Below are 143,349 nucleotides of genomic sequence, written 5' to 3'. Positions count from 1 at the left end.
ACAAGGATAATGTGGGAAGGCCTTTTCATCTGTTATTTTCTTTGTTTCGTCCAGGCTGTTTTTTCTCAAGACCTTGAAGCCTTGTGTCCCATGCCAGATCTCCCTCTGAGGCAGACAAAGAAGCTTTGAGCCATTCCTAAGAATCACAAGTCTGCTGAAAATACTTGTGCATTGAGAAGTTCAGCTCATGTTATCCCTGGAGGTTCCCTGAGGCGTATGGTTCTAGGCACCTCTTCAGAGTCACTCAGTTGTCCCATGGCTGTTTTAGAAGCAGAAGGACTTTGTTCCAGGCTTGGAGCCTATATTAATGCAACAAGTTTGGTTCATTGGATTTGGGAAAACTTTTTGTCCCTTGGTCAATCCCAGGCTTCTGGGATTGACCTCTGAGTCCTCTGTTCTCTCCACAGCATAGGTCCCAGCATATCTCTGTTATGAACAGCATTATCAAAGACCAGCAAGGAGGATTTATGCTATATTTTACTACATGATACAACCCCAGCTGGAATGTTTTTAAAAAATTCCTTGCATCACAAACTTTTTAAGGAAACCTAGTCCTTACCTGAGGCTGCTGGGAACTGATCTCTTGGAGCTTCACATGGTTCTGGTTGTGTGTCTGTTCCACAGTGTCTATTTCTTCATCTCTCTTAGATAGTGGTGAAGGGAAGACTGATGTGCCTGCCCTGTCAGCCTGATACAATCCTTCAGCAGCTTCAGATGTGCTAACATGTTCTGCTTGCCATTTCAGGGTGATTGGAACATCTGACAGACAGCAACCTCTGTTAAACATTAATAGCTTTCCAGCTTTTAGTCTGAATTGTCTTTTGCTAATATCTGAGCTGCCTCTCTGGACATGTCAGTCCACGATAGCACAATTACTTCCCAAGCTCAACACTTCTGAGGAGGCCTGATGGCTTCAACATGGAAAGGAAATGGATTGCCTGAGAGCAATTAAAGGAAATACTGGGCTATGAAGAAACTGCATCAAGGTTCTGTTGCATGCTACAGGCAGAGGACAGCTGTGGACATGCACAGTCTCCTCTGAGGAAGATGAATGGTGTGATTTCAGAGATGTTATCGCCCAAGACCCAATTGCACAATCAGGTAAAATGCTCTGCCATGGTCCAATTCTGCAATCTTTCATCTCTGTTTATTTCACATAACTTTCAAAGTATCCTGCTTCCTCACCTGATATTGTATTCCTGGAGCCTCATGACTCCCTGGGCTGCTCCTCTATGGTGATGGCTGTTTTTAAGGGAAATTGCTCAAGAATGTAAACACAGTAATGCTGTATAAAGACTCAGAAGCTTTGTCTTTTTTTCCTCTCCTTTGTATCTGATTCACAGTTTGGTCTTTTGGGAAAACTCCTGCCAATGAAATATGTCTTCTTTGGGAAATGTAGCCAAGCTGAGGATTTTCCTGCTGAAAATTTCTGGAACTGCAAATGTTAAAGGTTTTGGTACAAATCTGTCTTGATGGCTTTCACTATGTGCAACTGATTCAACATTTCCTTCCTAGCCACATGATCTCTCACATAGCTTAGATTTCAAAATAAATTGTTTTTTTCTCTGCCAAAATGGAGGAATCCATTTATGAAAACAACATAAGTTCCAAATCAGAAATGATTCATTGGTAAACACCAAAACATGCCATCTTTCATAAATGTAGGCATTAAAAGATCAGCTAGCAAAAAATGGTATAGTTGGATATCTGTATTTTTTGCCTTTTTACAGGGAAAGACATGGACACATGAAATAAAATCAGCAGGACTCAAAAGTTAATTGCTACAGAAACAACTATTTCCTAAACGGTGTGTGTCTTTTTGCATCTCTCCAGCTCTCTTGCTCTCTTCCTTCTTGCTTATGATCTGCAAAATTGTTTCTGCTCTTGCTCTGTACAGAGAAGGATGTCAGCTCATGGCCTGGCCCAGACCATAATCTTCAGGAGTGCTGCATTTTGAATAAAGAGAGGAATCCTAGGCAGACTCCTTCAGATCTTTTTGCTAGTCACAATACTGCTTGTCAGTCTCGTGAGACTTTGCAAAGCCTCAGTTGGCTGATGGAGAGACAGATGTCTTGCACAGCAGCTGCTTCTGCTCTCTTTGAACTAGCAAGGCAAAGAGGATAGAGAAGGTTAAATGATAGACTCCCATGATTCACATGCCTGTGAGGATAACTAGGTTGGGAGAGTATCAGAGGGGTAAGGCAGGATCTTGCCCATCCCTGGTGAGCTGGTAGCAAAATCCCATATATTGATTTTACAGATCATTTGCACCAGTTTGTGTGTGACAGGAGGTGCCTCAGGGTCCCTGGCAGAAGCTTTGAAGCAATAAATAATTTAGCCAAATGGGCAGTCTCTGCACCAACCCCATAACTGAGGAGACAGGGTGGGTTATGACAGACATTCCTTTGCACTGGAGGGCACAAGCAAAGAGGTGCATGCAGTAAGGCGGCAGCTAAGAAGGTGTAACAGCACTGGCTCAGCGCGGGATAGTTATGGCCCAGGAGCTTCTCTGGACTTGGCAGCTTTTGTAGCAGAAGTTGAAAGTGGCATGAGTAAGGAATGAGAAGGCAGCTGTGGCTCCTGCTGTTCTCATGCACCATAGTCTGCAGGCAGAAGGAGCAGCTTGTTATATGGTGATGTCTACAGGCTATTCAGCATATCAGCTGCTTGCTCCTGATGCCAGGAGCTCAGGTCCGAGGAGCTCAGTAGAGCCTTTCCTGGAAATACCTCCTTGTCCCTGTTTCTTTGTTGAAGGAGAACACTGCCTCTTCCCAATCTCCCCATGTTCCCACTCAAGAGACCTATCACCTGCCTTCACCTGGAACCTTTGTCCATATGGACATGTCCATGTCCTCATGCATTATGGCTCTAACTAGACTCTGGCTGATTATATTGCCTAATGCTTCCATTCTTCCTGAAATTCTCATACTAGTAATGTCACGGGTATTTTTCTTTTGCCATGCTGCCATTTACCACCACAGCTACCTCACCTACTTGCCTCTCCCTGGTGAAACTAACTGCGAGAAGATGAGAATAGAGTGGAAAAAGAATAGGGTTACATATTTACTAGGTTGTTAATATTTGTGGGCTATGAACCAGATTAATTTCCATGCACCATTTCATCTGAGATGCTTTCCTGGCATATTTGTGAGGTGGAAATAAATAAAAAGCAAGCCAGGCACTTTCAGTTTCTTTTAGATGGTGTTAGCCGTCTGTCACTTAAATTGGGATTCTTCTCTTTGTGCAGAACAAATCTTTTTCTGCCTCCTCCTGGTGAGTGGGAATCATTTCCAAGGCAGAAGTCCAGGGCTGGCTCTCCTCTCTGCATCCTGCAGCAGCCTCCTATATGAAAATCAGAGGTAAGGAGAATTTCCTTATGGCGACACCATCAAAGGGTCAAGAGTATTATTATGGGGCAAAAAGCCCTAGCTGTGAGCTTTTTGTGTGGGTGGTGCTATACAGACCCACGGGAAGAGAGAGCTGCAGGTCAGAAATGGCCAGGGAAGGGCAGTTCCCAAAGGCACAGAGGAAGAAAATACCAAGGCTGTTGATTGATGAGCTGTACTGACAGACTGTTCAGTGCACTACATTTCTTCAACCTAATGCTCGGTGGTTCTTAATTTGTTATTCAGAAATCTCCTCTGTTTGGATTCTCCCAATCCTCAAGGGAAAGTTTTTCTCATTGTGTATAGGGGAAACAGTCAGGTCTATTTCTAAAATTAGTTATCAGTATAAATTATCATTTAAAGTCTTTTCTAGTTTACATTTCCACTTATAAAAGCACCTGTTAGAATTACTTGACAATGCAAATTCTCATCTACTGTCTTAATAAACCCTTCAGTTAGGGTGGGTTTCCATTTTAATTGCTTTTTTCTTCTTTTAGTAATAGGATCTGCTATACATATGACAGATTTGTCAGTGGAATTTTAACAAACAATATTAAATGAACTTTAAATGCCATTTGTATCATCAGTTTTTAATTTCAAAAGTGTCACCTTATTGCGTTCTGGGAATATGTAAAAGGAACAGTTCACCTACTAAAATTGATGGCAGCTCAACATGTCAAGAATACTTTCTACTGATTTTTCTGTTTATTTAATCCTTGCAATATACAGGAAAGATTAGCTGTTCATATTTTGTATATTTGTTTTATAATGACTAGGTTTTTTAATTAATGAAATGATTTAGAATTATGCAGACTACAGTACAAACTGCCTAGAAAGTTGATGATGAAATGCTCACTTTGGGGCGGGGGGGAAAGCTAGGCTAAAGAAATAGAAATACATTATTGTGTAAGACCATATGATAAGAGTCTTTAAAACCCTGCATTTATCTGGCTTTGCAATGAGATATCAAAAAAAGGGACTCTGAACATTTATGTTAGTTCTGAAATATAAGAAGGCAAGATGGCTAATTTGGATGTCTAGACTCTATTCCACTGTGGGATTTTTCAATCTGATAAACCACTCTTCCTCTTTGAAAAGGTACAGTACTCAAGCAGTTAATACTTTCCTTATTTTGTGTATTATTTAAGGACCAAAAAAAAGTGCTGCAGAGATTAAAATCTCATTTTGGGGAAGCTTCTTTAGCTTGTCAATAATTGAAGGGGGAGGGGAAGCACGGTCTTGGCAAGTGATGCAGAGAATGTGAGACTTGAATAAAACCTTGAAAGGCGAGATGGAGAGAGAAGGGAAGACTACATGGGATCTAAAGATGTAGGCGAAGTCTGATAGGGCTAAGGCAATGTAGAATGTGTGCAAGCTCCTGATCTGCTCTTTCCCCCACGTTTGGGCTCTAGACTTCATGTGTGTGGGATTGAGTCCCTAGGGGTCTGTGCACAGAGTAAGAACGGCATTAGTTCCCATTTCATTCTGTTTCTGCTGGTAGTGTGTGTGTGTCTGGGCCACTTAGCTTGCAGACTTTAGAGCAGCTTGCAAGATGGGAGATCCACAGCCCCAGGGAGGCATTTATTACTACTTGATAAGAATGCGAATCTGTGCCTGCCAATGCAAGACCCATGCGCACCAATAGCATCCCTATAAAACAGGCAGAGGTTCCTTTTGGCTGAAATCAGTCTTTATAACATGCAGATGGCATTATGCTTCTCTGCATCCATATGGGACTGAGAAAGATTGGCCTGAATGCATTAGAGCTACCCAGCTGTGTCTGGATGATGCTGGCAGAAAGGTTTCCAGAGGTGATGCCCTTCTCATACATATGTACGGCTCTTCCAGATGGGCAGCTGTGTTTGGATGCTGGGAACTGGCCATACTGGGGAGTGCAGCAAGCTTGAATGCTGTTTGGTGCTGGCAGGCAAGAAATGAATTGATTTTTGGAGTCCCTTCTCCATGGAACAATGTGGCAGGTCTCAGTGATTATGGTAGGGAACAGTGCTGAAAACTCATGTCCTGGCATTGCTTAGGAAATAGCACTGTGATAGGAGGTTTGCCAAAGCAGGGAGACCCTATTCAAAGCTTGAATCCTGTAAGGAGTCTGTCCCTGCAGTCTGGATATGCTTGAAACATGACTGTTCTCACCCTGGAGATGGAAAAGGGACTGGGGAACCTATTGCCCCTTGTATAGGGTGGGGGGAAGGAGCTGAAACCCCTTTTCATCTATGGCAAGCTCCCTGACACATGTCTCTAATGAAAGAACCCTCATGATAAAGTGCTCATCACTTCATCAGATAAAATTAATTTAACCAGGGACAGATGCATCTTTCACAAAGCCATCCAAGTGAGAGCGCCTCTCTTATGGACCCTCATTTCTCTTCCCGTGCAGCAGGATCCCTGGCAAGTTGCCAGCAAGTTTTCAGGTGCCTCTACATTAATTACCATAAGCTGGTTAACCACAGAGTAATGATAAATACCTCTCATTTGTTACTGGCCAGTGATTACAGCAGCAGCAGAAATGGTGGAGGTGAAGAGGGGTGGAGAGATATTGATTGCCATCACAGAAACATGGCAGATTATCAAATGCAGCCTGTCTGCCTGGTGCTTGTGTGCGCCTGGACATGCCAGTCTCCTGAGGCCTGTCTTTGCCCAGATAATGACCAGAGCAAATGTTGATTTGTTCAGGTATAGGCTTGAGAGGATCCTACAGGCTGCTCTGACTTGGGAAATCAATGCTCACACTTGCAGAGGGATGGGAAAGGAGAATGCTGCCACAGAAGACATTGTGTATGGATGGCTGTGGTTCAGTAATATAGGGCAGGATGTTTGGAGCAGCCAGGAAGAGGCTTGATTTTCCCTTAGAGGACAGTTAAGAGGGCACAGAAGTGCTGGTGAAGAGCAGGGTGTATCCCAAGGTGGTGAGACCAGCATACTCCTGTGTATGGGAAAACACTCTCTCACCAAATCCCAGGCAGCTGGGACGTGAGCACAAGGGACATTGTCTCCCCTCTTTGCCACACGAGTGGAGGCATGCAGTGACTGACACAAAGTAGCTACCTAACACTGAAGTTCTTATTTCAGCAGGAGCACAGCCCCTTTACGGCTGGATGAATAACTCCCTTTGGATCATTTTGCTACACCAACTTCACGATCCTTGCCAACCTGCTCAAACACAAGAAAAGATCATCATGTTAATTGCAATCCTCTTGTTATGCAAAGACATCAGCGGACTAATGTCCCATGTTTATTACCACCAACTGCAGACACCTCAGCTCAAACAACAGGCAGGATGTGTGAAAAGACAGATCTGAGACTTTCCACGGCTGGTTGGGAGGCTGCTTGGCAGGCTATTCTTGTGGGGGCAGATGACTCTGGTTGCATCACTGGAGTTAGGAAGACTGGCTGCAAGACAGCTCTTATTGTTAAAAGGGAGAAGAAAATGCTGTCGTGTACAAATCTTCCCACCTTGCTCCATCCTCTTGTTCTCTGAGCCTCTGTTTCCTCCTCTTCCACTCATCTCTACCACAATTATAGATTGTTCTGAGATACTTCTATGCTTTCTAAATGAGGGACAAGGATCAATTGCCATCATTGTCTAGAGAGGCTGTGCCACTTCCATCCTTGGAGGTTTTTGTCCAGAAGGATGTGTAACCTCCATTCTCAGAGGTTTTTGAGACCAGACTGGATCAAGTTCTGAGTGGTTACTTGTTCTGACTTCATAGGTGACCCTGCCTTGAGCAGGAGGTTAGGCTAGAAGCCTCTGATGCCCCTCCCCCTCGAATTGTCATCTGATGATGGGTATTAAACTGTTGGTTAAATATTGCTCATGGGTGCCACACTGTGGTTGCTGATGATATTTTCCATGCTGATTAATGAAGAGTTGCAAAAATGCACCTTTTGGGGTCATTGGTTGTTTATTTCAAAAAGGCTGGGGCATTTGAGTAGAAACATGTTGGTAGGATAAATTACACTTTTTTGTAGTGTTTTTCCACCCCAGCACTGGTTTCTAATGGGGATGGTATTCCCTGGAGGATTATTTGACTCCTGTAAGCAGCTTTGATGTAGTACTGTAGCACACAGTCCTGGGAGAAGGGAGCTGGAGCCAAAACAGCATGAAGGAAGCATGCTGTGCTGCAGTGCACTGCTCATCTCATCCCAAGTGAATTTAAGGTTTTGAAATTACACTGATATCAAGTAAGCGATATGTTCTGCTTATAACAGGCTGTGTGCACTCCTGGATGAGAGAGATGCTACTTCTCTCCCACCCCCAATATGAAACATCCAGAGCAGAAGAGGAATTCACTCTGCATTCTGTTTAGGGTTAAATCTTCCTTGGTTTGTGAGCCCCTAAGTTTTGCCAGTAAGCACCTAGTCCACTTGAAATTTCACTTGTGTAGGCTTCTGCATAGATGGCATTATTTTTTTTTCTTCACATTTAAGGCAACCCTTAGAAGTGAAGGTGGTAGCTTCATCCTGGGGGATCAGCTGACTACCAGTTGCTGGATGATGCTTTCATACTTTCGTCTGTGACACCTGTCTGCAATTCCCAAGTGCTCCAAGTTGTTGATGCCAAAATGCAGACCTGAAATATCTTCTTCTCCCCAGCTTTCCTTGAAGGCAAGATACATGGAAAAAAAGGTTTAGGCTCCCCATTTATCAATCATCCTTTAATTAAACAGCTCTCTCTGATCTCACCCATCTGAGTTGACTCCAGCTTGGGCATTTGTGCTCTTCAGAGAAGCTACATGGTGTTTCAATCTCTTTTCAGCTGCATCAGAGAAGACCCTTTCTTCTTTATTTTCACTCTTCCTGTGCAGTTGGGTTTCTTAGGAACTGTTGTTGTACATTTCTGATGTTTCAGAAACCAACAGACCGGAGGAAATTGGGGGACCCTTGTCCCTAAGCAACTGCATTGGGTGGCTGAGCCCTCTCTGGTGTCTGCTGTCATCTATCATGAAAAACTGCCCCTGGAAGAATACTCTGGGATGCACTAATTCAGATTATTTATATAGAGAAATTCTCCCACTCTTGCCAAAAAAAGTCCTTTGAATTTCAACCAGAAGCTCTGGATAAAATATTGCTCGTGGTGTTGGTGTCAAGTGTTTCATGACAGAATTTCTAGCAAAGCGTAGGGGGCCAGCTCTGCAAGGTCTATATTTCTCTCCATGCTCCCTCAGTGTGGAAAGTCTCTTTAGTTTGCAGCCCTCCAAAATTGGTGGCCTCTCAGTCAGTGGGAGAGATGATTACCTTTCTTTTTTGCTATTCCCCTGCTACCTGGCCCCCTGCTCACATATCCTGACACTCTGACATTTATCTCCTCTCTCTCTCTCTTTTCCCCTGTACCTCTCGTCTTTTTCTTTAAGCTGCAGTGGCAGTAGTTGGGTTGTGGGAGCCTTCAATTTCCTATTCAGTGCATCATGGCACAGTAATTTTCTGCACTTCCATAATTAGGGGAATTTTAAGCAAACTACCCTGTGGATGATTACAGCCGGATTCAATTTCTGTTGCTTTGATCAGCAAAGGACGAAGATGCTGCTTGAATATTTGGTGATGTTCTCTGCTTAAGGAAGAGCTTCACACCGGCTGTTCCCTCCTCTCTTCTCTTTCCACCTTGCTCCTTTCCAGGCCCTATATTACCCTTTCCTACCAGCTCAGAGACTGTCTTTCTGCTGCTGCTTTAGCCTAAGTGGTAGGAAATGCCCCTTCCCAGATGAAGCTCTATTAAAATCAAGATTTTTTTTCCAGCTGGGAGGCAGCATGATCTAACTGTTAAAGCAGGAGTTAAGACAAATTAGTCAGAGTTGTGTGCCTCAGTTTCCTCATCCATAACATAATGGAGCCTAGGAAAACAGCATGAATTTTCTGCTCTCCTTTGTAGACGCCTATATGCAATGTTCTTCTAAGGGCAAAATGCAAGCCTCTCTTCTTGGGTTTGTTTAGAAAACCCTGGGACATCAAGGTGTCTTTGAAGTGATAATCAGTTCTTCCTGTTTTTACCAGGTTTAACACCCAGCACTAAACAGGAAACCTTTTGCCATGTCCTTCTTGTTTTAGCCATGCTTTACCTATCTTTCTGTGTATCTGCTTAATGCTGCAGGGCTCGGACTTCATCTGCAAGAGAAGGGTCTATTGCAGCATTTAATTATTTCTAGCTCCGAAGAGAGGAAGATGAAAGGAAATGGCTGAATGGGCCAGGGACACCTCATTTGTTTCCTGAGCACCCATGAATATCTTGTGGGGGATTCAGTGAGTGGCAAGGATGGAGGACAGGGCACAGAGATGCAGGTAGCAGGTGACAGTGGTTTTGATGCACTCAGGCTGCCTTGCTCTTCGGGCACAGAGAGCAGGCCAGGCAAAGAGACCGAAAGCGGGACAGAAAACGATGAAGGAACAAGACATAGCCAAGAAAAGGGCCGGGGAGGACCAGCAGAAATTAGTGAGCAACTTTGCTCCAGCTGACCTGCACAGCCTGCAGCGGGAGCAGCCTGAAGAGTATGCTGTACTTGCCCAGTCCTTCCCCAGGCAGACAAGGGAAGATCAGATCCTGCTTTACACAGGTAGTTATGCTCAATAGGAAATCATATTTAAGGAGGTTCTGCTTTTCTGTTCCCAAACGCAAGCATGATGGGCTGTCAGCTCAGGTATATTAATAGGCTATTAATGCTTCCAAGTTTCCTGAGCGGCATGTATGGGTTTTCCATAGGTTAATTAGGCCATATTTCAGGATAATTACAGCTGTATATTTCTACACTAATTAAGTGGCTTTAAAATATCCCCACTATGTGGCTCACTGAATCATAATTACACTTCCTCTGCCTCCTGCTATACACTATGGAACTACTACCCATAAAAGACCCAAATGCTGCTCCTTGCCAGCAGCAAGTTAGACCTCACAAAAATAATCTTAGGGAATGTATCTTTTTTATAGAATCATGTACAAATTAATTCAAAATGAATATTACATGAGTCATCAAAATGCTTCAGCTTCCTTCTCTTTATTTATATTTATCCTCCCATGTGAACTGTCAACTGGCAGGGCCAGCAGGCAGGCAGGGTGAGGGAGGGAATGACTCATCCACGTGTTTGCTGACAGCGGCAGGCTTTGCTCTTCTTGGGGAGGAGCAAAACCAGGGAAGGTTTAATGTCCACAGGGGAACTCACGGTGTTTTCTGTGCCTGTTTCTTCCACTTCTGTTCAAGTCTGCATGTTGTATGAAATCATGGGCTGTGTTTAGATGTTGGCAGCTGGATACTGGGCTGAAGGGGCTCTCTGGGATTCCGCATCTGGTTCATTGCCAGTGTCAGCGTCACCTTCTGCACTTGACTTTAATGGAGGGGTAACCGGTTTGATCCTCTAAGCAGAAGGTCTCCATGTGCTGGGACTTTCTGCAGCTTGGTCTCTACCTTTTGAGCAGCTTCGCTTAACGAAGGTCTGATTGTTGGGATGGCAAAGAATCTCCTTGCCTCTGGTCTAACCGAAGCCACAAATGTGGTTTTTTTTTTTGTTTGCCCTGCTTTGTCATCACTCTTTAGCTTAAGGACAAAAGTTCTCACTTGTTCCCTCCCCTGCTGTTTTAGATACAGACACCAGATGCCCTTTCAGCATCCACTTTTTTAGACAAAGAAGCCCTTTCTCAATAAGGTTTTTTTCCCTAAATCATCAGCCCAGTAAGCCCTTCTCTGTACTGGTTTCTTTTATGTTTCTTAAGATGTGATTTATCCTTTGGTTTGTACCTTGTCTCAAGGTATTATCACTTCTTCCTGCCTACTGGAAATCTGCTTTTTCATCCATACTGCTCTTTTCACTGCCTGCACGTAGGCACAGAATCCTGGTTCATGCCCGAGCTCCCAGACCTTCCTGCAATACAAATAATAATACTCTTCTCTTTTATACTGGAGTCCCTTAGTGGGACTCCTCACCCTTGAACAAATTTAAACTTTGAATTTATTTTCATGCCTCCTTCTGGGTCTGCAGATTCTGTTCAGCCATTTAATAGGGCCTGGAAACCTGGGATTAAATAAAGGAGGTGTCTTTGCCAGCAGATTTCAGCCAATGTCTGTTTGCATTTTTCAACTGATTTACTTTGGCTGTGTCTACGTGCTTAGATGTGAGCCTGCAGCAAATATTCTATCGGATGAATTAATAATTAGATGGTGCAGTGATGAGTGCTCTAGAAATAAAATTACATAGATAAACAGATAGATAGACAGACCAGTCTGACAAAGAAGTGAATTTTAAACAGTGTTATAGCCCATTAGTGGAAATCAAATGTGATATTCTTATTCACCCTGGAATCTCATTGTAGGGGTTGAGTTCAGCTACTCAGAAGGCAGACATGATGCCTTGTGAGCAGCATAGCCAATCCCAAATAGCTTTTATTTTGAGTCCTGAATATTTACAACTATTTTTTTGCTGCAAAACAAACTTAAAACTTCCATGGAGGCCAGGGTCTCACCCCAGAGTCCCTCTGCCATTTTTGAGTAACCTCACTTAACGAATAGGTTCTTGGAAAGAGATATCCATGCAGAGAGCTCATAGTCAGGAATGGAAGTCAAATATGTAGGATTATTGATGAATTATTCAGCCAGCTCTCCCTGTAACACTGACATATGAGTCAGGAGCTTACAGCCCTAAGGCACAACATTCATCGTGGGAGTATGAATCCTGGAATGCTGGTCTATAATCAACATGTTGTGTAAATGCCCCTTGCTCATGTAAATCAATTTTCTCAGGCCTTAATCTCAAGTGCCTCCTCTTTGTGAATAAGAAAATTAGGTTTTGGGCGGGGCATGGATTCCCAATGGGTTATGTCAAAAATCCATTTTGAACAAGGGGCAGGAAAACTGCTTGATGCATTATTTTTAAGGAAAGAGAAGTATTTTTGCAACAAGCCAATTCAGATGAGACATAAGGAAAAGCTTCCTAATTATAAGAGGAGTGGCGCATGAGAACAAGTTATCCATGAGAGTCATTGAATCTTCTCCCTCAGAGGCTTATAAAGGTGAGTTTAGCCAGCATCTGGAAGGGAAGTTTAGATATATTTGATTCTGCCTCAGTGAGAGAGGGAGGAATAAAATGTTCTCATAAGGTCTTCCCAGCTGTATGTGTCTAAGAAAGAAAGAAAATTAAATTACAGGTCAGCTGAGACAGGCCTCTGTCTTGAAAAAGATATTTCAGAAACATCTCTGAGTTTAGGTCAGAACTTTGTTTGAGTTTCACTCTGCCACTGAGTGTGGGAGACATTAGCTTTGGCAGTATGCAGATTCCTTGGAATGAATGAAATCTGCTTGTCCTGCAATAATCATCAGTACTGAAGGCTGCTTTCTTTTCAACTGGTTCAAAAGCAGCAAGAGAGAAGTGGCGGGAGGTCAGCAGATCTTGGAAGCCTTCCCCTCACTCTGCCTTTCTCTGTTTGTCTCTCTTCCTGGATGAAGCCAGAGGCTAGATGGCAGGGAAACTTTTTTATACTTCTTAATTTGGATGTGATTGATAAACACTTCCACTGCTGAGAGCAGGAATGAGAATCTAATGTCTCATTGCTCTCAGGAATTTTAAAATGTTAAACCAGGCATCAGGGGAGAAGCTCACTGCATTGATCCTCCCCCTCTACTCAGTTCTGGTGAGACTACACCTGTGGTATTGTGTGCAGCTCTGGCCTCCCAGTACATGAGGAACACGGAACTTCTAGAGAGGGTTTTATGTTTTGTGGCTAATTGCTGTGAAAAGCAGCATGAAAAGATTCCTAAATTCTGTTGCAAAAAACCTTAAGGAACCAGCCTGGCATCAAGTGAAATACCTGGCACTATAGACCTCTTTACAGATTCAAAGCAAAAAGCTTTTGGCATGATATGGGGAACAGGATATTGGTTGGGAGATGGCAGAGGAGAGCTAGAGTCTGGCTCACAGGGTGGAGCAAGCCCTGCCTTCTTCCCTGTCACCTTCAGCTCTAGCTGCAGGTCTAGCAATAGTATATGGGGCTACTTCTCCCCTTAGCCACATGTAAATCTGCTGCAGGTATTGCCCCAAGACTTCCAGGAATTATAATAATGCCTACAAAATGATGGAAACTGGGTCATTGTTAAGCATGCTAGTGAAGATTTTTAAATCTGCTTGAAAGATTTCAGTGTCCCTATTCTGGTTCAGAAAGACAGGACTCAATCTCCCTTTCCATCTCCCCATCCAGGTTCCTGGGGAGTGCTTGCCATGTGTCACTAACCTGGCTTTCATATTGTGCTCCCCAGAGGACCATTTTTCTAGCTGAGAAGGAAACAAGGGGCTGTATCTTGACACACCCTGCTAAGCACACTGCAACACTTACACTGGAAGGTACTGTATAAAATGTCAGCCATTATCATTAATCGCTCCTCTATGTTGCTGCTGACTTTTATGTGGCAGGCACCGCAATTTATAACAAGCTACTGTCACTGTAAAAATGTTCCTGCACGTTCACAGCTGAACTAGAGGGCAGATCAGGCGAAGGGGAATAAGGATTTGCAGCTGATGAGAGGGATGAAGGGAGCTGAGATTTGGGGGTTTTGGCAGAGGCCTGGAGACAATCCAAGGCTGGGTGCAGCCTGAATAGGGCTGGGGCTGCACTGGGCAGTGCTTCCAGTTGGAGTTACAGATCCCAGAGCTTCCTGCAATAACTTCAACCCTGAGTGCGCAAACGCTGGAGACCACATTGAATACAAATGGACTTTGCTGCTATGTGGTGGGGATGAGAAAAAACAGGCTTTTTTTTTTTTTCTCTCTTCTCCCCTACAATTGACAGCAATATTATACCCATGGTGACTGTCAGCAACATTTTTGGACTGGGGAGTACAGACTGCAACTTGATGTTGGGCATCTTATTCTGAGGCAGCAGTTTGGGGAGGACTTTCATTCTAGGGGTCTCACAGGACAGGAGATGCCTGTTGGAGCAGGGCTGTGGTTTCAGCGGCATTAGATTGAAATCACAGGAGAAAGCGAGGTAAGGGGAGAGCAGTGGCCCTTGGGGTCCCATCAGGTGGTCTGAGAGTCTGGGCATACCCTTGGGAACTAGGTAACCACCTGAGAAGAGCTCTGCAGGGTGTAGGTGACCTGCACAAATGGAAATCAAGGATGTGCAAGACCATGAAGATTTGGACAGCTGTGTCTGCCTGGAGTTGAAAGGCACAGGACTGCAGTGTGCAATGCCACTGAAACCCAGCCCGGTTCAATCTCCTACTGCCTCTGCTCCTCCGTTTTGGGGCACAGTCCCCCAAACAAGCCATAACCCTCAGCCTTTGTCTTGTCAATAAATTGAACTGCTACTACATTAAATGAGGGAGCAGGGGATTTGTTCTCTCAGAAATGATATCTCCTCAAGCAGTTTTAATAAACCAATAATCAAATAAAGAACAGGCTATAATATATTACCATCTTTTACCAGGAGTCAGACAAGACTGTCCTTTTAAAGTCATCATTAGCACTGTAACCAGTGAGAAGGAGAGAGGGAGGGGAGAAGGAGTGGCTGAGGAGAAAGGAGGGAGGAAAAAAATGCAGTGTTTAACCCCGCTTGTTCGACATGCGAGTGCTGCATCTAATTTCCGAGGGACTTACAGCATGTGTGAGCACTGATAAGGGCCTCTGTGAAATTGACAGCTCGGGCCGAGACGCCTATCTGCCATAAACCATTTCTTTATTGCGCAGATAAAGGAGCTAGGCTGTCTGAGCGTGACTGTGTGATTAAACTTTTCATCTGAGGGAGGCTAGGTGAAGAAAGATGCGTTCCTATTAAGGACACTATTAGTTAATGAGTTGAGTGAGCGCGTGTGCAGTGATACACACGTGGGCACACCTGTGTGAGAGCAGAGCTGCACGAGGTAGGAAGGTGGGACAGCGGCGGGAGCAGCGAGCAGCATGTGGCATGTGTTGCAGCACGCTGTGTTGCTTGGAGTAGGATGCAAGAAAGGGGGTGCGCAAAGCAGGCAAGCGGTGGTCTGTCCACTTACGAATCATGCTTTGGCACAGCCAGCTGTGTTCGCAGCAGTGCAGGCTGCAGAGCAGACCCCGCAGTGGGTAGATAGCAGCTTGGCAAAGAGGCATGTCTGTTTTGGGTGCCAAGGGCTTATTGGCTTTACTGTGTGGGGTTACAGGGGCTGGTGTGCTCCCTCCAGAGTGTCATCCGGACGACTCTGGCATTGCTTTATGTGCATCCCTCACTCCTGGGTGCGCACCCCAACTAAGATCTCTGCCGAGGGAGAGATGTACAACCCTCAGACTCTTTCAGCTACGGTTTCCTCCTCTTCCTCTCCCCAGCAAGGGAAGATCCCATCTCAGTATCTGGGCAGTTGCATGGCACTGCACTACCCAGCAGGCAGCAGTCCGCTGCTGTCCCCTGTCCTCTCTGCTAAGGGAAACCAATGAAGCAGAGAGGAGTGAACAAGTGGCCTGGTGGACTTTGATACATGCGGATTGGAGCAGCCCTGCTAAATCGGAGCAGATGGCCACATTAGCCCTGTAACAGAGCGACCACTCTCCCTGTTCATCAGCAGCCCCTATTCAGATTCAGCTTTCCAATTTTCGCTGCAAGCCTCTGACAGCTGCTCCTAGGGAAATTGCACTTGTATGGTGAGCTGGGGTTAGAGGTACGTAGCCCTCACCTCCTTTTCATTACCAATAAACAGACACTTCTTTTGTCTTCTAAAGCAATTTCATAGCCAGTGCACAAACACGGAGCCATCAAAGAAGCTTTTCACTGGGCTGGCACAAGAGACAATGGGAAGCAGCTACACCTTAATCAGCAAAGAGGTGCATTTCTATTTCGATAACAAATGTCTCTGGCTCCCCATTGAACAGCCTGCATCTTGTTCTGCCTCTGTTTCGTCTCTCCTTGCCTGAGCCAGCAAGAGAGTCCGCCAAGCAGCATGGTACGTACAACAGCATGTTCCCCTTCCAGGCTCTTGCCAATTGTCGTGCTGACAGATCTGATAGGCCCATGCGCCACAGGTTGCCTTTCATTCTAAGCAGGCGAGAGAGAAAGAGAGAAATAAACAGGCCTTATTTTCCTCCCTTCAGTGTTATCTCCCTCTTTGGTGTTCTCATTACAATGCCACCATGGTGATAGAAAAGGAGAGACTCAGGAGCTGACAAAAGAGCCTCTGGGCCTTTTCTTGCATGGATGTTCTCCCTTGGGTGTTTGCACACAGGAGGAAAGGTGCCTTCTGCAGTACTGGCCCGTTCCCTGGCTTACAGCATGGCCAAGCCTTTCATTTTAAGGAGGAGAGAGGTGTACAAGTGTTACAGTGAGGAGGCAGGAACAGATAAAGTTGGATTATCTTCTTGCAATAGGGCTGCCCAGGCACAGGGCTCCCAAGCCATGGACCCTTGGCATTTCTCATATGGATATGCACAGGGCAACTGCCCTTTTAGGTCTGCAGATGTGGTCCTAACCATACAAAGGCAAGCACACAGCTATCACTGCTTGGTACACGACTCATTTCTAAACTATTTACCTACTTTACCTCCTCCATAAGCTAATTGTCTTGAGCAATTTCACAGCTGATCTCAGGTCATTGCAAAAGGTGAACAAAACTGATTTATCTTCCTTTTGCCAGAATGAAAAAGCATTGACTTTCTATCTTCTCTTCCATCGTCCCTTCTTGGTCTGATGCTGCTCTGTGGTTTCCATGCTGTCTGCACAATGCTGAGAAAAACCAGCATCTCGTGACTGGTCTGCATGGGAGACAAGGGGGTTAAACATTGTGTTACAGAGAGAAATTTGCATGGCAGCCCTCCTGGTCTGACTGCTGCCTCCCAGGCTTTGCAATATTCATGTCCCCAGGGCCAGAGAAAACAATGTGAGCATGTAACATTGTGTGCAGCTCCCAGCTGGGGTCTCCTGACAGGGAAATACATCAGAGTGTGAGTCAAAGTCAATGGGGACAGGAGAAGGCAAACTGGGAGAAACTGTGCTCTCAGTGAGCATTCAGACTCCTAAACCATGCTGCCTTGACGTCGTCATGGTTGTCGAATATCATCATTGATCTCAGCCACTGGGGATCTTGGGAAAGGACAGCAGAGAAAATGGAGAGCCTCAGCCCCTTCCCTCAGGGGTTACTTAGTGACATAGCACAAGCTGAGCACAGCAAGGCTGAGCTTATTCCCTCTGGCGTCTGCTGGGAGAGGAGAGGATACTGCAATATGGTTAGAAGGATGTAATGAGCTGAGGAGGTTCCTCCCCTCTTTGCTGGCAAAAGGCTTGAGAGAGCCCTGGTGTCAGGAGCTGGCCAGAATGTTGGTTGGTCCACCTCCTTCTTCTCATTCTCTGATAACAGAGTGCAAAAAGGCAATTGCGGCTCCCTCGTGCGATGGCGAAAACCATGTGTATGCACAGGCTGCCGGTCCTCAGGTGATGGATGCACTGCACTTCTCAGTGCTTGCTTTTATGGCCATTATCTCAGGTACCAACACATCTTGCTCTGCCAAAATTTCCAGCCTCAGCAGAAAAGCATTTTCTTTATCAGCCTCATCCTGAGAGGATCAACACATGTCTTTTTTCATTGCAGCACCTCTCAGAGATGTGATACAGTGCTGAGTTTGAGAGAAAAGCAGCACAGGGAGGGGAGGCTGACCTAGGAGAAAGAGAAAGAAAGAGAAAGACAGAAAGTAAAAAAAAAAGGAAAAAAAAAAAGGAGGGAGAGTAGAGTAGGAAGAGGGTAAAGAAGCCCACAGCGAACCTTTTTAAAAGTAGGTAGGAAGGAATGAAAGAGCAGGAGAGTGATAAAGACAGAAAGGGAAAGAGGTGCTACATATGATGGATTGTACACCAGGAATCCAGGATCAAAATGCCAACTAAATTAGGGTATTATAGGTCAGTGAACAGAAATTGCACAATGGGCGAGTCTCTAACAAAGGTTAAAGCACGGAACAAAGACAAATAATGACACAATACAGAGTCAGTGACCATAAACTCCAAACAAAAAGAAGGGTGATGAGGAAGCAGAAGAAATCGTTGCTTGCAATCAGTGTTCAGTGGGCCAGAGTGAAAATGAAATGTCCTTTTCAGAGCTAGCATCCCAGATGCAAGCACACAGATACAGGTTGTACAATGTTTTCCAATAAAATTAACACACTTAAAACAGTTGGTGGAAAGAGGAAGCCAGCATCAAACTTATGGACAGACAAAAACATGCTTAAAATGTACAATATTTCATATGAACATATGACGTAATCAAGCTCTCTTCTCTTGTTTCTGGTTTTGTGCTTTTTTAGCTCCAGAAAAGTGCATAGTCTGCAACTTTGATTTTTCTGGGGGAGAGAGGGATCATCTTTTTAGTTCCAGTCAGGGAGTGGGGAACCTGAGGCACAGAGAGGCTCAATTGCTCTAATTGTTGTGACAGTGCTAGGAGCTCTGGGATTTCATGCTGTCCAGCCTGGCCTCAGAGTCCATAAACCTTGACTCCCCTCTCATCCATAAAACACATCTCCTGTGCCAGAAGGATGTCCTTTAGATGACTTTTGGGGTTGCTACGGCAGCAAAATTGATAACTCCTATCTAAAAAGGCAATTCTGTGTTGCATATCAAGATCAACAACATTCATCATGGCTGTGCCCCACAGGTGCTAGGGTGTGTGACCACCATATCTGCTTCGGTTGGGTTTTTCAGGAGTCCTTGAGGTTTTACGGCCCGATTCTCTTGTAGCTGCATGCTGTAAAACAGGTCATACTCTAAAGAAGAAGCCATAGTCCAGCAGGTGGAAAGTGAATCAACTACATGCGATATTCTTACTTTGCTACAGCTATTTTACCTCACCTTAGATGAGACTCCACAGAGGGTGGCTGTTGCCTGACAGATGCTCAGCAATGAATTGCTCTTTTAGGTGATGCTTTGGGTTTTATTTGCAGTGATAGCTTTGTATCTTGTTTTGCTGTGGGTCTCAGATAGGGAAGACGTTGCTGGATTTCTTTAGGGCACTCTCTAATATCTCACACCTGCCGAGCAGCCAATGAGGTTGTGTTGATACAGGGAACCTGGGGATGTAAAGGATGGAAAAGCAAGCCATGTATAGTCTGTGACATGAAACCTGTTATCTCTCTCTCCAGACTGAGGGCAAAGCAAGAAGTAATTCATCCTGAAACCATCTTCCAGCAACTAGCTTCAAATCTGAACCTGACGGCTCTCCCTGCAGATGTGGTCAGGAAGTTCGCCTTTAGGACTGTTCATTTTCCTTGGTTCCCCTCGTTGCCACAAGATTTGGCCAGGTGCATTCAGGAGGTGAATATCTGAACTCTCTGGTCCCTAGATAAGGCAAAGGGTGCGACAGATACTGAAGAGATACTGAGCACTGGCTCTATGGAGGGCAAGTGCAGCTCACGGTACCTCAATAGTGTCCATAGCAGCTATACTGAATGGCAAGGAAAGGAAGGGAGTAAGGACAGATAAGGCAGAGCTGACAGCACATTCTGAATATAAAACTGCCGGACTGCAAGACATTCAGGTGACAATAGTATGTGAATGATCCCTAAACTGCTAGAGATCCTGCCAGGATCATCAAGACTCACCAGCTTTTTGAAATAATCAGGTCTCTGCGAAATAACATTAAAAGCAAAACTGGCCCTCTCCCCTCAAAAATCCCAAAGGAAATGATGATGACAAAATCCAGCTGTTTGTACCACAAGACTTAATAAGTGCTGATGTTTTTACAGAGAAAACTATCTAAGTATTTTACTTGTGTTAATATGATCTACACAGGATTAACAGGATGCAAAAACTGTTCTCTCATCATGCAAGTTAAGGCAGATTTGCTCTTGCCTCTTACTTTAGGCTTGATTATAGCCCTACTTCCTTTTGATGCTGAGGAGATGGAATGGGGGGAGTTAGCCCCCTTCAGCTCCCCAAACATGAGGAGCCACTGTACACCTCCCAGCCCCTTTGCTGGCAGCAGGGCATGCTGCCCTGCCCTGCTGCCTGAGCAGTCACTGTGCTGCTCAGCTCTGCTCTTGCTTGTTTTCCTTTTTGACCTGCCTTATTTTTAGCTGCCTTTCACAGTTTTATGAGTGAGTTTTTCTTCAGCTTTGATAGCAGTGGAGGTAGCAATAGCAAGTGCAATTTGCAAGCCACCTTTCGTGGATGGTTTGGATTTTAAAACCCTCTACATTAGCCCAAGGAGTCTCTATACCATTTGCAAAGTGACCGCTTATTATGCACCTATACTACACAGTGCCACCCTTTCTCTAGCCAGCTTACAGGACTGACACCATTAGCTGAACTGACCCAGAGCTACAACTTGCCACCCACACAGCCATCAAGCCGACATCTTCCTCAATGACCCTCCAGAGTAACAACTACTTTGTACTTCAGCATTCCTCAGCAGTGACAGAGATGATGACTTCTACCAAAACCACTATATCATCCTCCATCCCACGCGACTACTGCACACAATGGCACTGTCTGCCAGGTCCTGAACTTCCCCAAAGTCAGGACAGTTGCTGTGACATATGTCTGGCTGTTCCTTTGGAAGCCACAGCATCTTTTTGAGAGCCCAGCAGTCAGGCTGTCACAGACACCGTACCTGCAGCGGAGGACACAAGCTCCAAATCATCACTTATACCTCTGCACCTCAGCTCCCTGTCCTGCTTCTCTCCATGGTGGAGCAGGTTCTCCTTCCTGGATGCAGCCAGCTTCATCTTCATTAATCCCATGGAAGCCTCTGCAAACTGCTCCACTGTCCCAGCACTGGTAAATCTCTCACTTGCTCACAGCTGTTTGTTCCCTGGTTGGAGCAGCTGGGATTTGCAGCTCTATAAAAGTCTCTTAGCACCAGTAGGGCCCCCAGGCACCCTCATGAATAACATTACTCAGTATGGAAATGATCTGTCTGGGGAGGAGACCAGGCAGAGCCCCTGGGCTGCCATTGTTGTCTTTTGGCTGAAGTGACCTCATCTGTCTGACGATGTCCCTGCTGATGGAGCCAGCCTAAAGCCAGTTGCTTTAATGATGGCTTTGTGTGTGAAAGTATCATCCAGCACACAGGGATGAAGGAGAGTTTCTCCACAGCCTCCTGGCTTCTTGCAAGCCTTGCCCTTTCCAACCCACTGCATAGAGCCCCTAACACCAGATGCCCAGATATAGGGGGGGGTAAAGATATTCAGCAAGAATATCACTCATAGGAAATGGCAACTCCACCGACCACATTAATGCTTTAGGCTTATCTTGCTATCAATCCTTCTTTGCTGTCTGCTGCCAGCCCTGTCTTCCTATCCTGCTGTTCAGCACAAATTCAGTACAACTTGTCTCATGCTGTTCTCGGTGCCTCAGTGAGCAGATATCTGATAAATACAAAAAACTCTTGTCTCCTGATAATACCTGGAGCCTGGGGAAAAGCTCTAGGAGAGCGAGTTACAAACCCACTAGTTCAGACCCTTCCTCGCCTAGTCAACCAATATGCCGCCACAGCACTGAGCTGAGAGTTCATCACCCACATGCTCCGTAATGGGTGAGCAGGAAAGGATTTAGCCAGCTATCAAGGCTGGAGTTATAGAAACAGGGAGGTCTGCACCTCATTAAATGGAGTTAGCTAAGTGTGACGATGAGCTACAGGCTGCTGGACATCCACTTGCTGCTGAAGTAAAGTCTGAAGCCTTAAAAGCAGGGGGAGGAAGGAAAGAGATGGGTTTTGTATTGAGGAATAGGAACAAAACACAGATACATAACTACGCCAACTCTATCCACGGCCTTTAGAGGATCTCTCTGTGCCACTCTGGGCTGCAGACCTTGCCCTTTCTACCCAGAGTGGCACTGACACAAACCTGCTCACTATATGGTAAATTCATATAGCTTTAATCCCAAAGTAATAAAGCTGACCCAGAAGACTTGATAGTACTGCTGCTTTCCTGTTGCAACTTGACTTCTTCTGGTCCCAGAGTCATAACGTTTTTGCTAGCTCAGAAATCTCTGTCCATCTCAGGGACTTGCCTCGGGGTTAAGCTGATGAACCTGCAGAACGACTGGCCCCCATCTCTTGAGATGCATTGTAACATCTTTTCCACCACGTACACAGCCTTGGCGCCTGTAGCAATAGCTCCTGCCTCAGACTCATCCTTCTGTGCAGCCACAGTCCTTGCAATACCGGGGTAAGCATCTTGGCACCAAGACTGCTGGGTGTGCAAAAGGGAACCTACCAGCTGGCGAGGGGTTTGGGCCAGATGGTGGACAGGATTAGAGGCATTTGATTTTTCAGAATACATCAGAAACCTAGATGATCTAATATTGCTCCAGATGTGAGATGCCTTAATCCACAGGGAGGAACTCTTTCTGGGAGGGGGAAGGAACAGACCCTTCCTGGAAAGGATTCTTTTGCCTTGTGCGGGTTAGTGGCCTGGGAGTATATTAAAGAAATTATAGCATATAGCTGGCTCACCACTTGACTGGCAAACTTCACAGAGAGCCTTCCAGCGTAGCGGCTCCCCTATTCCTTCACCCAGACATTTGGGCTATGAGATTAAGAAAAAAAAATGCCTTTATTACAGGGATTATTACTGCAAGTAGGTTAAACCATCATTGACAATGCCAGCTACCCTGAGGAGGAGAAAAAATGGTGACTTGGAGACTTCAACCAGCTGCCTACCTCCCCTCCCAATCCTATTCTGACTAACTCAGACCTCAGTCAGATGCTTCTTGGTTATGATCTGAAATGCACAAAAAATGATTTATAAGTAACTATTTTTGTTCCAAGATTCCCGTCTCTTGCACTGGTTCCTTCTCCCTCTCTCTAAGACAGATTCAGGGGCCTTCATTCCTGCTAAGGAGCAGTGTAGGGGCACTGGCTCAAATCCTCCTCTTCCACTCTGGTCTGCTGAAGTGGAGACCCAACACTCTGCTCCCCCTGCTTCCAAAGCACACCTTCTGCAAAAAGCAAGGGGGACTTCAGCTTTTTTTAGCCTTGCCTACTTCACTCCTGCATAAGATCAGCTACCCCAGGGGGTTTATTGTGCTTTAATTTATGCATGTTGGTTTCACATCTGGACTTAATTCAGCTCTGAATATCCTTATCTGAAGAAGTGTTTTGCCTTTCAGGGAAGCATAGCCATGACTGTGTAAATAAGGCCAGAGAACATCAGCTCCCCATGACTTGGATGTAGTCAGAGCAGCACAGCCTAGATGCTCAGCTGAACTCCCAGGATCTGGAGAGTCTCTGTGCACCCCACAGACTGAACACGTGAGTGTGTACTGCAGGGACACAAAGCAATGAATACAGAAGCAGGGAATAGATGTCGAGAGATGCTGAACACAGAAATCTATACAGAGCAGGGTGACAGACAAACATGTAAGGCATCAGAGTAACATGGACTAAACCATGGCCTTAAAACCTTGCTGTGATCAATCCCGCTTGCACTATTGGCTCCTGCTTAGAAAAGCTTGCCTTCTCTAAAGGGAGACCCTTGCTCACAGCATGCTTTAAAACAGCTGGTTTAAGAGTACCTGCCTGCCAGAGGGAGCAAATTTGGTGTATTCATCTGCCCCTTAAAACCCACACCCAAACTACTTAACTAGGATTGGGAATCTTTCATTGTTTAAAACTGACCTGGTAAAAGGACAGTTTTTACCACTCTCTCAGATAAAACAGCCATTCAACCCCCACCACACACACTTCCAAAGTAATTCTATTCCTCATCAGCTTTAGCCCATTTAGACCCTATTTTCCTGTATCTCCCTTCACTGTAGAGAAGGGGAGCAAGGCGCAGAGACAGAGGCACCCACCCTGTGCAGACAGGCTGGTTTCTATATGTGCGAATCCTGGAAGGGGAACGTTTTTTTTTCTGGTTTGATTTCTCTGGCGGGGAAACTTCAATGTCAGAGTACATTTTCAAAGAACTATTTCTAGAGAAGGAAGAGGATCCTCTTGAACTGGTTTATGGTAGTTTTCACACCTACCAGCTGTTTGCACATGAAATTGTTTCATGAGATTAGGCAGGTAACAGCACCTTTAAGCCCTGTGTCAAATATTATTACGCAATAAAATAAAACCCTGAAGGAAATCGCCTTGACACACACCCCTGATTTACACCCCGCACCGTGAAGATAATTACATTTCAGTTTGATATATAAAAGGCAGCAGGGGAAGCTTAGGAGGAAGGTATAGCTTTCTGCAATACCTGCTAAGTCAGAAGCATCTTGTTAATGACTGCTTTACAGGAATCAAATGAACATTGGTTTAAAGAGGGACTAACAAGTCTGATCTCTAGGTTGGCTGTGTGGAGGGATGAAAATCGGGCTGCCTGGGAAACAGAATCTTGCTGAATTGAGGAGATCAGGGAGAGTAAGTAGCATGACTCTTTTTCTGCTTTTCCATTTCCTAAATAAGCCTGTCGTACTCATTGACCAAATGCCCCCCAAATTGACTGAGTGATGTGGTTGGAAATGTATTTGGAGAAAAGGGCTAGGAAGGATGTATTTGTGTGGTAGGGAGGTTAATGTCCAACACAAGGGCAAGTATCTCTTGGGTAGGTGTATCTAAGCAAGAATCGGAAAGGAGTAGTAGGTTATGCTGACCATCACTGACTGAAGTGAGCTGTGGAGGATATAGAACACTTCATTTCTCAGTGGTTCATAACCCTTCAGCCTTGGCAGCCTCTGCAATTCATCACTTAATGCAAGGGAATATGCATTTGAAAGGACAGGCAGATTACACTCTGGGCAGAGCTGAGCCTTCTTTATTTGGGCCTGGAATTGGTTTTAGGCTGCAGGGGACCTTGACAGTGATAAATAGTTGGCGTGGTGGGCACTGCTGCCTGCACTCACAACTCACTGAGTGGAGTGAGCATTTCATTAACATTATTTTATTAACTTTCTAGTGACGAGAGTTGTCAGCAGTCATGCTGCATTTTGACTACAGAGACCAAAAGCAAGCCAGAGACATGGCTAAAGATTCAGAAGGTGGCTCCTCTGGCCCGTCTTTTCTCCCCCAGACCTGGGACAGTGACACCAGGACTCAAAAGAGTCATTCTGGAGGACACAGTAGTGCTCAGAGAGTATGGAGGACAGAATAAAGCAGGAGAGTATTTGCTGTGAGGTGAAGCAGAGCAGAACCCGGACCTGTTGTAGAATAGTTCCACATGGTTGGCACTGCATGTACAGTACCTGCTGCAATAGCAGGTATTGGTATGTGGGGCAGACTTGAGATGAGAACAGTGGGACTGAAAACAGGTACTGATTTTGGCTGCTCAGAGCTGCAGAGAGAAGACTGAAGGCTGGGACGATGAAGGCTGGGACATTGCAACTCTGAATAGTGCTCAGCCCCATTGCCACATCTTTGCATTTTTGCTTGCATGAGCATAGATGAAATAAGCAGTGTGATTAAAAAAAAAGAGGAAAAAGAGAAAGAAATTAATTACTCATAAGAAACTTTTAGGATCATGAGTTAGACTCTGCTTTCTTAAAAGTCTCCAAATCCCTATGAGAAGCCAGGTCCATGCAATGCACTTTACATACTAACAGAGTCTAATTCCCTGTCTGATAAAAGTAGAAGGAAAGATAAAAAAGCCTGAAGGCAAATAGGATTAATTGTGTGTCAGAGGTGCCTAATTAGAAAGAATGATGGACTGGAAGGCAACTCACAAGAGGCATGAGCCAGCCCAAGCTGCTGTTAATGGCCTTTTCTGTGTTTCCAGGAGTCAGCTGTATACAACATAACTGCTCTAACTTCAGGAGTCCCTTTTTGTGGTTTGTCCCTTCACTCAGGGACCTGGGAAAGCCCTCTTCCACCAACTCCCATTTGTCAGAATGATCCTGAGAAGCTTTAATCTGCCCACATGCTTGTTTGCTCCATGTACCTTTCCCCTGGAAAAATGATGCATTGAATAACTCCCGTTTCTCCTCTCCATTCCCTTGACTGCATTTTAGTATCCGTCCTTCCTAAACTTCTCTCCTGCTGGAATTCTGAGCATCTGAAATTTCCAAGGCCACCAAGGATTTCTCCTCTCTTTCCACCTCAGGGAACTGCCAAGGTCATGGCCTCCTATGAGGATCTGAGAGTGTCCAGAAGCAGTGCCAACAGCTGGGTGGACCAGAGACACCTCTCAACAGTATCCCATGGTCCATCGGGAGACCCAAAGAGAAAGAAGGGGCAGCTAGCATGAGGAAATAAAAAGCCAGCAGCCTTGCACTGGAATTTTCCATAAAGGAGAGCCGCTGAAGGGGATCTGTTTATTATATGTGATGGGCAGATTCCAGTCTCTTCTGCTGCTTTAGGGCTCAGAAAGCATGAGTGGGACTAATTTCATTTCACCTAAAGCATTCTGTGAATCCTTTTCACCATGTAAAATCCATTGCAGTTTTCTCATTAATCCTCCAAAGTACAGACACTTACTCCAGGCCTAATCCCACTCTGCTATTGTGTTTCTCTACTGCAGCCTTCCTTCATCAGCTTAATGAATTTGCTCCATTTCAGTAGCATATCTGAAGCTGAACATGCTGGGCCTTACACTGAAACCAGCTCCCAAGGGCTGATACGCCTTCTTCCTCAGCAGTCTCATTTCATGGCCTGGGCAGGGAAAAATCCTCTAAGCAGACAGGAGAGGATGAGGTCACAAGCTGTGACATTAAAAAATTGCTTCTTGCTGAGCCTGTGTCAGGTGAGACAAAAACATATCATGCCCTGGACAAATTAGAATTGATCGCAGCTTGTTTTGGGGTTGAGATTTTTTTTTTTCTTTCTTTCTCATCTGGGGCATATTGTAACTCAGGTAGGGAAATATCTCTCGACTCCTGGCTGGTGATAAGGCCACTGAATCTAATTAAAGATTTTGTGAAGAGGGCTTTGTTTCAGAGGCTCAGTTCTGGCTGCCAACAGACCCCATCCTTCAATTTTAGGCAGGTCCTTTCTAGGTGCAGATACTGCAACCTAAAGTAAACAACATGCTGAGGACCTCTTAAGCCCTCAGCTCTTCTGCTGTCATTAGAATAGGAACAATCTCAGCAAAGAACTGCTCTTGGGAAAGTTCCTCCAAGGACTTTTTTTTCTTCCTACTTGGTGCCTGAGTTATTTCCTACATGTTCATTTTGTTACCCCTTCCTGCAAAGAGACAGAAATCCTGGTTCCTGTCTTGATTTGGCTATCGATTCAGGATCATGCTAGTTCTTTCTCTCTGTGCAGTAGTTTAGCATATTGAAAATGAAATATGCCTACCCTTCCATTTGCTTGGTGATCTTGAGGGAAGGGTTGGAAGATGGCTACATTAATACCTTCGTCTCCAGCTGCTTACACTTTGTTCACCCATGTAATTTGAACAGCTGTTTCCTTAATTTGCACTATGAAATGGTGTTGTTTCCTCCTGGTTCAGACTGTGGCTCCCCCTCTCTTAACACGGCATCTGTGAGCCATAGCAAAGAAGTGTTGCTTTAGCTCGTAGGAAATTCCTCTGTTGCTGTTGTTATCACACAAGGGATTTCCTGCCAGTAAAAGCTAAAAATCTCCCTTGTGTCCATCAGATTCTAGGCCATGAACTGCCTTCTCATAGCTACCGACCTAATGTCTAACTAAATGAATAAACACAAATACTGATTCGGTTGCAATCTTCCATTTCCTAACTATTTAGTTACTAAGAGCCTATTCAAAATTCACTGGGGACCTGAGGTCACCTGACTACTCATTCTTCCTTTTTCACCTGGCCTTGCTTTAAGGCTCTTAGACTGCATCTAGCACCTAAATATATTTTGAAGAGTCCTTAGACAACTCTTCTGGTCTTAGACAACTTGTAAATAATACAAAATAATGCCATTTTATGTGTTTTCATTTGTACAGCATGCTTCTCATGTAAATGTTCCATTTGCTTCTGAAATGACTTTGATCTCTTCTGAATTTTTTATCTATTACTGCATTGTGGGATCGTAACCCTGCTTTATGTCCTGGTATCTTTTGGATAGGCCAAATGCCTGTACGCATTTGTTTTTCAGCCTGGCATTTTCACCGTGCAATTGCTGCATGAACGCATTTCTGTGGGAAAGATTCACAGTGGAAATTAAGCACAAAATACTAACTGCTCCTATTGAGCTATGAGCTGCTGTGTTGTTTTGTTAAATTTTTAACAGTATTTGGACAAAAATAGACAATTTTTGATTTTTTTTTTTTTTACTAATCTCCTCTGAGCTACCACAGCAGCCTCCAGGAAGATGCAAAAAGGCTTGTCTTTTTGAATAAAACGGAGAAGGTGATATAAAATAAACCCAGAAACAGCTATATAATCCTCTAAAGTTAGCAGCATTACAGGCTTCCTTCTAGAACTAACCTGAGGATGATGATGGTACTATTTCTCATCACAGAAATTGGGGAGAGGTTTTTTTTTATCTCCTCGGATATATTCCAAGGATAATGATGGGTAGAAACGCATATAGTAGTTGCGTGTTGGTGTTGTAAGTGAGCAAGCTCCTGTTTTCCTTCTGCAGCAAAGCTCTATGTTCTGATTCCAAAAGCAAACTCACCTTTCCTGACGGTTTGCTGTACTGAGGGTTTGATCTAGTGATCTACAGAATCCCTCTCCACAAGGAACCAGTCTGAAACCCCCTCTTTAATTTGGTAGTGCCTCAGATTGCCATGCAGAATCTCCTGTGTTTCACTTTCTTGCATTAGTGAGCCTCTCCTAGCCTCTTAGATGCAGGAGGGACTTTAACCTGCAAAGGTGGGATTTCTTGGTGAAAGACCAACTGAGATGTCTAGTCTGCCCACTGCACGTGCATGTGATTATACTGTTTGCAATGAATGGGAGCTGAACTTCTGAATGGGAGTTGAACTTGTACTTCGAGGCTCTGGTCAGATGGCCCTGAGGCATTACTAAAATACAAAGCACAGGGCAGTTTTAGGGAATCCTAAAAGCACAGGCTCAGTGGGATCAAACCTGTCTGTATGTGTTAGAGTTCAACCCTGTCTTCCTGCGAATCTTCAAAACAAAGTACAGCCAACAAGACAATCATGTCCTGAGACCCACAAAGCAGCTGAAAGTGCTATCTGGGAACAAAGCATTTGATGCTAATTGCAGCATTTAAAGAGGAATCACTCTTCCCCAGCCCTACCTCCAGTCCACTAGTCTCGCCACTGCAGAGGAGGTTTGATGACAGCCTCCTGTTTTGCCTTAACCTCCCTCCCATCAATGCTGCAAGTGAAATGCTTCCACTGTGTATTTCTCTGACTTCCAGAGTTATAGTTGCTATTAAGTTTGGATATTTTTATAGACTCCTCTACTTACAATGTACAAGCCTACGTGCACAAACATGACCCTTTTGCTTTAATTTAGTTCTCTCCTTCCCCGCACCACATCAAATGACTTCTAATAAATGACTGAATAAATGCATTCAGATGGTACCGTAATGGAGAAAAATTCAGTGTCTAATGAAGGGATTGTTCGTACCTTGAGACTGTAAAGATGAATGATGATGACTCCAGTTTGAAAACTCCTTTTAGTTTAAAATATTGCTCTTTCATAAGGGAAAAAGAAAGTACAAAGAAAAAAAAATCCTGTGTAGTTTTTGCCAAGAAGGAGCTGCACGCACGCAGAACAGAACTGTCGTAGCCAAAATTGCTTCATATATCATAGACCAACACCAAGCAGATAATGGCAAACAACTCCTGATCGGGGAGTGATTATTGTTCGCTGCTCCAAGCACTGGTGTGCAGAGAGAACTGACTACAGCCTGATTTTCTTTAACTGGACTGACCTTTTGAGGTTGAAATTAAGAATGTGATCATACACTCTGGTAAGATGAGGTACCAGCCTGAAGAAAAATTCATAAAAGAAGTCAGCCCTTCCTCTTTTGCACTCACTTTTTCTGTTTGGATTGGCATTGTCTCTTTCCATAGTGTTGCTGATGTGCTTTTGCTTGAAGGGGGGCAGAGGGAAGGCTGCTGTCTTCCTGACTGTTACTGACAGGTAGCAAATTATCTCAAAATCATCCTGCACCTGATAGAAATCTTTGGTCAGATGAATTATCATCAGATTTCAGGCCCTGGCAGAAATGGGGAGCTGAGTGGAGGGAATTATGATGGGATCGTTTAGTTTAATATCAGATTGCTGTCTCCCGGCCAATCTGATGTGATACTCAAGCACCCATCATCTTCTGTGCAGTTGCAGTTTCTGTGCACTTGTTTCGCCAGCGCAGGAGAGTTGTTGTTCATTAAGAACAAAGGACTTGCCACTTGGAGTGATTTGGGAGTGAACAGCATTTCATGGGATACATTTGCAGGCAGTACACCAGGTCTGCTAATGATGTGTCCACAGGCTAGGAACATATAAGGAGCACTTGCTCTCTGGCCAATCCTGCTCAGCCACATAGCTCCTTCAGAGAGGATATAAACCTATGTAGCCATTGACAGACATCTGCTCAACACCATCTGCTCTGCTACACCCCTCTGGTCATTACCCCTATTTCCCTGTGCTCCACTTCATGGTCTTTGCTTTGTTTCTCCCTGACCACATTGATGGTGACTCCAAACACGCTGATGCTTTTTAGGCTTACAAAAGACACTGTGATCTAACGCTTTGGCAATAGAGATTTTGACTGAAACATGGGAGATGCAAAGGCAATTCCTGTTTGTGCCACTGTGATCACATGTGACACCAGGGAAATCAACTCATCAACACTCCCACCATTTTGTCTAGTTAGGCTTTAGGAGTTTCAGAGCAGGGGACACCTCTTACTAGGTGCAGAACCAACTGAGACCTGACTTCTAAACACCATCACAGTAAAAACAAGCAAATGTGACAACTGGAGGCCACTAAATTCTGTCCACTAAGAACAGAGCTGTTGGCTCACCTCTCCTCCTAACCTGCACCCACCTCTTGCGCTCACTGCAATGGATAAATCTACTCTATGTCCAGTTATACATCAATGTGATGCTTTAACTACAGCATCATATTGTAAGGCCTCTTTTTTTTTTTTTTCTCATTGTAACGTAAGTATGGTTTCAGAAAGAGTCTGTTAGCCTTAATGCCTTGATGAACCCAAGGCTTGATCAAATTCAGCTATTCCTATGTGCCTATTACTAACATTTCATTACTGAAAAACAAGCTCCCTGCTTAGAAAGGCATCCAGTATTAAAATGAGCACTGTGGAGGCACTGCTCGCTAGAATGAGGTGCAAGCACATTGCAAGCGTCACAAAGTCTCCAGAGCCGGGGTAGTCAGTAAAGAGGGAAGCTCAGATTTCGCCTTGTCTGGAAGTTTGTGTACTCTCCGGCAGGTCATGTGCATCAGCCTGCACCTTGTGGGGAAAAAAGTAAACCTGACTGCATAAATGTAAATCTGGAAACATTTGCTAGAAGATAATGAGTGTCAGCAAACTGAGATTTAGACCTGAACTGTTTAGTGCTAAAGGGCTGGAGATGGAGCGCTGGTCTGCAGCTTGATTGTGTCCTCCAGTGTCTGCAGGGGCTGGAGCAACTAAAAGTTGTTGGGCCAGGCTCAGATGTGGTCTCTGTCCCCCAAGGCTGCAGGCAAGGCTCAGCTCATGCTGCCAATGCAGACAGCTCTGATGGCCACAGGGCAGTCCACTGGAAAGAGCTAAAAGGGCCCTCACAGGTGGACACAGAATCCCCTCAGTTATTCTTGACACCTTGGGGTTTCTCTTGCAGAAATATAAGCAAACAGACAAAGACTAAAGTGTTTAGTCTAGTCTAGTCTAGGATGAAAATTTTATCCTGTCAATGAAGCCAGCAGCTGAAAAAGGGAAGTGATATGAAGGAAAACCTTGTAGATATCTGGGCCCCTGGAGATGAAGGACAGCATTTATGGAAATTCAATGGATGGACAGAGGAGAAACACTATGAAAGAACAGGCAGGAATACCATTTCTTCTGATATTATAAACACAATCCAGTAAATACACTCACTCTCCTCCCTCTGAGCAGCTTCAGCTATCTTATCTGCATTTAGCTGTGGGTCAGTAAGCACTGCATATTTAAATCAATATATTAAAAAGACAGAAATTTCTCAAAGCTAATATCATACGTGAATTCCTCTTTTCACAGTTCATAAAACAAGGGCAGGTTCAGAAAGAAACACTATATGCAAATTAAAAAAATCATCTTGGGAAAGAAGACAGATTTGGAATTTATTTCTGTTTTCACAGTACAGCATGTCAGCAAAGGGTACTGCCAGTGCTCCAAAGATTCTTCTAGTTTTGACAGAGCTAACCTGATTCTGCAATTTCAAAACTACATTTCCTTAGCAATCTTGCTTCTGCAGAGTATGGGCTAGATCACTCTTCCTATTGGAGGGACTACAGACTTACCCCTCGGAGGCACTTCAGTACCCAGATAACTCAGGCTGCCAGTATTCAAAGCCAGTTTTTTTTTTTGAGTGCTCAGCACCCACAGTGGGCCAGTATTTTTAAAAGCTCAGTTCCCACTTAAACATCCAAGTCCCAGATTTTGTAATGTGCTCAATCCCAGCCATGCAGACTGTGACAGACAGACCACTTCTGCTGTGAACATTTCATGGCCAGCACACTGAACTCAAGGGTAAGCAAAACACAAACAGCAGAAAATAGCATTTCTGAATGGCACACAAGCTCTTCTGAAAGAGTGGGCAGTCTCTGTGCTACATACACAGTCTTGGCCTATGTGTTACCTTTGCTCTGTTCATTTCACAGGACAGCCATCCATGCCACCAGTTTGGAAGAATACTCACTCATTTCAAGCACAGGAATGATGTACTGGAATGACATTGGGGGACTGTGATAACGAGATGATATGAGATAGTTTATTAATAGGTGGTGGCATCTGATGATGCTACTGGACTCAGTCCACAGGTAGAGTCTAGTGTCTTGTGAAAAAGAATATTAACATTAAGAAAGAGAAAAAAACACACACATTAACAACTGCATTATCTGATAGTATCTGCGGAAATGGATCTTGGGGACTCAAGCATGGACTCAAATTTTTCTATCCCGGAGCTCCATGGACAGATTGGAAGACATGGGGAAGGAAACTGTGTGAAGCTGCCCTCTTCCCTCTTCATCCTGACTGCTATAGAGCTTCAGCCATTGGTGTCAGTCAATACTCCAAATGAAGAAGTCAAGTTGGGCCCGGTTCTTCAAGGCTTCAGGGCTTGGTGGCATGTCACTGCATGGCTCTTAGCAGCAATCCAAGGCAACTCCTAAGAGGGGAATGAAATACAGAAAGCAAATAATAGAAGAAGAAATGTTATACATAGGTGAATCTGCTGACACTAAGACAACAAAAAGTCAAAATTCACCTTTCATGACTAAGGGAACAAATTAAAATTAACTGAATGAACCCTACCATTCATGAAATGTATGTTCTTCTACAATCATTCGTCTGAATCCTTGCCTCCCAAAGATGCTTTTGTGTCATTAATCTGGACTTGTGCTGCATATACCCTTTCTTGTAAAGCACAATAAGGTACACAAGACCCAGGATCTGCCACAGTTTGTTATTGACTTTGTAATATGCAATTGTGGGAATGATTACAATATCACCAACTGGATTTCATCTGTCCCTGCATATTCAGACAAGCAAGCTGAAATGAACAGTGACAGGAAAATGCTCTTGTTTGCACACAAATACTTTAATAACTAGCAATTTCAGAAGGAGAAAAGTAGGAGAAAAATAAGTTGAAGGACAAAGAAACTCACATATTAAAACCTACAGAGAAGTTAACTCTTAATGGCAAAAACATCAGGGTTTTCAGGATAGCCTTGAGAGTGAAAAAGCAACCTAAATGGTTAATTTCCCCTCTAAATCTCTTACCCAGTGACCACTACTTCGCATTCCTTTTAAGGCAGCCAGGAAATTGTATTAATTTCTCTAATGTGTGCAATGCCATAAGTTCCTTTTTTAATTATTATGATCAAAATATTGCTTAAAATTAAAGGCAGCTGCATTTGTTTCTGACGGATATCATAATTGCAATTGTAAATTGGGAAATATAATGTTTCCTGGTGCGGTTGTGAGTAATGGTTCTGAAATCATTAAAGATAGGTAGATATAAATAAACCAAGAGATCATGGAAATAGAGCAAAAGCGAGCTAAAAAGGATAATTAGCAGAGTGAACGGGAATAGAGGAAATCAAAAAAAAAAAAACCCACAATTCTGGGAGTTCTGTGCTTGTATCTGTAGTATTATGTTAAAAAAAATCCCCCTTCCCACCCCTTCATCCAGCAAAAGAGGAAAAAAACAAAACAGAACAAGAATTAATTTGAACTGCGGATTTACTGTGAAGTTTCTTTGCTGTGATTTGCCTTTTATTACATCCATTGAAATAAATTCTTCTCCATTATACTCTCAAATCTGGACACCATGGACAGCCTTGTTACTTTGGGTTTGACCGACTCTTGGGCTTGATCCAGAAAAATACACTCTCGGCTACCTGCTCTAGCTTTCACTGGAAACTGGGAGATGAAAAGTGAATGGTCTCAGGGTTTTTTCATTGCTGGTGATGGGGAAAAAAAAAAAAGTTTATCCCTTTCAAACTAGCACATTGGAGGATGAGCTGCTCCGTTTCAACTGCTGCTCCTGAAGTGAAGCTGGGATAGAGCTCCGTGCCCAGGACTATTCCTGACCCCATCAGCTGTTGCAATCTGAAAGTGGGCTGAAGTGGTCTTAAATCCCCAAAGTATTTGTTTTGCATATGACTATGGAAGATCTGAATAGATTCAGGAAAGTCTTGAAACTCCCAACAAGGTGCAGCTGAACCCTATTCATATAACTGTGTACCCTCCCAAAACATGGCAGTCTTATTCTGAATGGGTGTGAGCCCAGAGTAATGTTCTATAAATACATTCAGTCTACTCATGGGGTAAAAAGCAAAGACATACACAGCTGTAAAAGGCTTGGCGTGTTTTTGCCCTCACTAACAACCACCTGCGTAGACAGAGGAAAGAGAAAAAGGTGAAAACTAATGATAATTTTAAAATCTTAGGCTGATTATTTTTCTTAAGGGAAAGAAAAATAAACATTTTCTGGTACTGATGTTCTGATAACCAGAAAATGGCCAAAGTATTTATCAGTAGACCCTGAGATATAACTTGCAATCATGCTCCAGCTGCTTTATCATCAATACCATCAATAAGCAAGGATGGAATATTAGAAACCATTTTGCAGTTTTTAGAAACTGAACACTGCAGAAAGAGCAGTTTCAGCCTGGATTTCCTGGTCTGCTTAACTCACTTGTTCAACAGCTCCAGGTGGTGTTGCAATGCAACTATATCATGAGAGCCATACTGGAAATTTGGGACTGAACTGATGACTCGCTGAGTAGATAAACAGATGGAAACGGGAAAGCAGTCAACAGCTGTACAAGACTCTGGATCATCTCCAGATGGAAAGAAGCTATCACTGGGCCAGCTGACCACAGGGCTGGAATTGTTCCTAGTGCATGCAGAATGAGCAGGATGCAGAGATCAAATAAAGATTTGAAGTTACTTGCTAGAAGTAAAATTATAGGCACTGGAAACTGCAAAAAACTGCGGAGCTCTGATACTCTGAGATAGACTGAACTTGGCTTCTATGGCTATGCCCACAAAATCTGCAAGCACAAATAGAGCTGAAATCAGTTAACGTCTGCTGAAGAAATAAGTGTTCAGGCGGTTTTTTATACATTTATTTTTATTTTTTATTTGTTTTTGTTTACTTTGTGAAATTTGGCTCCCCTCTGCTTCACAGGACTTTTTTGCTTGCATGAATTTAACCACATTTTATTCTGATGGTTGATAAAAGAGGCATCAGCACTACCAGCATCACTATCTTTGGGCTAGTCACAATGACCTTTCCCTTCCAGAGCTTCAAAGGCACCATTTAAGATAGTCATCTGTCTCTGGGAAATGGAAGATGGACAGATTCCGTCGCAGTATCCCTTCCTGTGATGGCCGCATTTGACAAGGGCAGACCCTCGAGCCATGACAAATGACATGACCCCATGACATAAATCTCTTTCTCCTGCTCTAATCTTCATCGTCACCATCACTGAGGCCAGACACCGAAGCTGGCACTGGTTTAAATTCTGCAGGCCTGTAATAGGTCTGAGCCTCCTGTCTAGCACCACTCAGCATGACTTCTTAATTACAGTGATTAGGGAGTGCTATAGAAACCTACGCAGTGCAAAGGAGGCACTGCTCTCAGGAAATGGATTCTCTGACAGTTGGGTCCATCAGAGGGATCAGCGTGCCTGTCATTTCCATCTCCTGTGGCAGCCTATCCTCAAATCTGGAGAGCTTGGAAGGCCTATTTGAAACATGCTGGGCAGAACCTTGTGTCCTAGGCAGGGGATGTGTAACTTTTCATTTCTTTCTTCCCATTCCTCACTGTGTGTTGATACCAGGAGAGTCTCACCTCAGATGTTGGCCTTTCCTGTCCACAGCATGTTAAGGGAATGATTAGAGCCTGTCCTCAAAGTAGATGTTCTGATGTCTTTTTGGGGAAGCATCTTACTCCTGATAATATCCAGTACTGAAACATGTTGCCTTAAGTCAGGCAGTGTAAATCCTCTCTGTCCCATGCTATGAGTGGTTTCCTGAGACACACAGCAATTCTGTATCAGACTCGAGGCAAGATCTCCTGAGTGGTAGCATAAACATTTCCCTACAGCATCAAACATTTCCTTTTCAGTCCTGATCCACCTTGGTACATGGCCCACCTGCAAGTACTCCCTTGGCTACTCTAGCTCCGATAGTCACAGCCGATCTTCCCTGAACTGTAGCAAAATGCATTTCACAGCAGGCCCAAACCAAGTGTTGGCCTTTCCAGTCCTTCTGTGGTTCAGAAACACCCTCCCTGCCTGGTGTGATAGCCGTGTAAGAGCACATACTGCTTTGCTCACACTTCAAAAGATGATGTCGAGCGTGGCCAAGGCACGTGGATTAGTACCTGTCCCCAGCCAAGACAGAAAAAAATCCTGGTCCCATAGCACTGCATCAAGGAAGTAGCTAGCACTCCAGCTCTAAGTTAATGAACCATAAATTCCAGCTTAATGAGTTTTATACTGAGGAGAATAATTAATGTAATTAGTACTGATATGAAAATGATGGCATTTGAGCCTGAATTACAAGGGGGAGGGGGGTCTTGGAGGTGTGAGGAAGCCTGAAGAAAGCTCATTCCTTCTGTGGTGGTGTTCACCCAGAGAAACGGGGCTGGATACATTCCTGGCAGATTTCAAAACCTCACCTCCCATCTGCCATAAAGAGAAAGAAAATAGAGCATGACACAGTATAGTAAAAAAGAGGCCTGCCATCCCTGTTTGCTGAGACGTGGAATTTATAATGCTGCTCTTTCCTGCGCCATCCTTTAATTTGCAGCTCCCCCATTCCCCTCCATACTCATGGTATATTTTCTACTTGCCACTGCCTGCACACTGCCTGTTTTTCCTTTCTGTGCAAAAAGCGCTGTGTAAAGGTGGCTGGTTCCAAGGATGAAACAAATGCTCCTTAGCTGCATAACCATTTTCGTATAGGTTTTAGACATTTAGTGTGCTCCAAGAGGCAGTAACAGCAGTATTTTAAATTCTGTATGTATACATCCACTCTGTATACACATTTCTACATACACATTTCTATACACACACAGGTCCCTGCAAAGCCGCCCGTGGTTTTGGCAGCCCATCTCCTCCGGGGTGAACCGGTGGATAACACTGTCCTTTGGTGGCATCGTTCAACCCAGGCAATGCAACGAGGGGGACCCTTCAGGGCCCCCAGTCCCACATCCAGCCACTTGCCTGCCCTAGCCTGCGCCCCAGGTCTGTTCCTGCAGTGGAGCCGCTTTATTAAAAAATATCCCAGGGAGTTTTTTCATTCTGTGAACGAGTGGCTGGTGCTAGAAATCCCCTAATTGCGTATTGATTAAATCCGTCTGATCAGGCACTTCTGAGAAAGCGCCAGCTTGGTGCTCGGCTGCACGGGGCTCCCCCAATGTGACGGCCTGGATGAGTGCGTGCACACACGTGTGTGATTGTGAAATATATATATATGGATATTTACATGTATATATATCCTGCAGGGCTTGGGGGGCACGCAGGTGGGATGGGGGGGTGCCTGCAGGCTCAGCCCCCCACACTGCCAGGATCGCCCCCGGTTTTTGCCCCGTTTCGCATGGCGGGCCCAAGGCGGCCGCAGCCGCGGTTGCCGTTGGGATGCGCTTTGGGGCCAGACTGGGTGGTGCAAGCCCCGGCGCAGCGCCCTGCTGCAATGGGGCCCTTGCAGGCGGCCAGGGAGAGGGGAGAGGCGGCTTCCGCGCAGGGGAAGGGGGAGAGGGGGATGGCGCAGGGCAGCGCCGCGAGGCTGCAGGGCTCCGAGTCACCCGTGCACTGCTCCTCTGCTGCTATTGAAGGCGCGTGTCCCCGCCAGGGCATGTTGCAATGGAAAATACAGCATGAAACGCAGGTTAGAGTCATTGTGAGGCCAGCGGTGGCAGCCAGGCAGGACACGGGCAGTAGCTCCTGGGAGCAGTGAGGAGGCAGGAGGGTGTGCGCGGGCGCCGGGGGCATGCGCAGGACGACATGTGTCCTAAGTACGTCTGTCCTGGGAGGAGGGAGCAGATCAAGCACCTCACAGAAGCTTCACAACCACAAGAAAAGTTGTTGTAACTCTTCACTTTTATTTGAGTTCCGTGGTCAGACTTTTCCACCTGCAAGAGCTCCTGTGTTAGTGCCACCACCGCAGGAGGCAAGGGTTGCGCCACTTCACACGGCAGTGAAAGGCAAGACTGGCTTCATGTCACCCACCACTAAGATACAGAAAACAAACACCGCTGTCTCCCACGTGCTGCTAGTGGGCTGGATGCACCATCACAGTGAACCAGCTTCCTCGGCAGTCCGACCCAAACCTTCCCAGGTGACGATGTTCGCAGGAAAGGTGCATTGTCAGACCAATTAGGTGGTGGCAGGAGGGGAACTGCTCTCATCTGCAGTGCTGTGGCAGGATTTCTGTGCCTGTGAGGCCAATACAGATGCAGGAAGCTTGTCACAGAGCAAGCTGGGGCTGAGCCCTGGTAACAGGTCCAGCGAAGCTTGGAAATAGCATTAGGCAGGCATCCTGCAAACGTGCGGGAGGGAGCAGAGAGAGGAGTGCCCTGAACCAGAGCTGCTCCTAAATGTGGCTTTGTAAGACCAAAACAACTCACTTGAATCTCCCTCTGTCTCTTCAGGCAGAATTTTGTCCCTTTCCGTAAGGTGCAAAGGAATTTGGAGCTTCTCTTCTGCCTTTTTATGGGGAGACCAGGCTTTTTGATGCCATTTTTAACAGGGAGAATATAAAGGGGCAAAGAGAAGCAAGATATTCCTAAGCTTAGTATGTGTGCTAGCATAAGCCTGCTTTTCAGATGACTGCTTTTCAGAGACTGAATTTTCTTTCTTTTTTTTTTTTTTCCTTTCTGAGGAAGATTGAGATACTTTTGTGTTGCTGAAAAGCCCAGGAAAACCTTTTGTGGCCATCTTTTGGGCAGTTCAAATTCAAGGCAGCACAGGGCAACTGGAATTTCTCTCTCTGTCTCCCCCTTCCTCATCAGAGCACTTTCCTCCTGCAACCAAGGACAGCAGAGGAAACCACCTCTGTTCTGTGCCTCCTCTAGCAAACATTTTATCTAGCGTGTTTATTCATGCACCTGAAGACCTGACCATATCCTGCTTTTCATTTACATTTTCAGATCTGCCCGAAACTGCGCCGGTCAAAGGTTCCCAATCAAATTTACTTTAATTGCTGCCATCCTAGCAGCATACTGCTACTACATGCATGCAGACAGGGAAATGTGTAATGGACTTTTGCATGTTTTTGCTCCAGGGTTAGGAGTGTTGGGCTGACTCCAGCATGCCAGCAACCCCTGTGTTTTCCAGCATGTTATCACCTTTCCGAGCAGGGTGACTAAACACAGATTTAGTAGTACAGAATACAGTTTCTTTGCTGCATGGCTTTTGTTCAGAACAAACCAAATTCCCATCTCTGTGGTAAGCAGAAAGTACTCCAAGGTATATTGAAAAGAAAGCAAGAGGGAAAATACATTATTTGAATTATGACATGTTGTACTCGAGATGATTGGTGAAAGAAAACATGTGGCTGGAGGATGTAGCTGAATTCTCTGGAAATGGACAGAGAAAATGTGAATCCAGATGATTCCAGAAAGACTTCGGTCAGTCAGGATCACGAGAATGGTATTTCAAAAGTCACGTTTAGTACCCTAAGGCTATACCTGCAGAGTCCACTGACATCTCTGGGAACAAGAGTGCTCCGAGCACTAGCACATACAGAAAGCTGCTCTGCCAGCTAGAGGCACTGGCAATTTCAGGCTGGCCAGCAGACACATCAGTGTCCTTTCATCTATACCTTGCCCCAGGAAGCAGAGTCAGGTAACCCAGCTGATAAAAGAAGCTGTCAGTCTAGCTCCCCATATTGCTCAGCCATTTCCCACCACGGAAAGGAAATCACATCATTGCGGCCAGCTACCGTGCTGTGTCCACACAGCACTGAGTGGCAATGTGCACCAGGAAGCAGGGGAAGAATTCTGGGAAGCGTGAGTTGGGTGCATTGTACAGCAGGTGAGGGGCTAGGGGCGGTCTTTGAGCATGGCTTCATCCTCACACAGTAATATACTCACAGAACTATATTCACATGTTGCCTAAACAAAGTATAAATCTCTCTCTTATATACAGGTCTATTCATTAGCCTGCAGGAAATCCACGAGGTAGTGTGAACACAGATGTGCTTCTCTGTGGAGGAAGTGGAACAAGCAGGGTAAGTTTTGAACCTACTCGAGGTGATGGGAACAAAGAAAGTGCATAGAATAACTATAGCTGCTTAGAATCAGATATACAAAAATAAAACAGTGGCTCAGTCTGTTGGCATGGCAGGAGCTGGGCTGGTTGCATCTGACATGGTATTTTGTGGGGAGGCTTTCATCATGACGATAGCTTAATTTCACATTTGTATAAGTTGCACTGAAACTTGGTTTGGTGTCTGGGTACCAAATAATGTGTGGTCCCCTTCTCTCCCTCCCACATGTACTTCACTTAAACATCCTCCTGGTCTCCAGCAAGATGTTAAGTTCTGAACATCTGCAGAAGGCAAAAGACCCAACCCAAGGCAAAGGAAAGTAAATGCCCTTTTGCTGGGAAGGCACATCCCCTTGTTCACAACTGTCCCAGATTTTTCTCTTCTATGCCATGTATGGGTGAAACAGATGAAGATTATCCTTGAAACCAAGCTCTTTTACAGATTTTTCATTCTTTTTTCTCTTCTTGCTCTTCTTTGCTTTTATGCAAATATATATATAATGTGTGTGTGTATGTCTATATTTATTTTTCTTCTAATACAAGTGAACATGGATGTGATGTGAAGATAAATTCCCAAATCTAAAACACTTTGTGGTTGCAGGAATATACACACTTGGATTTACACACACACACACATTCCAAATATCAAAAAAAAATTGTAGTCCCAAAACTAAGATCCTTTAAAAAAAATTAAAAGGCCAGATTCCTCTGTTGGCTTTATCCTTCGTTAAGAGCTAGAAGATTACCTGAAATCGTGATTTATTCTTCATATTCTGCCTGAGTTCACTTTAAAATTTCAATCAACAGATTCAGGGAGGAGTTGGGGGAAGCTAGTGGGGGGTCGCATTAGATTTTGAAAAGGAAAATTAGAATGTTTTTCTTTCTATTTTTTTCTTAGGGTTTCATGTTATAAGAAAATTATTTAAAGGAAGCTTTGTTGACTATGTTGGCTTCAAAATTTGTCTCCGTGCCCTCTGAATTAAAAAGAGGCAATCCAAGAGATCGGGAGTAGAGCAGGAGATAAAAAATAGAAAGAAACAAAATCCCCAAACCACGACTTGTTTTCTATTCTTGGGTTGGTTTTGAATATCTTTCATTTTAAGCGTTTTATTATTTGGTTCAGCAGTCTTGACTGTTTTGCTTTTCACAAACAGGATTTGGCAAGGGGAAACAGTTTTCTCAAAAGGAGGGAGGAAAAAAGCACCACAGACCCAGATTTGGCCACTGGCTGGGCATTGAAACTTCACGCAAGGTGGAACAAGGGTTGTGAAGGAATCCACACCTGGCTGCAAACAGTGTAGAGATTGACACGGGAAGCCTATGAATGGTTAATCAGGTTGGGCATGTTCCATCCAATACAGGGCAGCTGTCCACCCATATATGCATGCACACAGTTAGCCAGTTTGGTGCAGGGGGGCTAGCGTGAGAAAAGAAGATGCAAGAACTGGATGAGACATGAGAAGAGGCAAAATGTTCCTGTGAGCATTAGCAAGCCAGGCAGATACTTAACCTAACCTTGTCGATTACAATTGCACCAAAATTAAAAAATCAATAGATAAAATAAGCAGTGGCAAGTAGGGGTTTTAAAAAGCCTTGGTTGTTGAGTGACAGGGTCAGGAGAAGTGAAAAAAATTGCTTCTTCATTTTGCTGTGTTGATACTTTAAACATACTGTTCCTTAGGACAGATGTAAGGAGCCCGGGAACCGGGTGGTGGGCAGCAGAACGAGATGTCAGAATGATGAGGGTAAAGATCTTGCGGGAGATCTGACAAGGGAGTATAGACACGAGGGATCTTCTCCACATATTGATCTTCATGTGAGTAACAGCGGGCTAGGTAATCACTCGCATTCGATATCTCTGAGTGACGCTTTCCAAAGTTCTGTAAGTAGAGACAAAAGTCAATGGATAAAAACACTGTAATCACTGACTCTAAAACATGCAACTCTTCAGCTCCTCGCTGAGACACATATATAACAAGTAGGATGGAAAATCAGTTCTGCTGACTGCCTCAGAAAAGTACAAACCCAGGTGCTGAATCCTTACATTTCACCTTGGATTGTTTTTGTCAATAAGAAATGCTTGTCTCACTTCCTTAAATATCCATTCTTCTAATTACTGTGTATATTATTTTGCATTATTTGCCTTAAACCTGCCAGAGCTATGCCTTTCTCTAAATATAATAAACAGCAAGGTAAGAAATAACAACTTGTTTTCAATCTTCCTAAATCTCCTACAGCTTAGTTTTGAAAAACTAGGGCTTGTACCCATTTTTAGTTTAATCCAGAATCATTCTCATGTGAGCAAAGGGCAGGGATTTGGTCTGGCCAGGTATTTTAGGGGTAAAATTAGTTATTGTGTCTAATGTGTATTTAGTAGGCACACATGCATGGGCTAGACTTTGCGTTTGTGAGCAGGTCTGCAGAATTTGTTGGGATCAGTGTTATGTGTCAAATCAACTAGGGCCAATGAAAAGCACCTGCAAGGCTGAGAACCACTTATGAACCCACAATCTTCCCTCTATTAGAGTTTATTCTAATGGATGCTTTGCAAAATCTGGTTCACTGTCTTCAGTTGCTAAATGAAATGAAAAGCCCTTGGAAGTCCGAAGTGTTTTGGTTTCTACTGAGATAATTTTGCAGAGGTGCAGCAACCAATACTGAATAAATACTGCTTGTCAAATGCAAAAACCCCAAAAACCCCTTTCCTTCTGACAAAACTCAGTGCAAACAGCAGTGACAGGAAGATCAGAGGCAATTCTTGCCTCTCTCATTTTGTGCAAGTGGGATATGTCTAAGTTGAGGGATAAGTAACTCTCCACAACCTAGGACTGTGGTTCCCCAGAGGGTGGCAGCAGATGGGAAGTATTCCTGCTTTCCTCTGTCTTGAAGCCCTTCCAGATGACCCAAGTGGGAGGAACCTTTAGGGAGAACAGTCCTATATGTTCTTGTTGTTATTAAAATCAACCCACACTCATGAGCTCTCACCAAGAGATAATCTCTTCTTTGAGAGACAGGAAATCCAGTGCCAATCGTATTTTATCCATGTGGCTTGATCTGAGACTTGTTGAAGCAAGTAGCTTTCTTGAGTTCTATCTTTTTCTCTTTCAAAATATGAGAAAAACGTCTGTTTAGTGAAGAGGACAAGGATCTGACCCTCAGGAGAAAAAACACTGAAGGAACAGGACAATCCACTCTACTTGTCTGCTGCCAGTTCCTAGATAAATATTTCACTAGGATGCTTTAAAAATCATATAGAAAACAAAATGTTGCTAATGATTTATTAATGGTTCAGACTACTATGAGAGGCAGCAAGCAAGCTGGAGGGCTGCAGTCTTGAGGCAGTTCAGCAACAACTTGGCTAGGGGCAATGAAGACTGATAGAGAGAGATGGAAGTTTGAATACCAGGAAAACCACTGCAATGGTAGGGTTTTTTGGACTTTGATTTTTCCTGCCCTTGGCAGAACTGTGCACCCCAGTGCTTAAGCTTTTAAAAGGCAATGATCTTGATCTGGGCACGTAGCAAGGGGTCCCATAAAAGACCCCACTCTATGTCCCTTCTATTTAGAACTGCTGCGCTGGTTTCTCTGAAGTTCACGTGGATCACTCCTACACCTACCTCCTGAAGTTTGTGTCTGCTGCTTTTTATTAATTGCAAAGTGAAAAGAAAAAGATGGGCCATGTGGCATTATAGCTGTTTAACTGAAATGACCCAAAGTAGGGGTTGTAAGAAAGCTGGACTAACTCTACTTTAGCCCCTCTAATGTCCTCCTAGCTGTTTCAGGCTATCCTGTCGTACAGCTCTCTCATTCTTAGGAGGGAACTGCAAAAAAGGTTTAGGCCATGACAGATTTGTGCTGTACTGGACACAGTTTTGTGAATGGAAAATTGGGCAAACTGTGGCAAAACATACATCAAGGATGGAGACAGTGATCTTCATACAGATTTTATAGCATAAATAGGATCCATACCATAAAGAAGGAAGGAAACAAAGAATAGCTGATTTGTGTTTTTCTGATTGTTCTAGCTAATAAAAATAAATAAAGAAGAATTACAAAAACGCAAGGGAAGTCTAACCCTGAACAAAACAGGGCAGGCTTTTCCCCCCATAAAGACTGCTGTTATACAGATCTCAAACACAGCAGATCTCTTTTCTATTTTTTTAAGAATAACAAAAACAATAACAACAGCAAAGCAGGAAAACTCTTCTGTTTTGTGTGTGTGTTTTTTGTTTGTGTTTGTTTTGGTTTTTTGTTGTCGTTGCTGTTGCTTTTTAAAGCTATGGTTGTTAAAGGAGAGCTGTGCTTCCTCGTTAAAGCTCATCTGAAAAGGAAGTTATCTCAGTGCTTGGAATCTAGGAAGGCATACCAGGCATAAAGATCTCTTCCAGGTTGGTGGTGTATTTTTATTTATTTATTTATTTATTTATTGTAAATTGGGCTCTCTGGGCATGTAATGGAAAAGCGTTAGTTTCCATGCTAGTATGAGAACTTAAAATGCAGATATAAATGTCTAATAGAAGAGAGAGATTCTCAGTTAACATTAGTTGATATCTTGTGTAGACTGAACTGCTTGTTCAATCACACGAATAGCTTGTTTTGTCTAGCATCTAGTAATTAAAGAAGTAGAAGGAGCCGTGAGTTGCTCTTCGTGGGCAGTCTATTTGATGATGCACTGCTGAGCTCTCCAAATTCATTTTTTTTCTGTCTCTAGCTGTCTACATGGACATGAAACAAGTGCCCATGAAGTCGAGCTAGAGAAGCTTAGGGCACTTCTGTCGGCATTCTGCTCTGGCCAGGTAAGCGATTTCTTTTGCTGGCAGGGTTTTGGGTCTGCTTTTCACAGCTGGGAGTAGGGCCAGATCAGGGCAGCTGGAGAATGCAAGCATAGGGGTCAAAGGAAGAGAGTTCCTTGTCTCCTTTCACCTTTCTTCAGCATGTGAAGCCAGAAATCAGATGGCTTTTGGTTTGTTCCTTGATCTTATTTCTTAGCAGCAAAAGGAAAGAGAACAAAATCAGCCTGATGTTTATTAACATATTTAACAGCTGATGCCCTTTGACTTCCTTCCCCAGTCCCACTGTGACTTTTCCCAAATCTAATTTATCTTTAACAAAGTTTGAAATTAAATTAGGGATAATGAACTAATTAAATTGAACCGGCACACAATTCTGCCACCTTCCCCCACCTGACTGCTCCCTCTTGCCTTTGTTTCCAGTGTGATTCCATACAGTTCTTCATTATCTAGGTTACATCTTTCCCCCCCTCAGTTTTATTTTCAAGAACCTGATTAAAGAGGATGTCAGCAATCTATCCATTTCAGACAGCCTGGCAAATTATCTCTAAATGGTCTTTATTTGATTAAATTAGAGAGCTTTCATTTCTGCTGTGACTTACGTTCAGCCCTTTTCCATCTTGCTATGTACTTTGCTCAAGTTTTTTTTTTTTTTTTTTTTTTTTTTTAATCTATGGGTACACCTGTGACATACAAGTATGCCACAAACATCTTTCCTTCTAATCTGACCATATCCTCTACTTGTGCTCATCCCTAAATAATGAGAAATGTGCTGAAATTGAAAGCTTCCTCCTCAAGCCCTAGAAAATTCATGTGTGCTCTGCCATGGAAAATCTGAAGACTATGTAGCCTGTGCTAAATAGACAAATATTGCTACAGAAGGCTCAGGTTTCTGATTTTACTCAAAAGCCCAGTTATTAACTTTTGTACAGTTTAAACATGTCTTTAGTCCTGCCACATGAGTAACAAAGGAAAAGGTTTTTTTTTTTTTTTTTTTTTCTCTACCTGGCCATATTCTGTGTAGCAAGCTCAGTGTATATATTTTCATACCTGCTTAATGTGTTAGTCTGATTCCTGATTCCAGAGAAAAGGCCCTACAGCTCAAACTTGCAGTTGTCGCTTCCCTAACCCTCTCCATCAGTAGGTTTTGAATTTTGAAATTAGCACAGGCTAATGGACAGAAAGAAGCAGCTTTGCTGAGTAACAGCAGCAGAGGACTGTTATCCAGCGGACCAGTCAGCAGCGACAATATATGTGTTGGAAGATAGGAAAAATAATGGAAACCAAAAATAAGCATTTCATCATGACATTGGAGTCTCATATCTGCTTTCTCCCCTGCCTGTTTATAAATTTCCTATTCTGCCTTTTTCTACTGCCTTTAATCTTCAAAGATGGCAGCAGCTCTGGATATTTCTCAGCATGCTCCTGCTCTGTTTGACACCTTATCTATGCAGGAGCTCCTGGAATCACTGTGCTAGGTAAAGAACAGGCATTAACACACTGGAGATGAGTGTGGAGCGGAGGCTCTGAGGAACAATGGATTTTTGTGAGGACAAGACTGAGGGCAGACTGGACAGAAGGGTAGGCTTAGCTTCAGGTTGAGAAGAACAGGTTGAGCATGAGGAAAGAAGAAATTGCCAAAACACAGGGCGAGGAGCTATGATGAGAGATGCACACTCAGACACATGCAAATATTTGATGTGCAGGAAACTCGCCAAGTCACTTTATTATATCATACTTCTACCTCTATTTTTATCTCTTGCTAGCTGTATTTTCTTACCTGTTTTCTCTTCCTACAGTATAAACTGCTTCCTTCAATTTTCTTAAACACTTACCTTCATGCTGTTTCTCCTTTCTGCCTTCTTCTCTGCCATTTCAGATTTAGGGCAGGATTGTTATCCTTATCTTACAGACTGGAAACTGTCTTGATTCTTTGCTTTATTTCCCTTGCATATTGGAAAGACTAGGCTGTTTAACTGGAGGATTTCTGAGCAACTTTGTTGAGGCTGGGGAGGAAATGTGGGAATCGGGGAGTGAACTAAGCCTGCTAGGACTGATGGTGCTCTGTATCTTCAGATCAAAATCTGCATTAAAACTGCATCCAATCTGTAAGTGGTGCAGACTTTAAGGATTTTATAGTGATGTTTGGAAAACAGAGCTGGGAACTGAATCCTGTTCACTGATCTGCTACAATCTTGGAGTCTGTCTCATGGTTCCAGCTATTCTTTTCGTAATACAGAAAAGAAATCTCCCCAAGAAACCTACAGCAGGAGGGTGAAGGTGAAAGGGGAGGAAATAATTTAAAAGCATAAAAAAAAAAGTCAGTCACCATCATCTGTGGTGTGTCTTAACAGGGCGATTTTGTAGCGGTGAGATTACACCTTCAAAGCACCATATGACTGGCTTTATTTTTACTTCAGAGAAACTGGGAGGATTTCCAAATTTGGATTTGGAGGATTACTGTCCTTTTGCTGACAATAAAATCCCCCACCCCAGGGAGGACAAGGCAAGACCTCCCAAGAAGGATTAAGGAGTGTTCGCCTTGTTTATAATAGTGGAATGGCATTCCAGTGGAGCCCTCAGAGCTGTGAGTAAGGTGGCTGCTTTCATCCATGTCTTCCTCTCGGAGCACCCTTGCTCAGGCTGATGGAAAAGTTTTAGCTGAGAGGTAGTGACAGGAATGTATGCTGGCAACCCAACCCCTCCCTTGTACCTCAGGCTGGGCCAGGGTCCAGATGTTGTGCCACAGGCCTGGCATGTAAGCAGGGGCATTTAGAACAGAAGGATCCAGCCTTCCTGGGAGCAAGGGCTGTTTGCTCCCCTACGTGAGACAGCTTTGCTCAGAGGATCATAAGCTCAGCAGTACAGCCATCTCTTACACACCCCAGACTGGTGTTCATCTCAGCAGAGCATCTTCAGGCTGAAGGGTGCATAGGGATGAGTTTTCAACCTATGTCTCAGCTTGTAGGAGGCTGGTAACGCTACTGCACATTAGTGACAGGCAGACAGATACCATGTAGCTGACCAACACCTCTTTTCAGCAACAGACAGACTCCACAACCAAACAGAGAAAAGAAAAACTAAAACTTACTGTCCACTCTCGCTCGTAACGTCTACGAAGACCTTGATCCTCATTCTGAGAGCAGAAATGGGTGAGATACCGCAAGAGAGAGAGAGGTTACCGTTCAGATCTGGGGCAGGCCCATTACAGACACTTACCTAGACAGGTTTCTGCTACAGCAAGGGAACGACAGGGCTCCTTCCAACACAGGAAAACCAGGGACCGCAGGGACAAAGGCAGACTGAACTAACTCATTGCACATCTGCAACCCAGGCGTCTCCACTCCACTGCCAGCCACCTGAAGGCACAGATGTTGCTCGTCTGAAGTGAGGCACTGCTTCAACAGAACTGTCCAGTGGGACTTTTTAAAAAGCCATTTCCTCCCTGTTCAATTCTGTTTGCCTCCTCTCTTCATACCTTTTAGTCTTTCTCTTCAACCCTGGAGGTGACCCCTTCACTGTCAGATTTGGCTTCTCTGATGCTTGCTCATGCCTGTGTATGGAGGGTGGACTTCAGGTCATGAAATGCAGTACTCAGCAGAACCCAAATCTCTCAGGTGGGAAAGGAGAGTTACTTCCCTTTTAGCTAGGGACTTGGTGTCCTTTATGCTTCTATGTCCTAAAAAGGATAAGAAAGCCCGGAGGACTCCTTTTTCTTCCGTAAACACCAATCTGTTTCAAATGGTCACCGATAGGTATCAATGAATTAAAACACCCTCCTGACAGTTCAAATGAAAACTGTGGTCCCTGCCATAGGGGCAGAGCTCAAAGGAGCTTGGGGACGCTGAAGTAGAGCATTTGGAGAAACACATGAGCAAAGGAAGCAGTTAGGTCTATCTCCATTTGGAGATACAGAACATCAGAGAAAATAATATTTCTCCTTCTCACAAGCATCTAAACAGATGCTGTCTGTATTTGTAGCAGAAACTCGTTTTTCACACACACTGTCCTTCTCTTACTGTCTCTTATTCACAGGCTCTTTTGGACTCAGAGGCCTTTATGTGTTCCCATATTCTCTCTCATACTCTTCCCACCTTGTTCTTTCACACACACACATATGCTCCCCCTTACCTACAGCGTCTTTCGCACACACGAGTTCTTTTCCACCCGTGTGCTAATGTCCACATCTGCTTTTCCTCTCTCACATCTAAATGCCTGGGGAATGAACACTGAGAGGTTTTCTGCTTTCTGGGCAGGGTGGCCAGAGAGGATAAAGGAAAGGCAGAAGACAGACCTTTGAACAAGATAAGGATTCTTTCAAACCTTGAGCACTTCATTCCCGCTCAAAAGCCCAGTTCTCCTGCTGGGACATACTTTTTTGGACTATATACTGAGCACTAGCCTAAGTCTGCTGCCAGTAGGACACTAGTTTTTCCTTCATGTGTCCTGGCTGTGCAGATGGACTTGTCACCATTTTCAGCTTCTAGTCTATAAGGTGCAGCTCTGGCTGCCAAGCCAGGCTGGGGCTTTGCCAAGTGCTAACATACCGAGTGCTCCCAAGTGCTAGACAAACAGCCAACTCCATTCCTTTTTTTGACTTTTTCTTACTCTTTTTATTTCCTCTATCTGTGTTTCCTGGGTTATTGTTACCTGAGTCTGTAAGACTCTCATTGATTTTGCTCATTCAATGCACTTCTCTTTGCCTCTCCTACTTGCACTGAGGAGCTAGGTTTTTTCTGATCCATCCTCCTTCTCTGCTAATTCAAGAGAGTACTTGGAAATCTGCTTTGAACATTTACTCAAAGTTTTTGTCCTCAGCTCCTGCCCATTGTAGTATTGTTGCTTTGCCTCAGGCTGCTAAGCTGTACAAAAAAAAAGCCCACAAACCAAATCCTACACCAAGAGCTGAACCCTCCAAATCTACCTTGCTTATCCTTGTGCTGCCAGCCACACTAGCTGCAGAGGGGATCCTCTATGCAGAAATAAGCTTGTTATCTCTTTCCCTCCCACATACCTCACCAAGAGGAAAAAAAAAATAGAAAAAGAAATACCCTGCTAAGAGCATGCACAGAAGACAAGGCAAAGGCATTCCTGTTGTCATCATCATGAGGAGGATAGGTAGCAAAAGAACTAGCAGTCATGAAGCAGCATGCAGGAGGGCCACAGAGTTGGGAGGAGGACAGGCTGGATTGCAAAGGAGGCATCCCGCAAGAAGGGGAAGTGATGCAAGGGGAGAAACACTGGCTTAAGAGGAGCATAGTGAGGAAGGCAGTGTGATAGTGTACCTTGAGGCCAGAATCTGAGGGGAAAGGGCCTAGAGTGACATGCGCTAGCGTAAGTTGGGCTGGATGGTTGCATACTCGACTAGGTCTCCGCCAGCATGGATGGAGGTCCGAGGACTGGGTGACGAGGCCAGAGCGGACGTGTCCAGCTCTGCATAGTGGACATCACAGTCCTTGTTGCCAGAGTTCTGGAGAGAAGAGACCAGCAAGGCAGTGGGGACACAAGAGGAGAGGAAGGGGAGAGGTGAGGGGTGGGAAACGGGTGAGTGTGAACAGAGGATCCGTGCCAAAGGCAGGGAGTGAGTGAATGAGATAGGAAAGGAGAAGAGGGAATGTGTGGAAGGAGAGAGAGAGAAAGAAGAAAAGGGTGAAAAGAGGGAGGAAAAAGAAATAGTTAAAAAGAGGGAGGGTAGTAATGAACAATCAGTCAGGTAAAATCCCAAATCAAAGCACAGGTCCCAAGGGTATTGCTCCCCAAATCTACCAATATTCTGAGTGACTTGGCCCAGGCTGGCAGGACCCGCAGTAACAGCCCCATCTCCCCCTCTTCCTGGGGCTGCGTCTGGTAGTGTCCCTTTGGGATCAGCATTTTCCTCTGTCAGGGGCTGTTCTGTGGGTTCAAACCTTGTATACTGCCCATGCTCAGTTAGCTTGAACTTGGGAACTTGAGGCTTCATCATAGCACTCCAGGGGTGAATGCAGAATTGCAGGCATGAGTGCAAATCACAGGAAAGGCTTGAATTTTAGGTGTTGGGAAGGAGCTACCTGGAGAGAGTGGTTTCAAACCCATAGCTCCAAAGGCAGGCTGACAGAGCAGTTAGACACATAACCATAGGGAGAACTCATTGCAGAATGCTACCTATTACAGATTTTCTGTGCCTGGATTTCCTCCTCTAGCTAACCTGTTTTTTTCGTCTGTGATACCACCCCTGTACTCCTGGTCTTTGCTAGAGACAGGTTTCCAGCTTGGTAGGCTGTTGTTCTGTCCCAAAGTGAGGGCTGTAATGTTCTTGCATGCTACATTTTTGCACAAGGCTTGACTGAACACTGTTACTGCAGATTACTTATGCAGCATAATTCTGTCATTGTGATAATGTCTAATAGATGCTAAAAGCATTCTTCTTTGGCTGAAAATATTTATGGGTATTCCATCTGCAAGTGGCCTTGTCAGCAGGAACTTCACAAATGGAATATTATCCAGTCTGTCTGATCACTTTTATCCAGACATCTCCCTGCTTTGCAAATAATCATGGCTGGAGAACCATGGAAGATAGGAGGCCTGAACAATGACTCCATATTGCTCAGTGGGAAACAAGTCACTAGACGCAATAATATGTTATTAGGACAGCTGTGGTGGCACTAGCAAAGATGTCAGTGTGCCCTGTACAGTTTCTGTAACAGGTGCCAACCAGGCTCAGGAAATACTATGTGGTGTGTCTAGTAGGCCTCTCTGAGAGGAGAGACTTGTCTCTTCAGGATCAAAAAGTTTTCCTGTTTCTTCATCATTTTTCCAAAATGGCCGTGTCACTTGGAAATTATGCACCTTGTGATTAATTTGAAAATGTTTCGTTTCTCTTTGTAACTGTCCTCAGCCATGAACCAGCTGTGACAGAGCCATTTTCGCAAGTTTATAACCCTGTAATGATCTGTTCCAGTGTCTCTTGCTGGAAAGGGTTATTCAGTGGGCAATTATCTCCGACTGCTGTTTTGTTCTATGGCAGGGTTTAGCTCCCTGTTCTATGCCCCTCACCATGGGGATGAGACGAGATAGGAACATGAATATAGATGTTTCCAGTATCAAATCCCGCTGGGGGTACCCAGCCAGACTGGGCTTTGGAGAACTATGACTTGAGGCTATCCTCTATCCTGCCTTCATTGATGGTCAGATGGCAATGGCAAGTTCTCAGCGTGAAAGCTGTACATCGTGTAGCCTCTCTGCTTCCTGGCTGGACCTGGACTGAGCAGCTAGAGACATCAAAGAGAATTAGTAATAGCAACACCAGCCTCAAACCTAAACCTATGCTCTGTAGTACTCTATCCCTAGACTTTGTATCTCAATGACCCCTATAGCCTCAGAGAAGGATGGATGAAGCCTTTAGCTCTTTCTTTGTACACTGTCAATTTTGCACCTCTCTTGTCCAAAATAGTGCTTCCTCCCCCCAGAGGTATTCTCTCCATGGAGTTTCTCTATGCTTTGCCGCTTTTGGTCTTGCTCCTGTGCCCTGCTGCTTATTTGGAGCAAAATTTATTGCAATATCAATAATGTGACTTGTATACAAGGTCTAGCATGGCCACATGAAAGCTCTCTGTGTAAATCATCAGCATCGGCATCTTGGTAATTGCCCTGTAAACTGAAAGGAATTATTTTGCTGTCTGCAGTAATGAAACCTTCCCTTCCACTTGTGCAAATGGGTGTGGGTGACACATACACTAATCATGTTTCTGCGCCTACACACTCTTGTGCCTTCACCTTTCTTGCTCATTCTCCCTCACACCCAAACACACAGCATCTACACGACAAATAGCTTATTCTTTACACTCAAACATGTGCACCCTCACTCAGACGTGCATAGTATTTATTTCTAAGGTCTGAAACATGCACATACCTTCCCATCACATTCACTCCTGCTTAGATATTCTCACATAAACCAAAACTTTTGCTCCAAAAGATCTCAAAGACAAATGCTGGAAGCAACCTCATCACACAGGTGCACACTTCTGAGCCTGTGAGTGCCCACTCCTGTGGCCTTGTACATTTTTGTGCTATCAGTTTTATGTTCATGTTATCCTACCCACACTTTGCAACAAATAAGCATGTATATTTGTTTACAGCCTCTGACATGAGGTGCAGTCCTGTTCCGCTGTGCAGGAATCTCATCCTGCAGATATACCCCAGCCTCTCTCCTTCCCCTGCCAGCACACATCTGCATACGTACGCATGTACACCTGCCTCATGCCACCTGCCTTCCTCCTCCACTTGGGTCTTTACTTTTCTCCTGGCATCTCTCCCGTTCCGTCCTCCCTTGCTCTTTGCCATCTCTAATCACTTTCCCACTCCCTTTTTACTGCTGTGAAATTGCCAACCCCAGGCAGTTGCTTTTGTGCAGCCTTGTGATGAATTTAGTTTATCTTAAATTATGGGATTTCACACAATTCTTTTCAAGCTGAATGCTTCTACCCCATCTTCATGCAGAATGGGTTTCCTTCAACTCTCATCTTTTTCACCACCCATTCCAAGTAAAGTATCGAGATGAAGTGCAAGGAGAACAAAAATATTCTGCCTTTTCCCTCCAAAGGGTCCTAAAGCTATTTGCACAACCGAGCTGCTGCATACATCTGCTTCTGGGGCACAATTTGGTAAATTGGAGTGGAATATATCAGAGAAAGTCAGCAAAGACCCAATGAAACTGAAAGGAATGTGTTTCCTTCCTCATCCTGGCGCTGGCCCATCTCTCTGGCTAAGGACTATATACATCTAGCTTTGCTTATTCATGTTGGAGTATAAAATTGGCACTTCTTAGCAGACCAGGGACATCCACCTTCCCCTTGCTAGTCCTGCACTGGAATAGCCTGCTGCATGCTCCAAGTGCACTGTGACTTAGTGCAGAACATGAGCAGGCCTTGTCTCTTTTCTGTGGCAAGAAGCATAGTGTGGTGTGTTTGTGTGATGAGGGAGGTCTGATACCCTCTATAGGGGCTGTTGGCCAAGCTAACCAGAGGATAGGTTCAATGAAGGGCTGTGCCCGACTCAGGCCAAGAGCAGGCGCAGCTGTGGCAGCAGTGAGCAAGTCACCCATACACCTCATCCCTATCATGAAGGGATTTTCTTCTTGGGATGCAGTCCATCAGCCCTTGGCTAAAATCTTCTGGTAAGGAGAAGCAAGTGCCAAGCCTAGGACATGAAAATGCATCTTCTCAGAACCGAATCGAGGAGCAAACTCGGTTCCTATGGTTACTAAGCAGCTACCCAGCAGGCCTGATCTCACATCACTAACTCTGCCACTTAATTAACTGACTGCTCATTATTTCCCAAAATGAGCTCCCTCCATCCTCCTGCCTGCATGCAATTCAGCTCTCAGATGCTCTTTGCAGAGCAGCCTGTCTGGTTCCAGCATCCTGTCTTTCGTTTAAAACTTGCCCACAACTCATCAAGGTTTGGAAAGAGCTGGAGACAAGCCCCAGGATTGAGAGAGGGTTCTGGAGAGAAGTTTTGCTTTAGGAACATCTCCTGCATTTAGCAAGGATAAAGTAAATGGAATCACATCAGTGCAGCTCAATGTAGAGCTGTGTCTGAGCTTTTCCATTACTGTTGCTTTGGGCGTCTTTCTCCCTGCAGATTTTTGCTAGCTAAAGGTTGCTGAGCCATGTCCTCCTATTTTCTGCACAGGATTACATGCTAAAGGGCCGTACCAGGCTGAACTGGAAGGAAGGGAGTAATTAGCTGTGTTCCTGAAATAGTACTAAGCATGGTGCGATATTTATATTCTTTTCTCAGATCAATGATGTACACTGCTGAGATACAGAGGAATTAGGGTAGCTCTCTGAACCACCCAATAGGGAGGAATAGGCAGGAAGATCTGCAGCCTTTGCGCTGGGGTTCTGTGCCTTCCATGTAGGATGGGGGAGCACTTGCACGCTATGGGGCGAGGGAGGGAAAGGGGTGGTCCAAGGCCTGGAGAGGGAAGGTTTTCAGAGTTTTATTTTTGCCCTAATCCTACATGTGCTCTGATTCCTATGCCTTTGCCCTTAGATACCTAACCTTTTTCGCAGTCAGCCTCAGTCTTTGAAAAACAACCTTTCCTGCATAGCTGCTAACATCCTTCTCTGACCCTTAATCTCTCTGCCGCTGTTGACTCGCATTACCATCTCTGTATTTGAGGCTGATCAAATCCACACAAAACAAGGGATTTTAGAGAATTTGTCATCAACTGAGAGTCAAATGCTGGCACAATCTACGCTGCACATAATTGCTCTGTGAAGCGCTCTCTGCAGTGCATACTGCTTGCTGCTGCTTTCAGCTGCAAACCCTAATGGGGGGTCACTTGCAGGAGGTGAAGAGTGACCAGACTTACATATCATGTGTAAGTAAAGATGAGATTACCACAGGCTCTGACTGTCCTCTGATGAAGAATTGGAATAAGCAGATTTTTTTTTTTTTTTTTTTTTTTTAGTGAGGAAAGATCCATAAACCCACAGTTCTAGGACCTATGGAAACTGAGGACCGAAAGAGGAAGGGCTGAAGCAGGGTAAGTGGTACTTGAGTGGTAGTCTGAGATCAAGAGTGTGGAGTCTGCCCCCTTCTAGGAGAGGATGCTCCTGGGTTGAGAAGGTTGCTTGTCCACTCCTGGTTGATAGTCGGGGTTGCTCCTTTTGTAAGGTGAGGAATGCATGTGAAAGGCAGTGAGGCTAGTAGGTGAGGGTGAGGTCAAGCAATGCTGTTAGTACCCTGATCTCCTTACCAGTTTGTCAGAGTATGGAGAGGGCTCAGCGGCTGCCATGTCATAATATGGAGTCTGCAGAGGGAGTTTTTGGATTTCCTCCTCATGTTTCATGTTGTCTAAGTGAACAACCTGTATTAGAGGAGATAGAAAGGGGTGAGGAGAGCAAACACCATTCTTCTGATGCAATTTAGGGCTACATCTGCTTCAAGTGAAAACTTCACAAGACCGTGAAGGGAAATGCATTTTAACTTCTCCCTTGCTCCTGCCATGTTATTTGCTCCTTGTTTTCTATTTCCTTCTCATGCTTCTCAGCACAGCATTACTACTCATGATATTAAGAATTGTGGGGGCCCTCATACTGAAAGGGCCATCTGAACACCTCTTATTTCAGAATTCAACTCCTCTGAAAGGGAGCAAACAGGATCCAAATTACAGCTTTGAATTAGCACCAGTGTTAGGGAATTCTGTGCAGGAAAGTCCTAGCTTGCTGCCCTTCAGGCTTAGGCCATGAGCTTCTTTGTGCTGGCAAACCCTGTACTTGTGGGCACTTTTGAGAATCAGTTTTCCTTGCCAGAAGCAGCAGCTTGTAGCTTGACTGGGGGAGACATACCTGGATATCTTCTGCTGTCAGGTGGCTTTTCACCTCCTGTTTCCTCTTGGGTGGAGGAGCAGGCTTGTGGGATGGAGGCAAATCAGTTCTGTAGGTAAAGGTAAAAGAGGTGGCTGCTGATTAGAGAGCAAGAGAAAGGGTTTTTTCTGCTTTGGTGTGCCATGATAGACAAAATCATGCATACGCCAAAATCAATTACAAGATGCAATGGTGTTTGTCACTCAACTCCTCATATAATCACACATTATTTTCAGTAACCCCCTTGCCCTCCCTTTCACCCCAATTAGAATTTTTAATAGAAATAAATGCTCCCCTAGTGTTCTGTTTACAATACCAAGCAAATCTGCATGTCACATTGCAGACCCTGAGGGTGAAGTTGGGATACCAGTTTACTGGGGCTCTTTTGGACTGGCTCCAAATCATCTCACTGGAGATGGCTCATCTTATGGCTGTAGGGAACCAGAAAGTGTCTGTCAGTGATGGTTATCAATCAGCAAAGCAATGTCACACCCGGTATGCGTATCTGGAACAGGAGCTGATGCCACAGGCTTCCCACTAGGAGTCTGAATCTTCGTCTTACACGTGCTATTCCACGCAGGGAGGCTTATCCCTGACCCTTAATAAGGAGATCAACTTTTGCCCCAAAGAGTAATTATAATCTCCAGCCTAGAGAATGTCTCTGCACATTCTGCTTATAGGCACAGATGTGTCTAATCCTTTTACAAAACTTATTAAACCTGTGGTCTGCTAATTAGCTGGCTCCCCCTCCTTTCTGTCTGTACAAACTTCACCAGATCTTCTGATAGAGCCACTTTTCTTGACAGTCCGATGGATTCTAAGAATTTATAGGTGAAGGGGAAAGGTAAAATGGGATCCAAACCTTTGCAAAACATTGACTTTATGACTCTAAAGAAAAGAAATGCAATTATCTTTCAGAGGCTTTGGAACAGACTCCACAACAGAGGCAGCACCTCTGTGTACTAGGGCATCATCGTGTTTCTATTTTCAGTTAAAGTGGCTCTTCCCTGTGCCTGCCTGGAGGACCACTGTGGGAAGTGAATGAGTCTCTCTCGTAGGGCTGACGCTGCTGATGCAATTTTACCTTCTGGTGCTATTTTTCTGTCTGTGTATGCCATTTTTTTTCTTTCTGTTTTCCCCTGTGTTTCTTTTCTCCCTCCTGCTGCTATCCTCCAATGCCTTCTCTCAAATGGTATTAAATGGAGCACAAAATGTGGCCAAGATGTAACAGCAATGAGGTGGGGGTTGGGAAGTATAAAAAGTACTTCTAGCCTTTGGGCTTTCAGTGCTTTCCCTACTGATGTGGGAGGAGAGCAGGTGCCCTTGAAAAGACAATGATGAGAGAGGGCTGGGCCTTTTGAGAAAGAGGTCAGGATAAACCTTTCTGAAGAGGGCTGTGTTTATGCCGTGTGTGCTGAACTCTGTGCCACCAAATTCCCTGCCTGGGATATGTGCTGTGCAGCATGGGACAGTGCAAAGTAAGTACTGGTCAAAGAGGGAGCCCTTAAGGCATCACCTTTCTCTGTGCTCTAGTACTGTCAGAGTTCATGTTGTCAAGCTGACAAAATAGGTGAGAAACTGGAATGGTGGTGGAAGTGAATCATTTCTGGACTCTTTGGGATATATTAGAGCTGCTCAGTGTCCATCAGAGACCCTCTCTGACAGGATATGATTCAGTCTAATTCAAGAGCCTGAAGCCATCTCTCTGAAATGGATTAGGATCTTCTCTTACTGCTGGAGATGTGAGTGGCCACTCAGCCTTGTGGCAAGCCCATCTATGTATGACTTGAGATTGAGAGAGAAAACCAGGCCACAAGGAAAACGGATGGCGAGCTGAGGGGATGACTGGAAGCTTATGGGGGCCTGGCTTTCCCATTTAGGTCTGACCTTAACCTTTTCCATTTGCTTATGCAGGCTACTTGAACCAGGCAGGTTTGCTGGAAAAACTTGGTCTATCCTGCCCTCTCACTGGGAGCAAGAGGAGCTGCTTGAGGAAGGGGTTAGTGGAATATCTGTCCTCCTGCACAACATCCAAGGATATGTGGCAGTGAAGGCAGAGTCTGGGTGAGTTCTTAAGTTCCTTTTTAAGGCTTGTGATAAGAGTTCAGAAATAGGCAAGAGCAGGACTGAAGGCAGTAAAGGGGCCCCCAGGAAGGGAAACAAGCCAGAGGCATGAGCCAAAGGATGGCAGAAAGGAGAGAAAAAAAAGTAGGGGAGTGTTTTGTTTGTCTGTTTGTTTTCTCTTTGCCTGGGTCTCTCTGCTGTCCCATACAACAGCACCTGTACCAGCAGTGCCTGTACTTCCTAAGAGCTTGGAGCTACTTACAAGTCTGTTTCAGTGCGGTTCTTTTGTTGGCGCCTGTAGACAATGAATACTGTGACAGCCACACCGATGATGAGAGCTGCTGCAATGACACCTCCCACGATCCCAATAATGCCTCCTGGAGCACCCTGAGGTAGTGGCTTATCTGCAACACACAGGCAAACACAGGAGAGAACTGAGGTTAGAGCATCAGACAATACAACAGGCAATGCACAAAGGCTGGCAGAACCAGGGTCTCCAGGAGCAAACACGCCAGCCCTCTCTGAAACTGTCTTGGGTTTTCCTGTGTGTAGACAGCTTCGCTGAGAGAGATGGTCATGCTCAAATGTTGTAGTCAGAGCTCAAGAGGGAAAAAGAAACCTGGGATAAAATTGCACCCTATTGAAACAGAGAGCTTTGATGCACAGCTTTGCTAAATTCTGCATTGATTGCAATATGTAATTTATTGCAGTGGAGCAGAGGTGCGTGTATCAGATCCTGTCACTCCTATACCTTAGAAAACAGATGACCTGATTGTAGGATTTAGGGATGAGAAGGGGTTATATTGTCCCTTCCATCTCCTGCTTGCCCTGTGGCTGGAGAGCTTTGTGACTTGAGCCAGCTCCTCTGTGACTAACATGGACCTCATTCAAAGGAAACCGATCCCATGGGCTTGATGGGAAAGCACTTTGAAACGTACGATAAAAGGATTTAATTTGCTCTACCTTCCAACCTAATTAAACTTGAAAACTAGCTAATTGGTACTTTGTACTTACAGCTCTGGCAGTGATGAAAGGAGGAGATAATTGGAATAGAGGAAGAAGGAGGAGGAGTAGAAGGGGGGAAAGAAATCCAGGGGAGAGGAGGGAGACAGGGATGAGGGGAAAAGGTGCTTTGTGAGACTTATGTCACACCTAATTCTTGTACTTTTCTTAATGTAATAGCTATTGGCCACTCCTGGAGACTAGATAGTAGACTATATCATCCTTGATAATAAATATGACCTTGAGTATCTTAGTGGTAACTAGCATCTCCACTAAATAACTCATACCAAAATGTTAAAATGATACCCATTTTACATGTGTGCATGTACCTGGAGTATATATACATGCATTTATATCTATCCATTTCAGCATATTTCTGCAGGGTACAAATCTGCGACTTAATTTCACCCCGCATCCGTGGATTCATCCCTTCCCTAGCTTGAGGGCTGGACTCTCTGTAAGGTTAAGTGCAAAGCACATTTGCAGAATTTGACTGTGTTGAACCACTGCCAACAGACTATTCCCAGCTCTTACCTTACAGCCAGCCTTTTTCACCTTTCAGATTTGCTGCTGTCATCCACGAGTGAACTGAGGTGTAGAAACATTTCCCAGGGAAATCCCCTCTCTCTAGTCAGAACTAACAAATGGCACAGCAGAAGACTAGCGTGTTTACTGTATCAGTACTAAGCACCTGAACTCCTAACAGCATCCTGTGGAGAGCAACCTGTGAAGAATTTGCCCTGGAAACTGTTGACACTGATCTCCTGTGCCTTTCCAGGAGACTTCTATGCAAACTTGCTTTTCTCTCGCCTCACAACATGCCTCCATCGGCTGGCATCCCATGCCCAGTCTTCCCCTGTTCCTTAATTAAAAGCTCAGAGATGAGTGTCTTCAAGCAGCAGGCTGTAGTCATCAGAACCTGAGGTCACTCCCCACCTTCCTCGTCACTGGCAGTCCATTTTCTCTCTCTCTCCTTCTCCGTAAGTCACAGTAATTTGTAACTAATATTTCTGCCTTGAGACAGCTTGCTTACAGCTATGCACAGGCAGACGGCTGACATGTTACAGTCTGATTCCCAGGATTGTATTTGAGACCCTCCAGTCTCTTTGACTGCAGCATTTCCATGGTTTACCAGCCCCTAATATCTTTTTGGGTGGCAGGTAGCAAGTGGAGAACATCAGCCTCCTGCTACTGCTGTAAATCAATATGTGTATGTTGGCAGACGGGACAGAAGGAGAAAGAAGGGAAAGAATATAACAATAACATTGATCTCTGTGAACTTGAATAGGGCCATATGATAGCAGAAATGGGTCAGTAAGATTTAGAGATAGCCGTGAATTTGCAAATGAGAGACAGGGAAGTATAGGGTACCAGGAAAAGGTAGTAAGTTGATGAGGAAGGGATGAAGGACAACAGAGAAATGCAGATATTCTGGGTTGTGTATAACTCAGTATATTTTTCTTGCCAAATTCTTAAGACTATCTTATGAATTTGCTGGTGTTGGTACCCAGCCTGATGCTTTGACCAGACCAGGGTAGTGTGACGATGCAGGGCTTTCACATAACAGCAAGTAGCAACCAATGAGAAATCCTTATGAAAACAAGCCTTTCTGCTATGTGCATAGCTCTTTCCCGGAAGACAGACTGAGCTATGCTGCTGCAGGTGTCGGGTACATCACTGAACATGTCCAGCCGGATGTGGATGTGAAAATGACCAGTGATGAGAACTGAAAGGAAGAAGAAAGGACAGGAAGCGAGGAATGTATATGGGATTGAAAGTCTGGGGGTGCAAGAAAGGGCAGAGAACTGGTTACCCAAGTGCTCTGAGATGCTTTCTGTGTCTGCCTAGAGTGTTCTGAGTGACTGGAGGGCTCACCTGCAATCTGTGCTATTTCCCTCCTCTGCACATATTTTCTATTGAACAGGTAAAATATGGTGCAGCAGCAGTGCTTTTCTGAAGGACACCGTGGCTGCGAGAATGAATGTTGTAAGTGAAACAGAAGGGCACAAGGAAAGCTTCAGAACAAGATGTTAAGAACTGCCAGGTGAGGATTTGATTGCATTGACAGAGCTTTTGGGCAGCCCTGGAAAGATGCTTGCAAGGCTTGTGAATCAGGATCAGAATAAATAGAACAGCTCAGGGGCCTGCAGACTAGAGTGGGAAAAGGGTTTTCACATTAAGAATGCAAACCCCTTTTGCTTTGTGTCACACTTGAATAATTTAAAGTTCTCCAAAAAGTTTTTGTGAAGCAGTTAGCAGTCAGGCAGGTACCAAGGAACCCAAAGGAGCTGAACAAACAACTCAGACTTATCTGGATGTCTTAAGGGCTTTTGGGAACTCTCATTCCTGCTGGAAATTGAATTAATGGAAAGTGTTACAAATAAGGAGTAAAATACACGCTGCCCCCAGGTTCAATACAGTTTGGTTTGTTACTTTGTTCTTCCATAGCTCTTCTGAAGGTGGAAGCAGACACAGAAAAGGATGAAAAGCTGTTATCTCTCCATAAAGAGTCCTTGCCAGGCAACTGATGGTGAGTGTTTGTGTTTCCAAAAGTCTTTACCCAGTAAAAGTTACTCTATTTTTGAGATGGGAAGTTAAGGTACAAGCAATGCTATTAAATGGTAGAGTCAGAATGGGGATAAAAAGGAGTCCAAAGACCCGCTGCTAGGTAATGGTGCCCTCAACAGTTGTTCTGTACTCTGCGAGTTAAACATCATTGGCTGAGGGAGAGCAGATGTGGTGCTGATCATGGTGTGTGGTCAGGGCTCTACTGAAGATACATGAGGATGATGAGTTTTACCTGCTCAGCCAGAACTGTCAGGACTGAAAAATGATAAAAAGGCAGTCTTTGCCCTTCATGAGACAGGAGATTTAAAATAACTGGTTAAAGCACTCTGTGAGAGCAGGTTTTCTAGGTAACCAGGTGGTGAGGCAAGGTGAAGAACATGTAACCAGAGCCATGTAGCACTCTTGGCTACACTGCCAATGAGATTAAAAAAAAAAAAAAATCTTTCCATGCACTAGGTCAATTAGAACATTTTGTGAGGTTCAAGCTGTAATTCAACAGCCCCTGTAATTCAACAGCCAGTTAAATCACATTCAGCAATCCAGTGCTGTCAGTTGTTCACATCTTCCCCCCAAAATGAAGAATGTCCACTAGGAAGAGTGAATCCAAATATGTCAGGCGTGACTGCTGTTCACAACTGAAGCATGATTTCGTAGCACAACCTGTGATGGCAAAGACCATTTTCCAAACAGCCACATCCATTTACATTGATAGAGCCATGGTTCAAATTTATTGCCTTGTCCACACAAACAGCTATAGTAGCATTTCAAACCACCGTAGCAAATGGACAGAGCTGTCCACACGCACTATGCCCATGGGGTGAAATAGTGCAGCTGCAGAACTCAGCAGTAAATAATAACAGAGGAACAATGAAGGCTTTGGAGAATCAGTTCACAGGAGAAAAAGAGATGTTCCCAAAGGGAACTTCAAGTGAGGCAAAGAGGAAGAAACTGGAAAGCTTTCAGAGGGCAGCATGCCAGAAATTATGAAATTACTCAGATGTTCTTGGTATGGGGGGACTGTTTTGGAGAATTTTGTAAAAGGAAAGGAAAGGCAGCGTCTGTGGCACTTTCAGGAGTCAAGTCTCTTCTCTTAAAGCCAGTTGTGTGGCTGGAACATTTTCTTCATGAAGGAACCCAGCTGTACTTAGGATCCAGACTTAAAAACAGGGTCTGTTCCATTCCTTCTGAGGGTCTATGCCTGTGTAGGATTCTTTTTATTATTATTTGTATGTAGTGCTGGAGTCAACCAGACAATTCTGCCTTTGCTGCAGTGTGTGCAAGTTTGGTATTCAGCCTGAGCAGGAGAAGAGGAGAATGCGATCTTGTGTAGAGAACTGTGATGATAGGACAAAGATGCTCTTGGAATGGTTTCACTCACACAAGAGGGCTGGGTCCTACTGTCATCTCTTTACCCTTACTGTGCACCATGTACTCAGCTGCCTCATAGACAAGCCTGAGCCCCACTCAATTGCTCACGCACTAATGCGCATCCCCCAGGTGAATCTGCAGGTTGAATCAGTGTCTAGGCCTGGTTCACTGCTGTTCTCAGTGAGGTAGAGCTAGTTTGCTCAAAGGGACCTGCATGCTCTTCTCTTGTCTTTACCTCCTCTTATGTCAACCTCATCGCTCGATAATTCCCAGAAAACCATCTATTTTGTGGCTGGCTAGCCAAGGCACTCTGTGTGCTGCTTTGCTCACAGATATGTGGGGAATCAATGAGAAGAAGTTGGGAAATCATGATTCTTCTCATTTTTCCTGCTGGCAGCTTGAAAGCTCTCTTAGCTGCCAGCCGTGCTAGAGTTAATGCTGTCTTCGTGTCAGCTGTATCCCTGTTCAGAGGCGTGTATGACTTGTGTGTTAAAGCAGACGGTCGCATTAGAGTGCCAGCTCAAAATGAGCCTTTCTGTGACCTGGATCACCATCCTCATCCAGTGGAAAAGGTTAGAACTTTCTGGACTCTTTCTGCCTCCCTAACCTTCAGGCAAGACACTGAGATCAGAGGATACATATTTATAATACAGCCAGACTGACACATTCCAGGGAGCCTGAGACACAGCAAGTTCAGAGAGCTAAGTTAAACGGAGTTGAAAAGCTTGGCAGAACAAATACACTTCAGTTTGGTTTTAAAGATGAGAGGAGGATTGCCTGATTTGAGACATATTTCAATAGCATACCCACCCCCAGATTTACAGGCACAAACTAGTTCAGAGACTCATAACACATTGTGTTTGCAAAGGGTTAATGAAATGCTATTCCCAGGAGAACCACCAATGTAAGCTTGTAGAGATGATGGTCCAAAGGACAGGATGAACACCAAGCCTTGAAAGTCACTGGAGTTTTTAAAGAGGACTTAGGTCTGGAGGGGGAGAGAGGGCATAGATTTCTCTGAGGACGGTTCCCCCCACTGTCTATTTCAAGTATATCCCTTGAAGGAAGAGCCATACATCCAGAGGTTAAAAGAGTTTCAGAAGGGAAAGATGCTGCCTGGAAAGCTAGCAAGGGGCTTGGCCTTTTTCCATTGATTTCCAAGTGCTCCCTGCACACCGCTGTGGCACTGGACTGTTGGTATGTGAGGCTCAAGTACCATCCTGCTCCCTCAGCAGCTGTACTTCCTTCATCTGATCTGAATGGCAGCTTCCAAAGTAAGGAGGAAAAGGGGGAGCATGATACCCAGGTCTCCTCCCTGCTAAACATTGCTTGGACATACACCAGCTAAACTCCTCACCCCAGTGCTGGTGGAAGTGGCCAGGCTGCAAACAAGTGCTTGTGAAAGCATTTCTCATTGAGGAGAATCGGATCCTGTGACAGCACAAATCAATGCTCTATGGTCAATTTGCAGTTTGCAGCATCACTTAACCCCTGCAGTACCCAGAACCAGCTCTGTTATTGGTTGTTCATTGGGTGACCCAGAGTGGGAGAAAAAGACGGTGTTAGACCTCAGACCCACAGATAGACCCATGGGCAGAAGGGGAGCAGTTTGATGGGTGAGGGTGGCTAGCAGGGATTTCTGAGCAAGAGGAGTTTCTGGTCTCGATTGGGTGACAAAGGCATGGTGTTAGCAGCGTGGATCCAGCAGTTTTTCCCAGCTCTACTAATATTCTTGCTAGCAAGAAAAGGGTGCTTCCGGTGTCACATTATCTGGAGATACAGCCAGGCAAGCAGAAGTTAAACACCAGAGTGAAGTCAGAGCTGCTGTTCTGCCTCTGTGCCCTAATATAAGTCAGGAGGAATTTTAAAAGCCATTGCAGCCAGTTCAGCCTGGGTATTTGTTGATGTAACTCTCCTTTATGCAACTAGCTGCCACATGAGTGCCAAGCCATCGTTCCGAGCATGACTTTGCTGTTGCGCTGAGTTCCAGCCTCGTGCCCTTGGAAATCCTCCCCTATTTCCACATGTGCAGCTAACTCATCCCAAGAGCCAGGATAACAAAGGGCGGTTAGACAAACAAATGCTCCTGACTGCCGTCTAGGTTGTCCTTTCTCTTCCTCCCCCAAGCTGGAAGGCGTCATGACTCCCACACCGCTTTGAGTGACCTGATATGTCCCCTCTCCAATTATTGTCTGCTAAAGCCCAGACTACTGGGTATCCCCTGGGTCCAGAAACCCCTGGAGCATGGGTTTCCCCACTGTCTAGGTACTCATCATAGCATCCCTTCCGATCATGCCCATTTTGCTTTCCTCTACAATTTTTACTAGCCCAACTGGCACTTAAAGACTTTGCAAACCATTCGTCTGTCTCTGATGAGGTTTTGGGAGAGCTTGGCCACATGCCATGAGGAGCCAGCCCTCCACAGGGTGCCTGCTTTGAAGAGCAAACCCAACTGCAAATGGCACATGGATGTACTTGATATTGGTGGAGATTTTGTACACTTTCCAGCAAGGGCAATTGCTTTCCCCAGGATTGGGGGCAGCTCATTTCTGCCCACTAATGACCATCTTTCTCCCTTGAATACAAAGCAGAGGAGCCATTTCTGGTTAAGTAGCTGCTGGCTGGAAAAGCATCAGCATGTCTGGAATGCAGCTTTGACCCCTAGTGACCTCTGCTTGCAATTCCTCCTGGCCTCTCCCCCAGTTTCGCCTAATGGATCTGCTGTTTGGTTAATAGCAATAGCAACAAGGTGTTAACCCCATGAGGTCCAGCAGAAACAAGGACTGAGTTCCCGTGTTCCCATCTTGCCATTGCATTAATCAGCTCTAGCAGAGAGGGTAACAGACATTGTTCCTGTTGGCTCTAACCCATCTATCCAAATCCAGCACTTGCCTCACCCTGCCCTCTCTCAATTCTGCTGGACCAACTCCGCAGGCCTCAGGCATTCCTGACTTCACAGAATCAGGGACTTTATAGCCCAGTGTAGTAACATGGAGAGGCTCCCTGACTATTTTTGGGGGAAAATGGGCCCTCGAGTTATTTTGCATTTCCTCTGCCTCCCAGCCCTTAATTTTAGTTCTATTTCATTTCCTTGCAGCTCAGCTGATGACAATGAACAATCAAATCCCTTTCGTAGTTTATTTCTTCTGCTGTAAAGCTTTGAAGAGGTGATGACACTTGAAATTGCCTCTCCTGGAGGAATGAAGGGGCCAGATCCTGATGCCCATTACACCAGGGTCTGTGTTTGGATCTTGGCAGCCTGCTTTAGCCAGCTAGAGCAGAGCCTGGCCCCTAATTCATGTTTAGTCAGAGATACAGGCTGGCTGTCTTGACAAGTCCATTAAGGTCATGCTATTACAAGCAGCCACCAAATGAATTCTGTCAGATAGAAGGTGCAGGGATTGCAGCTCAGACCCTTATCATTTGTGTTAATAGAGCTAATTTGCTTGAAAATCTTCAGCAGCACTCATGCGAACATCTCAGTCTCTGCTTTGGGCCATACTTACCTCCTGTTGCCTCTAGGATGCTTACACCAAGGAGCAACTGTATCTTGGCTGTACCCTAAAGGTGTGATCAGCCACTTGTTAGCATCTGTGGTTAACTCTGGGCATAGGGTATGCAGGCAGGGAGAGAAGGAACAGTTCTGCTTCGCTGTCCTGTGGCTAAAAGCGCATTAACATTACAGCACATGGAAGTGTGGACTAGGCTGCAGTGCTCTTTATCTTCCCTGTGCCCCACAGCCTCATCTGCTTCAAGGCTGCGTGTGACTGGTAGGTAACTGCAGCAGCAAGGGGAGCTCGAGACTGCTGTACCAAGCTGGCTCCCTGCCCTGCATGACAGCCCTCTCTGCAACCCTTGCTTCTCCCCAGCAGCTTCCTCCAGACCCTTGAGACCTGCAGAAATCCAGACAGAAGAATGACGCTGCAGCCTCCCAGTGCGCCAAGGTGCTGCCAGCCATTCTATAGTAACGTGATGTATCTCCTGAGGGGCTGGAGGTTGACGTTAAACCTGCATCTTCACAGGGAATCCAGGGTTGAGTTCCTTGCAGGAAGGCAGACTGAAGCTGTTTGATATTCAGGTGGCCCTGACCGGGATAGCAATGGAGCTGCTTCCCCTCCAGCTCTTCACCTTGACCTTTGAAGGAATGACATGTAGGACCCTTTTTTTTAAAAAAAAAAAAAAAGATATTCCCCTCTAAATAAGGAATTGACTTCATAAGATAAGACATCATGACAGTGCCGTTTTTATAATCAGTATAGCAACTTTGTTTCACAAGTACTTCGTTCAGTGACTGACTAACGATTAGACATGGGCACAAGTTCTCTTCCCTTACCCCCGCTATAGATCAGATTGAAAAGCTGGAAAGAAGGATGAATCAGTATGAAAGAGAAGATGTGAAGGACAGGCAATTGATAATAGATGAAGATTGCCTAAGGAGTACAACAAGAATAAGCAAAATATTTGCAATGCTGTCTAGGCTCTTTGCCATATGGAGATGGTCAAGAGGGTAGTAATAATTCAGAAAAGGCAAAGGACTGTTGTTGGTCTGTCTCTGGAGAGCAGTAGAAATTTGTTTTTTCTGAGATGACGAGATGATTTCCAAGGGTTTGGGGATGGCAAAACTGAGGAGTTTGCTGAGCACCATCTCTTTGGATAGTCTACAGGAAATGTATAGGTCTAAAGACTAGACTATGGAGACTTCTAACTCTCTAAGGTTAGTTTAGTATTTCTTCAAGTAATAGGTGGAATTCTAGAAGACTGGACGCAGAGAATGACCTGAAAACCTGTAGACTGCTTTACTGAAAAAACTAACACAGCAACTAGTTAATAAAGGACTAAACAGTAGGAGTTGGGAGTTGAATATATAGTCTTGATGCCTGCTTTAGTCAGAACTCCCAAAGCAGATCTGAGTCCCAAGGTCATACTGATAAAGATAAGCCTTTCCCATCACTTAATTTCTCTCCCTGCACCCTAGTTCCCCGCTGTGTTTGTCAGGCTTTTGGGCCCAGCAGTCAGCAGAGAGAGCAGAGTTTGCAGATGGCAAGGAAGGAGTATCCCGAGGAGGGGAGAGAAGCCCTGGAGCCTCCTTGGAGCTTGCAGGACTGCCCTCTGCACCCTCTCCATAGCGCTGAGAGCTGCCAGAGCCCTTCCTCTGGGCTCTGCTCTTCCTCATCTTCAGCTCCCTCCCTCCCTCCTCTTGCTCAGGTAACACTTTAAAAGCAGATCCTCCAAGCAAACTTTTTGGTTGGTTATAATTGGGAAATCTCACATGGAGCTATAAAACATTGGTTAATATGCTGGAACTATCTAGTTAAATGCCAATTATAAAAGCCCATAAGCTCCTCAACTCAAATATATTAATAACATAATTAAACATTTATTGCTTATGTAAATTATAAGTTAACTTAATCGGACATCAATGAAACCCCAGGAAGTGACCATTTAAGTAACTAATTTCTATTTAATTATGATTCCCTCCTATTACAAAGGCCCCGTGCCATTAGATCTGGACTGCTCTGCAGTGTTTATTTGAGCCACTCAGATTCTGCGTTCCCACTCCGATATCCATTCACAAGCCCAGACAGCTGCAGCATTCATAGGGGCAGCTGTGGACCTCGCACAGCTGGCAGCAGCTGGCTTGGGTGCCCCTCCTGCCTGTTGCTCCTTCTCCCACCTCCTCTTTGGCTGAGCTGTGCAGCCAGAAAAAAGTCTCCTCCAGTCCCTGCGGATTCAGAGTGGGTAGAGAAAGGGGATTCAAAGACATCTGTTGGGGATAAAAAGTGATAGCATGTTTGTGAATATCCCATAGGCAGAAGTGTGCTTTGATGAACAGTATTGGGATTTAGCTCTCTCGAGCCCAGCACCTAGCACTGATACTGGTTTACTGCATGCTTTTGCTCCATTCATTTCACTTCTCTGTCACCCGCAAAGGAAGGGCACTCTTCAGCGCTGCAGGGAAATTGTGGACATCAGAGGATGAGTGTTTCACAATGGGATAAGCTTCCTGGGTGTATGAAACTGTATGCCAGCAGAAAAATACTGTTCATTATTATTGCAAAGAGGTAATTGGAAGGGCTTGGATCTACAGCAGAGTAAGATGAGGCCTGGAGATGGGAAATGAAGTGCTTCATTCCTCAAGGGATGGAGACATTTCCCCTGGCGAGCAGAGTCTATGAGTCCAGGGCCATACGGATGGGTTCCCTCCCTCCAAGTGACAGGCAATCATTTAAGCCTGACAGGTGTGAAGTTGGCAATTTTCTTTTCAAAACTGTGAGATAAACAGGCGGCAGGAGTTTGAAGGGAACAGAGAGATAGGGAAGACATGGAAACATCCAGGCACTTCTTTCCATAGGGCTAGTGGTGGTTTGCAGGCAGATGGATGAAGGAAAAGGGTTCACTCTTCATATCCCCTGATGTACCAGACACTTGGGCACTAGGCTAGAAAAGAGCTTGACAATCAATCACGCATCAAATAAAGAGAAACTCCTTCTTCCAAAGGGCACTTCCTCTGACCTTGTGGAATTTAGCCAGCACGGAATTGCTCCTCCAGACCCCCTCAGCAAGCTAGAGGAAAGTATTTTCTGCAAAGGGGCAGAAAGGATATTTAGTGCCTGTTCCGCACCCAAGCAGTTTTCATCCCCCAATGCCCCACAGTTCAGTGAAAAGTCTGCATGTTTTCTTTGGGAATTTGGATTTGGTCCAACAATTCTGAAATCTATGGAGAAGGAAATGTCCCTAACACACCTTGGAATGGGCTCTGTCAGGTTTGAAGCCAGAACATTCATCTCAACTGCTCAAGCTAAGGGAGTAACTCCAATGGCTGGTAGCAATAATAAATTATTACCTTTTGATAACTCATCCTGAGAGGGTAATATAACATCTTTAACCTATATTTGAAAGACTTGCACATTTATTATGCTGTGCATGCTTCTGCATAGCCATGTCTGTCTGATTGCTGCTTGCCAATATGTAAAATTTTGGGAGTGGAACATGCACGTTTTTTCTTATTTCTTTTCTCTCTTTTTTTTTCTTCTTTTGATAAGCTGATCCTTATTCTGCAGACATTGTGCAAGAGGAAGCCTGCATCTAAGCAGGGAAGGCTGTGAAGTGCCTTGCTTGGAGGGCAAGTTGGGCAGCCCCCCTTCTCCTTCTGCTAGACATCACTGAGGGCATTTGAGGCTCAACAGCACTTCTCCGTGTCACAGGGTCCCCTAGCTGGAATACATTAGCATAAAGCAATTTCCTAGAACAAGCATGTTCATACAAATCAAACTCAGGTTTGCAAATAATCTGAAACCATGAAAAAAAATTAATCAAATGTATTTGTTACTACACATAATTCACCCAGCTCTACTCTATACTGGCAAGTTTCTCTCACTTCTGTTTTTCCAGTGATTCTGGACTATTTGTAGGAGACTCAGTGGTACAGTTTGACCTTAGCTGATCTTGGTTTTGCATATGGATTAGCACTTATCTTGCAATGAATTCTATATTGATAAGTATTTCTGGATGATGCTCTGTAACCTGACCTGCCTCCAGTGTCCCTACAGCTTCCAACACTTTCATAACCAGAAGCCGTGCTTCATTTTGACATCTCCCAGGTATGCTGCCTTTATCTGCCAGTTAAGAGTGTGCCATGCTTGGGTATCCCTGGGGAGATCTGCTTGATTCTAACTGTTGAGCAGAGCCCTGCATGGAGAAGACAATCTCCTCCTCAGGTGTCTGTGCCCAGGGATATCAAGCAGATTGCCTGGCGATACCTTGCTTGTGTTCAGCTATATTTCACTCTCACTCACTACAAATCCTACTTATCTGCATTAATCTGTGGGGGTAGAAATAAGCATAATTGCATTATAGTTAGAAAAGCTCTAAATTCTTACATCAACCAGAAACCCAGGTCTATCATCATAATGGATAATTCAGCCCTGTACTCTTAGGGCTTGGTACTTCTCCCTCTTCTAGGGAGTTAAAGGTCATGGTTTTCACTCAGGGCTGACTGACGCTGCTGCTGGGCAATGATCAGAGCTGTATGTATGGCCCCAAAGCAAACCAGATCCTCTTCTTATTCATCATCTCCTGCCCTGATTTGGCTCCTCCACTGACTAATTGCTGGCACCTCAACTGACTGTCAGGGTTCTAAAGCTGCTTTTGCAGCCCACAGTGCTCGCCTGCAGAGATGTGGCTTTGAGAAGAGATCCAAGCCACGCTGCCATTTTTCCATGGGCTACATGCATTACTGGCATTCCCACCCCCAACGTGTTTTGGTTTTGTTCCAGAGAAACACAATACTTAGGGGCATGGTATAAGAGTCAGATCCTGCTGTGTTCAGCTCTCTGCAACCTGAGCTGCCGAGAAGAGGCCCCATGCAATGGGTTTTATCCATCATCGCTTAACTGTAAGACATGGCCTGGGAAATCAGCGCAGAATTTCCCTGGGGTGCATCCCAGCAGGACCGTGGTTAAAGGCAGCCGCTGCCACCCCTCTTTCCACGTTGCAGTCCGATCCGAGCACTCCTGTGCTCTTTTCCTTTCTCCCAAACTCGCCCTGCATGGCTGCACGAGCTGCTGCGAGTCTCATTCTGAAGGATGCTGCCCCTCTACATCGTAATCTCTCCTAGGGCTACTGACCTGACAGACAGCAGCTGAGCAATGCTGTGCTGCCAACATCTGTCGTTACCAAAAGAAGCTGGCAGAAAAGAATCATCCTACCCTAGTATCAAAGAGCCTCCTACTGCTCTGGTGTGTGCTCCATACCTGCTGACAGGCAATGAATAGCCTGCACCAAATTGTTCTTTTCCAGCTTACTCTTGAACCCTTTTCTCTGTGTCCAGCTCATCTCTTCATAAAGGATTTCATTCTGAGTTCAGATTTGGATCAGGATCCCTTTCATTCTCTCTTTCTGATGGGGAGTGCTGGGTTTTGGTTCAAATCCATCACTATTTCAAGGATGTTTTGTGGTCAGGAAACAGAGTTAAAGCAACTGGAAAATCTAACAGCATCTGTCTTTATGGATTTACAAGGCTATGTCACACTGTTAGTCAGAGTCACAATCTTACATGGCTGGGGGTGTACCACATGTCCCACAGGCTCAAAGTTTTGGAGTGAGTCTTTGCTAATCACTTGGAGAAAGTCATTCTCCAGTATAACATTCACGTGCAGAAGCTGGGAGCAAAGATCCCTTCCTAGGAGTGTTGTGCTCTCTAGGCCAGAGGCATGGCAAAGTACCTGTTGACAGCAGCGCAAGGAAGAGCATACATGCATTCTCTGATCTCCAGCTTGCTTTTTTTCTCCCTCCCTTGCAAAAATCTGCATCTTGCAGATTGTTAGCCTTGATCTTTGCAAAAAAGGCTTTCTTTGTAGCATATATTTGCAGTCAGGAAATTGGAGGAAAGGCAAAAGGCAAACTCTTCTTCCCCATTCAGGGCTTGGTAACTGAGATGCAAGGATGCGGTCTCACTGACCTTTCCTCAGTGGTGACCCTTAGCATCCCTACAGCTTTTGGATGTCATTCATGTATGACTGCCACGGTAGCCAAACACTGTGCAGTAGGAGCAACCCAACCTACTAGCACATCAGCCAAAGGTGGGTCTATCCCACTAGCCTGACTCTGACAGCAGCTCATTACAGATACCTGGAGAAAACATAGCCAGAGAGCAAGTACGTATTGACACTTTTCCAATAGATTGTCCAATTTGCTAGTTGTCTGCAGCTTAAGATCTTCCTGAGCTGGAGACAGTGTCTTACTATTTAATAGCCTTTTATGGATATTTCTTACATAGGTTTTTCTAAACAATTTTTAGTCCAGGTTAACTCTTGGTCTCAGTAGTGCCCTGTGACAAAGACTTTTGCAAGTTCCATGGGTGGGAGAAAACACTTCCTTTTGTCTGTTTTGAATCTACTGCTCAAGAAATTCACAAATACCATGCATGTCCCTGGCACAAAAACCAATCTGCCATTTCCAGTGCCACCTTCGCCAGAACACTTATTTTTTCACACATCTCTTAACCCTTAGATTTCTGCCTTCATCTGCAAACAACTCACATTACAAAATACTGCACATCATGGTAACAGACCCAGGACTTTGGAGAGCAGGTGCCATTTCTGTCAGTGTGACTCCCCTTAAAACCACCAGCCACAGGTTGCAGAGCGATGCTGTCACAGATGCACAAAAAAGAAGGGGGAAATGTTTCTTTTTTTAAAATTCTTTATTTATAAAAAAGTACATTTTTTTCCACAGCTGAGCCACTATTGTTTTTTATACAAGTAAAAGGAAGGGTGATGCAACACCCTGCCCACACAAATTATAACCATGAAAATGCCCCCCCTGGACCCCAAACAAACAAATTCTTACAAAGGATGGAAAACAAACAAACAAACAAAAAGAAACAAAAAATCATAAAAGTCCATTACATTATTATTATTTTTATTTTTTATTTTTTACAAAAGCACTTACAACACAGATTACAAAAAAAAAAGTGGGTTTTTTTTAGTCCTTATTCCACAATGATAATTACAGCAGGAGGAAGAAGAAAAAGAGAGAAAAAAATCACTGGAGTTAAGGAATCACGCTTTAAAAAAAAAAAAGCCAAATAAAAAGAGAGGAATAACCAGATCCTCAATGAGAGTAGCTCCACAAGTGCCAGTTTATGCTAGTGGAGGATCTGATTCCATATGCTTATTACATTCACCCTCAAGTACATAACATACAGAAAGTCACACTGGTCCAGAGTACGAACTCACCCCTCCTAAGGCTTGGCTTTCCTGCCTTTGCTGGTGCACTAAATCTTTCTCCCTTGTCCCAGTGCAGAAGATCAGCACCATCTACCTCCAGCACCTCCGCCCTACCTGTCCTCCCTGCAAGCTGCTGACCTTCTCCTTGCTCCTCTGCCCGGCCCAGCATCTCACCTTCCTGACCTGGAGCTGCAGGATGACCAGCCCTTGGAGCAGAGACAGGCAAGTTTTAGGAGCAGCATGTGGACCCAAGGTATCTCACCCTCCCATACCAACAGGCTTCCCTTGCCTCTCTCAAGGAGCTGTTCAAATCAGCAACAAATTGCATCAAATACAAAGGGGAGGGAAAAGGGGCAGGGGATGGGGAAGGAGGATTTGCAAACCAGGGAAGGCTAAAGTGCTATCAAAAGCCACGTAGACTAAAAAACAGGCATCAGTGCACACGATGCTGGCAGTGTCCTCGTCTTCCCACCAGGGCCCACTGCCCACAGCCCTGCGAGCAAACACAGACCCTGTAACTTTGGTGCCAGAGCACAAGTGGGAACTTTACAGAGAATTTTAGCTTGCCGGCCAAAGGTTTGCTCTCCTCAATCAGCTTGCATGGACTCTTTGAAAGAAGCCCTCGTGGAGACCATATGTTCAAAACCATGATGGTTCAAAACCATTTTTGCAGAACCTCCCGGGCTAGGACAAGCCAAGCCTAAAGTCTGCATCTCCGAACAACCTTCTTGGGCATTTCCACCAGCACCTCCTGTCCAGTTTGCACAGAGGTAGTAGAGTCCCTACCCATCACCACAAGCCCTCCAGAAAATCATTAAACTTTTTACCTGACAGCTCACCTGCAACATACCCTATTGCTTTCCCTCCTAGAAAAAAATGGGCCTGGGATGCCCCCCCACACATACACCCTACATTAAAAATACTTCTCAGAGCTTCGTGCAGCTAGCTAACATGGCGTATTTACCCACCTCTTCTGGGCAATTGAGCACTAAGCTGTAAGATGGGGCCTTTCCCTCTGCTTTTTCATCATAATGACCAGCAACCTATAACTCTGAAAATCTGCGCGCGTGTGTGTGTGCATGTATATGTGTGTGTGTAAGAAAGAAACAGCAAAGGAATCCAGCAGTCCCCCTTCTAATTGCATTCCCTTCTTTAGTTGCCTGAAGATCAGTCTTCTGGATCTTTTTCTCTAACCCTCAGTGATTTCTGCTGAACAGTTGTTGTGTTTCTTTTTTGTCTCAACATTAGGAAAACGGCTTTGCTTTATTCCTTATGTCTTTGCAATCAATTTGGTGCTACCATTTGAGTTTGGAAGGAAATCTTCTTTTTTTTCCCTGCTGAATTAAAATGATTTAACAAAAGGGAAAAAATATCTTGTAATTAAATAAGGGAAAATAACATCACTAGTGTGAACTGCAATGAATAATCCCAGGCATAAGCCCCAGCAGGGAAACAGCTGGGGTGTTTTTGTGCATAAACTCCATGCTCATTTCAGGTTATGACACAGACGCATTTGCTTCTATACAGCTCCTTCAATACAAGGAAGCGGTTAGGAGCTCAGCACAAATGCACCTGCATTTCCTCTAGTGGGCCATCTCCTGCGGTAAGACCTGCAGGAATGTACCACATGGGCTTAATTTGACCCTTTCCCACTTCTCCCTCACATAACTATTCAGGCTTCCCCTGAACTTAATCTTGAAGTGCCACAGATTCTGCCTAAAGTTGCCTTCCAGGACCAGGGTTTGGGAAGGGCAGAGAGAAAAGCACCATGCTGATATGTCTCTTGACTGAAATGAACCTAGTAATGGAAACTGGACAGTGCACCTCCTTTCAACTGGTTACAAGGCAATCAACAATGCCTCCGAGGCACTTCACAAATACCTAGTCCCTAGGCAGTGGACACTTTCCTGGGAACAAAGAGAATGCTCTACCCAAGCAGAAAGCAAATTCACATACCATTAATGGGATATACATGCTCGGTTCCAGCCTGAAGTGGGGCGGCTTCCTGGACAGCAGCACCTAGCCTGAGAGAAGGCCAATTCTGTGCCCACAGGCCTGAGAGATTATGGGAACATGCTCCACCCTCACCAGTGGGATACCCAGGGGAATCACCACACCATCATCCAGCTCCTGGGTGTGAAGGGATGGATGCCACAGCAAACAGCTTTGATCTCCCAAAAGGCAATTTCGGTTTGCTCTTCGTGAAGTCCAACAAGGACGCTTTATACCTTCTTAGCACCTCCGATAAAAGGAAAGTGGAGAAGCAGGGGCTTTTCACGTATGTCAGCCTGAGGGTCCCTTGAGAGGTGGCCCAGCTGGCCCAGACTGAGAGCTATATGTAGCTGTAAAAAGTGGGTCAATTAAAGTCGGTGCCTTGACTCCAGTCTGCCGGCATCTGGACCATCCAGAGGAGGTGAAGCACGAAGAGGCAAGTGACACCGTCCCCAAGGAAAGGAATAGATGGATCCTTCCTCTCTCTGAGTTCTCAGTCAGCTGGCCGACAGCAGCACCAGGATGAGTGCTGGGTTTTTACTCCCTGAAGCAGCTCCCAGGAGGCAGGATTTACATGGGCTTCAATTTGGCATCTCTAATGAGCTCAACCTCTACATTCAGGTATAGACAGGTATCACCTTCTTCCTGATGCTAGTGGAAAAAACTGATCTAATTACCTTCAAGGGCCCCCTAAGAGCAACTTAACTCATAGAAGGGAGTGATACTGCTATTGTATCAAAGTAGCTCTCAGATGAAACATCAATCTAATTTTTTTCGATGCATTTTTTCTCCTTCCTCACTGTAGCTTAAGGGCTAATCACTTACCACCCCAAGAGTCTCTTGGCCAATTAGCTGACCTTGCAAAGGAGAGCCAGAAGCAAAACACTGCACAGAGACAGCATTTCCCTATGGCAGTGGGAGGCAATTACAGTAGTGGTGCTGAAGGGCCCAGAGATGAGGAGGAGCGGGAAAAGACTACTAAACCTTGAACTTGCAGAGTACCTCACTGATATGCCATACTATGCTAAGGATTTTTCACTCCAGGCTTGCTCAGGTCCTGCGCAGAAAATAATCTTCTGAACTACACTAATGAGCTAATATGGCAGGGCTGCTTCCCAGACTTGTGCTGATGCACAGTGATCCTCTCCCAGGGAGCAAACTGTACCTTAGCAGAAGGGAACTGCATACAGGCTCTAGCTTGGAGTGCCATATTGCTCCCTACCTCCTCTTTTTTTGTTTTTTTTTCTCAGAAACCTGTTGTTTTATGAGTTCCCTTATGGCTAAATACTTGGACAGTGTGGGAATGGACAATGAATAATCTAAAGGGGCTGCATCTCAAAAATGATACCTCTAAGTGCAAGGCTAACACCTTCCAAAGCCTGTTTCCTAGGATGTCTTATTCATATTTCCTTCAGTTATACTGTAACTTAAAAACAGCCACACACGTCCTGTCTTCTCCCAGCCCAGTGTGCACCATTTGTCAAGTTTTGTACCCTTTTTTCTTTAGCAGTTGACTTCTCAGTTGTCTGTGCCCCTGGCTGGCAAAAGCCTAGGATTTGCCTGCAGTCCCTCCTGTGTTTCACCCATGCAAAGGCACACTCGCCTCCTGGGTCGCTAAGGTGTAGGCAGCTTTTACTTGTGTTGCAGATGTATAGGATGCACTGCCTTATGCAGCCATCCCCCCCACCAGAGCGTGCTGTGGGACTGCTACCGAACACCACCTCATTTCACAATTGCTTATTTGCACAAACAGACCGTGGCATCTGCCACTTCCATTTGCTGCAAACAAGGAGAGTAATTGACATTTGGGGCTCTGCAGTCACCAACTGATCTCTAAGGGCTCTGCAGGACTAGCAAGGAGCTGGGACATCAAGGTCTCCCTGTTGCAATCCTGTGCTTGCAGTGAAATGTGTTAGCCAGCTCAGATTAGGGGCCCCTGCCCATGACTAATACAGAACATGAAAGAATTTCTGCTGAACCTGAGGATTTTCTAAAAGGTTGTGGTGTTTTTGTTGTTTAGGGGTTTTTGGTGGTGGTGGTGGTGTTTTTTTTTTTTTCTTTACAAATCCATACATCTCCTTGCATTATATTTCTGTGCAGGGAAAAATTTCCACTCTGAGCTTGATCTTGGTCACCCAAAGATTGGGCTTGGAAACTTATTCACAGCTATTTTTGAAGCCCAGTTATGAAATTTAGATTTAAAGGATTAATCACTTGAGAGCAGAATTTGGTAAAACACATTTCTGAATTACAAACTGTGCAGAATCTGCTGCATATGCCAAAGCTAGATTACAGTACATCATGGCTAAGGTACACTGCTTAGCGATGCTGTTCTGTCCTGACCCAGATTACAGGGTTCATTCAGATTTTGGTGGTGGGGAATTAAAGCCCTGTGTGTGCTGTTTTCCAAGGCACAAAAGGGAAGTTATTCCCTCTGCAGGTTTAAAACAGCCCCTAATAATGAGCCCCTACTAGTAATCAAAGAGATGGAGAAATGTTAGAAAATTCATTTCCTTCATTGTGGGGCTTGCTTGTAGAGGGGTTGGGGGTGGAAAATGAGATCTCCTTAATCCATACACTGTGGGCTTTCACATTTGTAATAGGGATGAACTTGGCTGGCACAGTTTCTGTTAGCCGAATGCTCCTGGCAGCCGAGGACGGACATGGGAAAATTTAGCCACATTTCTTAAGGTTCAGCCCAAGAGATCCCACGGGAATCTCTGTCTGCCCTGGTTGAAGTGGATACAAACCAGCCTTCCTATGCTATTTGACTCTTCTGCCAGAAACCAGGAAGCACAGAGGGCTGGCAGGAACAGCAGAAAGATTACAGTGTAACAATCGGATTTCCCATTCCCTTACACCACTAACCCAATAAAAGCAAGCTACAAAATGTGGAGGGCTCAGGTTGAGTGTGGTGTTGTCTGTCCAAAGCACTGCACACTCCAGGAAAGCATCAGGGGCTGCATGGGTCAGAGACCTGGCCTTGATTAATCTGCATGGTCTGACTCTCCACCCTCCCCTTTACAGCAGGATAACCGCTGGATGCTATGGAACAAAAGCCAGCGGGTAAGGCAGGAGGAGAATTAGTCCTGCTATATTTAGATATGCATGATAATACAGCTCAGAAAACTGGGGATTTCTTTCCAAACAAAAGATTTATTTATACATCAAATTAAAACACACACACACACACACACGAAGGAAAAAAATACAAAAGAAAAAAAAAAACACCCAGTGAATCCCATTTGGATACAGTCAGTGTCAGACAGAGGGCCCTGGGGTCCAGAACCCCGTTTATCCACAGAGCGGAGCTAGCAGCAGTCCAAGCCTCCCCATCACAGCTCAGTGGCACAAGGGAGGGAGGATAAGATCAGTACCCCAGGCTCACTTGTTCCTACCCTGTCTACCCAGGCTTTGCTTAGAAGAGGGATGGGATGCTGGGGAAGTGGCAATCAGCACAAAGTGATGGATCTGAAAGCTAGGGTTGTTGCTAAAGGTTGAGAGATGGGTGCCCCCATGCCCTGACCTATCCCGTGCCTCCAAAAAAAGGGTGTAAATGCGTGACGATTAAGCCTTAGTGATATAATGAACCTAGAGGGCTGGATCCAGAGCCTACTGAAGCCCTCAAAGACACTGGATCATGCCCTGGGAGAACCTGCCCTGGGGGGCTCAGTGGACCAGAGCTGAAGTCGGTGTTTGTGGGAGTGCTATCCGCCAGTCCCCTTCCCTTGGCAAAAGCAGAAAGGTGCATGTGGCATTCACAGCCAGCATCAGCTGCACCATGGCCAGTGCTAGCAACAATAATAACGATAACGAAAAGAGCCCACACTTCTCTGAGCCATTGCAGTGGGAAAAAAATGTCAGCAATAAATACTCCTTTTCTTTCTTTTAAAGGAACACTCAAAGAGCAAATGAAAAGCCAGGAAATAATAAATTGCAGGAGGAAAATGGTAACTCCATTTCCCTGCACTGCTATCAGTCCATGCACCTGGGGTTTGTTCTAGGGCTTTTTCTCCCCCTTGTCTCCCACTCTTCCTTTTACTGAGTTATTAGAAACTCAGAGGTGATGTTCCCAGGAAGCCCATGGGGAATGGGAGTACTATCCAAACCCCTCTGAAAGCAAAGCAAGTAGGAAAAAAAAATCACTTCATCTCATAATGGCACCCAAGTTTCCTTTGCCATCATCTTTCTGCCTCTGTCCTGTGGACAGCCCATCTGATCCCCTCCTGAGGTTAAAAACAGAAGAAGACAACAACATACAAACAAATTCCAGTGTTTTTGGGGGTGCGGAAGTGGGAGGAAGGAGCTCGGGGAGGGAAGTGGGGCTGAAGGGCAGTCTGAGACATGAAGACACGAACGGAGTGTAATATACAGGCTGGGCCACAGTCATTAAAGCAAATAGTAACACCTAAGCCACCGACCAATACAAACACCACAGAGGGGACAAAAGTCATCAGAGAAATCAAAAAGCAAAAACCGAAACCGAGAAAATAATTACCCAACCTCCCCCCTCCCCTTATACCTCCCATTTTCAAAAAAGAAAAAAAAAATCTGTAAGCAAAGCCGCCCTCTGTCGCCGCTCGCCCCAGCCAGCCCCGTCGCCCCCGAGCCGGGGCGGGAGCGTCCCAGGTCCGTGTGGGGCAGCGCGGGAGGGCGCGAGCGCGGCGCGTGCAGTGCGGGGGCGAGCGGCCGCAGCCCGGCTCGACGGGGTGCGGAGCGGCGGGAGGGCAGCGCTTGCGTGGGGAGGGTTGTGTGTGTGTGTGTGTGTGTGTGTGCAGTGTGCGCGCTGGTGGGGCGAGGGGGGCGAGCTACACATACCACTCCTTTTTGGAAATAAAAGACCCGTCGTTCTGCGAGACCATGTTCTCCGCTATGTCTAGCTGCTCGGGGTCATACTGGAAGCCGAGTGTCCTTTCGTCATAAGGTTCAGGATGGGCCTCTCCCTCGTCGACCGTGAAGTAAGGCCGCTTAGCATCCTCCTCGTACTTGTTGGGGCCACCCAACTTGCGCTCGCCTCCCGCATCCTCGTCTTCGTCCTCGTAGGTGCTGCCGCCCAGCGGGCCCGGCTTCTTCTCGTCGTCAGAGTCGTCGGGGTACTGCAGGTTTTGGGCCATGGAAGGGTGATGCTGCGGGATGCCAGCCTTGCTGTAGCCGTTGCCATACACGTGCTTCTTAGTGCTGTAGTCACCCTTGAAGGTGTGACGCCGGCGCCGGAGCACCACAACGAGCACCACAGCCACCACCAGGACCAGCGAGACGCCTCCCACTATGCCCCCAATCACGGGTGTGGGGATGTTCGGCTGCACCACGGATTTGCGATCATCGTTTGGAGACGGGGTGTAGGGAAATTCTGGGTAGGAAAAGACAGATGGAAGGGGGAACAGTGTCAAACCATGCGGAATTGCACCCTTGCTCCGTGCTCTTGCTGCCGCTTTTTGCTTTCTTTTATGTTTTTTTTTTTTTTTTTTCAGGTGGAGGGGTGGGAAGATGAGGGTAAGGAACAGGGAAGGGAAAAATTAGGGAAAGGATGAAAGGGTGCAACCTCAGAGGAGATGAGGGTGCTCTGTGCTAGCCAGGATGCGCAGCTTGGCCTGCTGAGCCACATGCAGGAGCCCAGCTGGCCCGGAGTCGTGTTTCCCACCCCAGCCGCCCACTGCCTCCCAGAGCACTCAGACTCTATTCCTTGAGAGCCTGCATGCTTTCCATTTTTTCCGGAAGGCATTTCAGATCTATTTTACCAGAGCGGACCGACAGCCCGGGGGCTCTGCTTCAGGGAAGGAGACCCAGGCACCGAGTTGCTGTGGTCCTGCCGGTAGAAGTCCACCTGCCCCAGTGCCTCCCGCAGCATCCCAGCCTTGCCTGACCCCAGCTGGGCTCACGTGGGTCAGGAGAACGCAGCACTCAGTCACTGTCACTCCCCCTGGTCCCCACACGCATGAATTATTTGCGGCTACACAGTGCTGTTTGGGGTCGCAGCTTGCTGACGATCCCGCTCGCTGACCTGGCTGCACTATGAAGTGCACGAGTACAGTGCTCCCAACGTTTGCGTTTCTTCTGTTTTCTTCTGTTACTATTGTGGCCTGCATAGTGCCACTGCAGATGCTAATCTTGCTCCTACAGATACCCTGACCTATTTAAAAATAAATAAATAACTAAAAAGAGAAGACAGAAAGCAAAGGGAGAGGAGCTCTCTTCTCTTTCATGCTGTTCGACACATACATTTCGTTACAGATGAAGTTTGATCCAAGACTTAAAATGCCTTCCTAATGCCCCCTGGGTTTGGTTACAGCCCCTGGCCAAGCTGCTTCTCTTCACCAACTGCAGTCCAAAGCAGCATTTGCTGATGGGCAGAGAGGGAAAAGAGGCAGCAAACACACAGACTCAGGAGCAGGCAGCCCTGACAGCTCCCCTCGCAATGTCTCACCCACTCCAGGACATATCCTCTCTGTGCAAACACCCAAGACGCTGGTTCAGGCCATGTACTTATTACACAGGTGAAGATCGAGTTGCTTTGCATATCTGAGGGGAGAGAGCAGCATCCAGGAGCATCGTATGATGAGCAGCGTGGCAACATGGGCTGCTCTGACCATGCTCAAGGCTGCTCCAGCCTTGCATCATGCTTGTAGCCCTCACACCACTTTCTCCACACCCTGTCTGTGAGCTGTTACTGTGCTCTGCAGCCTGCTGGCCCCGTCTTTTGACCTGTGCTGCTAAGGACAGATGCAGGATGACGAGCAACTTCAGCCTGCGCAGACAGAGCAGCTGCCAGGACAGGGCGATGGGGAGTGAGGGATTCAAAGGAAGCAAGTTCAAATGAGTCTGCTTCCTGCCCCCTCTTCCCAAGCCTGCGAGACTCTGCTGCCGGCAGCCAAGTGTCTGCGTTTGAGCAGGAAATCTCAAGCAGGCTGGAGCTGGGCAGGGAGGTTCCCTGGAGCACAGCTTGGCCACCCTCTAAGGAAGAGGGTAGAAAAGAGCTTCCTCTGGGCAGAAACGACTGCAGATTTGGGGTGACAGGACTGAATAAGAGTAATCGTTGGCCTGCCCCTTGTGGGATAGAGTTTTGCTTGTGCCCCAGAGCTGTTTCAAGCAGTTCCTGCCTTTCCCCAGAGCCCTCCCAGGGAGAGAGGGGAACCCTCCCAGGAGCCTGGATAGCTCTCCAAAGACAGACGTCGAATGAAGAGTGAGGGCACGTATTTCAGCATAGAGAGCTGGGGTTCTGTTCTGGAAAGCCAAAACCACAAGTTGCATCAACAGAAAGCTTGTTAGAGCCAAGTGGTTAATGGAAAACCTCTCTGCAGAGACAGCAGGAAGTGTCACGTCCATCCCCAGCAGTCCTGGCTGCCGGGGGCTCGGTTTCCACCACACATGCCTTCGCCGCTCTCACCACCCTGCTCGTGCCACCAGCCCTGGCTTGTCTTTAACTTCACCCCCCAGCCTTGCAGCTCCAGACTGAAGAAGTCCTCCCAGGACTTCTCTTTGGAAGTGCTACCAGGCCTTTCTCAATAGCAGGACTGCTTTTGTGCTTGTGACCAGCGGCCCCAGCATGCCACCATGAGAAGACCCAACCATGGCACACAGGCCAATGGGGGAGGGAGGCAGGGGCTCCCTCGTGCATCCTCCTCTGCCTCCCAGCTCTGGAAAACAGATGCATTGGAGATTGGAGTTCTGTAACTTCAAAAAGAGCTTGGCCCGTTTTTCCATCAACAGCCCAATTAGCAGCCCAGGTTGTAGGCTGTAGACGAAATGAGGGAGAAATGTTGTTCTACCTTTGTCATATACATTATCTTTTTCATGCTCTTTGCGCTGCTCGCCCCCAAGATAACACTTGCCTACGTGCCACCCTCCCGCCCCCCGCCACCACCAGCGTTGCGGACACAAAAATTAGCACGACACTGTGTTGGATTTCACACATTGCACGAGGAAGAAACTATTTTTGCTCAGATACCATCCCCGTCCTCCTTGCAGTGTCCCAGTTCCCATGCCAGAGCAAACAAAACCAAACTGTGGGAAGAGACAGAGAAAAGGGTTGGGAAGATTGCAAGCTCGCTGTCGGCTCGCCACACTCTCCCAGAGCCTGGAGAAGCGGGTGGCTCTGGGGAAGCAGGGAGGGACGGCAGCTAAGGGGTGGTCGAGAGAAAATGGACGAAAAGGAGGAGCTCCTGCCCCTGAAAGCGGAGCGGGAGGCCAGCCAGGAGCAGAGCGGCTGTCGCTGGATGGCGGTGCAGACCAGCGGGCAGCGGCGGTGGGCTCTGCCCTCTGCCCCCAGCCAGCCCCGCTGCGATGGGGGCTCCCTGCAGCAAAGCAGGCGCTGGCCGTGCCCCGCGTGCCGCTGCGCGGCAAGGGTGTAAGTCCCCTTGGCGGGGAGCTGCGAGCAGGATGTCACCCGGTGTCCTGTTTGCCGTCACCCTCCACCTCCGTCTGGGTCGCAAGCCCTCGCAGCAGCTGGCAGGCAGAGCATGGCGCGCTATCGGCTGCCTCCTTCCTCCGTTGCCAGCCGCCAGGTTAATGAGTGACTCGGGCAGCTCCGGTGGCACGCCACACACAGGCACTGCTGCCAGCCCCACGGAGCGGGGTTTTACCCCTCTGCCCACCAAGCTTCGCGTCTGGTGGATGAAAGAGAAGGGATATGCAACTGTAGGGGAGAGGGGAGACTCTGCAAAGGATCCCCCTTTTTGCGTCTGCAGGGAACGTGAAATGCACTGAAACTGGTGCGATGGCTAGGCAGCAGCCCTGGGTGCATCCAGGGCCCCATGCGAAAAATCCATTAGGAAGAGTCTGGAGAGAATTAAAGCTGCTGTGAAAAGTGGACTGAAGAAACAGGAGACATTACAGAGCAGGGAGGGGGAACAAGCTAGGCTTTAATGCTAATATACAGAGCCTCCCCCTGTCCTGCTACCCCCATAAAAACAGGGAGTGTGATATGAATAGGAATTAAAGCAGCAACACTATCTCTCCCCTGCCCCGCTTTGCCAGCTGTTGCATTAGGGCCAGCTTCCCATCCCCGTGCCAAGAGCCAGACCTCTCTGGGCAGCAGCTGGGAGTGCGGAGAGATGAGGGGTCGCCCTGGGCTTTGCTCTGGCACGGGGCCGACCCCACATGTTCCCTTTGATCCTTCCGTGCGAGGCGGAGGGCTCCTGCCTTGTCCCTGCTCCTGCAGCTCACGGAGATGCTGGGCTCCAGGACTCAACTAGAAGAGGCACGGGGGCTTCTCCCACTCGTGTAAATAACCACAGATTTGGCAGCAACCAGGAGTAGAGCTGCAATGCCTCTGCAGACACAAACCAGGCCCTCCCCAGCTTAAGGGTATCATAAAAAATATGGGTGTTTTTTTTTGTTTTAAAGGATTTTTAATTGTTTGTCACACTTTTGTTTTAAAGGATGGTATCCAATAAATATGAGATCTATGCAGATCATGCTGCCTGTCCGTCAATCCCTTATTTAACGTTTTTTGAGCGTGGCAAGGTGACAGAGGGAGAATGAGCCAAAACTATCCCTACCATAAAGCTCCTGGAGAGAACTGGGGTGAGAACTCTTGCAGAGGTGGCACCTAAACCTCATTATTAGACATCGGAGAACCCATACAGACAAGACACAGTTCCCACAGTAAGAAGTGCCTAGATCAGGAACAACTTATTTTTAGATGCTGAATAATTCCTCTATGAGATGTAAATCCACAGGAAACCACCTTTCAAAAAGTCCTTTTGCTCACCAAATTGCTTAGATATTTTTGAACGATACTACTTCCTGTGGACTCTCTTTTTGTTAAACCTGAGCCACATTTCCATCCTTTCCCTTCTATCAGAAGAACCAATTGAAAACCCAGCACGACCCGAGATCCAGGAGGTGACCAGAGCTAGACTTTCTTGTCCCACACCCTGCCCCTGCCATGGGCAAACAGCAGCTTCAGGGAGCAGCAGGAGCCTCCTTGGAGACACACCAGGAATTTGGCCCTGAATCAGGTTCAACTGCTACAGCCAAGTGAGTCCCTGGGGATATGCAGTCTGCAAACATGATTTTGATGGGATGCCCCTTATTGCCAGCTCCTGCCTAGGGCTCAACATACCAGGGCAGCTGCTGGTCTGTGGAATTTCGCAGCTCCCAGATGCTCTCAGCAAATGCAGCTGTGATCCATAGTTCTTCTTTAAGACATAAAAGAAGTGATGGCCACCCTTCCATGGAGATACAGTCCATAGCAGATTATGCCCGAACTCTGACCCTCCCCATTAAACAGGCTAGTGTGGAGGGAAGGCAGGGAAAGGCCTCGCGGTCTGTGCCAGTATGAACAGAGCTAGGACCTGGGAAGCTCCAGAGCATTTGCAGCATCCACCACCTCTGCACACTGGCTGTGGCAGCTCTTGTGGAAACTGTCTCCCCTCTCCCTCCTGCCTCCCCCTTCCTCACAGTGGATTTCTGATCCCCTTCTCCTGGAGTGAGGTGGGAGAGAGGGGAGAGGAAGGAGTGGGGATGGAAAAACTGCTGGAAACTAATCCAGAAGTTTAGCAGCTGCTGCTGGTATTTCAGAGTGCAACAGCTTTTAGGCCAGATGCCAAATGTGCCTTAGGTTTTAATCTCTTTGTCAGGTCACCTATCACTTGTCAATCAAATGTTGCTCCCACAGGGGCCCTTGGCACAGATGCCATCAGACAGGTTGGGGGAGACACTCCCATCAGAAATCCAGAAGAATTGCCTCAAACAGGCCCCCAAGACTTCCTCTCCTTCCCCCACTGCATCTGCTCACGGGCTTGGGGCTTTATGTTTTCCGGAAAGGCCTCTCCCTTGCACTCACAGGCCTCCACGAAACAGCTCGCATGCAGAGGGCTCCCGCAAGCCCTATGGGCTGTTCGCAGTGCCCTTGCTGGGATGAGATCACTGGAGGTGTGTAAATAGCCGTGCTGCAAGCTCAACAGGGCACGGCCGGCCTCCTGCCTGGCTCTCCCAGCGCCTCCTCGCCTCGCTGCCAGCCGGTCTGCAGGCCCACAAACCAGGCAAACCAGCCGGTCTGCAGGCCCACAGAGGCTGCAGCGGCCCTTGGGAGAGCCCCCAGCCCCGTCACCCACTCCCTCTTGTGCAGCCCTGGGGGCTGGGACGCACATCTGTGTGTGTGCCACGAAATAGAGAGGGGTCATGTGCAGATATGTGTGTGTGTCCCTGTGTAGGCATCCAGGGACACATGTGCTAGCCTGGTCACAGCCACAGCCTCTTGTTGTGCCACCCAACTGCCTCAAATAAATAGTTGCATGTCACGCTACATGGCTTGGCTGCGACTGACAAAGGTCCTGCAAGGCAGGAGAAGCTATTACAGGAACAGATTGCAGGAATAAAATATTAAATTTCCACTTATCAATCTCTTTAATGTGCTATAACTCTAACGGTGGTGTTGAGCCTCCTCTCCCTGAACAAATCACCCTTCCTGCAAGGAGGGGAACTGAACCAACCCATGATCCTCCTCTCGGGACATGGGAGTGGGAGGAAGGATGCTGAGGTGGCAGCAGAGGAGGGAAGCTCCTTGTCTGAGAGAGAAGGCATCAGGGGAGGCAAGAGGGGGAAAGCTGCTGCAGGGTTTTCTCTGCAATAGCTTTCTGGCTTTTTTCTCCCAGGGCTGGCTGCTCACTAGATTGAACTCCATTTATTGCATGCAGCTCTTGAAAGAGGTTTTGTGGTCCACTGACAATCCCTAAATTGCCTGCAAGACCCAAACAAACGTACCTGTAATAGCTGAGTGAGGCTGGCTGAGCCCTCCCTAGCGCTGGCCTAATCAGGCCTTAGGGAGAACTGAATAAACATATTCAGATCCCATGAATTATTAAAAGGTTTTTTTTTTTTTTTAACTTTGTGGAGCCCTGGCCTAACGAGTTGGCTGCTAATCCCTCCTAGCATGGCAGCTGCTGGTGTGTCCCGCTTTCCCTCTCATTTAACCTCAGGCCCACAGCTCAGGCCTTTGGGAATACGTTCAGGTTACAGGCAGGCAGGCATCATCCCCTAGAAACCTTGCCAGCCCCCACTTCCCAGCGTCGGCAGATCTCATATAAATTCACAAAAAAAAAAAAAAAAAAAAAAAAAACACCAGGAATAGGGCAATTTACAGGGGCTTAAAGGGAGGACCCACAAGCCTCCCTGCCAGCAGGGTCTGTGCGCCGTGCAAGAGATTCGGCGAAGCCACCTGGGCTACACTGATATCATTGCATTAAGACGGAGAAAACAACTGTAGGTGGCGGTAGGAAAGATGAACAGAGAACTATATCTGCTATTTGAGTTTGCGTGGCCTGACAGAGCAAGAGATAGGAGGAGGCTGCAGAGACAGAAAGGCAGCTAGAAACAAATATAAAATGAGATACTGTTAAAGAGAGCCTGAGCATCCCTAGGTCTTCTGCAATATCTGTGATGAATCCCACCTCTTTCTCTTATACTAGGGAAAGAGCTGGAGGCCTTTTCTCTGTTCAAAACACTGTTTCAAATGTCACTCGAGTTGCTAGTTATTTTCTTAGATTTTTTTTTTTGTTGCTAACTGGAAGCAAGTCTGCTCAGTTTGTACCAGGCAGTTGTCTGATCTGTTCCATCAATGCAATGCCTTCGGTGGGCAACTCACGTGAAATGGTTAGTGGCTAAAGGGATTTTGGCCATGAGCATCTTCTAGGGGCACTTTGGCAGTGCCGTGCAGGGTGGATGCTCTGAGGCTGCTCTGAGTTCCTTGTTCTGAACAATGAACTTGATCACTCAGCTTCCTTTCAGTAGCAAATGAAAAATCCCCCCAGAGGAAAACGTATACTAGGAACAACACAGCAGGCAAGGATCCAGGACAGGAGGTGTGAATTAAAGGCCTGCTACAGTGATAATAATCATAAATAAATACCTGGTGATTAGCATGTAATTAGCACATCTCATCCATTGACCTCCAAGCACTTGGATAGAGGAAAATTAGCTTGGTTACAGAAGTGGAGAACTGAGACAGTGAGGATGTCAAATACAATGTTACTGCTAATTTCAGGAGGTCAGCTGCATTGGCCTTGCTTTGAAGCTAGCTCAGCACTCACCACTGCAGGAGAGCAGATGCAATAGGGCTAGATCCCTGCTCTTCTGCTGGCCCGAAGAAGAGCACTAGTGAGTCTTCCTAGCTACAACACAGTCTCCCAGCTGTGCAGGACTATTCAGTTGGCAGCTCCTCCTCATCTGCCAGGAGTCTTCAGCCCACCACAGCGTGGCAGTTTCCTTCTGTGCCACCAGCTCACTGCTGCAAGAGATACCTCCATCTCTCTCATGAGACCTGGTCACTGCCTAGCTGTCATTAGGCTACTGACAAGGAGTCTCACTCTTTTTACCCCTTAGGAGTTAGGTAAACTACATCTTGGTGTAAGAAAGGAACAGAGCACGGGAGGAAAGGAGGTAAAATCCAAGTCAAACGAGTCCAAAACCAAAGCAAAGCAAAGACCTGCAATGCGCAGTTTGCATCAAGAAACTCCCCACCCCTAGGAAAATAAGTTGATGCCTGAAGACAGAAGTTGTAATTACCTGGTAGTTTGCCAGCATCTCACACGCCCCTCTCCCCACCTTTTATTACTCTCTTTTACAGTGTACCTGAAGTTTTTTCCTACCTGTGACATTGACTTCCACCAAGCCTGACCGTGTACCGATGGCATTGGAAGCTTCACAGATGTAAGTGCCAGCTACGCTGTAGGAAACAGGTCCTTTAAAGTAGATGGTGTTGTTCTGGATTTCCACACTCCCTGGCAGAGTCCCATTTGGCCTAGGGAGAAGAAAGATCAGGGCTAACTCCAGAGATGGTACTCAGGAGGGTCAAGAAGCATTGTAGAGTGATGGTGACATGTTGGTTCTGCTCTTGCCCTTGGGGAGGTATAGAGGTGCTGGCTGGAAAATACTCATTAACGTTGCCAGTCCAAACCCCTGGACTGCATTATAGGAAAGAGTCGATAGAGTGTCCTCAGGGTAAATCTGCTGTGATGAGAATCAGGTTGTTTATATGGACCCTCTTCAAACTCTCTGCTGCAGCGGCCCATAAACCACTGGCTCAGAGCAGTGAACTGCTGACAGCGACAGCAGATTTGCTGTTCTGCTCAGCTTGCATTTTAGACTTTTTTTAACCTTCTCTGTGGTTGCAAGGGACATTGAGCTATGGGGTCACATACATCCCTATGGATTTGGCTAAGGGACTCTGGAGCAATTTCAGTTTATATATTTTCTCCTCTCCAGAAAACATATTGGAGCCTTAGCATGGCTTCTTTTCCAGCACAGTTCCCAGATAGGTGGTAGCTTTGGATAAGATGGCTACGTCACTGTTTTGTTTCAGCTGGTTCACCTCTGACAGGCTCATCTACAAAGCATTTCTCCATCCCTGGCTTTTCATTTAATAGAAAATGCAGGAATGAGACACCAACCTGACCCTGCTTTGCTGCAGTTTCCTGCCCATATATCTCTCCTGGGCAGCTGATCAGCCAGTGCTAATTGCAGCGCTAGCATGAGTAGAACACAGCTGATTTACAGCCCTGCTGTCTCTGGCCTGCTGGCGGCAGAGGAGTCAGTTAAGTGCAAAACTGGAATAATACAAAAACCAGTCTGAAGATGCACAGAATAAATGAACAAAGGCACATAAAAACGTAAATAAGACTGTGTGATAGGAAAAGGCATACATGGTCTGGTTATTTTAATTATTGAAGCCAAGAAAAGTAATTACTTCTCTTAAGCAATTAGAAAAAACTCAAGTAATACTTTTCCCTCCTTCCAACAAAACTGTTCACATATTGTCGGCAATTTGTAGGAAACAAAAGGGAGTAACGGGGTATAGTTATGCTTGTAAAAGAGTGCCTAACTGTACATGCACGTGCTTTACATGCCTATATATCCACATAGGCACATATGTGTAGCAAATCCATTATGCAGAGGAAGGAGCATTCTTTCCCAGCTGTACCCAGCCTGCAATGCCAAAGCTGGTGGAAAAATAGGGTTTCCTCATGTTGCTTCTCTGGGTGAATACACAAAGTCAAGGGCACATCTAGAAACTGAGCACCTTGTTAGATGAGACAGTGGGATGCTAAAGGTGGCTACTGCTTCCTCTAATAGCTCTCCTGACTCTCTCTTTGCTCATTACCATGCAAAGTTGAAGAGAGGAAACAAGGGCTGGTTTTCACATTCCAGGCAGGAGCAAACTGCCAGCAGCACCAATTGCTTGACCCCCAGCAATGGAGAGAGGCACATATGAGTACGGGAGTAAACCAATAGCCTTGGTCTCCTTGGTCTGCCCCTGCCTCGCAGAACCCTGCTCCCAAACAGCCTGTGCCAAAAAGGCCAGGAGGTAACTCTGTGCCTGAGGTTTTAATTCCTCCTTTCTTTTCCTTCTCTATTTTCTCTGTCTCAGGTGGCCTCCCTCACTCTCTAATTCTTTCCTCTTCTTTCACCTCCCTTCCCCTTACCTGCAGCTGCACTCCATCTTTCCTTTTTGTCCTCTTTCAGATCAATAATCTATATTCAGTCCAAACTAATGCACCAAATATGCAGAAAAGGAGAGGTTTGGGAATTAGATGGAAGCATTATCGAGGTTAGAAGCCTGTACTTTTTAATTCTGTTCTCTCTCAATTTTTCTACTTTTTCTCCTCATTTCTCCTCCTCAAAGCAAAGTAGTGCTGCTTCCACCCCAAAGTAGCCTAAACTGACATCTCTTCTGCCTTGGGTGGTACAAGGGGCATCTTTAACACTTTCCTGGCAATGTTATAACAAACCCAGTGAGCCCCCTTGGGGTTTTAACTACATCTGGCAGCATGACCAGAGGGAGAGAGTTGAGGAGGAGAATTTTAAAAAGGCAAGAAAAACAATCCTCTTCAAACTTGTATTGTGAACAGTTTGATCTGGGAAGTGAGATGAGAAAAAATATGCTTGGCTCCTTGTAAAGCAATTCTGAGAGCCTCTTTGCTGATGACAAATGCTAGCTGAAAAGAAGAAAGTATCCATTTGATCATTTTTTTTTAAAGCTATATGAGTGCTTATAGAAAAAAGAAAAAGGGAGGGAAGAGAGAAGACAGAACCACCTCAGGTTCCATCAGTTCTCATCTGACTTCCCAGATACCTCTTGCTCCCTTCCAGGTCCCTTTAGTGTATTCAGCCAAAAGCTGAAACCCTGGTGGAGATAGAATTGCTTCTGTTTAATGTCTGACATGTGGGGATGACTGCTTTGACGGGGGCTTCTGGTTACAGCCAGGGCTGATTCCTGGAAAATATATATTTTTTAGATGCTAAGGCTATACCTGGAGGGACACCACTGACAGTAATGGGAATAGGCCCTTAGTCTAAGGATGGACCAGAAGATGACTGAGATTTCTATAGATGCTCCTTGTCCCTGGATGAAGATCAAATGTGCTGCTGAGGGTAGGAGGACTGTAGCACTTACAGCTTCCATTCATAGGTGTGAGCTGGGGGGTTGGCATCAGATTTGCATATCAGCTTTACATCCTTCCGGTTGAGAAACCAGTTGCCATCAAAACCCTCAATAGTGACTTCTGGCTCATCTGCAAGGGGAGGAAAAGGATAGAAAAAACAGGGCAGAAAGGGAGAGGAAAAGAGTTATGGAAAAGAAAGGAGGAAGAAATTAAACAGGAAGAGGCAACAGAGAAAGGCATGGATTGAAAGATGGAGAAGATGATGGGACAAGGAATATGAGAAAGGATGAATGAAAGAGAGAAGGGGAGGAATAAAGTGACGTGGCAGAGGCAGAGAGGGAAAGAAGGTATGAGAAAAGGAAAGCATATCATTATTGCAAAGGATCGCTTCATTTTTACCTCCCCAGAAAAAGAGCAACGCCCAAGTCAATGCCTCCACCCAACCAGCATCCTCCCTTTAGAAAAAACCCCTTTTGCAGGACTTTATCCTCTGCCCTGTGGACTGACAATAGAGCATTGCTCTCCAGTAATGCTACTGCTCACTTACACTGCACATTGAGGGTCATGCTGTCAGTGAAGCGGTCCAGCTGGTAGTTCACCACGCACATGAGCTGCTGCCGGTGGGCCTCCCTGCTTGGCACCAGCCGGTATCGGCTGATCACTGTGATGGTTCCATTGCTGTTTCGGATCTCCTGAAATTCCGCTTCCCCTTTGAGCCTCGTATCCCAAGTAACAGTGCTGGGAGGCTTCCCATTAGAGGAGGTGCAAGTAGCCACCAAGATCTTTTCTGTCCTGCCAGACTTAGCAATAAGCGGTCGGGTGGTGCCCTCCATCCAATTTGTGGGTTTGGCTACAAAGAGGTGCAAGAAATGAGAAGAAAAGGGCACAAAGGGATGGTTAGAAACACAGTGCTATCCTCTCTGCTGCAACACAAAGAACATCTGGCTACGCTGAGCCAGTGACAGACCTTCTGATCAATCCACATCTGGTGCAAGTTCGTAGCAACATATTCTGGCAAAAGAATGGTGGATATACACTAGATGCATACCTACAGAAAGGAAAGTAATTCCTTCCATAGATTTTCAGCTTTATGTTAATTATGAAACTCAAACTGGGGAGCAAGTGAACCTTGTGAACCTTGTGGGTCAATTCACTCATTACCCTAAATTCCATGGAGGAACTCTACTTGTGCTGAGGATCTCTCTGGTGTCTCTTACATCTGTTCACTTGACGGGCAACACCAGCACATTAAACCTCACCAAACCTTTGGAGAACAGATCACCGTTATTGCTGCTACATTAAGAGACTGGGAAACAGATCTGGTAGGAGAAAGTGATGTTCCTGACGTAGCTCAGTGAACCAGAGAGTTAATCCAGCCGCTCTGGTCTCCCTGTTCTTCACCTCCTTACGGTCAACTGGAAAGGGCATTACAGGTAAAATTTACACCCCAGATTCATCTCTGCCCCAAGTTCCCAGGACATGAGTCTCAGATTCCACCATAGCTGTATAATTAAAAGCAATGCTTGACACCGAAAAGCATGTCCAGTATCTTACCCAGCACAGTGAGGTTCAATTGACTTTCCCGGTTGCCAGTTGGGAAGGTAGCAAACTCACAGATGTAAACTCCCTCATCCTCCAGCTCTAGCCGGGAGAGTTGTATGGTCACATCTTTGAAAGAAGGGTTCCGGAAAGTCACCCGGTCTTTGTAGGGAGACAGGATGGAGACCCCCATGGCAGGGTTGTAGATGGCCACATTTTGCTTGGAGCCATTGGTGGATTTCTGCCACGTGACCTGCGTGATCTTCACGTTGGGGTGTAGGTTGGTGAAGCTGCAGTGCAGGACAACATCTGTTCCAATGAACCCCGAGACTGTGTCATTGACTATGACAGTCTGAGCTTGCAGCCCTGCAGTGACAATGAAACATTTGTGAGAAGAACATACCTGTACTTCTGAGACAGAGAAAGAGAAGAAAAGAAAGCTTCTTTAATATTTGGCCCATGAACCCCATTCTGCAGCACTTAGCAGCTTCATTCCTGTCGATAAACACCACCACCACCTTCTACCCTTGCTGTTCATTCTCAGCAGATAGCTCTTCACCATGACCATTCTCTAGACCATTCCTAATGCTCTAGAGACAATCTACGTTTCGCAATCACCAATAGGCACAAGGCTGGACAAACAGTGCTTTCCTTCCTTTTGCCTTCCACTTTGGAAAGCATTAAATCACTTACTGTAAATATTCAGAACACTTGTGTATCTGTGGGCATACAAAGGCACAGATATTTATCAGTACAGCATGTACTAACATATGTTAGCACACACTCAGACATCCTTTTAATCCTGTTGGAGGTGCATCAGGAATTAAATGAGCTGCAAAGACCACGGCCCCCATTTCAGACTAGCAATAACTCCCAACTAACAGTAGGATTACTGCCTACTGTACTGCCATACAGTTTGGATGATCTGCCTGCATAATCTAGATCTTTTGCATGTGACTGTGCCCCAGAACTAGCTGTATTTAGGAAACTTCCATCTTGATACTGTGGAGTAAAGATGAAGAGTGCTGGGTAAAAGTGGTGGTTGGACTTCAGAACTGATACTGTGTCGCAGTTGAATTCGCCCCTAGTAACTGGAGAAAAAAGTCTGAAATTCATCTTTGGCTGCCACTGTGTCTTTCCCTAATCTGTGTGATTCTGAGATAATGCTCTGGTAATTATATAGCCAGTATTTATATGAGAAATACAATGGAGAAGCAAAATGGTGAGAACAAGAAAAGCGGGTTTTGCTTACTCCTCCTGGCAGAACGTGAAATTGGATGTATTCTGGGAGACAGAGAGAAGAAAAGAAAGAAAGGGTCGAGGAAAAGAAAAGATGTACAGAGAGAGAGGAATATGAAAGGCTGATGAGAGAGAAAGAGTCTGGGGAAAGAGAAAAAGGGATGGCAGGAGAAGGAGGTCAGCATCTCCTGAGAGGAGACAGAATATTTCTGAAATGTCTAATTTCAATGTGATGACTTCTGTACTGTTGCTTATCTCCCCTACTCTGTTCTTCCAGTGGACGAATGGGACCCCTGAGCACAAGGCCAAAATTAATTCCTCAGTCTTGGTCCCCACAAACAACAGAGATGTATACTGTTCTAAATAAGAACACAGGCAATCTCCTTCATGCGTTTTGACAGACATGCAAGTGTAGGAAAATGCAAGTCTTCTAACCCCCAAACAACAAGATCTTTACCATCTTCCATGCAGTGTGACCTTACTCCTGACGTCTCAACTAAGCCTCCTCTTTTCTCCCTTTCTCCTTCCCTCCATGCCAAGCGAGTGACCCTGAGGACAAGCCTCAACAATACAGCGCGCCCCAAGACGCCATCAGCTGACCACAGTCGGCAGCAATTAAGACTGAAACTCAATCTCTAGAGCTTTGTGCAGACTTGCCCCCTTCCCTGAATCAAGTCCTGGTTTGCCCCACACCCTACTGCTGGGGCTGGGTGGTGAGGAATGTTTTTCAGTACTGCTTATAGACACTGTAAAGCACTGGTGCCCTCATGTGCCTGTATGCATGAAGCCTTCAGAAGTTGAGCTGACAGGATAGCATATTCCCAATTAAAATGTGGATAGGGTCAGTATTACCATGAATAATGTCCTTTCTGAAAACAGTGAGAAGTCATGCTCTGAGGTCGTCAGTAGCTGGACTGTATTTTTCCATGATATCTGGAGTTACTGGCCTTGGGAAAAGGATGTCTAGACAATAGGACATGGTGCAACACCTTTCTGACACCATGCAGCTTGTGTGCTGGGGAGTCTGCTGGTCCACAGCAGCCATTCTGATGAAACCAAATGCAGAACAAAGCCACATTTGGATAATTCTATGCTGAGATTTGAAGAAAGAATGAATGGATGAGGAGGGGGAAGATGTCTCCAGCTTGCTTTGCAGCACACTCTGCTCCTACCCTGGAGGTGAGAAAGCCTCTTTCAGAGTTGCTCACACCTGCAGAGGTGTGCAACGGCTTTGCCAAGCAGTCTAGCTCTGAAGTGCTTAGGGCCTTGCAGAGCATGTGGGAGCTTGCCAGAGAGCAAAAGCAATCACGTAGCAAAGGCGCTGGGAACAACCTGCTGCCCATCTCACGGCTGCCTGGCTGTAGGTGTGCGGAGCACTCCCTCTTTCTCCCAAGGCTGGAGGAGCGCGGATTCATCAGCACCTGTCCCCACCTCTTTCAAGAAGGGCCCATGCCCCGAAGCAGCATTTGCCCGGAGCTGGGGCGATGGCACAGCTGGCTCCAGTTCCACACAAGCTCCGTGACCCCCCACAGGCCTCAGCTGTTCTCTTTGAACCACACTTTCGAAACCTCAGTAAAAGAGGTCACATTCGCAATGGGCTGAGAGCCTGACAGGAGGAAGTTGTGGCCCTGTGCCTTCTCACAGTGCCAGGAAAGCAGGAGACCAGACAAACACTATGGAAGTGAGGGGAAGGAAAGTCACTGGTTCCTCCTCACCTTTTTCCCTCACCTTAAGCAGCATCAACAATTTGCAGTTATATCCTCTTATGCTTCCCCTACCCTTGTCATGTGATATGCTCACTTTTTTTTGACAAAGTTGGACACAACTTTGTCAAAAAAAGCCCCATAGTCTTTATTGCTTATGAACCTGACCCTGATCTCCAAGCATCAACCACCAGAATGGTGGTGCAGAACCCTCTTCTTCCCAGGTGCAAAGAGTCAGACTTTTGGCAAGGGAAGAAGCCAGTGCCAGTTGAGGTCTGCTTGCCAACAGTAGAATGCTGCCAAAGCTAGGATTCAGGCCCCTACATGCAGCACCTTTAACAAAAACACATTCCAAACTTTCTAGAGGCTTCAGGGGAGAAGGGGGGAAAAACAGCAGAAGGAATAACCCAAAAAAAAAAAAAAACCACCACGGAAATCATGTTTCCTTTCCAGGTGACTGAATAACTCTTGGTGCTTTTGCAAGACGAGGTAAACTGCTTGAGTTATGCTTCTCCAAATGTCTCTTTAGAGGAAACAACACACGCACTGCTCTTCTCCATCCCACGGCGATAGTATCCCTGTCTAAAGGAATGGTGAGGAAATGGAACAGACTCAGTAAATCGGGTTCTGCAAGTTCCTGGATCAGTTTCCCATGTTCTCAATCCTAAATCAGAGGCTAGAAGACAAACTGACTCTTGTCATGCTCCTGAAAGTGTTTGTTTGCAAAGTGATTGAGATGGGATGACCAGTACTCACTTATCCCACTACATGCTCAATAATTCATCAGGGCAAATGCAAAGATTATTGATGACAATAAGTGTGCAAGCCAGGAAGAAGGGAGAAATTAAAATCACTAATCTGTCTCTGGAGTGGCTTGGACATATTAAGCGGGGTGTATGTGCTTGCATGTGCAGTGCTGGGATCTGCTTTGATTTTTCTTTGCTGAATGATGCGTGTGGTCGATATGAGAGAGAGACTTGGAATATATCCTGCCATTTGCAGTTCCTGTGCCAGATCTCCTAGTGCCCACCAATCGACTCTGACTCCTCCCAGGGGGCAACCAGCAAATGAGGAGGGATTAGATGTATAAGTTGAAGCATGCCAGATGGAGATTTATTCATTACATTTTGTTGTTGTTGGGATCTTTGGGTTTTCTTTCTGGTAAGGGCCAAAAGCAGTAAAAGCGGTAAAAGAGGCCCAGGTGAGTGCCAAAGACATGTTGGTGCCAAGACCTCATTAGCAAAAACCTCTGGGATTCTACTCCTCCACCTTGGCCTCTGAAGTGGTTTGTGTTGATGCCTTTCCCCACGATCCCAAGCCCAGATATTTACTAGGTCATGCAAGGCCTTGGGGGTACTGCACAGAACTTGTGATGCCCTCCAGCACAAGCAGCAGGCTGAGAAGGAAGGTTTGGGCTCATTGAGTGTGAGGGAACAGAATAAGTATGAGGCATGCCTGGTTAAGAACATCTCAGTGTCTTGGATGGGCATGTGCAGCCAACAGATATGGCTCTGTGAGAGTGCTGTGTGAGGACCGAAAAAGGTTTTCAATTATGCAGACATGCCCATCACTTTCACTCTTACTGATGCAGCTTGGACCTCTATGGAGTCCTTGTTCCCTCAACTCGAGTTCAATGCACTTCTTGAACGATGCCAACCACCAGTCTGGTCAGGACTGCTGTTGCCTTCACTGGACAGTTCTCAAGAAAGAAAAGAAAGAACATGCTGACCTTTGAGAGTTTCCAAAATGCACCAGTGACATACAGTGCCTACAGAGGAGCAGCTCCTAGCTGTTGTACAAATGAGGTGCATAGGCAAGGAGTCAGAGAGAGGAGTTAACCTGGAGAGGAGTCATGGGAAATACTCTGTGGGAACTGTGCCATTATCAATGAGCAATAAGCAAGTCTACACAGGACACAAAGGTTTTGAGGCCATCAGGTGTCATCTGGTGTGCTGTTTTCTCTCCTCCTCTTGGCCACCATGATACACTCAATACCCCCCCGAAACAGCTGTAGCTGACTCAGTCTAGGCAACTGGTGGCTCTTGAATTGGGAAACCCTTTCTCCTAAAAGCCCTGGAGGTGCCATAACATTTAGATCCCACACTTGGAAGAAGTGGTTCTTGCTTCCCCATACAGAAAGCTCTGGAAATGATCTTTGGGCACTAGCGAGCTCTGTCACAACAGCCGGCCTCCAATCAATGCTTCTTTGTTACAAGCCATGTGAACTCCACTCAGATTTGCACAACCTTGCCTCTGCTGAGCCACTCACCGATTTCTCTCTCCTGTTCCCTGATACGCATCTCACCTCAAGGGCATTGAAACAGCCCTTGGCAGCAGTATGATGAGCCACCCTTTGGTGTGGCAATATCGTGGCTGATGCAAATGTCAGAGGAATCAGTCCTCATAATCTTTGCATGGCTAAAAACTAAACTGAAGGTTATATGTGGAAGGTCACAATAGCTGAGCCTCACAAAAGGACAAAACATTGCATCTTCCAAAAGACCCTACACAAAGCACCCAATTTTGAGAGGGCCTGTTGCAGTTCACCTTGATTATAGGAATTCTGTTCTGTTCATGGGCTAGTATGCCTCAGGGAAACTTCAAACAGATGTCCAAATCATTTTTATGAGGAGAAAAATAGGATGGCACAGGTGCTCAAAGCTTCCTAGCTGGTACTTTTAAACTTTCCTTCTGAAACCTTGAAACTCTTATGCCAAGCCCTGCCTATTTTTACGTGGAGATCAAGGTCTGAAATGCAGTGCTCTTGAGGCAGAACATAGCCTGCAACCAGCAACCTAAAGGAATGCCACAGTTGTGTGAGGCAGGCCAGGAAATGGGAAAGAAGATTCTGAATCCCATCAAAAACAGCAGGTAAATTTCAGGTGACGGGAATAAAAAGTCCGAAGTGACACTTCTAGAGTGGGAAGGCTGCACATGAAAGGTCTGAGGTAACATTGTGATCTAGCAGGGGGACATCATGATAAATGACAAGCCCAAGCATCCCTGCCCCCAGCAGAGAACTGGGAGCTTTATGGAAGATGACGGGAGATGGCAGCATGTACAATGGCTCATCTGGCTCCCATCCAAATCCCTCTCAAAAAGAACGGGCTTGGCTCTGGCTTGCAAATGGAAAACACAGGGCCTTTTACTCTAGGTCACTGGTTCATATCTAGAGACAGCACATAGTAGTGACAGCAGGGTTGTTATTATCTGAGGACTGGTCAATGACTTGTATCGAGTGAGAGCTCTAGGCTGTCCTTCATTGGCTGTCTGCTGGGAAGGACAGTGGAGATGCCTTTGGGATGAAGCAGGGTTGCCTTCTCCTCCCCATGCAGTATTTCCTCTTTGGATAAATAGAGCACAAAGCAGTCTCACGAGAAATTTGAATGAAAGATCTTTCCTGGGGGTCTGATCCACTGATACTTCCCTTCCCCTCTGTTATGGGTTTCGGAGTCTACTTTATTGTGCCATCAGTTGGATTTGCACAAAGGCCCTAACCAAGACCAAGGTCATGTTTGTGGTAGGTGTTCTTCATCTAAATAGAAGAAAGAAAAACAGAAGCCAGGGTAAGATCATCTACAGATAGACCAGCTAGTGAGAAGCAGACATGAACACCAGAGTGAACCCCTACCTCTTGCTATCTACGCCCCATACTTGCATGTAGACCCAGTTGCAGTCAAGCCCCTATTTCCCTAGGAAAATGGTTGCAAAACAGAGGAGTGGGAAGAGAAAAAACATGCCTACATTTTCTTCCAGCTCTCACTCTTTGCTCTAGCTCTCCCGCCTGTAGCACAGCTACTTTGCTGCACCCCCAAGTCAAGGGGAGGGGAACATGCCCCCTAGCAAAAGCAGAAAGGCTGGCAGAGCAGGGCTCCTGCTGGAAGTGCTGACACAGCACTGGGAAAGGCCTTCCTGCAATAAAGCTATGAAATCCCATGCTCAGCAACAAAGCACAAAGGCTCCTCAGTCACCGCAGAGGAGACGGCTCCTGTTGCCCGCCCCACCCCACAAGCATGTCAACTAATCCTTCAGTGAGAGCTGCTGGTTCCCACACACTTGAGCGGCAAACCAGACTGTCCCTTGCCTCTGTCTGACCTGCAACATGCCTTAGCACCTGGCCCACCTATCAACTGATGCATCCTGTTCCTCCAATTTTGGGACTGGACTTCAATCCAGGTCCTCCCTTAGTGCTTTTCCCACTGTCTGTGCCAACCTACCCTGTTTGCTGACTGGCATCGGAAAACTCCGTTTTCCAGAAGATTTTCCTCACCGTGGTCTGCAATGCTTGTTTCCTTGACTTATCCTCGCTCAGTTTGGGGCCTACAAATCTCCTGACCCCTCTCCTTCCTCTCCAACATCGTCTCCACCAGTCAGCCCACTCACTTTCCCCATCCCATCTCTAGCCACTCATTCCTCTGCAGCAGCACCAGTGAATGTGTCCGGGATCATAATTCTCCAAGAGGAAAAGCTGGCAGGTGGCCAGGCAATGGGGAAGAGAGACAAAAGAACAAGGAAGTAAAGGACCTTCTTCCCCCAAGAGACATCTCATCGCCCCTCAGCAAGGAAAATCAAGGAGTCGTCTTGCTTGCCAACTCTGACCTGTAAACAAGGAGGAAGGCTGAGCATGGACATGTCTGATGACCTCAGAAAAAGGACCAGATCTAGAGCCAATTCTCTTTTGGTGGTTGGGTGGGGAAGCCAGGATAAAGAAGAATGGTACAGCTGGAAAATCAAGTCTGAAGGAGAAAGAAGCTGAAACGCTAAGCAGGAGGAGACTGTTTTAATTGAAACTGTCCTGGTACCTTATCTTGATGGGCTGAGTCCCCAGATTTGCATGAGTATTTTCTCTGCCTCGCCTCGTTCTTGGCCTGCTGTGTTACCCTAGGATATTGTTCAAAGAGTCCTGGTTCACAACTAAATATCCTCACTATTAGAGATCTCCAGGTGCTAAGGAGGAGGGGTTTAATGAGGAGCTGTGAAGAGGTGATCAAGCTAGTAATCTATGGAGAGTCTCATTTCCAAAATGGAGGTACATCAGACAGAAGATTTTCAACAACAATAAAAAGAACAAAATAAGCATGATGGCAAAGAAAGGCAAATCCTTCCCTCCCTGGGCTGAGAGCTCAGAACGGGAGCAGGAAATGAGAGCTCACAGGGCTCATAGCCGCTGGTGACTCACTCGCCTCCACAATGGGAACACGACAAAGCCGAAACTCTGCTGACTCAGGGCTGACTTCAGCGCCAGGGTTAATGGTTGGCAGCTCCATTTCTTACTGCCCCCACCTGCCACAGCATCCTCTAATGCTCCCTGTCCCCAGTCAAATCAAGCCTCTTATCAAAGGGCTCCAGTTACAGGAAACTGCCTAAGAACACCAACACATTGGTATTCTGTCCAAGGTATGGGGAAAAAACAAACCGCCAAACCGTGCTGGTATTGATTAGGCTTGAAACTTGTTACGGGAAAGATCTCAGCTCCTACTTTCCTTTAGGTGAAATGGATGCTAGCCAATGACAGCTTTCTGAGTATGCCTTTCTTTCCTCTTGTTCTTCCTCTCATTATCATTTTGGTATGCAATTTACTGCTGGATATTTCACCATTCCCTTGAGTTAAAGAAAAATGTTTTCCACAGTTTTTAAGTGGGGATGCCATGCTCTGCATTATTATATTTTATACACCAATAGAAATGACAGAAATAGGTCTTTGTGTGTGTATGTGTGTGTGTGTGTGTGACCAGAACAATGTGATACAAGTTCTGACAGCTTTTGACCCTTTGGAAATGGAAATTAGGAAAAATTTCAGAACATGAATGCAACCATGGCACCCAAGATGCAAAAGGATAACACCCTTCACTGACCAACTGCTTGCATTTTGTCTCGTAATGCGTTTTCTCTTGCCCTAGAGATATTTGTACAAGAAAGCTGAAGAGACTAGATCTCCCATCTCATCTGGGTTGTTTTAGGCTTCCTGTCCATGAACAACAGGCTTTAGAGAATAGTGTGTACATATAAACAAAAAGTCAGTGCTCCTGTCTGATTTCCAGCAGGCTGCTACTCAGCTTTCTTATCATAAAATCCACTTGAGGGGGGGGGGGGGCTAATTTTACAGGCCCCTTCCTCATCCCTGAATTTATGATCTTCACAGTGCAGAGTGATACCATACTTCAATCCTACCGAGGCCCCACCTGTAAGAATAATACTCCATATTTATAGAAAGCTTTGCATCTTCAAAAGGCTTTTCAAACATTGACTAATTAATCCTCCAACACCATAAGAGGCAGGGAGGTATTATTATCCCTGCTTCAAGAGATGGGTAAATCAGAGGTGCTGAATGACAAAGAAAAGCGCCTACAGCCACCCAGGCAACCAGTGGCCATCTTACTCGAATGCCTTGGGTTGGAGATGGGTCTCTGCATATCATGGTGACAACTCCCACCTAAGGAAGAGGAGTACAGAGATACAGAGTCATTACAGAGGAAGGCCTCACAGCCTCACCCCTCATTCATTTTTTTTTTTTTTTTTGGCTGAGGAAACGAGGCACAGAGAGGTTTCTATTGTAAAACTCCAGAAGAGAACATAAGTTTGCAGAATATCCACGTTAACAGCTAGACTGAGAGTTCCTAAAATGTGCCTTGAGTGCCACTCAGCAATGAACAAACAGGTTGTGACCCAACCTAAAAAATTGTGTGTTAAGAACATGCCACAAACAATGAGAGACATTGCAGTTGACAGGGACGCACTGAGCCTCCGACCAAAGCCAGCCTCGCCATTCCAGTCCCCATTGCCCTGAGGTGTTGACATGCACTTTTGCATTTGTCTCACTGCTTCTTGCTAAGGCCTAGCTGACACTGCAGGTGTACAGAGCAGTGGGACTCCTCCTAGCCACTGATCCTGCCTGGGTTTGGATCTGGCATGGCCAGCTACAACTTAGTGGCAATGCCACCTCTGCAAAGATGACAATCAGAATTGGGCAAATTGGGCTGAATGGGGCTGTGTTTTACACCAGAGCTTGCCAGCTGCACTGGAGCTGGAAAGGCTGAGCAGTGGGCAGCTGGAGAAGAGATTAGCTCCATGCTGGATGGAGATGCATCTCTACTATCTATTAAGGTCGCAGCCTCCGCGCGGGCTGTCTGGGGAATGATAACTGAGCATTGAAGGGGCTGCACAGGTGGAAGCTCAGTGGAGCCTGCTGAGCTTGTAAGACCCAAGACTGTAAACAACTGACAGGACCACCCATTAGCAGCTGCCTGTGACCGCCCAAATCATGAGCATCTGTGAGGGGAAGGCCATAAATAAGGGTCAGAGGTGGTGGGGAGGCCTCCCACAGGGGGTCATGCTCTCTCCTTTGTATACACAGAGGTCTGGGATAGATGGGGCAGCAGCTCTGGCCTTCTGGACATTGTGAGACCAATGCAGGTAGGTCCACTCCTATCAGCTTGGAAAGGTCAGGGCAGTTGGTAAGGCCTGGCTGACTTGTTAAGACAGATATTACTTAGCCCAGAGCAGAGGACAATTCAGGAAGAATGGGAACACAGAGCCACTCAACTTGTCCTGCAGAGAAGAGGGAAGGTGTTTACAAAATAGCAACCAGATCATAGTAGGTTTTGCTGTGTTTTCAAAAATGCCAGGCAGCTAGAGGATTTGTTTCTTTCTGCTGGCCCTGATTTTTTTTCTGTTGGGTGAGGGAGCTGGGTAGGTCCAGGAGAGAATCCAGACATTGCTCTCAGGTCTCTCTTCATAAGCATGCAATGCAGTGGCAGGCTGAACAAAGGAAAAGGTGGAGCAGAGTAAGGGGAGGAAGGGAAGGAACAAAAGAGAAAAGGAGGAAAGAGTGTAGCCTCCTACTCCTGCCCAGACTATAAAAATAATAATAAAAAAGTAAGCCCCTTGTTTTAGCAGGTTGGTTTAGGGTAGTGTTCAAAGCATCTCAGTCAAAACAGGGGCTCAGGAATGGCTCTTAATCCAAGCAGGCATTTGCGTCTCCCAGCACTATGCAACTCATTGCCCATTTGAATTCAGAGTCCTCCCATGGGGAGCAAGACTTGTCCTTTCTGGTAGGATAAATGGGGATAACCAGGAACTTAGACTTAAGTTATATATACTTGAGATAACAGGGTAGGTATGGAAAGTTCTAGTAACTGTTTTTTGCCTTATTATCCCATCCCTGAAGGTGGGGGGATAGTGTTTCCAAGTAGCCCCAGGGAGGTTTCAGGTTGTGAAAGAGCATTTGAGGGGATTTGATGTTAAATGTCACCCAGGAGGTGGAATGACAGGCTGTGCTGAGTCACTCACTGGGTGTTTTCTGGCCCAGGCACAAGAATGGCCCTGGTTTCATCCAGCAGCACATCCTGGGCGGCATTTCAGCTATGCATCACCCAGATCCCAATAGACCTAGCTGGGAACCACATGGATTAGCTGGTGTTTGGGCTGGTATTATATGGACAAGGAATGTAGCTACATGGCCTGAATCTGTACAGCAGGCTTGAATCACCAATTTGCTCTAAATCTAACTGTTCCTGAAGCTTAGCTTCATGATAGAGACGAGCCAGAACCATAAGGCAATTGGGTTCCCATAAAGATCCATTAATGATCAGCAGGATGCAACAGGCTCAGAGGCAACATCCCATTTACAGCATGGTGGTGGAAAAAGCAGGCCCAGAGACTCAGGGTTAAATAGCTCAGTTTGCCCTAGTTGGTGTATTTCATTGACTTCATCATTGTTTTATTGACTTTCATTGAAACTGCCTCAGCATTAGGCTCCCTGTTTCCTTTTTGCGTAGTTATAGGATGCATTCAAAAGTTTCCCTTTGTGGAAGGGAACAGCAGACTGCTCGGCTGGGCTGGCATATTAGCCTCTGCGCCACTAGGGGAGAGCTCCAGCAAGTCATCTCCATCTTCACAGTCCGAGATGAAGTCAACTGCTCTCTTGGGATTTGTGTGCATGTGTGCGCAGTCCCAGCTGAAACTGGGGAGTGAGGCAGTTGCCACAAAAATGGAAAGCATGTGAAAAGAATTAGAGCTAGCGGAAAATTTTCCAACACATCATGTTTTTCTGTTGGAAAGGGCCATTTAGTCCAAGCCAAAACTATCCACTGGAACGTGCTGGTTTTGACAAAAGTTTTTTTTTCTAAAAAAAAAAGAAAACAGTTTGATAAGGTCAAGACGTTTTGTGCTAGCCTTGGAACAAAATGCTTCCTTTTTTGCTCCCTGCCCCCATCTTAAAACAAAGGGTTTTTTTTTTTTTTCATTTTAGAACTTTTTCACTTTAAATGTTACATTTTAAAACACTGACCAGAGCTGCAACCAGAATGAAATTCTTTGACTGTAGTGCAATGGGACATTTTGGATTATGCCAAATGAATGTTTTCTTTTGAAATTTCCTTTTTGTGGAAATTTTCAAATGGCAGTCTGTTTCCAAGCAGAAAAAAAGCTCACTTGGATTTGTCCCCACTGCAAACTTATTTTGCATTTTACTCATCTCTACATCTGACCTTTTTGATAGCTCTCACACCCCAAAAGCAAGCATCTCCTGCCTGCCTCTGAAGCTGCCCACCTTCATTTTCCACCATTCCGTCTGAGCAGTATCTAGCTCCATCTGGACTCGTTTTGTAAAAGCATCCTCCCACCCTATCAACTTGGGAGTTATAAGCGCCCTGAGATCAATGGGAGCATCCTTGTGATGCTACCAAGGACAAGGGCAGGGAGGGCTCAGGCTCTGCATATCCCTGCTCCGGCGCCTGTCCCACCAGACACTCCCTGTCCTCTCCTCGCTGCTGACAGATGAATTTGCTCCCATCCTCCACCTGCCTGCTGTGCCCACCTCCTCCTCCGTCTGCTGTTTGTCTTCCCACTTGCTAACAGCGTCAAGGGAGACTCTTTAAAAGGACTTGTGTTCTTTTCAGATGGGGTGGAGGTGGGGGGAATAGAGGACACAAACCAGACTCTTACATATTTTAGCAGACACTGCAATATGCACACAGTTTTTTGGGAAAATTCTACATCTTTAATGATAAGCTTTACTGAGACTTTCCCCCAAAGTGTCAGCCAGTTCCCTTAGCAAGAAAATGCAAAAAAAAAAAAAAAAATTCCTGCAGGACTTTTTTTCCCCCTTTGGAAAGCTGAAAACAACTGGGCAAGATCTGAGCACCTGGCTGCACAGTCGAAAGGCTGAACCCTTGGCTATCAAACACAGCATCTGCTCTTAGATATGCTGCTGAGAGCTCCGAGCCAACCAAGTGCGCGCTTCCTTGCAGCAGTGCCCCCGATGTCAGCCAGGGTTTCAGCTCACTGACCTTCCTTGCGACAGTGCCCCATCACTTTGCACAAATGCAGGCCCTGTCTGCCGCCTCCTGTCAGCTCTGAGTGAATCTGCCCGCTCCAGAGCACTACGGAGCAGCGCCTGGTGTAGCGACAGATTTGTCCCTGTGGCAGGGAAGCACACGAGCTCGGGACGGGTGGCCTTTGAGCCAAAACACAGAAGCCTGGAGCTGGGGGACTTGTAGGACAGACATGATAAATCTTGACTTCCCAAGCCAGGTCCCACAGCATGTTTTTTGGCTGAGAACTACAGTCCCCATGGCACCACCAAGGAGGGCACAGAAAGAATGAGTTGCACAGTTGGTCCTTAGGAGATGAGAACGGTTTTCCTGGGATTCCGATGTAGTAAAAATGGATGGGACAAGCCTGACCTGGATTTGCTGTTTGATCCTAAGGTAAGTGACATTAGCTTCCCTTTGTGCCTCATTCTGTCTTGCTGTTGGGGATGTGAGTCCCCTGGTACCCCCAGCCTCACAGTTGTCACCCATCCTGGGTTGTCACTGTTAGGTAACAGCCTAAACTGAAGTGTCAGGTTTTTTTTTCCACTTTTTCCACCTTTGCTCTAGATCAGCCATTGCTTGAGCTAACAGCTGTTAAGCACCATTTTTACTGTTGCTTAGGTATCAAGGTGAATAGATGTATCACAGCTGGATGCCTAAGTACCTAAGCGGATGGATGGATGGATATAAATAGCTAACAGAAAAAGAGAAGGGGGCAGAAAGTCCCATCTCAAAATTTGTTACAAATCAGCCGAACGGTAGTAGAAAAAGGCTTCCAGAAGTAAGCAGATGGATATTGGGTGAATGCAAATGAAAACCAAACAAAACAGAAAAAAGGGGTGGGGAATGAGATTAAAGGGAGCTCCTTAATTTCTCTCTACTGTAATTTCCCCATCAGGGAAACAGTGCTATCTGGATGCCATGAGCATCCATGAGAAACTGCAAGGTATCTAGATACTTTGGTTGAGGGAGCCACAGGGTAGGCACTGAGAAAGAAAGATAAGTATATAAATAAATGCCATTAACTCCTATTAGCGTGTGGGGTAGAGAGTTCAAAGGGTCACTCTTCAGTGATGAGTAAGGGGTCTCAGGGGCTGTGTTTGACGGCAGGAGTGGAGCGGGACAGGGCATGTCCTCCTGACACAGCAGTGTCAAGCAGGAATAGATGAACTTGCTAATTAAAAATGAAGTCAAGCACTGTGGCATAGCCATTCTGGTATAAGACTCTACTTGCACAAAGCTGTCTGCTTGCTCTAAGCAAGGCAAATATGACAGCTTTGTGCATTGCCAATATATTCATAGGTTGGAGGGAAAGATATAACCATTCATTAAACCCAAAAGCTAAGTTTCTCTCCAGTTGTGGAAAGGCTCCGTAACTTCCCATTTCTGACATTTTCAACAGCGCCAGATATACACCAGTCAAAAGGAATATGGCTTGAGACCATTGCCTATGCACAGACCAGCAACGGGATGAGCAGATATGTCCGCACTGGAATGCTAAGGCCATGAGTCCTGAATCCAAAGCCATCCCATGCCTAGCCCCAGTAGCACGCACACATGGTGAGCAGGAAGAAATGGAGCATCAGAAGGTAAAGGATGATGTTTCTCAAAGGGAAATGAAAAGAATTTATTTCCTTGAGTGACACACCTTCCTCAGGAAAGATCCCATCAGAAAGAAATAACACCCCTGAAAGGGAAAATGATTTCCTCTTTGCAGGGTGGAAGGTAACCTGAAAGGGCAGCTCAGTCTTATCCCCAAGGCTGTTTTCCACCCTGCGGGCTATACAAGTTGAACAAGCGCTAAAGAAAGGACTGGGTTCTCTGGCTGCAGATCTCCTCAGGCAAAGGTATCACACAAAATCAATAGGCAGCCCAATAGCAAGAGGAAGTTTACAGCCTTCAGAAAAGCGAATGTGGCCTTTTCTTTCAGAGCTTCCATATCCCTTAGGAAAGCTTATACACAAGCCTACACAGCACACTTTGGGAGGCTGGACCTCAGGCCTGACAACTCACCAGTATAGTGTGAATCTAAAGTAATTGCGTTGTCTGCCCTGGGAATACTTCAGATATTTCTGGCATAAATGAAAATTAGAATCCAAATTATCCCATTGTAGGATCTAAAAATCCTCTGCTCCTCCTTCTATCTAGGATTTACTTTTTCTATTCTCTTATGCTGTCTTTCTTCCCATTGCTTTTACCTCAGAACTGGGATATTTTAATTTGTCTTCCCTCTCTCACTATTTCATGAAATTCCCCAAGCCTACCGTGCAGCTAAGCAGTTCTCTAGACAGAGAGTGAGGCAAGGGTCCCTTGGGCATAAAGACAAGCTATCTGCAGGCGGCTGTTTGGGCTGCAGGGTTAAGCCATTTTAATTACCTGAAAGCACAGCACCAGTCGAAGAGTCATCAATGTTTAAAACAAGCCCTGCTGTCCCAGTGGGGCTGGGATGTCTCAAGAAGGCTGCCTGCTGATCTTCTGCTAGATTAAATTCTTCCATGAGAGCTGATCTACAGCTTTATGGCAATGGGGAGAGCTTATTTCCTGAGCCCTAGGGTTCGTCGTTTGGTTTGGAGCAATTCCTGTGATCCCATAGCACAGCAACTGCAACCCTCTCATCTGGATTTCAATACCCCATGCAAAATCCCAAGTACCGTGATTTCAGTAGAGTCTGAAGTTGTTGCTTTACACTTCATACAAGCTCAGAGAGTTAGGTCCCCCTTTATCAGAGCCATAGAGTTTCAAGAGATCTGTGTGCTGTCTGGACATGTCATGTCCAGAAAAGGCCATTGCTGGGCTGGAGACCTCTTTTTTCTTTCTGTCTTTCCAAAGCATGAATTGCTCCTTGGTAAATTGATCAGATAAAAACAGCCCAGGACCACATCCTGAACTTTCCAATGTGTTTTAAGTTGTTTTGTTTTGAAGTTCAAAGGACCCTGATCACCTTTATGCCTCCTGGCTGCATCTGCAGTCCCAGGTCAGGTTGGCACCAGCTGTGGAAATGATTGAACAGCTGTACTCATAACCACTAGCCTCAAGGGACCTGGTACCAGCCAACTACAGGCACAGTAGCATAGTTCAGGACTAAATGGGAATGCGAGACTGAGCTTTGCAAGAGGACCCACTCTGTCATGGAGAGTGAAAGTCAAATTCCTTCTCAGTGATGCCAGGAGTTGTTGAAATCTGAACAACTGCCATGCACCCGGCTCAAAGCAGTCCTGGAGGACAGAGCCACTGCAGCCTGCCTCATTCTCTAGTCTCAGTCCCACAGAAAAGAGGAAGCTGCGTGAGGGAGAAGACACCTCTGGGAAATGCCTTTAGAATGACTGCTTGTATCAAATAAGTCTTAAAGTCTCCAGACCAACCCCACAAAACACTAACCCTATCTCACCCAACTCAGCAGGTTGTTCACGTCTCTAAGCTCTATCTGCCTTTGAGTCCCTTTGTCCCCATCCTACTAAGTCCTACCCAATTCTCAGCAGTTCCCTAGGCCTCTGGTCCCCTCATACCCGTGACATCATCTTCACATGCCCTCAGTGTAGCCAACCGAAAGAAAATAATGCCTGGGTGTGTATATATGTGGGCAGAAGAAAAGGAAGGAGCAGATCTTTCCTAAGCAGCTAAGATGGAAATTGGTGTTGGATGAGAGCTTTTCATAGTAGAGGGATGGACAGGTCCCCCCTGACTGCTTTGGCCCTGTGAAGTCACCCAAGGAAGTGACAGTGTGTCCAGCTCAGAGCTCAGATGCCCCTTAGGGTGGCACATCGTTGAGGAAGGAGCCCTGTGTCAGTGTTCAAAGGCTTGCAGGATGGCTAGCACTGCCCAGGTCCTCCTAGTGCTCCTCCCCTGCCTCCTCTCCGAGTAGCGTGCACAGCAATTAAACCCAGTGGGAATCCAGTGATCATCTCTCCTTTTTTTCCCTGGAGTAAACTTGTCCCATCCCAACTGGAAAAGGCACTACTGCGCAGACCCCACATGGAGTTGCTCTACCAACAAAAGCAAATCTTCTTGGCTCCTTGCCTCCCTCCTATCTCTCTCCAAGTCTTCAGGTATCAGGAAAGTCACAATTTTGGTCCCCGTTTTGGGACTTGGGGTCTGCATGTTCCTGCTTCACTCGCTGCCATGTGGGAAGCCACACCTTGACCTCCTCCAGCTCCAACTTGCTTTTCTGACTTGGACTAGTTATGGGCAGGACATGCTGGGGCCTGCTGCCTCCTCCCCATCCCTTTGAACACAGGCACGTAGGCAGGGTAGCACGCCGAATGCAGCTGCGCACCGCAGGATTCAGCCCTCTGATTTTCATGTGGAAAAACCACAAATGCATGAGTCACCTGGATTCAGCAGAGACTGGACCTGCAAATGTTGCTTTTCTTCTTTGGGACAGACTTCATCCCAAGGTGCCATACTCCTCTCCTGCTGCTCCAGTACCCAGCCTAGCTCTTGGGAAGGGCAGACTTCTGTCTGCTACGCTGTGCTGTGCTTTAAGAATGGGATCTCAGACCTCAGGGCCTGCAGGGAAGGATACAGAGCTGCACTTAGCAGCATGTCCACATGGACAAATGTCTATCCCTAGGACAAGTGATGGGGAAGCCTTAGTGCAACCTAGTGTCCATGCTGTGAGAAAGGGGAAGGGGCAAAAGGACAGGGATGCCTGATGCCACTGCAGATAGAGCAGGCAGCAAGATTCCCTGAAGAGCAGCCAACAAGTTGTGGAGGTCTGGCACGCATCAACATCAGCTCAGCAGCAAAAGCGCCTGCATGTAGTGAAGGATTCTCCAGTCTCCACGCAGACTCGTTTCCTTTATCCTCTTTCTGTGAGACTGTCTCTTCTTTATTTCCATGATCATCTCCTTCAGGTGCCCTGCCCCTTCCTTCCTCTGGAATACAGCTCTTGCTTAGTTCCTCTCTAAGGGATGAGGGCGAAGTGGGTGTGGGAAGGCTCCTGTGCTCCAGCACAGGAGAGGCCATTGGAGATGCTTGCACTGAGGAGGGGACATGAGGAAAGGGCACTTAGAGGAAGAGAAATACTGGCTGTATTACACACACACGTGCGCATGCACGCACCCTGCCTTTCAGGGCTTGCTTTCTCTGACTTCCACAACCCAGCCAGAAATTTCCCCCAAAGGCCATTTTTCTCAGCTGAAGAGATAATAGAGATCCAACATAAACAACCCACCACAATCAGCACAAGGGTAACTAGCCTACCCCCACTGCTCCCTGTCTTCTCCCTCAGTGGAACTGGGGCTGGCGCAACACAATGTGTAATTAGGTTAATGAGCTAAGCTTGGATTTTAATTGGGATTCCCTGATTTACTGGTATATCTCTTCTTTTTGTTTTACTCCAGGTGAAGGTTCCTAAAAGCTGTTACTGCTAATGGCTCTGATATCAGAAAGGTCTTATGGATCTTTAATTGTGTTTAATTGCCACATAATTAATGATCCTTGAGCAAAATGGAGATTGCATCTAGAGTAGTTCTAGTCTTGCCCTTCAGCATCTGTTGTGTCTGGGCAAAGAGAACCTGCAGACGTATTTGGGGGTGAAGCAGAGAGACAAAAAGACAAAAGAAAAGCAGAGAGAGAAGAGGGATGGAAAGAGAGAGGGTTGAAAGAGAGGGTAACAGAAGATAAAAAGCTCCATGGGGAAGAAGAGAAATAGAAACAGTCCTATTCCTTCTCATCACCTTATGGGAGCACTGCCTTCTCTCATGGCAGATTTGTGTGATGGAGGGGGAGCAGATCCCTTAGCTGTTGGTTCAAGGAGCTCCATAGTGCTACTCTGTCTTCTTAGACCCTTTAGTTTTTGGCTGGTACAGTGTGGGAGAAGAGGTAGAGCTTTTGCTTCTCCCTCTCCTCTATTTTACTGCCCAGCTCTAAAGGGAGAGTGATGTCATTTCCTTCACCTTTTTTACTTCTTTCCCTGCCTAGTTCTCACTCAGCCTCTTCCAAGAGACCTCTTGGGTGCAGTTCTGCTTGTCCAGCTCCAGAAGTGCAGGGACCTGGCCTGGTGGATGGACATGGCTCCCGGAGCTTGGAGAGTGCCTCAACATCTGACAAGCACTCAGATTCCAGCAAGTTACTCAGGTAAGACAGAATCACCTGTTTCAGCTCTTCCCCATTTTTGTTCTCTGCTTCCCTCTGGCCCCATTTCACGCCCCTTTCTGCAGGAAGACATTTCCAAAGTTCAAAAGCCAGAAGGGTAGCGGGGGAGCAATGGGCAGCAAGCTGCAACATGTCCCTACTCTCCCAGACCACAGCCGTGTGATTCCCTTCTCAGCAGAGGCCTGCAGCAAAGTCTTGGTCTCTCCCCAGAGCACAGACCAAGCCTGTCCAACCTGTAACTGTGCTGCCTGCTCCAACTTGCCCCAGAAAGGCAGCTTCAATTGGAGATGTCAGCAGGAAAGCAGAAGGGCCAGGGAATGTGTCCCTGTGGCTGGGGACTTATGGGTTGAAGGCTGCTGTAAGCAGAGTTGTGCAAAGAAGGGAGAGTTGTGCTTGTTGGGAAAGGGGTGGCAGCTTGTGGAGGCATGTGATTTGGCCCTCAGCCCCACTGATAAGCAGCGGTTTAGTGCAGCAAAGCCATTGCCCTTCCCTTCTACAGCCTCAGCAAGGGTGGCTGGGCAAGCATGCGGGAACTGAGTAAACTGGCCAAGCCTGGATGTGAACTAGTGGAGGTCTGGGGTAAGGTGATACTCAGAACTGCATGAGTACACTATAGAGGGAAAAATCAGCCATCAAAGCAGGTGGAAGGTTTTGTTTCTGATGCCTGTTCCGGTGGGCTCTTGAGCAGAAGTGCAAAATCCTGGACTGGTGCTGGGATTATACTGCTTTTATACTAGTGTTGGAAATTTGCCCTAGTGTGGCTTCAGAAGTGACCCAGAGCAGCTCTGTGAGTTGCAACTTGCAGAGGAAAATTGTTGAGCTGGGCTTGCATTTCAAACCAGGCATAAACTGGGTTTGCAGGTTTCTTCAAGTATGGAGCAGCCTCAAGTAAGGTTAGAGGTGGGGAGGGTGGCAGGGGAGGGGACCAAGTTCCCCTGCAGATATTCAAAACACAGTCTTTCCTGGAAACCTTGCAGCCCATTACCCTGAGAAAGGGCTGGTGCAGAGCTACTCCTAACTGGGAACCTGCCCCTTCCCGTGTTGCAACAAGCCTACTAACCAGGCAGGTTTCAGCTTGCTTGGGCCGTCAGTTTGGCTGCTCTCATTTCTAGTGCTTTTTCTCCTTTATTGTCTATGCATTTGCCCAAGGGCTTGAGAAAAAGCCGCCGCCCCCCCTTTCTATAGCATTAGCAAACATGCCAGCTCCACTTGGAATATTTAATACACAGGCCTTTTTCTCCCACGCTCACTCCCTATCTGCCTCTCTGTCCTGCTACTGTGTCAGTTTGTCAGGCTGTATCTGTTCAGGTGTGAGCAACCAGTGTGCCTGTTCTCTGCCCTTCCTCTTTAACCATAACAAGACTAAGCACCGGTAGAGTTAGAGAGCTGGGAGCTGCAGAAGTGTCACCCAGAAATGAGGCATGTGGAGAAAGCCAGCACAAATGCATAGAGAACAGCAGGGTAGAAAGTTAGAGGCTAGTTGTGTTCATCCACAGTGATGGGCTTCAGGAAATAAGGCACTGAAGTGGGGAGAAAGGAAGGCTAGAAAACTGGGGAGAGGATCTGGATACAGTGTGCCTCTATAACATGCCATTGGGCTCAGTCTTGCGCCTATAAAAACTCCTCTCGTTGCAGACAGAGGAGGGTCTCTGTCCCAAGGGCAAATCTGGTCTATACAGACTGATCCTGGGAACAGCTAAGCTGATTTCAGCAACAGGGAAGATCTGGATCAATCTTCCCCTCCCTCCCAACACACAAGATCAGGCTGCCTGATTGTGTCATTTAAAGCAGCCAAAAGAGAAACCCAGACCATAAATGAGAAACCTTCCTGGAGACACAGCTCCCTGCAGAGCAGCTGGGAAGAGCGGAAGGAGAGAGGGGCTGGTGGCCACAGGCTGCATGAGCTGGCTTGGGCTGCAGCCCCAGGGGAAGGCACAGTGCCTGCCTTTGCAGCAGAGGTGGCAAAGCCAGTGACATGCTGTTACTTGGGTGTCAAGGTGAACATGGACATGTGCATGCTGTGCATGCAGAGAAGAACTTCTTTAGAGCAGGCAGTCCCTGAACTGAGCAAGGAGATAAATTGGCAAATGGAGGAGAGGGGAATCTGGCTAGTGCTGTTACAATTATAGGGATGTTCCTGCCCCAAATCCTGGAAGTGGTTCCTCCTGTAACGACTATTCGTCAACCTTTTTTCAAGGTGTCCTTCTGTGAGCTTACATAGGGTGGTGTCCTCTTAAGTCTTCAAAGAGCTCCTATAGCCTACACCATCCTGTTGGGGTGCTGGCTGATTTAAAGGGTAACTTGCTGAACAACCTGCACTGCTGTCTTTAACCATGATCAAACAGAGACATTTATTGTTGTCTAGTCACGACCAAACCACTGTCTCCTATAAACAGACATTTGTAGTGAAGGAGATGGCAACATCCACAGAGCCAGGAGATCCTGATGCAGAAGGAGGAGGTGCTGGGCTAATCAAGTCCTTTTCTTCAGCTTAAGTTGCAACTTAGCTATGATATACCAAAAAGCAAAGATTAGCTGCCCTCCAGCTGTTTCTGGGAGTGAGGGCTGGCATGCTGGAGTGTTGAGCTTTGGAGTGCGCTTAGCAGAGCTGAGGGTAGCTGTATTGAACTCTGCCTACGTCCTTGCCTCTTTTTCCCATCCCCACCCGCTGTGTCTTCCTCTGTCCTTCTGACACGTGTGCATGAAACAGCATTTTCCTTCTTGGCCAAAGAGAGCAAACAGGGAGATTTAGTCCAGCAAAACTCAGCAATAAAGTATAGGGATGAGGGAAGAAGGGGAAAGCTGAGGAAGCTCACTTGACCCTATCTCATTGTAGGAACTTTTCCTTTCTGACCCCGCCTGAAAACATCTGCACTTAATAAACCCAGATGCTAATGCTGCCGGTAACTGAAAGCACCATGAGAATAGTTTCTAGCCACAGCTCAATAAAGGGCTACCACTGCCCTTGTCAGCCACTGGGCACTGAGGAAGGATCAGGCCCAAAGGCCTTTGCAGTTTGTAAAGAGTTTGTTTGATGCCTCGCCTTGCTGCACTGCCCCTGTTCTTTACAGAGGGGTAGAAACAGAGCAAAAGACCTCAAGGGATGCAGAGAAGTCACTGCCAGGTACCCAGCTTACGAAATCTCTTCACAGGATGCTGTCAGACCTAAAGGTTTAAGCAGATTTTAGAGGTCCAAGCCCCGATACAGTTAACAAGGTGATGAGGAATAAAATGAACAAAGAATTTTTGAAAGGATCAAATCCTACTATGGACTCTAATCCACATTCTTGTTACTAAGAGGCCGAAGGTTGCCATGATCCATTATTGCATCCCCAAAATGGATTGCTACCCCTTCCCGTCCCATTCCCCTTAGCATCCTCATCAAGGTGCTCCTTAGTTCCCTGGGAAAAGCAGTCATGTTCTAGCTTTCTGGTATCTTTCTAAGCCAATTAAATCAAAGAATGGAGATATTTAGGGAACTGAAACACTGTTGTTCGGCTATGTCAGGGAATTTGTGGGCCTGTGTAGCTAGTGGAGATGTTGCTGAACTGTGCATTGAGGACAAATGACTTTTTCATTGATAATGCCCGTGGCTGAGGCCAGAGCATTCAGTATGTTGTAACTCTTGGCATCCTGGGGGACTGCAGGATCCTGCCTATCCCAGTATTAAATAAACCGTTAATAGGAGCAGGAGCCCAGGCTAGACTGCATGGCTTTCCAGCAGCTGAAAGTACCACATAGTCTGTTGCCAGATGCACTCAGGGGACCTTAGCTTTCAGAGTCAACACCTCCTTTGATGAATGGAGAGCCAGTCCTCCCGCAGTGCGGGTACCAGTTTGCAGCCAGCAAAGCCAGGCTTTGGTTGTCCTCTGCAATGCCACCACCTCTGTCCCAGCTACGAACACTGTGCTGGGCATACACCCAGGGAGCACGAGCTGCTGAGAGGGAGATGATAGCTCAGCATTTTTGTCTAGGCTGCCTCATTTTCAGCCTTTTGAGCGTGCCCAGCCTGAGTATCGTGGTGCTTTTCCAAGCTGCGGGTTTTGTTGTTCATTACTTCCAAGAAGGCTTTCAGCCTCTGTGCCTCAGTAATGTGACTTTCGGTACAGAACTTATCACCATGTAGGAACCCTGACAAGCAGATGAATCTTGGTGAGATGTTAATTACTTCTGACATACTAATAAATTAATAAATCTCTCATTTATTCCCTAGATTTAATTTTCCATCCCTGTGTTTTCTCTTTCTGTCATGCAAGCATAGTACTAAAAAATGTTGGAAGGACCAACGAGTGATTAAGAGAGACAGGTCGGGAAGAGGCTCCAGGAAAGGCCAGTCTTTTGCCCAGTAAAGCTCTCTAAGCATCTACAGAAAGTGATGCCAGCTACTGAAATAGCCCCTGAAGTTGCAGGGGCAGAAAGGTGAGAGGAGTGGGAATGTTGTCTGCAGAGAAGCAGCCCCACTCATGGAGAAACACAGTTCAACCTGTACAGCACAGGTGTCTTCATCTTAGCTGTCTGTCTGTACATGTGGCCAGTGGGGAAAAAACCCTACTGCATAATTTGGCCAATCTGCATAAGAAATGTACCTTAGGCTGGGCCAGCCTTAGCCTGAAAGTGCTTATTTCCTTTGATACAGAGGAATCAGGGTGCTTAGCTCCATATGCCCATGTGATGTGAAACGCTGGCATGTAGGAACCTGCCCCCTGTGAATTTAGGCCTTTCTCGCCCAACAGACTGGAGGGAAGTCTTCACCAATGCATCTGGCAGTGCTCAAAGAAGTTGTTAGGGGGACCTCAGTCCAGCTTTCCTAAAGGTCTCAGCTTTCTACCTAGAGAGTCAATTTCATGATAGCTTTTTTTTTTTTTTTTTCAGATTGACTTCACATGTCAGAAAGAACTTGTGAAGTGTGGGCCCATAAAGATTTTAACCTGGACTCCACAAATCACAAGTCACAAAGGGGAACACCAGCCTAAATCTCTTCTTCCTCCTCCAGAGTCTCCTTGGCAACCCTCTTTCTTGCCCAAATTTCTAAGCAAAGTGCTTGCCTTTTCTGCTCTCCCTTTGCAAACCACCTCTCTGTGAAAACTGACACTGCCTCTGGATCAAATTTCTTACTTATCACTTAAAGATGATGCATTTCAGCCCAATGCTCAGTCTAGCCTTTGTAAAATGATGCTTGACTTCTCTTTCGCACCCCCACCACCCTCTTGAACTCGTGGTCTATGAGACAGAGGTGTTCGTACCTCAACTTTATTTATTGCTGCAAGAGCCTGTGGATGTTTCTCATCTTGGCACAGACATGCTCAAGTGGAGTATCCCCTTTGGCGATAGCAGGTAGGAGAGGAAACTTAAGATCCTACAGGCGTCCATCAGGTCCCTTCTGTTTCAAGGAACATGTCCCCATCTTTTGTTCCCTGGGTGCCCCTGTACGTGGAGACACATCTGACTAACTTGGCTTACAGTTGCTTTCTGGTGAGGAAAGGAGCAAAAAATGGAGGCAGAAGGGAGGTTCACTGACAAAAAAAAAAAAATCTGTGGTCAGAGCAGGAGTAAGATGATGGTCATTCTGGAAGTGCCATGCTCCCTCTCACCCACTCTTCTCTTGTGCCCCAAAGCCAACAAAGTCTTCATCCGATAGAGGTCTGGGCCTAACGCAAAGAGTTTTCCCCCTCGTGGTCATGCTGAAGCAGAGACAAACCCCCAAGGAGCGGATGGCTACAACCTACGGCCATAATACTGGCCGCGTAGAGTAAGAAAACAACAACAGTAAGAGGCAGAGCCCTTCCCTTCCCCCCTTCCTGTGGATGCCTAATCCGAGGAGATAGCTGAGCGGTGGGAGGCCGCAGGGCCTCCCCCTCCCATGCACCCGCTGCTGGATCCAGCCTCCCTCACATAAAAGCATCCTTGAGTGCAGGGAGGGGGGAAGGGGAAGAGGAGATGCTGGAGCAGCCATTCCCGGCCCCCGGTGTGCAGGGGGAGGGGAGAGATGGGCTGGGAGGTAGTTTTATCGCTGCTCCCGCCATGAGCAGGAACAAAGCGCTGGGGCCAGGAATTCGGAGCAAGCAACAGCATTTCTATGCTAATGAGAGCTCGGAGCTGGATGCCGCCTGTGGCAAATTGGAGTGAAAGTCGGGGCTTGAAAGGATGCAACTTTTATGTCCGATGAGCGTTGCTGGATTCCAACACCAATCCTTCTCCCCGAGTTTTATTTTTAATTGACTCCTACCAAGCCGAAGTACATGCTCATCCGTTCCAAATGGAACAGCTGTTGAAACTGAAAATCAGCATCATAAAGTGCGGACGTATATATATTTCACGGTGCTCACTTAGTGCTCCATTCCCAAACCTCAGCAGTGTGCCCAGAACAAAGGATGCCTTGGCAGGACAGCGTTAACCCTGTCCTGCATCGCGCACTGCCTCGCACCTGTGCAGAGAGGGCTGTTGGCTCGAACTTGTGCTCCAGATCCTGTGTACTGATGAATGCAGCAGTGCAAGGCAACACACTGGGAAGGGTCTGCCCCACAGGACCTTCATAACCTGTAAAGGAGCTTGGCAGCTTCCCCTTCATCGTCTCTGCAGAACCTGAGATGTAGGATATCAGCAATAGAGGTTTTTATAGGAAAGACGATAAAATCCATCCTACACTGTGCAGCACTCCCAAATGCCCATGTTTTCTCTGATTAAGAGGACAAGAGAGCAACTTGCTGGGGTAGTAATGGGTGCCAGCTGTAGCTTATTTCTTTTTGGAAATGGAAAAGCCAATTAATATCTTCAGCCTGCTGCTGCCTAGGAGAATGCCTCTCTCGGCTGTGCGGAGTTCTGTTCTCCTAGCTTCACATGGGTCATTGCATTTTCTATGACTTGAATATCAGATCAAGGAGATGATGGGGGATAATGGATGGCCGAGTGTTTCTGGCATGCTCTACCTGTGCAGGGCCACTTCCTTTCTAAAGGCAGAAGGAAGCAGGTATTCAGTTCCTTTTGGCAACTATGAAAGCCCAAACCTAATGTGCCTCTAAGCAACACGCAGATTCCTGATATTTGCCCCACTCCCCATTTTGCCAAACATCTCACAAAGTTAGCAGCACTTCCATCAGCTCTGTGCTACAGCTGCAGCAGGGAGGACTTTGATCAGCAGAATCAGAACACAGGTCTGTTCTTGCTTTGCATAACTGTCCACCAAGAGGCTGGTACACAAAACCCTGTTCCTTCAAAAACAAGACCTGACAGGGCACTGGCCCCAGGAGGTGAACTGCTGGACCTCATGACCTAATAGAGTCCCTGTTTTTCAGCTGGCATGTTGTTTTGATCATCAGGAAACAGATCTGACGTGCTGGTGCTTGGTCCCTCTTGCAAATAAACCACCCCCTCCTACACAAAGAAAACACCAGCTGGCTAAGCCTTCACCATTCCACTGTTTCTTCTCAAGGGAGGATAATCCACAGACTGTGCACTGCAAAATGTACTGGAGGACTCCATGGACAGCCAGACTCCAATGGCAAAATGAAGTCGACACGGAAATGTTGCAAATGATGGTGATTGAGATCCAACCAGTGTGATGCACTGAGCACATGGGCAAGAACCACCGCTCTGGAGTCGGCCCTGAGCTAACACAGTGCTGCAGGATCTGGGCACGGACAGCTTGCTCATTTCTCCCTGGAAAGGACCTTGCCATCTGAGGGGAATAGAGGCGATGACAAAATTTCTGAGGCTGCTCTGCCAACTTCTTTTCCAAGTCAGAGGATGAATGGGACAACAGGAACTCCACCGAGACCAGAAAAGGCAGGATGCTGCAGCAGTATTGCTTCTGGCTTGGGACAAGGAGTGAGTCTGCTTCTCACAAAATATTATAGCTTCCTCCTTTCGGTTTAGCAATAGGCCTTTCAAAAGTCTGTATGCCTCTGCTGTTGGCTGACCTTGGTGTGGAGGTGTCCTTACGTGAAGAGAAGTAGAGCAGTGATCCAGATGGTCTAGCCAGGGCTTTCAGCCATGGATGCCTGCTGCAAACCTTTTTCTAGTTAGCTGGAATCGCTAATGGGGTAATCAAAGCTCAACTTCTCTCTTCTAGGAATTTGCAGCAGGCTGTCTATGTTAGTGGTTGTAAAGGTCCTGGATTCAAAGCCACAGGAAAGTTCTCCCAAGAAGGCTAAATCCTGCTACAGGAAAGTACCCAGGGGGATACAAGTCAACTACATGAACAGAAGGGTGGAAAACCCCAAAGAGAAACAGGAGAAGGGTGAGTGAGTACAGATAACACTTTGCTAGCATGTGTCAGCAGGACTTTTATTTTAAGGAACAGTTCTCATCAGGGACACGTTGAATGTCAATCACTTCAGATGCCTTGGCCTTTACTAAGGTGGTTCACAGGCAACCAAGCTGTTTAGAAAACCTGTCGCTGATCACTGTGCTGGAATCTTAAAATAACTGATAATTAAAAGCTGACCCTGAGCTTTTTGCAAAGTCTAGAGCTATTTGCTTAGCTCTAAAGCCAGAAAAAGCTTTCTTTTTTTTTCTAACCAACCAAAGAAATCCACTTTCAGATCTCTGATTAAATATTAACTACCTTGCACAGACCACAAGCAAGATACCCAGCTATTTATTGCTCCAAAGGCAGCTGCAGCAAGCAGCAAACAAACAAAACCAGCCAGGAATGAATGGTGTCATCCACATCCACAAGTTTCCTGTGTGTGCTTGAGTCAGCTTGGAGCCAGGAGGCATTTAAGAGCACGTTTCATTGGGCTCAGCGCGCAGGGACCCAGCGCTGTCGGTGCCTTTCTCTCCTAGGCCCACATGCCTCCCAGCAGCTACCGCTCCTCCCTGCACCGCATGATTGAACTGACTACAGGCCCAAATCCATCGGCGAATGACGTCAATGATCTTCACTTTGGATAACACTGCAAAACCTCTGTGATGCCTGCACAGCTAATATCACTTGGGGAGGGTAAACTGGTGACTACTTGATTTATCCCCTTTTCATCCCCTTTTCAAAGCCTGCTTTGGGACCAGTGGAGGCCTGACAGCGCCATTTGGAGATGCAAGCAGAGATGAAGAATGCAAGAGGCACACAGCCCAGTTGTGGGACTGTCTGAGAGATGCTCAGCCTGTGCTGCAAACATGCAGCCACAGAGGTTGCCTATGCAGAGCTTGCTGCAGTACTTGGCTCTGTGCATGGACAGCAAGGACAGAAGTGCAGGAGAGCGGTGGGTTTTTTTTCCAAACAAGCTGCCTAGCCCAAGGTTACCTGGAAAATGATGGTGTACAAGTCTGCTTCCTGCTGTGCCCCCCACCACTGCCATCCCAGTGCTTGCCCATGGAGTGTGCTACCCAAAGAAGCTGCCCCTTCGCAGCGTTTCCTATATGCTTAGAGCTAAGCAAGGACCATGTCTAGCATAACTGCCCTCCTTGCATGCCTCTATTCAGATATTTGAAGCCTTCGATGGCTAAAACCCTGGGTGAGGTGAGGCAACCTGCCACACTGGTTGGGGATCGTCCCACTAAGTGTCTAAGTAATGTCAACAGCCCTTGTACGCTCAATGTCATATTTGAAGGCTTTTCTCCAGGTCCCAGTGCCATTCGATGCCCTGGAGCAACAGGACAAAAGGTGATTGTTCCCCATCCTATTTCTAATTATTATTGGAAATAAAAAAAGCAGCTGTGGTACTATTTGGGCCATGAGCCAGCCCTGGCGTCCCTTTCTCCTCCTGATTTCACAGGCATATGCTTGGGTTTCTAATGCACTGAGATCAAATATCCCATCACTCAGAAGTAAGATATTATCCCCTATTACCAATTCAACGCAAGGAGTGCTCATTTTCTCCAGATTAAAAGCCAATTAAAGAACGTTGCTTTTCAAGGGGAGAGGAAGCTGAAAGGAGGTTTTTATTGTGCGTTTTTGTTGGTCTCTGGCAAGGAGGCAGTATCCCCCATTAGTGCTATCCGTGAGTTCTTTTTAAGTCACATTGATTTTGCTCAGAATAGTTTGGGGTTCCTCTCTGCAGAGAAAAAAAGAGAGATTTTGTTGTTGTTTCTCTATTTCTACAACTCATGGACTGAAAAAAAAAAGAAAGGAAATTTTGCTGGAGGATCAGTGCTGCTTCTTTAAGTGAGCAGTTGGTGTTTCGGCTTTCAAACCTGTCTCAGGGCAAGGCAGCCCTCCTCTCAAGGTGAAGAGCATGCTCATAAATCTGGGAGAAGCTTCCAGCCCAGAATATGCTGATTCCCTACTGCAGGGAGGGCAGAGCTGGCAGGAAAAGGGCATTTGCTCTGCAAACAAGCAGCAGGATGAGTGCTTGTAAATCGCTAGTCATAGGGGAGCAGGTGACATTCACTCCTGCTGCACTGAGATCTGGGGCACAGGGAGAAGGGAAAAAGGTTGTTTTAAGCCATCTTGTCATGCTTAAAGGCCATGTGAGCCCCTGGTTTCTCCTGTCAGCTCCCAGCACAGGTCAGAGGAGCCTCAGGTCAATATTCAGCTTTCCTCAACTCTCACTGGGCCCAGAGAAACCAAGACTACCTTCAAGGCAGCACGCTCTGCCCTGTCCCCAAATGCCTCCTCTTGCCTTCATGCTCCAGCACAAAGATATACAGCGATAACTCAATCCCATTTCTCTGTGTGTAGCAGAAACAAACAAAAGGCCTCATCCTCCACCATCTCAGCTTGCCTTTCTTGCAAATATCATCCCCATAAGGAGCTATGTCTTCAGGCTTCCCCCAGCCTGCTACTGTTTTGTTGGCTGCCGCGTGTCTGCCGTGCACACATGCTGTTCATAACCCCATTTTAATCAGTCAGCAATCAGCAGCGAGAAAGCCCCCGGGCTTGCACCTCCCTGCTCCTGTTTGCTATTCCCATGTAAGCCTTGCCTGAGAGTGGCCCTTTCTTGTTCCGCAAAGGGGTATTTAGTTACTGAAAGGAAGGTGATCAGCAGCTCCCAGCTTCAGCAGGTAGGCAGGTGACCTCCCAAGGCCCTTCCGACCTGAATTATCCTGTTTCTATGAGGAAGCTAACCGAGCACAAAAACATGTCTGTCAGTCTGTCACTTTCTGTTCATTTCATTTTCATCTGTCATATATTAGCCCTGAATATCCTACTGTCTATGGGAAGATAGTTATTTATTATTTTCTCCTTTGTTTGCTTTTTAAAGCTACTTTCATTTGAATTACATACACACGCATGCGGATACATGCAAGCGCACACAAATAGCAGGGAGCGATTTTCATCAGGGACAGCTTTCGTTCCAGGCTTATTTTAAACGAGGAGAAGAGCCAGGAATAACTTGGTCTGACAAGTGACGCTTCACATTAAAACCAACAGCAAAATGCACTGCATCGTCCTCTCCATTGCGCACCCAGGCAGGGCTCAGGAATGTGCCCAGCTCCTTCAGCTCTGCTGGAGCTCTTTGCTGGTGCAGCAAAGCAGAGGCTGGTGCAGAGCCAAAGCAGAGGGCCCGGTCATGTCTCCACTGTCAGTTTGGGCAAGACTTGAGCCTGTCCGCCAAGGGCAAGCGTGGAAAAAAAGGAGGAGGAGCCCAGGAAGAGGACAGCCATGCTGGGGCCCTGGCAGAATCCCTCCCTCTCCCCTTCATTTCCGCCCAGGGAAAGGAAGACTTTTTCTTGCATTTTTTTTCTCTTTTTCCCAGCATTCCCTCGCTTGCCGCTCACTAAACCTCTGTCTCAAGCCACTCCATCACCATGGCAACGGGCCGAAAAGAAGCAGATGGTCCCGGCGAGCTAAATCCCAATTAGAGCGGGAGCTGCACGCGGGGGAGCGCACCGGGGCTGCACCCCGGCTGCATGCCCGGCCCCGGTTCCACAGAGGCAGATCTGCGCCCCTGTCCCCGGGCCATCCGGCAAGGCCGCGGGGTCACCAGGCAGTCCTGGGGCCGCGGGACCCAGGAGGGACAAGACCAGAGAGAGATGGCGGGCCCCCTTCGGCCAGGAGCTTGGGTGCAAGGGACATCTAGGATTTAATGCTGTTGCCAGACAGCAGAGCACTTCCTATGTCTGGGAAAGGCAGACGTGGACATCCATGCAAATCCTCCTGCCTCCCTTTTCCAACCCTGGCTTTCAGGCTTTGCAGCCGGTGGGCTCCGGGGGTTGGACCTTTCCCTGTGCAAAGTGAGTGGGCGCAGGGCTCAGTCTGTCTGGCAGTGCCAGGGAGCCCATCTCCCAGACAGAGCAGACGGGAGCCAAGGGTGGGCGAAGATAAAACTCAGGCACTAATCTCTCTGGGGATTAACTGCCAAGCGTGTCCTCACGGGGCTGTGGTGTGGGGCCTTGGGTCTGGCAAGCAGCATCCAAGCCTTCTTGGAGGTACCCACCTCTTGTGTGCTTGAGGGCTAGGCAAGCCACATGCACCCAGAGAAAAGAAAGGTGTTTTGCAGGGATGCAGGCCTTTTCACTCTTCATCTGATTTTCAGAGCTAAGCATAAGGCTGCTAAAACTTGGATGTACTGAAGCCCAGACTGGGCTGTGCTCTGAAACCACCCCTTCACATTTGCAAAGCCACCTGAACACCGGCAAAGGGCAGAGGCGCCTAAGGGAGCCAAGCCTTGTTGCAAGGAAGAGAAAGCAGCTTTTCTATTAGAAACCTCAGTGTCTCGCACAGAATGTCTCAACTGCTCAGGCCCATTTTCTCGTGAGAGACCTAAAGCAACACTTGCTCTGCATAACAGGATCCTGGTGGAGCCATAACCACCACTATCACAGTTCAGCCCCAGATGAGTGAGGAATGTGCGGAGCTGGGCAGAGCACCGCAGGGGCCACGCAGCCATCCTGCTTGCACCTTTCATCCTTTGTGGGCCCAAAACCCTGGGGCTGCAGATGCAAAAGAGGCTGGGAATAGGAGGAAAAGCAAGAAGCATCCCGGGGAGAGGTGCAGAGAGGTGGCACGGAGCAAGTGTGGCAGCAGGGTAAAACTTTGGTGCTTCTCCTGCTCACAGCAGCCACTCCTGCGCCGAGCTGCTCCCTTTCCCGTGGTCCTGGCACGTGCTCAGGGATGCTGGCCTGGGGGCCGGCCCGGCCCAGCCGGCTCTCAGCCCGCACCCGTGGGAAGCGCCGGAGCCCGTCCTGCCGCCCGGGTGCGGCCCTGTGCCTTGGGGCTGCCGTCGGGCGCGAACACCGTGCCAGCGCGGATGTGGCCAGGGGGCTGGAGGGCAGCGATTCGGGGTGGGCCGTGCAGCACACAGGGAGACAGGGCAAGGCTGCAGCGGGCTCCAGCTCCCTCCCGTCCCCGAATACTGGCAGCAGCCTCCATGCTGTCACCCCTCTTCCCGGAAAGCCCAGGAGCAGGAGGGAGTGGTGAAGCGGTTTCCCCACACCAGGTCTGGGACAGGAACAGGGAGAGCAAGCTGGTGCTTGGGCTCCTGGCTCATCTTCCCCACCAAAGAGACACACCAGCTCTGCAGAAAGCAGCAGCTGCTGGCCCCCGCCTTGGCTGCTCCAAGAGGAGGGCAGGGCACCCTGGAGTGATGCTGGTGCATGCATCCCTCCCTCCCTTCTGCAGCCCAGTGAGCCTTGGAAACCGGCAGCCTTTCCCTGCAGAACAGGTTTGGCATGGGGAGCAGCCATGCCCGCTTCCCACGCCTGCACCCCCGCCCCAGTATCCCCCTCCCCCTTTTCTTTTCCTGCTGTCTTCCCAGATCAAAGCTGCCTCCCCTCCCTGTATTGCAAACATTATTCTGTGGCTAGATAAGGAGCTCTCTGGCAGCTCTTTATTAATCCCATTGGAGGCAGGCAGCAGGCAGAAAAAAAAAGCTTCCACGAGGCCAGGACAGAGACTAATGTCCCACGAAGCGCCTTTACAAAAAGAGAGGGATTTTTTTTTTTCTCCAAAAAGTCCCATGGGAATCATGAGTAATTGATAATTATGGAACTTTAAACCTTGCCATTCCTCTTTTCGTCCTGACCATGTTTTTATAACAGCTCTCCCAGTCTGACCTGCTCCCAGCCTGGTTTGCCAGGGTGTTTTGGGGAAAAACAGACACAATCTGACGGTGTAATGGATCTAGTAGAGGATCACGGAAGAGGACCCAGGGGATGCAGACAGACCTCCAGACGGAGTGGATGCAGACACTGAGCTTGCTGGTTTCTTGCTTTCACCCTGAGCTGCAGCATCTCATCCCCAGATCTGCACACGAGTCTCCTTCCCCTTCCACAGCATACCTCACAGTTCCCTGGGCCACAAAAACACATGCCTTTTTGGGGCATACACCTTCCTAGGGAAGAGTTTCCCCATCCTGGGAATCCCTCAGAGACTTGCACACATGGCTAAAGTTCTTATCTCACCTAGGACACAGACTGGCAAGGTTTTGCAGAATAAAGACACTTGTTTAAATCCATCTGCTGCCAGAGGCAACCTGAGTACTGTGTGATGGCTCACCTGAGAAACACATGTAGTGGTTCACAGGGCCAGTGTATTGCTGCCTGTCCCTTATTATTGAAGGACCAGGCGGTTTTCAAAGCGCTTGTGCATGCAACAGGCAGGGCTTTACTGCACCCTTTATAACGGGGATACTTGACCATGGTCCACACTTCTCACCAGCAAGCACCCCCCTGCATATACGGATTGCAATAACCTGAGAAATAACCTCAGAGCAAAGATAGTGGTGTGAGAAATAAACAGGCTTTTGCCATGAAAACAAGCAAAGAAATGAATGGACCACATTGACCCTCTTCCTCACACCAAAGAATCAGAGCAGAAAGAAATTGGATCCAATATTTGCCCCAACAGAAAAATTTGTATATGTATATCCAGATAAAATATTTTTTTGCCTTCTAAAATCCCTGAGCAGGGAGCAGTCTGATCTCAGCTGCAATGAAAAATGACAAAAGAGAGGGGAGTCACCTTTCCCTGGGCTTTGCAATAGGTCTGCTGCTTGTATAGAGTAACTACTGCAGGATCAATTGTGCAAGGCAGCATGCAAACACAGGGCAATATGAACAGAGCGGAGAGAGACGGCTACCAGAAGCTTTTGACAAGGAAAGGCACACAGAGGTGAAGGGAGCTGGCCAAGGATGATCCAGGGAGCCTGTGGCGAAACCAAGGAACGATGCCAGCGCTTCTGAATTCAGCCCACTTTGCCATCACCTCCAGGCCATTCTTTCCCTCTAAGTAGAAGCTGATTCAACCCGGGTGGAAATCGGTGTGAGGCAGCAGGTATTCCCATTGCCAACAAGTGCAAAGGAGCCGTGAGGTACTCTGCAGGCACAGCAGCCGCTGGGGATGTCAGGAATACAAAAATATATAGCTAAAAAGAATGGCTTTAACCTTATATTTCTGAAAGTGAGTTTATAGCTAGCGAAAGGTCTCAGATCAATACAACAGTGAAACCGCAAATTGGAGTCCTCCCCTTAGCCACAGAAAGGGTACAGCTGAGATGGCATCTGCACAAACAGCCTGCCGACAGCCTCTGCCAGCGTGCCTCAGCTCTGACCTTGAGGACTTGCCTTGAAGTGCAAGAGGGAAACTCCTCTTTTTCCCTTCCTTTCCCCTTCTCATGCAGCTCTTGGCGTTTGTCATCCAGCTGGGAGATTGTTGCTGGTTTATTTTGCTTGGATTCGTTCTGTGTAGAGAAGAAGCTGAGTACCGACAAACTCATTCCACACACACATCTCCTTGAGAAGGCATCGTGCTCAACGTGCAGGTAGAAAGCAAGTTGTAATAAGGGATTCAAGGGGATTTTGCAGCACAGATTTTGAGGCAAATCCAGCCTTAGAGAGAGCTTACTTACCAGGCTAGGCCTGGCATTTCAGACCATGAGGTGCGATTCCCATTCACATCCCCCCTTATAAACAAGCCTTTCATCTCCTCTTCTGCCCCACAGCTGTACATGTGCTCAGCCCCATGCCCCAGGGACCTTCAAAGACTGCATTATAGGTTCTCCCCATACAAAGTTTGGATCAATACAGCTGTCAGGCTTTGGCCACATTACCCCTGATAATTGGAATTACAATAGGCAGACTGCAGCTTTCACTCTATCTCTCTGCTGCTTGTCATAATGTAATCAAAATTTCTCTTGCTCTCTCTTTATCACAGAGCGTGACAGGAGCAGAGGCACTGGCAGCCACATGGCCTCCAGAGAATATAGATTCCTGTGGATCAGTGCAGGGCTGGGAAGCTTTGGCATAGTGGTGGGAGAGCAGCCCTCCTGCACAGGCCACGTGTGGAGCCCTGGGAGGGATGTACCTCCCTCCCCACCCTGCCAGCTGCCTCCTGAGCTCCTCTGTGGTGGACAGGCAGAGAAGGGGTACTGGGGCAGGACATGGCTCCCTGGGAGCATCACTTCTGTGGGATGGGCTGGTCCCCACCTTGGCAGCTCCTGCTAGTACTCCAGAGCATCCTGCCTGTCCAGAGGTTCTTGTCTACCCGTGTTCAGCAGGAGATGCCTACTGGCTTTAGGATGCAAGTGAATGGGGTGTCATGGGATGAGCAATGCTGCAGGCATTCCATGCTGATGGGAACACAGTAGGAACGAGGCAATACCAGTTGCATGGATAGGAAGCAGCTCCTCTCTCAGCCTTACTGCAAGCAAAGCTGAGATAGCGTCTGCAGGCTTCGGTTAGGTGAGGATCCCCGCCACACGAGGTGCCGCACGAAAAAGCCTCTGCCCCAGCAAGCTTCCTGCTGTGCTGACTCACAAGCTCCTGCCCACAGCTTGCTCACCATTCCTCGCCTACGCGCAGCAGCCCTGCCGGCGAGAGGCCATGCTTGCCTCGCTCACACCAGCTCCAAAGACTTGGCTAATTTACGGGGCTGGGGTGATACATAGCGGGCAATAGATACTGCAGTTGTGATTTGCTGATCTTTATCAAATGGCAGTAATGCAGGGCTGCTCCAACCAGGCAGGAGAAGTATCGGCAGCCCTGACCTACTCAGCTTCCCCGAGCCTGACCATAAACAAAACTTAAATAATTAGTGCTTGGGCGGAGATACAGCTTCTAAGTATTCCTAGGCACATGCAAATAAAGGAAATAAATTCTTGGAAGGTGCCAGGCTGGATGGGACAGAGGGAGGCTCATTTTCCACATCACTTGAGAGCAGCCGTTATAAATCTCACTGAAAGATGCACCTCCCCAGGCTAGCGATATTTTTAAACTCTGAGAGAGAGGGGAAAGAAAAAAAAAAAAAAACATGTTTTAGTATTTACACCACAGGCAAAAAGGGTATTTAAGAATCAGGATACATTTTGAAAGCCTTTTCCTGCCATACCAAGAAGGAAAGCAAGAATCATCTTTCTATACTGGGATAGCTAGAAGTATTAGCCCTAGAGCAGTCACTCCTACTGCTACTCCTCCTCTGTAGGCTGGGAAATTGGACTCCCAGAAGGACTGGTGTGGGGAATGAGGGGATAAAGGCTCCTTCACTGGCAAATTGCTGCTTCAGTTCTCAACTGCATCAGGCACAAATGCAAATCAGCTCCCCTAAATCCTGTCAGGGGATGCCTGTACTAGCCCTGCTTACTTGGTGTCTGGGATCACATCCCGTAGGAGCTGAGACCACACAGCTCTAGGCAGGGGCAAGGCTACCGTCTACCTCAGCAGCTTTCCTCCTGCAGAATTTGGCCCTGCTTCTAATTCCTCTTGGGAGCTGAGGCACTGAGAGCATTCCCTGTTTTACAAGCTGTGCTCTGTGCAAGCCTCCCATCCCTTGCCAGAGTTGCTGCCATCCTCCCAGCTAGATCCTATTCAGCCCAAATCAAAGGGATCCATGAACACACCCATCAGACATCAGAGCACCAAGCAAATCCCCAAACAGACCGCCTCTAAAGATCAGAGCATGCTGTAATCACTCCCTGGGCAAGGAGATCCCGGTAAGTCCTCCCCCATCCCTGGGTCCTTGGCATTGCAATGCACAAGAGAAATATTCAGCAAACTCAAACCTATCGCTGGGAAAAAATCTCCTCACGGAGCTCCTAGACTCTCCCAAGCCCCTGCAATCCCCCAACCCCCTTTCCCTGTGCGGCAAACGTTCAGAAGACGCCACAGAGGTGGCATTGCTGCTGAACAGAAGGTCTGGGTCTTTCACATCCCTGCCTGCAGCTGGAAGGCAGCACCTGGACTGGGCAGCGAGAGGGGTGGCTGCAGATGTCACCAACAATAGCAGCAGGTCCCCTTGCCCTCCAAACACTCCTCTCCCTCGGAGACAGCAGAGAAGCCATGCAAAGCAAGGGGTGACGGGAATGCTGGCGGCAGGCTGGACATGCCTGTGCAGGGACAAACACTGGGACGGAGCATGTCCGGGAACATGTGTGTTGGTTCACGTGCTGGTGCACATGAAGCCTTTCATAACTGTAGCCTCAAAGACAAAGGCAAGAAGCCTTTTCGAAAGCCTTTGGTAAGAAACCATGTGCTCTTCCTATATGGCACAATGAGCACACCACCTGACTTTGAAGTCATGATGATGGGTGCCCTGCAGGTCAGTCTAGTGTGAGACTGCCCTTTCTTCACTACCTATCACCCAGGTCTCGGCCCTGCAATGCACAAACATGAATTCACCGTTCCAGCGAGCTACAGCATGTCTGTCTGTGGGGTACAACACACGGACTGCCAGAGGAACCGAGAGGGGTCCCGCTTCCCAGGGAAACCACGGCAGCTGACACCAATTAGTGCACGGCAAAAATGCTGTGATGATACGCTTCCCTCATCCTCAGTGGCCATAAATGGGCACAGTCTCACCCCTCAGTGGCCTCCAAAACGCACCGCTCCTTGCAGCGGTGTGCTGGTCCCCAGCTGTTGTGCCATTGTACTGGCTGAGACAGGGAAGAGCACGGGTAGGCCTAGCCGGTATGCACTTGTGCAGTTGTCTGCAGTGCACGCCAGTGCATCCTGAGCTGCTGCCTTCAGTTCTAGCCTCCGTAAGGGTTGGTTCTGCAACAAGGCTGGACTTGGGTAACTGAACAAGGTGACATCAACAAGAGGAACAGTAGTGAGAGGGAATACTCTATGCTGTGACGTCTTTGCAATCTTTTTCCTATCTGTATGTGCAGGCCCTAAATGGATTGTGATCACACCACACCACTTGCAGCTTAATTCTGCCATGAAGAGCAGTATTCCTGACACCAAGCTCTCCTTGGGGCTTTAATGTGCATCTCTCTCCTGCCTGCTCCCAACATTTGCCCTGTTGGGCAAGTAGCACGTGGCCACCCCAGTGCAACGATCATAGCTCCTTAGTCACAGGGAGCTGGGGCTTTTGCACACCAGGACACCAGGACCTGCTCTTCTTTTCTAATCCCTGGCCCCCGAGGGGTGGAGTAGATGTATCAAGGCAGGGGGAAGGTCCAGCACAGCTGTGGGTTTGGGTTTGGGGGTCAGTTATGACTCCGTGGTTTGCTGATAAACTCACCCAGCCCCGACTCTGGCTCATTTGTTTGGGCTGCTCAAGGACAGAGCAGGGTTTGTTGCTGTTCCCCCATGCCCTGAGTGTGATAGTGCATTGCACTGGGCTGCATAGCATTAGGATTTCTGCTGCTCTGCTCCCCATCCACCTCTACCTATTTGCCTCCAAATAATCCCTGTCTATCATGTTAAACTCTCCCCTATGTCCAAAACTTCTGCCCATCATGGACAGCTTGCAACCCCTGACTCACCTAGGATACTCAGCACAACATCCCCTCACGACAGGCCTCTGCTCAGCCTGTCACACACTCTTCTCCCCAGTGACGTATGGTCCTGACTCCACGAGCAGAAATATGCTCTAATGCTGCTGCCTTGGGCTGTCCTTCCTGGTGATGGCCCATATGGCCTGCGAACGGCCTCTCAACTGGTAAGCCCTTGGCTCCTGGGGTTATTTTACCAGGGGATAAGGAATGACACACAATCTTGCCAAGTGTGAGACTGCCAGTGCAGAAAGCAGTTACTGAAATGGATGCTTCCCCTGGATCTGCTTAGTGTGTCCACTGGCCCTCCACTGTAGCAGCCAGGGCTGGATTGCCGTATCTTTAGCCTGGCACAGAGAACAAGGCTGTTCATGGTCCCAGGTGGCCATGGGGCATTCGGCTCCAGGCCCTTGCGGCCCACACAGATGGGCCATTGTGCTCCAAAGTGCTCTCGCCCGGTACCAGCGGGGACGTGCTGGATGCTGGCCACCAGCTGTGAGCTGCAGGCACCCTCTGTCCCCGCTCGCCCTGTCTCCACATGCCTCAGTGTTGAAAGAGGCGGGGAAAGGGATTTTCCATGGGAAGGGAAAAATGGATTTGAGATCAGCCCACTCTTGGACTTTTCCTGGGAGAGAGAAGTTGCTGAGGATGAGATGGAGACAGACTCCAGTCCTGGACACACCTGCTGCCTCACAGTCATGCAGCCCAACTGTACCCTGCTGCATAAGGCAGTAATATGATGGGATGTGATTTGCAGGTCCTTCTATAACATTCCCACATGATCATGACCAGGTGGAGCCACTTCACTGTTTCCCCTCCCATCCTACAGTTAAAAGGCAGGTAGGCTGGTGGGAGGGGGGACAGGATATAAATCCTTCCTTCCTTCCTGGCTTTTCTTTCCTTCTCTCCCTCTCAGAGAAAAGGAAGCTCCCAGAAGTGATGCCTCTCTTCAAGCTCTTTCTCCCTTTGTGTGTAAAGATTTAGTGAAGATACAGAGTACTGCTGCATACCAGTCTCAAAGTGGACTGGTCCAAAACCAGAAAGGGAAGTTTTGGAGCAGAAGGCAGAGTTGTGAAGACAGTGCTCAGAAAGGCTTTCCTTCTGTGCCACACTGACTAATATCCAAGAAGGATTATAAGCCTCCTGCAGTGATGGCTTTGTATTGGGGGAACGGAGAAGAGATGCTCTGTTGAGCTGGGTGAGGTTTCTCCTACTCACCCAGCACTCCATGGGGAAACTGCAGTGCTGAGAGGTTGCTGGCCAGGCTTCTCCGTGGCTGCTGTCACCCCAGGCCTGTGCCATGCAGGGCACAAGCAACCACCCTGGTGTATGCAACCAGCAAGGTGCTGAAGCTGTGTTTCTCCCTCTTATGCTCCTAGCTGCTGTTCATCTGCCTTGGGACTTCTGCTGGAACTTTGGCCTATGGAAATGCCTGCACCTGCTTCCAGGATGGAAAGGAAGAGCAAACAGACAACAAGGTATTATACTACCCCCACGTCCTGTGTGCACAGAGGCAGGGACACATGCAAAAGACAGCATAAAGCAGACAAAATAACTGACTGCTGGCAATCCCAGACCCTGTGCCTACAACTCTATCGAAGATAGCCAGAAACGCAGGCATGAAAACCCAGCAGAGTGGAAGGACAGATGTGTGCCTTGCTGGCTCCTATGGGCTTTCATTCACAGTCTGGAAGATGCTGTTCCTTCCTGCTTGGGGTGATACTTGGGTATTTGAACAGCTTGGACAGGAGTTTTCCTTCTGCAGAGCTGAGAGGCTTCATGTTGAGACCTGACTTGGGAGAGTAGATGTGTGAATAGGGTCTTATCCCATCCCTGTAATGAAGCCTGCACCAAGAGAGGCAAAGAACTGGAAGACAGAGAAAATCTGGGCCTCAGCAACATCCAGGAGAAAAGCAGAGGGATATGCTGCATGATGTCTCCTTCCTTAATTAACTAAGTTTTCACCTGAAATGATCTGCATTACAGAGCTCTTGCCGCAGCCACCAAGAGCTCCGAATTCTCTGTGCTGGGATGGCTGTGCTCCGGTAATTAACACAAGAGGTGTCTCAAATGCAAACCGGGTCCCAGTGCTGGCAGCTGGCAACACTAACTTGCCCTGATTTAATCTGATGTATTAAGTGAGGTGATCTCTAGAGTTTGCTCAGATTGGACTGCTTTTGTCCTTTACCTCTCTTTTTTTTTTTTTTCTTTCTTTTCTTCCTTGGTCTTTGCACCAGTAACCTTTGGCTTGTGAGGAGCAATACTAATCAAGAGCCACTTCAGCCTCAAGCAATGACATCACAGGACGCAAGCCTTGACTTGGAGGTCCTGAGCACCCTAGGACTTGCAAACTCATCCCTGCAGTATTCACAAGGAGCCCCAGTAGCAGTGGGCTGCTCATAGCTGTGCCTCCGTCTTTGGATGGGCTGTCGCAGCGCTAGCAGAGGGAAAGGTGAACAGACAGTAGGACAGCTGAGGCTCAGATCATGAAAACTGGCTCTACAGTTTCCCTTGGCGATTCAGCCAAGGTGTAAGCAGTGCCCAAAGATAGCTCTGCTACTATCTCTCTGCAAGCCCAGGTCTGCAGCTGGTATGGTCCAAAGGAGAGGCGACCCAAGCGGGGAGGTGCCAGCTTCCCAGTGCTGAGGTGGTGGGAGCCGCTGGCTCATTTCAAGACTTTGTCTGGGACTGGATGTTGTAATGTTCCTCTTCCTGCACTCTCTTTGCAGCTGAACCTATGTACATAGGGCCAGGAGCTTGTGGATTATTAACTTTACCCGTCCAGAGAGCAAACAGCATGAACCATGGCCCTGCTTGGGCCATGGCCAAGGGGCAGACTCTCTTTGCCGCCCAGTGCCTCACCCACACTGACAAACACCTGAGCTCATACATTCAAGTCCTGCTTAAAACACAATGGGTTGGTTCCACTGCAACCTGCAAAGTTTAGTGAGAATATATCAGCAAAAGACATGCTTTCACTTTCTGAAATAGTCTGATGTTGTTTCTGTGTGGTTGGAAGAAATAGGTGGGAGGAAGGAAAAATAACCAGCAACTCAAATCAAGGAACAAAATTCTAGGAACTTCTTGTCTTTTTTGAAGCTGCTTCAGGATGCGCTTCTGCGTAGGAAATGGAGCAGCCCCTGCAGTGGCTCTTCCCAGCACTCCAGAGAGCAGTCCTGTCTCCCCAGAAACAAACCCTCTCTCCAGCTGCAGTCAAGCTTGACCTAAGGCCTCTGGATCACTACAGCTCAGTCAATGATTTTTTTAAAAGACTGTGGTGGAGAAACCCTATGTCAAAGCCTTGAACACCTCTCCAGCTCTCCCCTGCTGAGGATCTCAAAACACTTTGCAAATAAAGACTCACAGGCCCCTGTCTGAGCCTGAGGAGTAGCCCAGCAATAGCAGGCAGGAATTTGTCCCTGTCAGAGGGGGAGGGTTTGGAAAGAGAGGCCCAGGTCTCTGGATGTGGGTCCAAATACGAGATGAATGCATCTTCTCTATGTGGCTGCATCTCAGGATACAGTAAGATCCATGTCAGATGTAAACAGATTTTTAATACTTGCAAAGCATAAATCTAACCTGAGTGTTCTTAACCCTCTTGAGATCAGCTGCCAAGATTTCCTCAACCATTTTACCCCATAGCCTTCCAATAGGTCCTATTCATATTAATATCTTGATGCTCTAATGCAGTAGCCTGAGCTGATATCTTGTTAATGGTTGCAAATGGACAGGCAAGCAGATCTGCATGGGAGACTGTGGGAACCCTGAGCTGAATCGTTCTGGACAGTTGAGCTGATTACCTGCTTGAGTAAAGTGGGTTTTTATAAGGGACATCTTGTAGTTTTAGAGCAGGGAACGTTTATTTCTTTATAAAGAGAAAAAAAAAGCTGACATTGTCAGAAGGAGGATGCAGTACATGTGGCTGAGAACAAAATGAAATGGCAGTAATCAGATGACCATGAAAGGTTTTCCAGCAAGCAGGCTGTCTCCTGTCTTCCTCCCATCTTTCATGGGTGCTGGGTACTGAACTACGTTTTCTCCCAAAAAAAGTTTGTAGCTCCTAATTCATACTTAAAATAGAGGATCCTCAGTTCCCTTTTCTCTTTTCTCTGGTAAGTCTGTTTGCAGTCGTAGCTTACGTATGGCTTGCCATATATATAAAAATGCATATACATATACACAGATACCCTCTGCTGCTCTTGGCACAGCGCATTGCCAACTCGTGGAACTTCTTGCCTCAGTGCGGCATTCAGGCCTGCAGCTTTGTAAGGACTGTCAGCTTGTTGTGTTCCTGCGCAGCGCCTGGCACAGCCTGGTGCTGGTCCCTTGCTACAGCTCAGTGACTTGCATGCAGCACAAATGTGTACGGATGAATGGAATGACTGGCTGAATGAAAGAATAAGTGGTGTAGGATTAGCCATTCCCACAAATGCTTCCAATGCTGACCTGGTCCGGTTGTTGACCTGGTCTCCCACAGAGACTGCAGCGTAAGTGGTGATCACTGAGAGGGGCCAGGAACAATGATGCTCCCAGAGCATTGCAGAGCTGGCTGCAACCTCTGCATGGCAAGGCACCCTTAGATGCACTAGTGGCTTGTCCTGGCAGGGTTGTCTGCGGGATGGTGCAAGACAAATGATTAGGCTACTGCAGAATGTTGGGGACAAGATTGCCTGACTACTGGCTGCAAAGCCTTGAGAATAGCCAGAAACAGAGTAAGTGGAGAAAAGTTTCTTTAACAGGACAAGGTGACACCAGGCTGCCCCCAGATTCACTGCACAGTCTCTCTGTCGTGAGAGCAATTCCTACTGGGACTGGGGGCATGGGCAAGGCTTTTCTTTCAGCACAGTCACCACAGCATCATTCCCCCTTCCCTGCCTTTCCCAGGGGATTTGTGAAGGCTTTCCTGTGCTGAGTTGTCTGGTGGAGTGAAGAGAGGGAGAAAAAGCCAGGTGAAGAACTGCATGGAAAGTTTGGAGTCTCCTTGCAAAGAGCTGAGCCACGCACCTGCCTGGGAACACAGTGGAGCACACAGAGCCCCAGGCTGTCCCTTCCATCACCACTTTCTGCAATGCGCAGCAAATCCCTTTGTCCTGTGAGTACAGAGGCAGAGCCAGACCTGCCTTTCTAACCTCTCGCCTCTTACAGAGTCTCCCTGGTCTTGTGATTTCCACCCGCTATGCGCGCACAGCCCGTGCCCCATTTCACCGCTGTCCTCACCAATGGTAGGTGCACCATCCAGTCAGTGTGCTTGGGCCAGGCCATCTCCTGCCGTGCAGACACCAGGGATCCATGGGCCTTGGCATTTGTTCTCACAGCCCAGACCTTGCCAGCTGCAGCCACATTTCTGAATTGCAGCCCAGCCAGTCTGGCTGCTCTGGGAGGCTGCTGCCCCAGTTCAATCGGAGGAGGAATAGGAGGCAATTCCATCCTTCCTTTGCTGCAACTTCTCTCCAGCTGCAGCCCCCTTCCCTGTGCAGGCACTGACTGCCTCCTGCCCCTGCAGTAGGATGGCGTCCTGGCCTGGACGGTGGCACGTGCTGTCCTCTCCAGCCACAGCCACCAGGAGCCTAGCCTCCAAAAGACAAAAATATTGCCTCCCAAATACACTTCCCAGTTCATTCACAAAAGCTGTAAGGTGAGATTGCTTGTTTTCCACCCCCAGCCATGTGAATGTCTGACAGTCAGCTCTGGAAAGCCCTCCAGGATGACGTTAACCCACTCAGCACCAGAGCAGGATAAGAGAGTCCCCACACACATCACCAAAGCTCTAGGGAAAGTGAGTCCCCTGCCTGCTTCTAGCAGCTGTACTAGAGTGTAGGGCCAGACTGAGCACTGGGCTGGGACGCACAGGCTCTTTTGCCACCACTAGGCTAGAGCCTAAGAGGTAGGGAGATGCCAATGCAAATCTCTACCCATTTCCTCTCCAGGGATGGATCAGAACCAGAGCCAGACAAGTGCAAAAGCAATGACAGAAGAGTCTGAAACTGGGGAGCAGTCCAGCCCCTCTGCAAAAGATGCATGTAGGAAGCGTGTGTGTGTGTGTATGTATGTGTATGTCGAGGATGTTCATGATGTCAGACAGCTGAAACCTCCCTCTCTTTCCTAAACATCTGTGCTCATTACCCAGCCTTGTGGCTCCCTTTCCCGGGAAGCCTGGCTGCTATGCCTCGCTAGACATTGCTCGATCCAAAAAGCAAACAAACCGCCTCAGCTCCCAGGATGCCGGAGCCCACTGCCTGCAGCTGCCTCCAAAACAAACGATCGTGTTGTTCCTTTCCAAGACAAGGATGAAATCGGCCCTGACTCTCTTCCTCCCTCACGCAGATGCTTCCACACCTGCTCCAGACTCAGATACATACCCCGAAGAAGCCAATGCCACCCGTCCCTGCCGCTTGCAGCACTTTCCGCACCCCTTTTCACCCGTTGTCCACTGCAGCCCTTTCCAGAGGCTGCCCCAGCCCTGCAGCCCCCCGAATGCCACCCGTGGCCCCTGGTGTCACTGGCCACCCAGCTGGTAGAAGCTCACCTGGTAGGAGCGTGGCCGCCAGGATGCAAACTCCGATAGTCCACCAAGATGCAGGGCAACTTGACTGCAGCTGTGAAGCCATGAGAGTTCCTTAGCAGCAATGGGCAGGGGTCGGTCTGGCAGCGTTGCTAGCGCCCCCCACCCTCCCTGCCCGCGATGATGTTCAGGTCTGCTTAAGAAAAAAAAATGTAGGCGCAGGAAGATAAAGCAACGGTGCGCCCCGCAGGCAGGCGGGCAGCAGAAACGGCGGCCGGAGGGGAGCTTCGCACATCCGCAGGGTCCGTGGGGCTCGGCGGGGCGCTCGGGCCGGCTGCGGGCGCCGGGGCAGCGCGGCTGCTTTCCCGCGGCAGCGAGCACGTCCGCAGAGCCGGGTGAGTGCGAAGGGGAGGGGGGAAAAATCGAAAAAAAAAAAAAAAAAAACACCCAACACAGCCAAAAGATAAAGAAAGAAAAAAAGGGGGGAGGAAATAAAAACAAAAAGAAAAAAAGAAGCAGGCGAGAAGAGCCCTCCGCGGGCTGCTGCCGCCACTCGGACGCGCGGCGGGTCCCGTGGCTCCGGCTGGCGGGGCTCGGCAGCCCCCGCCCGCTGCCTGCGCCGCGCGGGGCTCCGCTCCGCTCCGCGCGGCTCCGGGAGGTTCCGGGGGGCTCAGGCGGCGGCTCCGGCGGCGGGGCGGCTGCGGCGCTCCATGGCCGGGCGCGGGGCTGGCGGCGGGGGGCGCGGGCTGCCCGGGCTGCAGGAGCTGCCCGCCCGCTCGCTCGCTCGCACACGCGCTCACGCACACGCAGACACTCGCGGGCGGAGCGGCGGCGCGCGCCCTCTCCCCGCCGTGATGTCAGCGCCGGGCGGAGGCAGGCGCTGCGTTAACTCTTTGCCTGGCCCCGCTCCCCGGCCCCGCCGGGCTGCCCGGCAGCGTCGCCCCTCGGCCCCGCGCCGCTCCCGCCGCCGCACGCCGCGGTCGGCGCCGCCCGGCCGCGCTCCAGCTCGGCGGAGGGATGCGGCTGCCAGGGCTGCGGGGCGCCCCTCCGTGGGGCTCCCACTCCGCGCCTCCGTCCCCGCGGCTCTTGCTGCTTTGCTGGGTTTCGGCAAGGAGAGGGGAATGCCTAGGCCACGGCTGCTGGAAGCGACAGCAGCCTGCCCGTTTAGTCGCTGGTGTGACATATAGAGGCACCTTCCTTAAGCCTGCCTAAAATGGATAGATTGCATGGAATTTTGCTTTACGCTCATAAATACTTTTGCCTGTGGATCCTCAGTGATGCATAGTGTTGTCATGCGGCCTACCGGATGCAGGGCCATGTTTTGAACACACTCTGTGTGCCTGGGCAAGCTGGAGGACTAGCAAGAGGCAGAAGGGCTGAAACGCTGAAGGAGGGAGACCCTTGTGCTTTGTAACAGGCCATATTATGCAGGCACAGCCACCTTTTGCGAACCTTTAGCCAAGGAAGTATTTAGGCTGCTAATGCGAGTTCCCAAGCTGCCTTGGCCTCAACAATGATGCTGAACCCCAGACAAAGATGTGAACAACAATGACAACAACCAACAACAAAGTCATGTTGATTTCAAGCTCCATTAGAAGAGTCCAGGAACAAATCAATGCCTGGCAAGCAGAAAAGGACAGAAGCAGTGGGGAAAGATACCACACATAGTGGAGGAGGGAAGGGGGGGCAGCCAGCAGCTATAAAAAGATACCTCTAAGGACCCCTCAGCAGTCTCCTCCTCCTTTTAATTCCTTTAGAAGTTAATTCCTGTTCAAGGGAAGGATGGGCAGCTCTGTAACAAAGCGGATTAGCCAGATACAAGGTTTGTTATAAAATAACAAAATGTTATTACGTAGTAATGAGGTTTAGTTAATAGCTTCATGGACTTTATGGCCAATGGTATTCCCCTGGGCATCCTGCTTGCAGAGTGGAGGCTGCACAGGTTCACCCAGTGCTTTCTGCTTCCTGCTGCTTCTGTGAAGCAGCGCAGAGCTTAAAAATGTAGACCACGGTCCTGGTGGAAAGTACACAACATGCTTGCAACAGTTGTTTCAGTAGTCAGTTTTACTGTCCTTTGATTCTTTATCTGGCTAGTTAATTCATAAAATCTCCCTCTTTTCTTCTTCTTCTTCCTTTTTTTTTTTTTTTTTCCTAATCCAGTAAAGAGAGATCTCCAGATCAGAAAAGACTGCCCTATTCAGGTCTCTAAGTTGTGTAAATTGTGATCAAGTCTCCACATTGAACTATGTTCTGACTGGAGTTTCCACAGTGCAGCCTGGACCTTGACCTCCCCAGTCACAGACCTCAATCATTTGAGAAAGAAATGTAAATCCGTTAGCAGCAGTAGCAGTAGACTCTCAGCCTTGGTGCATCAGGCCTAACTTATTGAGCCAGAATGTATTATTTTCATGATCCTGTGCAAAGCAAAACCCATCGCATTTGGCACAGTTCTGGCTGTTAACTTCTAAGATTTACTGCACAGTGCCATGGGGCCCCTGTTCTCCAGCTTTTTGTGAGTCCGAAATTTCCGTGAAGCCCAAAGGGACTTCTGCATGAGCAAGAAAGGCTGAAGTAGAATGCTTTGGTTTGGCAGCTTTTGTTATTTCTGAGGGAGGAATATCATAATATGTAACATATTTAATTGCATCATACTTTTTTTTAATTATTGGAGGAGGTCTCTGCAGGCATATCCTTTGAGGGGCAAATGGGGCTAGTCTTGTGCTTTGCTGTATCAGCTGGCTTAGCTGATTCTTTCTTTTCTTGTTTCTAATTCTCCTAGAAGCAAGTTTTTAAAGAGCATCGCAGACAGAAAAGGGGGAGCAGGGGCCCTAACTCCTTTTAAGCTGGCCTGTGCTGTAGAATTATGTCATGGAGCCTGCAATGGTAGGGAATGGGTTTCAAGACTGCCTTTCCTCTGCAATCCTTGCACAGGAACCCACGCACCAATCTGAGACTCAAAAACACCATTCATAAATCTATACAGAAACAAAGAGAGGAAAAG

General features: G+C 47.0%; 1 protein-coding gene and 1 long non-coding RNA gene across 4 annotated transcripts; one reads left to right on the top strand and one right to left on the bottom strand.

The window, feature by feature from the left end:
- Positions 1–42,735: 42,735 nt before the first annotated feature.
- Positions 42,736–140,780, bottom strand: NECTIN1 (nectin cell adhesion molecule 1). Of its 3 annotated transcripts, XM_088520598.1 has the most exons (10): positions 140,373–140,780; positions 94,919–95,269; positions 93,912–94,214; positions 93,376–93,493; positions 90,572–90,723; positions 59,585–59,726; positions 57,241–57,328; positions 56,649–56,759; positions 48,999–49,043; positions 42,736–42,997 (listed from the first exon to the last, which is right to left on the bottom strand). In XM_088520598.1, the coding sequence occupies exons 1-10, from the start codon at positions 140,452–140,454 to the stop codon at positions 42,779–42,781; spliced, it is 1,611 nt and encodes a 536-aa protein (XP_088376724.1). In that variant the 5' UTR covers positions 140,455–140,780; the 3' UTR covers positions 42,736–42,778. The 3 variants fall into 3 exon arrangements, with proteins under 3 accessions (XP_088376724.1, XP_088376725.1, XP_088376722.1); XM_088520599.1 differs by lacking the exon at positions 48,999–49,043; XM_088520596.1 differs by lacking the exons at positions 42,736–42,997; positions 48,999–49,043; positions 56,649–56,759; positions 57,241–57,328; positions 59,585–59,726 and adding an exon at positions 81,780–82,332.
- LOC148595487 (uncharacterized) lies at positions 114,200–114,640 on the top strand. Its single transcript, XR_015913144.1, has 2 exons — positions 114,200–114,236; positions 114,320–114,640. It is a non-coding gene; the product is annotated as an uncharacterized LOC148595487 (long non-coding RNA).
- Positions 140,781–143,349: the final 2,569 nt, after the last annotated feature.

The sequence above is a fragment of the Tinamus guttatus genome, unplaced genomic scaffold (genome assembly GCF_059628265.1).
Source record: "Tinamus guttatus ecotype Peru unplaced genomic scaffold, ASM5962826v1 Tinamus_guttatus_pri_ptg000093l, whole genome shotgun sequence".
In the NCBI taxonomy this organism is placed as follows: domain Eukaryota; kingdom Metazoa; phylum Chordata; class Aves; order Tinamiformes; family Tinamidae; genus Tinamus; species Tinamus guttatus.
The sequence above is the reverse complement of the archived record's forward strand: the minus strand, read 5'-3'. Positions and strand labels throughout refer to the sequence as shown.

Coding starts and splice junctions, on each gene's coding strand:
- NECTIN1 (XM_088520598.1), bottom strand. CDS start 140,454: ATGGCTTCACAGCTGCAGTCAAGTTGCCCTGCATCTTGGTGGACTATC. Junction 93,494..93,911: donor CATGACCCTCAATGTGCAGT/GTAAGTGAGCAG, acceptor CTCCCCTTGCAG/ATGAGCCAGAAGTCACTATT. Junction 90,724..93,375: donor CACACCTATGAATGGAAGCT/GTAAGTGCTACA, acceptor TCTTCTCCCTAG/GCCAAATGGGACTCTGCCAG.